This window comes from Acinonyx jubatus, chromosome B1 (assembly GCF_027475565.1).
Source record: "Acinonyx jubatus isolate Ajub_Pintada_27869175 chromosome B1, VMU_Ajub_asm_v1.0, whole genome shotgun sequence".
NCBI lineage: Eukaryota > Metazoa > Chordata > Mammalia > Carnivora > Felidae > Acinonyx > Acinonyx jubatus.
Window position 1 is genome coordinate 99,545,472 of NC_069382.1, and position 142,783 is coordinate 99,688,254.

Below are 142,783 nucleotides of genomic sequence, written 5' to 3' on the forward strand. Positions count from 1 at the left end.
TAATTCTCTAAAATGCTACATCTTCTTTATTCTGTTTTTCTTAGCCCTTCAAGAACCAACTCATATACCTTCTCTAAGAAAACTACAGCAGCTCAGGTGGTTTTACCTTCTCTAACATCCTTGGTAAAAACACTTTATTACAATTATTGTTTATTACAACCATTGTTTCAAGCATTTCCTTTATTTTTTCAGCAACTTTTAAGGGAAGGAATCAGGGTTGACTTGTCTTTGTATCTCTCACGTGGTGCAGAGTAGATACTAGAAAAATCAAGGAATATCAGCACTGTTCTAGACTTCTGCGGCCATTGAGTCTAATTTTGTATAGTAGTAATACACTCATTTATTTACCAAACATAAATTTTTCCTAGCTTTATTGAAGATATAATTGGCAAATAAAAATTGTGTATATTCAAGGTGCATAATATGATGTTTTGACATATGAATAAATTGTGAAATGATTACCACAATCAAGCTAATTAACATATCTCACTTCACATAGTTGCAATCATTTACCGATATGAATTGAGGGTTTATTTTGTATAAGGCGATATGAGTAAAATTTTTCACATTAATATATTTGAAGAGGTTGAAGAAGTTCTTCAACCTGAATATCTGTCATAAAAGCTTAGTTCTTCACAAGAAGGTTTATATTAGTTTTGGACAGCTGTGAAAGTTCTTTTTTATGATGATATAAAGTATGTTTTTCTGATCTTAATTCTGTCTCTGGAACAATTTAGAATAAATCTAATATTTCTTCCATATAACAATCCTTTGGTGTTCATCTCATTTAAATTTTTAAAAATTCTATCCCCAATTCTATCCCCAGCTGAAATTAAAATCTTCATCTTCTGTTCCTCCTTCACTGTTCATCTTCTACTTTAACTCCAAGGTTTATAGATCCTTCCTCCTCTAGGCTGTCTTCTTCCAAAGACACCTGAGTTTGCCACAGTCCTTTATGGATATGGAAGTATCACCGGAATATTACCAATACAAGTAGCTGTTGATGAATCAGGGTACTTTAACATTTTAGCCTAGAGACCAGTATCTCAAATGACACACAGGTATGTTTTTTTTGGGGGGGGGAAGGTCTACATCACCAGTCCAGTCTTAGCTGTCTTCTCAAAGTCAAGCTTGTTGACAACAATCAAATCACAAACTATTCTTTTATTTAAAAAAATGACTAGCAAAAATGCATTGCAGTTCCTCTTTGGAACACAAGGAAATCAAAATGTAGTAAAACCCACTGTATTCCTTGCACAGTACCAAGTGCTAGGTGTATGGTATTGAAAAGAGATGGCTCCTGCTATCAAAGAGCTTTCAAATTAATACAATTGTTATAAAACAAACAAGATAAGGAAATGGAGTAAAAATGGTGGGTCTTGCTCAGATAGGGTAGTAAGGTAAGGTTTCTCTCTGGTACTGACATCAAGCTGAGATCTAAAGAAAAAAAAGAGGTTGCCATACCAAACAAGGAAGACAGTCTTCCAGGAAGAGGAAACCAATTCTGCAACAACATTAGGGAGACTAACCTAGGTTGTTTTAAAACCAGAGGCCAGAGGGCCAGGGCAAGAGTAGAAAATATTTTAAAAATATTCTGGCTGCTAGAAACCAAGCCAGGAGGAAATTGTAGTGGTTCAGGAAAAAGATGATAATGAGTAACTTGGACCTGGGTGGCTGTGGTAGAGCTGAAGATAAGTTGATAAATTTGAGATATATTATGGAGATGCTAACAAAAGTTTGCTGATATACCATCTATCAAAAAATATACATCTATTCATGAATTCTCACAAACCAAAGAGAGGTATTTTCATGCAAACCATAGGCACATCAAATAAATAAGATTTTTTGTTGTCTTTTAAAATTCAAAATAAACCCAACATGTAGCAGAGTTTGTTTGCACTGATAGGAGGTAGCTGTTCATATTTCAGATTCAAAACATCTGGCACTGTGTATTCTGAAAACATGAATTAAAAAGAAGGGTAATCTAAAACAGTCACTGGGGCTATGCTCTCTGCTCCCTGGAATAGAACAGTGGATCCCAGGCTCATTCTGGGTTCACATTATAAAACATTAGTTTGATTCAGCCTTAGATTTGTGAGTTGATATTCCAGGAAAACAGATTTCTGCTCATTATATGAAAGAACTTTCCCATAATTGCCCTTTGAATATATAAGCTTCAGGACTAATTATCTGTCAGACTTCCTGTCTTCTCCACTTTTTACTGAGTGGTCATTTAACTCACCTAGGGATATCAAGAGAATGACTTGCTTTGCTTTTAGGGGCTTGAAAAATTAAAGCTGAACTTACTGGATGTCAGGAATGAAATTAGCACAACATCCTAGAAGCTGATAACTTAAAAAATGTTTGGATAATAAAGATCCTAAGGGGAATGTTAAGACAACTTACTTCTATTGCTAACAGAGATTAACTTTGTTTTTTTGGACAAGATTCTTGATTATTCTGAGACTTGGTTTACCTAAATGTTAAATAGTTATAAAAGTCAATGGTTTTCTCTTCCCCCGCTTCTTAGTAGCAAATTAAAATCTGAAAAATCCCCAAAACTGAAAAGGAAAAGTGAGAGAAAGTACCTAATAGTCAAAAGAGGAAAGAGGGAATTATTGAAGCAACTGGCAACATTAAGCAATCATGACTCAATGAGCAGAGAAAATCAATGAGTCAAAAATGAACATTTTTTTTTTTTTTACCTGAATAGACCTTCTCTGGTCTGGGAGCCTTACTTTTTCACTAATTTCTAATCTGAAAGGCTGTTGGATACATCACACTCCGAGGGTGCAGATGTCACCAAGACACCGTGACCCCATCTTCATCTTGCCTATTGATCTATGTCCTGAGGTGCATTCAGAAGAGGGTGAGACCTTGGTGTTTATCCTTGAAAGGTGGCCTTTGGATTGATTTCATGAGTAGTTTTTCTAAAGATCCCAAAGTGGCAGACCTGTTAGTGTTATTGAAGATATCTCTCTTTCTAAGTATCTTAACCTCTCTATACCTCAGTGTTTTCATCTGTAAAACAATAAGGATGGCACCTACCTTATTACAGTTGTTGTAATGTTAAGTGATAAGGAAGCTTAAATGACAAGATTTAAAAAACCTCTTGAAAATATGTTTTATATTAGTGACATATGTGACAATAAATATTAGGCATTAATAATTTTACATTCTTATCCAGAGTCACAGCAACTTCCATGTGAATGTTCCGAGTTCCCAGTTACTGCTCAGCCATTGTTACCAAACTTCGTACTGTCATAGACTCCTGTGGTCTGTCTCCAAAGTACTTAGCCCACAGCTGTAACCCTAGTTTACTGAGTTCAACAGGTCTAATACAGCCTATTGCCAACAATTCTGCCCAAGCTATGTCCCCTCCTCTCTGTCCTCATTCACACCCCTCCTCTGCAGAGATGCACAACTGACACACAAGAATCCTATATCTATGGCTTTGTTCATGTTGTTTCCCAAACCTGGAATGCCCTTTTCTTTGCACGGACAAATCCTATGCAATCTTCAAGGCCTTCAATTCCATCCCTCTTACAACTTTATCTTCATGACCTAAAACATATCGCTATATCAGTTTAGTACTTAATTATAGCATCCCTATTTGTGTTTTCATAATAACTACTTAATGACTTATCCCATGTGCTAGACCCCATACAAGGTCAAAGTACAATTAATGCCTTCTGAAAACTATTATCTCCATTTTGCAGATGAGTTAAGTAAGAGAGAGTTTAAGTAATTTTCCTCAGGAGATGGAGCTTGAAGGTCATTACTTTCAAACTGGCAGTTACACAGTTTTTCCTGCATTTAATTACAGACTGTATGCACTCCTTTAATCTGTCAGCAATGTAACAAAAACAGTCTGGTCTTGTTTAATTTCTTATGTGGAATTTTTATAATGAAAAGTCACAAACTGTCATTCTATGGCCAAATCTGGCCACCAAGGTTGTTTTATTTGACTCATACAGTAACACATATATTTTTAAAGCAGACATTTTAAAACAGATGATTTTACATGAAAACCTAGATTCCTAGCTAAATTTGAATGAAATCAACTTAGATCAAATATTTTATTTTGAAAAAAAAAAATTAAAGTACTAGAAGAAAACATGAATTGGTATTTGTATACTCTTGGGACTATCAAAGGCCTTTCTAATAAATACATGAAGTCCAAAGGTCATAAACTTTTGACACAAGAATTATAAACATCTATATGGCAGAGAGAGTGAGAGAAAGAGACAAGAGGATGAAAAGGAGGAGACAGAAAAGGAGAAAAAAGAGCAGAAGGAGGAGGAGAAGAAAAATTTGTCAAAAGATAAATTAGGAAACCAAATTTGCAATATGTATAGCAGACAAATGCTAAAGTATCTCTAATATCTAAGAACTTCATCAAAATTAATAAGAAAATTATTAAATTACCAATAGAAAAAGAAGATAGATTTAGGAATTCACAGGAAAAAAAATGTAAGTGGCCAAATAAACAAATGAAAAGATGTTTACTAACTTAACAGTTAAATAAAAAATAAGATACTATTCACTCATCACACTGGCAACTGTTAAAAAGATTAATAATACCCAGTATTGGCAAAAATATGAAGGGAATAGGCACTTTTGTACAGTGATGGGTTAGAAATAGAAAACACAGGGTATTTGACAATAGTTCTTAAAAATTTAAATATGCCTTTCCTTTGACTTGCACAGTTGCATTTCTAGATTTATTTTATACATATTGAAAAATGTTTCCATAAAAATATTTATTGTAGAATATTTCTTAGAATGAAAAATTTAAAACTAATTTAAATGTCCAAATCAATAGAAATATTAGATAAATAAATTATTGTAGATCCATACAATGTAATACTAAGAACTCCCAGGAAAAAATAATTTAAAAAATGATGTAACATATTATTAAATGAAAAGTATGTGTGTACATAATCATCTTATTTAAAAATTTTTAAAAATGTTTATTTTTGAGAGAGAGACAGAGTGTGAGCTGGGGAGGGGCAGAGAGAGAGGACGACACAGAATCTGAAGCAGGCTCCAGGCTCTGAGCTGTTAGCACAGAGCCCAATGTGGGGCTGGAACTCATAAACTAGGAGATCATGGCCTGAGCCAAAGTCGGATGCTTAACTGACTGAGCCACCCAGGCACCCCTATAATGATCTTATTTTAAAATAATTATATATTTATATGTAGGAGAAATCCAGGAAAGTATACACAAACCATTCACAGCAATTTTCTCTGGTGGGATTATTTTATACATTTCTCTGTTCAATTTTTAACTAGAGTATATTTCTTCTGTAAACTTTGGTCATCTGGGGGATAAAAAGCAATATACATATTTTATGGTTCCTTTAGTTTCTGCTTCCTCCTTATTTCTCTCTAGAAAGTCATTCTAGGAAGCTAGTATCTTGGGCTATCTGAAGAAGAGGTTTTTTTTATTTTCTCTAATTCCCCCTCCATCCAAGGACCCCATGCACTTAACACATTTACAATCAAGCAAATAAGTGGGATGAGGCTGTCTCCAGTCCTATATGCTCAATCTTTACTTAGGCTTAAGAAGAATACAGTTTAGTATTGTGTTCTTCAGAGACAAGGACAGTGCATGTGTGCAGCCTCAGGCAAATTGCTTAATGGTTCTTAACTTCAGTTTCCCTCTCCATAAACCAGTCACAATAATATCTAATTATTAGAATGGCTATAGGGATTGAATGAGAATATAAATGCCTGGCATATGGTAATTACTTGTTAAGTAGTTGTTATCATCACTATTGTTATCAACCATGCCTGTTAGGTTAGGACTGTACATTTTACTTAGTTCAGTTTTAGATATAAATGGGTCCCGAATAAATATCTCTGGACAGTTATGGCCATATGGTTCCAAATTATTTCTGTTCATGTCAGTTTGAATGAATAGTGAGTCTTGTTATGTTTTTCAATTTGGACTCTGCTTTTAGAAGTTGACCCTAAGAAATATTGACCTTGTTCATTCAATCTAAGACTTACACAAAATTCTAGAATTGTCCAGGACTGACTAGCGGTACCCTGGGACCAAAGGGATAAAATATAGAAATGCACAAGTGAATTTCTCTGCAGGCAGGGCAGGGAAGGGGGTAGAGAGGAAGAGACTGTTTGCATAAACCCCAACCCAATCTTCCTTTCAGTTTGCTCATCTTGATTTCGCTAAAGATAAAAACTAGACCTGTCTTTCCTTACTACCCCTCCCCACCCCAAATTAAAACACAATCTTTTTAGGTTTGAAATCTTAGAAAGTGTTTGTAATTTGATCATTTTTGCCAAAGAACCTCAAAGAAAGATACAAGCAGTCCTAACTTAACAAGTCTCTTAAGAATTTGATTTAAAAAAATCTGTTCATGATTGTGTGCATGAGACACACCATCATGCGTGACTAAAAAGGATATGTTACAGGGAAAAAAGATTGTTTTTGAGTATGGGCAGGGGATTCCTGATACGATCAAATGTTGGGTTTGTGATTTAAGAAGGAATTTCATTTCCTCCACAGTGAATTTTCTTACCTTTGTTGATTGCTTTTCATCTTAATGGCATTGAAAATTGTGCTTTTTAAAAAAAATAAAATTCTGAATGTGGAAAAACAAATTGCTTGCTCATTCTCATTTTCAGTGATGGAAGGTATGACTGCAGTCATTGTGGTGCACACACCTCTCTTACTTTCAGTTTTTCCCTTGTTAAGATATGGAAAGTAATAAAGATGGTAATTTGAATAAAGGTGGGAAGACCAAGTCTTGGGCAAATTTCTCCATTGCTTTGCTTATATTACCAAGTTGATGTGAATAAAAACTCCAGATTTTTAAGGTAAAATTAATGCCAGGATTTCAGCATTTCTTTCCATTATATCAACTCTAATCAACCTCCATCTTTCCCTCCTCAGAAGGGGAAATACATACCAATGTTTGATACAATGCTTTGTTACTTGTTAAAAATTTCCATTTTTTTCAAGGCTTTAACTTTTATAAAACTTTGCATCATCATGATCCTGTCAAAAACTGAGAGCTATGAACGCACTGTGAGTAGTACTTCAAGGCCAAAATTCACATTTGATTTGAAGGAAACATTTTTTACATGCATCTCAAAGTTATTACACAAAAAATAATGTTTGTTCCTTAATTCATAATGCACACTGGGACCCTCTAGCTTAGTCCTTGCCATTCATAAATGAAGCATCAGTGTGTGACATAGCTTGAAAAGACTAGGCTGCAGTACAAACACACACAGTGTTGGGGTGAACTGTGGCTTCTGTTTCCCAGTGCTCCTACTTCTCCACTAACAAGGAGGCAGCTTGGGAGTGGAAGCTGAGGACAGGAGAAAGGTGGGTATTTGCTAAAGTCCTGGCTGGAAAGAGAGTATATCTCTGTCAGCCTAAAAAACCTGATCTGGAACAGGGAATTGGTCTGGGAGGGCTGGACACACAGGGAGGGCTAAGTTTTGGAGATGGATTCAAATCAAAGAGCCAGGAATCACAGGGCAAGAACTGGCAAGTAGAACCAGCCAAAGAGGAGGCAATCCAGATTAATTCCAAAAACCTGTGTGGGATGGGTCCAGCTTATTAAAGAGACCAGGGTAGGTCAAACAACCATATTAACTTATAATTTTAAAACCCAGAATTATTTAATATTTTAGAAATTAAAGTTAAAGGTATACATCTGCAATCTCACTGACTTACAGTGGACAATAACTTTAAAACTAACAAAAAAAATTGTTTTTTAATATTGATTTATTTTTTGAGAGAGACAGAGCAGAGGGGCAGGGGCAGAGAGAGAAGGAGACACAGAAACCGAAGCAAGGCTCCAGGCTCTGAGTTGTTAGCACAGAACCCAATGAGGGGCTTGAACTCACAAACTGCAAGATCATGACCTGAGCGGAAGTCAGATGCTTAACCGACTGAGCTACCAAGATGCCCCAAAACCAACAAAAATTGAAATGAGTGAGCCCTCTCTCTGTTAGTAAAACTAACAACAAGTAGGTAAGCCCTTTCTTAAAGCTCTCATAAAGCTCTAATTTTAGCCACTAATTACTTTAGCTTCACCTGCAATTCATCAGTAAGTCCAATATCTGAGTCTTGAGCCCTTCCCAGTTCCTCAATCCCCAACCCACATGAATCACCATGAAAGCTAGGTGCATACTCAGTTAAGAAAGGTCCATCTTGACTCTTAAGCACCAGGTAGAAGAAACTCTTGCTTTAGTTGCTGCTGTGGGTTCCACAGAGGCCAATGGACACTGCCTCCTGGTGAAATGATGTTCTTGCTGTCCTAGAGCATGCCCAGGCTGAAGTGCTGCCACACTGGGCTCTAAGGAGAGAGCCAGCCAGTCCACATGTCCACAGTCTTTGTTCTAAAGGCTGAGTTCTAGGCCAGAGGGGTTCCCTGGGGAGGCCTTCCAGCCTCAGCTATGTGGTATAGATCTCCCTGCCCCATGAACCCGTCAGACCAGGTTCTACAACCCATATGGTATGTTTTCCACTGGAACCTGCCATCCTTTCATACTGCAGGAGAATCTCAATTAGAACCATCCTGATTCATCAAGAAGGTTCTAATTAACTGAGGGTTTTTTTTTAATCTTTTTTAATGTTTATTTATTTTTGAGAGAGAGACAGACAGAGCATGAGCAGGGGAGAGGCAAGAGAGAGACGGAGACACAGAATGTGACGCAGGCTCCAGGCTGTCAGCTCAGAGCCTGACAAGAGGCTTGAACTCTTGAGCTGAAGTTGGATGCTTAACTGACCGAGCCACAGAGGTGCCTCTAATTAACTGAGCTTTATTTAAAAGGCTTTCCACCCCCTTTTTCTCCCAGGAGGTTGCTTGGCATCTATGCAAATCTGTCTGCCTCTTTTCCAGCAACCAGCCATGCACATCAAAAGGTTTTAAGAGAGGTCTTATGATCAGGCCATATTGAGATTCTGTTTCACCCTTCTCCTGGGGCAATGGGTATCTGTGTGCCTTTTGCCTACATAACTATGTGGCATCACTCACATGACTATCTTGAAAAAGAAGACCTGGAGTGCTTGCTTATAAGTCCTGGCAACTTCAAGTACTGGCTGGAATTCTTAACATTTCTATCCCATAGCACGTTGTTATATTTGGAACCGCAAATCTAAATTCATGGAAAATAGAGTGGGTTGGATAGCTTATGCCACATTCATCTTAGAATGCAGGGATATCTGGGCAAATCTAGAAGGCCAGCAAGGGTGGCCCACAATAGGCTTATTTGACCAAAGGACTGAAGAACCTTTCAGGAAAGAAAAAAATTTATTCAAACAATCACAAGTGTCCACATCTCAAGTTTAGTTCAAGAACAAAGGATCAAGGTGGGCAATGGGGAAGGAAGAAAGTCAAGGGAGGAAGTAGACCAAGGTGTTTACTACTCAGATTGTATAGGGGTTACAGCAGGGGCTACAATAAAGTATGAAAAACTAAAGAGTTGTTTCACTAACCTTTATAGACCTTAAGAAACCCAAGGCTGTGATTTCAGAGGAAAATCAGGAGAAGGGAGTTTTGTCAGAAGCAATACATTATTGGCAGCTTCAGGATATCATCACAGTGAGATGAAGAAGAGAGCAGGTATGGTAAGTGCTAGGTGGGAGCAGAGTGAGTTAGCAAACACTAGTGACCTCCCACCAGCCTTTTCAGAATTAGCTGGGAGGGATATCTGCAAAGCAGGTAGAAGCAAAGCAAGAAAAATACTGTTTGGGGACTGTTACTGTGCCTCTGCTTGTACCACAGAGTTGGGGCTGGTGACACAAAGCCTAAAATATAATTGAAGCTTCCATGTTTGTTCCATGGAACCTCACCAGTTCTTCTGCATTCCAGTGGTTTTCTACAGACAAAAATGTTTCAAAAACTATTTGACAAGAACCCTTCTTAATGGTAGCAGCTCCTGGGGGCTGCAGGGAGAAGAAATCAATTTGAACAATGGGCTTATATTGTTGGGTAAGAATCAACTGTTAGGAACTGAATGATGAAGATTGCTTTGTGTTGTCAGTGGTAATACGTATTCGTGCCTGAGGCTCAAAGTTCTAACAGGTGCTCTCTGTCCTGAAATTTTTTACTATTTAGAAATGTCAAACTTTAGGAATATCTGCTTGCAAATTTCTTTTGAATAGAACTTGTACATCAAATTCTGACCTTACATGATTTCATTGCTTATAATTTAAACCAAAGGTAACTGTCTCTCTGTGTTAAGACCAATATTTTATTTTCCTTTTTCACGAGCTTTTTTGATTTTTTTGCCTTTTAATTGAATAAACTTTCAGAAGATTCTTTTTCTTTATCTTATTTCTCTTTTATCTTTCTTTCATAAGAGGAGAAGAGAAACAAACAGGAGAGTATCAGTTATGAGGATAATCCATGCTTGATAAAGGGAAAGCTGAGACTTTTTCTCCCACGGACAGAATAGTGTTTATTGTTATTTTAAAGGTGATGCTGCTTTTGTCAAAAATTCAAAAAATATAGAAAGACATAAAGAAAAAGTAAAAATTATTTTGAAATCACACTATTCAGAAGAGAACCAGTATTAATGTTCTAGTGTAGAATTTACATGTTGTCTCTCCATGTATATACAGACAGACAGAAAAAAAGACAGGGAGAGAGAAAATGTATGCAAGAGCCTTTCTAGGTCCTTCGAGAAAAGCCTGGTACTACCCTTTGAACCAGTGCCTTAATGTTGTCACCTAGGGAAGAAAGACAGATAAGCAAACCCCGTGTTTCAAAATTACCCATAACATAGCAGCTCCACAGATCAAATTAACCACACAGGACAGCCCTAAAGATCACTCAGGAAAATTGCTAGAACCACACTGTTATCTTGTTTCCAGAGCGTTACAGAACGTCTATGAGGAAACTCATAAACTATAAAGCATTGTCTCTGACGTACATAATCATCTGATAGAGGCCACAACTCTTGAGTGGCTCAAAATACCACAAAAGTGGGTGGGGAGTGCTTCGACTCAGGGAGAGTCCTTTAACCTCATTTCCCTGTATCTGATACTGCAGAAAGTCCAAGTAGTTTTAGTTCACCTTTATAATTGCAGAAGGCATTCCAGAAGGACTCTAACAAAACGTTTGGAATCCATTAGTTGCTGCTTCGCACCCAGGATAAACTGACTTTCTTTCTTTTCTTTCTTTTTTCTCTTTTCTTTTTTTCTTTTTGTTCTTTTCTTTCCTTTTTTCTTTTCCTTCTTTTCTTTTTTCTTTCTTCTTTCTTTCTTCTTTCTTTCTTTCTTTCTTTCTTTCTTTCTTTCTTTCTTTCTTTCTTTCTTTCTTTCTTTCTTTCTTTCCTTTCTTTCTTTTTCTTTCTTTCTTTCCCAAGTTTTTATTTGAATTCTAGTTAGTTAACATAAATGGTAAAATTGGTTTCTGGTGTAGAAGTTAGTGATTCAGCACATACATATTAAAAAATCCAGAGCTCATCACAAGTGCCCTCCTTAATACCCATTGCACATTTAGCCCATCCTCTGCACACCTTCTCTCCATCAACCCTCGGTTTGTTCTTTTTAGTCCCTTATGGTTTGCTTCTTTGTCTCTTTTTGTCCTTCCCATATGTTCATCTGTTTTGTTTCTTAAATTCCACATATGAGTGAAATCATATGGTATTAGTCTTTCTTTGATTTATTTCACTTAGCATAATACACTCTAGCTCCATCCACATCGTTGCAAATGGCAAGATTTCATTCTTTTTCTCCTTTTTTAAGATTTCATTCTTTTTGATAGCTCAGTCAGTAATAGTCCATGTATATATATGCCACGTCTTCTTTATCCATTCAGCAGTCAATCGACTTTTGGGCTCTTTCCATAGTTTGGCTATTGTTGATAATGCTGCTATAAACATCAGGGTGCATGTGCCCCTTCAAACTGTATTTTTGTATCCTTGGGGTAAATGCCAGAAGTGCAATTGCTGGATCATAGGGTAGTTCTATTTTTAATTTTGGGGGGACCAAAAATTATTCTTCTCCAGAGTAGCTGCACTAGTTTGCATTCCCACCAACAGTGTAAAAGTGTTCCCCTTACTCTGTATCTTCACCAGGCTCTTGTTTTCCTGTGTTGTTAATTTTTGCTATTCTGACAGGTGTAAACTGGATTACTTTCATCAAAGCAAGAATTTAAAAACAACATAACCTGATATAAAGCAAAAATTTTTATTAACAGGGAAAGAGGACTGATGCTGGTATAATCCCTCACATGGTTTTCAGTATAGGAGTGAGAGAGTAGAAAGAGTTGGACTTTGGAGTCACATAGTTCTGAGTCAAATGCCACTCACTTAAGGGTGTATATTATATATTGCATGCAATATTTGGGACATATTTACACTAAAGAATAATTTATTGTTTATCTGAAATGCAATTTTGACTGTGCATCCTGTATTTTTACTTGCTAAATCTGGCATCCCTACACTCACTCCATGTATGACCACATACAAGTTACTTTATTTCTCAGAATCTCCAGCTCTACATATGTAAGGTGTGAGATAACAATAACTAATTCTTAGGTGACTGAAAAGCACCTAGAATTCACTCATTAGATATTACTGAGTGTCTACTATGACAAGGGCTCTGGCATAGGCCAGGGAACTAGAGGCTGTCCTGCTGAAGATTATACTAAACGGTTAACTGCACAATTGGTTACTTCCTTAAACTGAGATTAGCACAACAGAAAAGCACAGGATGTTATGAGATAGAGACCCATACCCTATAACTGGTCACAGGAGCTTTTCTTAAAGAAATGACACTTGGGGGCGCCTGGGTGGCTCAGTCGGTTGAGCGTCCGACTTCGGCTCAGGTCATGATCTCACAGCTCGTGAGTTCAAGCCCTGCGTCAGGCTCTGTGCTGACAGCTCAGAGCCTGGAGCCTGCTTCTGCTTCTGTGTCTCCCTCTCTCTCTGCCCCTAACCCACTCACATTCTGTCTCTGTCTCTCTCAAAAATAAATAAACATTAAAAAAAATTTAAAAAAAAATGACACTTGAACGTGGATGCATATATTCATAGATGTGTACCTGCAGTACTTGAAACTCAAAACACCTCTTTCTCTCAAACCTGTCTTTTGTCCTAAGTCCTTAAATTTCAGTTAAAAGGACAGAATTCATAGGTTGCCCATTACACAAACCTGAGAGTCATTCTGAACTCACTCCTGACACTCATTTTCTGTATCAATTCAATTATCAGTTTTTCTTCCAAACATTCCTCAAACCTGTACCCTGTTCTCCATCTGTACACCCCACTTCCCTCACTGTCTCTTGCATGGCTATTTTGATAGCTTCCTAACCAGTTAATATACTGCTAGTTCTGCTACCTTAAAACTTGTATTTTACACAAGAAGTTGAAAATTCTACTATATTTCTCTACTTAAAACATTTTAGTGACTTCCTTTTACCAAAAGCCCACGATTTCCTTCACTTTTCCCTTTATAGCATCTTTAAGAGTCATTCTTGAGTAGCCAATAACCTAATCAGGGAACCAGGGATGTGTTTTAGAGCCAAGGATACTATATACTTCTCCCAAAATAGATAGCACTGAGCCTGCTAGGACACAACAGCAAGTGAAGGATCTAGGAAAACACATGGCTGCTTTTGAGTATTGCTAACAATAATATGCTTGGAAAAAACCCAAAAACAAACAAACCAAAACAAATAAAAAAAACCACAAACAAACAAACAAAAAACCCTATAAAAATTCTGCCCTTCCAAACAATCAGTGCCTATTTTACCTTAAGCCTTTTGCCAAAACCTGAAGTGTCTGGAAAAGAGGAGCACAGGGAGTCCTGGATACATATAAAATGCTGTCACCACTTAGCTTCTTTGTATCTGAACACTTCCTACTACCTAATCTTCATTGCCTGGGAAGCCACATCTGTTCATGAGTTGTATTTGGGTCTCTGGTGTTGACTTTCTACATGTATATCACTTCTATATATATGAATGCCCAGTATCCATCAAAAAGTGAAAATATGTATCATATTCCTTCAAGCTCCAGTTGTGAAAAACCATTAGCCAGTTCCCTAGACTCAGAAATCTAGAGTAATTTTTTTTATTTTGGTTTGCCTTAGAACAGAACCACCAGTGTGGGAGGGGAGAGTTCCGTGACAGGATTTAGGAAGCAGGCTCAGAAGGGAAGTTCATATGGAGGAGAGTGATGCTCTGTTCTAACAGTGAAGAGAGTAGGAACTGGAGGCAACAGAAGACAATTACCTCCTACTTGCTGCCTTGGTTCCAAGTAGGTCTGAGATTCCAAGGCGTCATCAGGAGGGCTTCAGTCTTTTCTTTGTTCAGAGTAGGACGAGTCTGAGAATGGTGGAGGTGGGGGAAGTAGATCCTCTAGTCTTGCCCTATTCTGCATCCAGCTCCTAGATGCTGTGGGAACAAAGCAGGACTTAATGAAGGCCAAAATGAAGTCCCTTTTGCTATAATCCTTTCTACCTCTACCATAGCCTCTTCACACCCTCTGTCCAGTGAGTTATAAGAGATGAAGAGGGAAGATAAGAGAGTTGAAGCAAAGAACAGGACAACTCTTGAGGCTTAGGCAAGGAGACAAAGTCATCTCCACAGTCTGCCAGAGCTTGCCAATCCAAAATGGCAAAGGCCACTTTGGGAGACAGAAGAAGAAAGATAGATTCAAGGAATCCCTTATTCCTCACATGGACACTGTGAAGAAGTTATGAGAATAGATCATACAGGCTATTTGTGGGTAACAAAAAAACAGGTCAACCACAACTTCCTGCAGCCTCAATTGTGATTCAATTCACCAAACCAACTGGGGTCTTTTGGATAGAAACCCAGGAAGTTGGGCTGAAAACCTGAAACAAGGGGCTATGGATAGCACTGGGTCTCCCAAGTCTAGGAGAGTTGCTACAAGTAGACAGCCTGAAGCATTCCTACAGAACAGGGTAGCTGATTGGACATATTTAGATCCTTATGCCTATCATCACCTATTAACTCATTTCCATATGCTGGAAGAAAGTAAATTACTCTGCACTGAAGTCTAAATGCTTACATACATTATCCAGTTTGCAGTGTGCAGAAGATAAGATGTTTGCTTTATGCAGACCCATTCTCTTTGGACACCCACCAGTCAGGCGTTGCCATGGGTCATGAATTCTGGCTAATTATATGGGTCACCATTCCCCCTTCTGGATTAAAATATAAACTTGATAACTGAAATTGCAGCAGCCATTTTGTCACCCTGAGGTGAGAGACATATATAAAAAGACAGATAATCATAGATGATAACCTTGATATTGTCATGTTACTGAGCCAATACAAGTAAATACATATGTCAAGATTTCTTATGTGACACAAATACAAGTCTATTTGCTTAAGCCACTACTTTGGGGTACGTTACTTTCAACCTTAAAGACTTCCTAAATGATACAGGGAGTCCAGAATTATTCAAGTGTTGGCTGATGACAAGAGAAAGTATAAAAACCATATGATCATTTCCGTAGATGAGAAAAAAAAATCTGACAAAGTACAACATCCATTCTTGATAAAAACAAAAAACAGAAAACAAAAAACCCTCAAGAAAGTAGGTTTGGAGGGAGCATACCTCAACATAATAAAGGCCATATATGAAAAACCCACAGCTAATATCCTAAATGGGGAACAACCAAGAGCTTTTTCTCTACTGTCAGGAACAAGACAGAGATGTCTGCCTTCACCACTGTTATTTAACTTAGTACTAAAGTCCTAGCCACAGCAATCAGATAGAGAAAAGAAATAAAAGGTATCCAAATTGGCAAGGAAGAAGTAAAGCTTTCACTATTTGCAAATGGCATGATACTATATATCGAAAACCCTAAAGACTCCACCAGAAAACATTAGAATTGATAAATGAATTCAGTAAGGTCGCAGGACACAAAATCAATATACAGAAATCCTTTGCATTTCTATGTACTAGTAGTGAGGTAGCAGAAAGACAAATTAAGAAAATAATCCTATGTACAAATGCATCAAAAATAAGCAAATACCTCACAATAAATTTAACCAAGGACGTAAAAGACCTATACACTGAAAACTATAAAACAATGATGAAAGAAATTTAAGAACTCACAAGCAAATGGAAAGCTATTCCATGTTCATGGATTAGAATAAATATTGTTAAAATGTCCATACTACCCAAAGCGATCTACAGATTCAATGCAATTCCTATAAAAATACCAACATCATTTTTAACAGAACTGGAAACTCTCCAGTTTCCAAAGGAATAAAAGCTGAACCACTTTCTTACACCATACACAAAAACAAACTCAAAATGGATTAAAGATCTAAATGTGAGACCTGAAACCATAAAAATCCTAGAAAAGAGCACAGGCAGTTTTTCACACATGGCCTTTATTTTCTCTGACATCAGCTATGACATCTTTCTAGATATGTCTCCTGAGGCAAGGGAAACAAAAGCAAACATAAACTATTGGTATTACATTAAAATAAAAGTCTTTTGCATGGCAAAGGAAACAACCAACAAAACTAAAACATAACCTACTGAATAGGAGAAGATAATTTGCAAATGTCCATTAAGAGGTTAGTATCAAAAATATATAAAAACTTATGTAACTGAACACCAAAAAACCCCAAAGAATCCAAATAAAAATGGGCAGAAGGCATGAATAGACGTTTCTCCAAAGACATACAGATGGCCAAGAGACATATGAAAAGATGCTCAACATCATTCATCATCAAGGAAATGCAAATCAAAACTACAATGAGATATCACCTCATACCTGTCAGAATGGCTAAAATCAAAACACAAGAAACAACAAGTTGGTGAGGATATGGAGAAAAAGTAACCCTCTTGCAGTGTTGGTGGGAATGCAAACTGCAGCCACTGTGGAAAAGTGTTCCTCAAAAAATTAAAAATAGAATCACGATATGATTCAGTAATCCCACTACTGGCATTTGCAAAAGAATATGATAACACTAATTTGAAAAGATATATGCATCCTTATGTTTATCGCAGCATTATTTACATAGCCAAATCACGGAAGCATCTGAAGTGTCCACAGATGATTGAATGGACAAAGAAGATGTGGTATATATACATAACGAAAAAGAATGAAATCTTGCCATGTGCAGCACACATTTTGAGAATATAATGCTAAGTGAAATAAGTTAGTCAGAGAAAGAGAAATACCATATGATTTTACTTGTATGTGGAATTTAAGAAACAAAATAAACGAACAAAGGGATAAAGAGACAAACCAAAAAAAAAAAAAAAAAGACTCAACTATAGAGAACAAACTGATAGTTACCACAGGGGAAGTAGATAGGGTGGATGGGTGAAACAGTGAAAGGGTTTAAGAGTACACTTATCATGATGAGCATTGAGTAATGTATAGAACTGTACATTAACTAAACTGGAATTAAAATAAATATTAAAAATAAATAAAGTGTTGGTTGCTGACAATGACTTAAGACAAAAGCAAAATGACAAATGCATAGCTTTGTCAAATAATTTTTCTGTCAGTCCCTACTCAGACTTTTGAAGTAGCAGAGCACAGGGAGCAAGTTGGCTAGAACTCATAAATGGAATTAAAAAAAAAAGGATAAACAAAAAGCAGATCAGAACTATAAATACAGAGACAAACTGATGGTTGCCAGATTGGAGGAGGGTGGGGGGTGGGGGTAGGGCAAAATGAATGAAGGGGAGAGAGAAATACAGGCCTTCCATTATGGAATGATAAAGTCACAGCAATAAAAAAGCAGAACATAAAGAACAGTCAATGATATTGTCATAGCTATGTAATGGGATGGATAGTAGTTATACTTGTGGTGAACACAGCATAATGCACAAACTTGTCAAACCACTCAGTTTTACACCTGAAATGAATGTAACATTGTGTATCAACTGTACTTAAATAAAAAGAAAAAAGAAAAAGAAAAAAGAAAGTTGGCTAGAGAAAAGGTATTAGGAAGTTAGAACTTTCATTTGCATATCAGTGTACCCTGGCAAAGGCTTGTCTATAGAGGATCTTGGAGATAATGTTCCAACATTCATTTTACCTCAGTAAATTAGTGTAAGCCAATTATGATAAGACTTTGCCCCCTTTTAACTGGCTAATTGGGGGATGAGTAGACCAAAGCCAATATGGATCAAGGACCTACTGGAGTTCCCGGGAAAAAGGGCTAGTTTCAGTCTCCTGCTAGAAATAATCAAAGAAGAATATTATTCTAGTATATTATTCTAGCGGCCATATTATGACCATGAGAGTAACCAGTTTTAGCAGGAAGCTAACTCTGTGGCAGCAGAGAATTGGGGTCCCTAATGACATCTCTAAGCTGCTAAATCAATTGGCCCTGGAGTCTACTCGACTTTTAGAATTCCTAATATGTGAAATAAATGTCTTTGGTGTTCAGACCAATCTAAAGCAGCCCTTATGTTACTTATGACTGGGGGTATTCTATCTGACATGGAATTTGGTCCCTGAAACTGATGTGCTACAAATCTCAGACCCTAAAATGTGATGTGGAATTTGCTGAATGGAGAAAAGTGGGACCAGTAACAATGGGCACTATGCTATTATTCCTAGTTGAAAGGTTCTAGAAACTTGCTTGAGAAACAGTTAGTAAAACTATTTCACCTGGGGGACAGATATATGCCACTAAAGCTGTAGTATTTGAGGAAATGATGGGAAAAATCAAGAAGATCAGCTGCTTCTTGCTGCCTATGGAACTAAAGGTGGTTCATCTGATAGCAGAAAAGAAGAGAATACACATCTTTTCCAAGAGAGACCTTTTATGTCTATAACCCATATTCTAAGTTTTTTGAGAGTCCAATAATTTTGACCCTTGCATGCTGAAAACAAACAGACAAACCAAACAAACAAACAAACAAACAAACAAAACCACCCAAGTGTTTTCTCCCAAGAGGGAGGAAGAGGAGTGGAGTGTAAATATCCATAGACAAGGTTTGAGAGGCTCCCAGAAACTCTAACCAGGATGATTGGTGAAGATCAGCTTCCTTGCTGAATCCAATCCATAAAGACTGGGAGAGGTGGTTGTTTCTTCAAATGTGCAGACACCAATGCAAAGCTACAAGGAACATAAAGATTCAGGGAAATATGACACAATCAAAAGAACAAAATAAACCAACCCTAAAGAAATGGGTATCTATGTATTTACTGATAAAGAATTCAAAACATCATCTTAAATAAGTTCAGTGAGCCACAAAAGAACACAGATAACTAAATGAAATTAGAAAACCAATATATGAAAAAAAAAGAAACTAATAAAGAAATGGAAATTATAAAAAAGAACCAAACAAATTCTGGAGCTCAAGAATTTATTAATTGAACTGAAAAATTCAATAGAGAACTTAAACATTTAACTTGACCAGGCAAAAGAAAGAACCGGCGAACTTGAGGACAAGTCACTTGAGATTATTTAGTCAGAGGCACAAAAAATAAAAATAATGAGAAAGCGTGTAAGAAACCCTCAGGGAATTATGGGACATCATCAAATGTACCAATATGCACATTAAAGAAGGAGAGAGAAATAGGGACAGAAAGCTTATTTAAAGAAATAATAAAGGAATTTATTTCAACACAATAAAGACCATCTATGATAAGTGATAGCTAACATCATACTAGTGAACAATTAAAAGCTTTTCCTCTAAGATCAGTAACAAGAAAAGGATGCCCATTCTTGCCACATCTATTCAGCACAGTACTAAAAGTCCTAGTTAGGGAAATTAGGCAAGAAAAAGAAGTAAAAGGCATTTGAGTAAGAAAAAAAGATTTAAAATTGTCTCTGCAGATGACATGATCTTATAGGCAGAAAACCCTAAAGTGTATACACACACACACACACACACACACACACACACACACACACGTTAAACTAATAAGCAAAATCAGTAAAGTTGTGGGATACAAAATTAACATACAAAAATCAGATGTGTTTCTATAACTACCAATGAGCTATTTGAAAAAGAAATTAAGAAAACAATTCTATTTACAATTGTATCAAAAAGAATTACTTAGGAATAAACTTAACCAAAGAGGTGAAAGACTTACACACTGAAAACTACAAAACACTGGTAAAAGAAATTAAAGAAGACAAAAATAAATGGAAACATGCCAATCACAGATGGGAAGATAATATTATTTAATATCCATACCACCCAAAGAAATCTATAGATTCCATGTTATCCTCCTCAAAATTCCAATGACATTTTTTATATTAAAAACATTTTTTTAAAGGTTTCCTTATTATTTTTTTAGAGAAAGAGACAGAGCATGACCAGGGTAGGGGCAGAGAGAGAGGGAGGCACAGAATCTGAAGCAGGCTCCAGGCTCCGAGCAGTCAGCATAGAGCCCAATGCAGGGCTTGAACCCATGAACCATGAGATCATGATCTGAGCTGAAGCTGGACACTTAACTGACTGAGCCACCTAGGTGCCCTGACATTTTTTACATTTTTACAGAAATAGAAAAAAAATATCCTAAAACTCATTTGGAACGATGGAGGTTCCCAAATAGCCAAGACAATCTTGAGAAAGAAAAACAAAGCTGAAGCCATTATACTTCTTGATTTCAAAATATATTACAAATCTACAGCAATTAAAACAGTATGATGCTGGTATAAAGACAGACATATAGACCAATGGAACAGAATAGAGGGCCTGGAAATAAACGAATGCATATATAGTCAGTTAATTTTCAGCAAAAATGCCAATAATACACAATGGGGAGAGTATAATCTTTTTTAACAAACTGTGTAGGGAAAACTGGATATCCACATGGAAAAGAATGAAATTAGACCCTTATCTTATGCCATACACAAAAATCAATTCTAAATGGCTTAAAGACTTAAATGTAAGACATGAAACTGCAGGAGTACCTGGGTGGCTGAGTCAGTTAGGCTTCCAACTCTTGATTTTGGCTCAGGTCATAATCTCACAGTTCGTGAGTTCAAGCCCTGTGTCGGGCTCTGTGCTGACAGCTCAGAGCCTGCTTGGGATTCTCTCTTTCCCTCTCTCTCTGCCCCTCCCCGACTTGTGCACATGTTCTCTCTCTCAAAATAAATACAAAAAGTTTAAGGAAAAGACATGAAACTGTAAAGTTCCTAGCAGAAAACATAAGGGAAAATCTTGACATTGGTCTTAGCAATGATTTCTTGGATATGATACCAATAGCACAGTCAACAAAAGCAAAAATCCACAAGTAGGACTACATCAAAACTAAACAACATTTGCACAACAAAGAACAGTAAACAGAATAAAAGGCAATCCACAGAATGGGAGAAAATATTTGCAAACCATATATCTGATAAGGGATTAGTATCTGAAATACATTAAAGAACTGCTATAACTCAATTGCTGAAATCAACATTAAATTACCTAATTAAGAAATGAGCAAGGGCTTGAATAGACATTTTTCTAGAGAAGACATACAAATGACAACATATATGTGAAAAGAAGCTCAACATCACTTATTATTAGGGAAATGCAAATCAAAACTACAATGAGATATCACCTCACACTTGCTAGAACGGCTTTTTTTTTTTAATCTAAAAGATAACAAGTATTGGTAAGAATATGGAAAAATTGGAACACTCTACACTGTTGGTGGAAATGTAAAATGGTGCAGCAGCTATGGAAAAGAATATGGTGGTTCATTAGAAAATTAAAAATTGAACTATCATATGAACTAGCAATTCCACTTCTGGGTATAGTCAAAAGAATTGAAATCAGGATCTCAAAGAGATATATGTATTCTTATGTTCACTGCAGCATTATTCACAATAGCCAAGATATGGAAACAACCTAAATATCCATCAATGAATGAATGGATAAAGAAAATATGATATATATATATTTCAGAGTATTATTCAGCCTTAAAAAAGAAGGATATCCGCCATATGCAATAACGTGGACAAACTTGGAGGACATTTTGCTAATTGAAATAAGTCCGTCACAGAGAGGTAAATACTGCATTATTCCACTTATGTGAGGTATCCAAAATAGTTCAACTTATAGAAACCAAGAGTAGAATGGTGGTTGCCTGGGTCTAGGGGAGCAGGGGAAATGGAAAGCTGTTGTTGAATTAGTATAGCATTTCATACGTGCAAGATGAATAGGTTCTAGGGATCTGCTGTAAGATATAGTGCCCACTGTTAACAATATGATTAATATGATTAATAATATGATTAATATATGATATTGTATGCTCAAATTGTTAACAGGGCATATCTCATATTAAGTGTTATTACTACAAAAAGCAGGGAGAGTACAAAGATAGATATGTTTATTACCTTAATTGTGGTAATAGTTTCATGGGTATGCCTATGTCCAAACTCATCAAATTTTGTACATTAAATATATGCATTTTTTTGGTGTACCAATTATACCTCAATAAAGTTGTGGGGGAAAACAGTTTATAAAGTCTAAAAGCATTTGCATTCTTAGAAATTAGGTTAGAAATTAGATACGGTTGAGCTATCTCTTTAGTGTGGTTAATCATAAAATGTGGGAAAAATTTCCAACTTGATGAAGTGCCTATCCATGAAATAATATTTTATTCACACACATATTACTGACAGAATTAAGATATAATGGCTGTTTCTATGACTGCTCATTCATAGAGTATCTAAATCTCTCTTGTATACCATGGATTTGTGGTTTTATCTTTGTTTTCCCATTGTAGATCTCATACTGACTTAAAACAGGAAAGAGTTACTTTTTCTCAGAAAGTGATTCTCTCAGAGGATGAACATTTGAATAGAAGCAATTGGGAACAATTGAGTAGGGGGAATCCAAGCACACTGATGCCAATTCTCCCTGCAAGCTTTCTTATTGTCTATCTGGAGACACAAAAGAAATATCTTGTTTGATAACTTTGATTGAATAGTAAATTTGGCGACAGTGGGAGGTCAACCATTTCCCACTAACTTAATTTAATAAATTTAATATAATGCCTACTTATTATTTATTACTTGGATAGAAATTTTAAGCCTGCTATATATTGTCAAGCAAACACTGAAAGCCAGTAAAATGGTTATGGGGTGGATATTTGAAAGAATGTTAAAGACTTTAGTATGCTATTTTCTTCCAAAATTCTACAAAAACTGCAGATACTCACAGGTAAAAGTAGATGGTAAAAAGATTGGTTTGCCTCTATTTGATGAAATGGAGATAACGCTTCAACCCAGAAATAAACTATTCCACAGAAAAGGGAAGGTAGAAAATGAGATTTCTCTCTGCAGTTATCATTCTTTTGTGTGATTGAAAGCACAAACTTCAGTCCACATAACTCAGGCAATATGAAAATAGGTGTCTCTCAGTCATGTTAACACAACCTTCAATTAATAAACATTATTTCCTTTCATCTATGAATCTACTCATACCATCCTGGCATTAATGTTTTACAAAATTAAAGATGTTTGTAATGTTATTTAAATTGTAAACTACATGAATCCAAGAAGGAACATGTATGAAAAAATAAGCCCAAGAAGAAATATGACAAATGGGGTGACTAAGTTTTTCTTTGATTGTTATCTGCTCAGTGGGGCAGAAGCAATAGTCTTTCACTCAGCTATCTAAGACAACTCTTCAGTTCTTTTTGGCCAGAAAATTAGCAATATGTAGATTAATAGAAAGTTCAATGTTAGGGAATGAACTACATATCACACTAAATGGCTATGGTAACTGTGAAATACAAACTTTATCTATCCCAGTTTAAATACACATCATAATTCTCTCAAAATATATAGCATAATCACAAAGAGAACATCATAAAAGCATGTCATTTAACTATGAATAGTAGTATTAAGACGGAAAAGTTTCATGGAAAGGTCAACTTTTCATTTCAGATTATAATGAAATAAAAAAAAATCAGGGAAAGGAGTTAATATGGTGGAGCAGCATGGAGACCCTGAGCTTGTCTTGTCCCTGAAAAGCAGCTAGATCAGCACCAAACCATTTTGAACACCTAAGAAATTGATCTGAGAATTAACACAACAATCTGAATAACTTGGGCCCCAGAACTTTCCAGGTACATGGTGCAGAGAGGTGAACTTGATGAGAAAAAAGCCACAGAGGGTACGGTGCTGTTTTTTGGAGAGAGACAGAGAGAGAAAGGGGGAGAGTGCAGCACAATGGGATTGTGCAAGAAAAGCACTCCCCAAAAGTAGCTGGAGAGAAAGAGTGAAAACACTCACAAGGGACTGAACAAGAAATTTCTTCCCCCAAACCATTGACAGACAGAAAGGAGAGAGTTTTAATACCATCAGGATTCTATAAACAGTGGAGTGCAGAGTCTGAAGTTTTGGAGCTCAGTGTCTGGCAGTGTTCTGGTGAGGAAGCAGGGTAAATTCCCCAGAGCCGGCAGCAGTGTCTGAGGGATCCATGTGCCACACAGGGAAAAGTGGTTCCCCTGCTTGGAGTGCATTTTGTACAGGCCATAAAGCCTCCCCACAGGCAAGGGTCCCAGGTGGACTCCAGAGAGCAGCCACATTTGCTGGTATTGGGACAAAGACACGAGAGGGTGGTGAAACCTGGAGCTGGCTATGTTGTGATTTGCCATAATCTCTGAACATCTGACATTGCACGATCACACAAACATTTTCTGGGGCAAGCCAGCACCTGTCTATTGCTCAGCAAGACCCTCCCCCAGAGAGTTGGTGCAGGTCCAAGTCTCAGGGATCTCTGAAGCATGGGGTTTTGAACACAAACCCATCTGAGATAAAACTCTGGAGGGAGGTGCTGCCTGGTAGGTGGACAGCTTGGACACGGACAGGGTAGAGGCGAGGAGTGGATGGAGGCTTGAGACAAAGGAGTGGGGCTTGATCGCAGGTTGTTGAGTGCACCAAATTCCTGTAACAGAGACTAGGGAGCTGGGTGAAGCCATTTCCACCTCTCCCACATATGAGCATGTTCGTGCACGGACATGTGCAACACAATAATCCACCCCAGTAAGCTAAGCTAAGCAGCACCACCTAGGGGAGAATGGAGCCATTACACCAAGCCCCACCCAACTGCACCCTAGAAGGACATCCCCTAGAAGACCAGCACAAGTCACTCCACCTGCTTAGTGTAAGGCTTCATAGTTTCACTTCTAGAGGAAACTGGATGTAACTTCATTCAGGTTTCACTCTGTTTGCTGGGTTATTTATTTGTTTTCTTTGCTTCTATTTTTAAATTGTTTTCTTTTTCTTTCTTCTCTTCCTCTTTCTCAGATATAGAAAGAGAAAAATTTATTTTAGTTTTTTTTACTTTTACTTTATTTTTAAATCTTTATTCTATTTCATTTTTTTATTATGTAATATTTTTTAGTTTTTAAATTTTTTCTTACCTTTCCCCCCTTTCTGCTCTATTCTATCAAGCTTCTTTCGACATGCTGACCAAGACACACCTAAGATCTAGCGTCCTTTATTTGATTTTTTTGATTTGTTTTTAAGTCCTTATTTTTTATTTTATTTTTTCTTCCTCCAAAATGACAAAATGAAGGAATTCACCCCAAAAAGAACAGGAAAAAAATGACAGCCAGGGGCTTAATAAACACAGATATAAGCAAGATATCTGAACTAGAATTTAGAACCATATTACCAGGAGTACTAGCTAGGGTTGAAAAAACCATAGAATCCCTTTCAGTGGAGATAAAAAAATAAAATCTAGTCAGGATGAAATTAAAAATGCTATAAACTACACACAATCTCAAATAGGTTTCACGAACGCAAGGATGGATGAAGCAGAGCAGTGAATCAGTGATATAGATGGTAAAATTATGGAGAATAATAAATCAGAAAAAAAGGAGGGAAACAAAGGAAAAAGATCACGATACAAGACTCAGAGAACTCAGTGATTTATTAAAAAGGAATAACAACTGAATCATAGAGGAGTCCCAGAAGATGAAGAGAGAGAAAGAAGGGCAGAAGGTTGATGTGAGCAAACTATGTTGGAAAACCTTCCTAATCTGGGGAAGGACACAGACATCAAAATCCAGGAAGTGCAGAGAACTCCCACTAGATTCAACAAAAACTGACCATCACCAAGGCATATCATAGTCAAATTCATAAAATACACAGACAAGGAAAGAATTATAAAAGCAGCAAGGAAAAAAAGTCGTTAACCAATAAGGGAAGAGAGATCAGGTTCGTGGCAGACCTATCCACAGAAACATGGAAGGCCAGAAAGGAGTGGCAAGATATAGCCAACATGCTGAATTGGAAAAATATGCAGTCAAGAATTCTTTATCCAGCAAGACTGTCATTAAAAACAGAAGGAGAGATAAAGAGTTTCCCAGATAAACAAAAACCAAAGGAGTTTTGGCCACTAAGCCAGCTCTGCAAAAAATTTTAAGGGAGACTATCTGGAGAAAAGACAGAACAAAACAAAACAAAAAAAGCAAAAGCAAAAAGACTAGAGAGGACCAGAGAACATCACCAGAAACACAAAGTCTATGGGCAACATAATGGCACTAAATTCATACTTTCAGTACTCACTCTAAATGTCAATGGACTAGGGGTGTGTGGGTGGCTCAGTCAGTTAACCATCTGACTCTTGATCTCGGCTCAGGTCATGATCTCACAGTTTTGTGAGTTTGAGCCCCACATCGGGCTCTGTGCTGACAGTGTGGAGTCTGCTTGAGACTCTCTTTCTCTTCTTACTTCTCTGCCACTTCCTCACTCATGCTGTCTCTCTCTCAAAATAAACAAACATTAAAAATTTAAAAAAAATTGTCAAAGGACTAAATGCTCCAATCAAAAGACACAGGGTATCCCAATGGATAAGAAAATAAGACACATCTATATGCTGCTTACAAGAGACTCATTTTACACCTAAAGACACCTTCAGTTTGAAAGTAAGGGGATGGAGAGCCAACTATTATGCTATGGTCATCAAAAGGAAGCTGGAGTAGCCATACCAATATTAAACTAGATTAAAAAAATTTTTTTAATGCTTATTTATTTTTGAGAGAGAGACAGACAGCGAGTAGGGAAGGGGCAGAGAGAGGGAGACACAGAATCGGAAGCAGGTTCCAGGCTCCAAGCTGTCAGTACGGAGACCGACGTGGGGCTCAAACTCATGAACCATGAGATCATGACCTGAGTCATGCCTCTTAACCTACTGAGCCACCCAGGTGCTCCTAAACTAGATTTTGGAATAAATACTGTAACAAGAGATGAAAAGGGGCATTGTATCATAATTAAGGGGCCTATCCATCAAGAAGATCTAACAATTGTAAGTATTTATGCCCCCAATGTGAAACACCCAAATATATAAATCATTTAATCACAAGCATAAAGAAACTTATTGATAATAATACCATAATATTAGGGGACTTCAACATCCCACTTAAAGCAATGGACAGATCATCTAAGCAGAAAATCAACAAGGAGACAGGGGCTTTGAATGACACACTGGACTGAATGGACTTAACAGATATATTCAGAATATTTCATCCAAAAGCAGAATACACATTCTTCTGCAGTGGACATGGAACATTTTCCAGAATAGATCACATACTGGGTCACAAATAAGTCCTTAACAAGTACAAAAAGATCAAGATCATACCTAGCATATTTTCAGACCACAACACTATGAAACATGAAATCAACCACAAGAAAAAATTTGGAAATACCATGAATACTTGGAGATTAAATAACATTCTACTAAATAACGGAAGGGGTAATCAAGAAATTAAAGAGGAAATTAAAAAGTACATGGAAGCCAATGAAAATGAAAGCACAACAACGCAAAACCTCTGAGACGCAGCAAAGGTGGTCATAACAGGGAAATATATAGCAACACAGGACTTCCTAAAGAAGGAAGAAAAGTCTCAGATATACAATCTAAACTTAGACCTACAAAATCTGGAAAAAGAACAGGAAATAAATCCCAAAACTAGCAAAAGAAGGGAAATAATAAAGATTAGACCAGAAATCAATGATATCGAAATAAAACAAAATAGTAGAATAGATCAATGAAACCAGGAGCTGATTCTTTACAAGAACTAAAAAAATTGATAAACCTCTAGCCAGTTTGATCAAAAATTAAAAAAAAAAACAAATAAATACAATCACAAATGAAAGAGGAGAGATCATAACACCACAGAAATACCAACAATAAGAGAATATTATTAGCAATTATATCCCAACAAATAGGGCAATCTGGAAGAAATGGAAAAATTACTAGAAATATATAAACTAGAAAAACCGAAACAGAAAGAAATAGATAATTTGAACAGACCCATAACCAGTAAGAATTGGATCAGTAATCAAAAATCTCCCAACAAACAAGAGTTCAGGGCTGGAAGGCTTTCCAGGGGAATTCTACCAAACATTTAAGGAAGAACTAACACCTATTCTTTGGAAACTGTTCCAAAAAATAGAAATGGAAGGAAAACTTCCAAACTCATTCTATGAGGCCAGCATTACCATGATTGCAAAACCAGATGAAGACTCCACTAAAAAGGAGAACTATAGACCAATTTCCCTGACGAACATGGATGCAAAAATTCTCAACAAGATTCTAGCAAACTGGATCCAATAATACATTAAAAGAATTATTCACCACGATCAAGTAGGATTTATACCTGGGATGCAGGGCTGGTTCAATATCTGCAAATCAATGTGATAAATCACATTAATGAAAGAAAGGATAAGAACTACATGAGCCTTTCAATAGATGCAGAAGAAGCATTTGACAAAATACAGCATCCTTTCTTGATAAAATCCCTCAAGAAAGTAGGGGTAGAAGAAGGATCATTCCTAAAGATTATAAAGGCGATATATGAAAGACCGACAGCTAATATCATCTTCAATGGCGAAAAACTGAAAGCTCTCCCCCTATGGTCAAAAACACAAAAGAGATGTCCATTCTCACCAATGTTATCCAACACAGTGTTGGAAGTCCTAGCCTCAGCAATCAGACAACACAAAGAAATAAAAGGCATCCAAATCAGCAAGAAGGTCAAACTCACTCTTCACAGATGACATGATACTCTATGTGGAAAACCCAAAAAACTCCACCAAAAAATTGCTAGAACTGATACATGAATTCAGCAGAGTCACAGGATACAAAATCAATGTACAGAAATCGGTTGCATCCTGATACACCAATAATGAAGCAGAAAGAGAAATCAAGGAATCAATCCCATTGACAATTACACAAAAAACCATAAAATACCTAGGCATAAACCTAACCCAAGAGGTGAAAAAATCTATACACTGAAAACTATAAAAAACTTATGAAAGAAATTGAAGAAGACACACACACAAAAATGGAAAAACATTCCATGCTCATGGATTAGAAGAACAAATATTGTTAAAATGTCAATACTACCCAAAGCAATCTACATATTCAATGCAATCCCTATCAAAATAATACCAGCATTCTTCACAGAGCTAGAGTAAACAGTCCTAAAATTTGTATGGAACGAGAAAAGACCCCAAATAGCCAAAGTAATCCTAAAAAAGAAAACCAAAGTTTGAGGCATCACAATTCCACACTTCAAGCTATATTACAAGCTGTAATCACCAAAACAGTATGGTATTGGCACAAAAACAGACACATAGATCAATGGAACAGAATAGAGGACCCGGAAGTGGACATACAAACATATGGCCAACTAATCTTTGATAAAGCAGGAAAAGAGTATCCAATGGAAAAAATGGTGCTGGGAAAACTGGACAGCGACATGCAGAAGAATAAGCCTGGACCACTTTCTTACACCAAACACAAAAATAAACTCAAAATGGATGAAAGACCTAAACGTAAGACAGGAAGCCATCAAAATCCTATAGAAATATACAGGTAACAACCTCTTTGACCTCAGCTGCAGCAACTTCTTATTTGACAAGTCTCCAGAGGCAAGGAAAACAAAAACAAAAGTCAACTATTGGGACTTTATCAAGATAAAAAACTTCTGCACAGTGAAGGAAACAGTCAGCAAAACTAAAAGGCAACCTATAGAATGGGAGAAGATATTTGCAAGTGACATATCAGATAAAGGTTTAGTATCCAAAATCTACAAAGAATTTATCAAACACCCAAAAAACAAATAATCCAGTGAAGAAATAAGCAAAAGACATGAGTAGACACCTTTCCAAATAAGACACCCAGATGGCTAACAGACAAATGAAAAATTGCTCAACATCACTCATCATCAGGGAAATACAAATCAAAATCACAATGAGATACCAACTCACACCAGTCAGAATGGCTAAAATTAACAATTCAGGCAACAACAGATGTTGGTGAGGATGTGGAGAAAGAGGAACCCTTTTGCATGGCTGGTAGGAATGCAATGGGCAAAACACATAAAATCCCTGCCTTCACAGAGTATATATTAATGTGGGAGGACTCAGACAATTAAAGAATAAATAAGAAATTATGCAGTTAGAAGGTGACAATAAGCTATAGAGGGGGAAAAAGCAGGGAAGGAAGGTAGCTAGTTCTTCAGAGGTCAATACTAATAAGGTGATCAGAAAAAGTCTTTCAAAGAAAAACATTTGAGCAAAGAATTGAAGAAGGTGAAGGAATAAGTCAAGTGGATATTGGAGTAGACATCATTTCATGCAGAATACCCAATGCAATGGCCCTGAGGCTGTCACATGGTGTTTTGTTCAAGGAGCAGTAAGGAAGCCAGTGTGAATTGGAGGTAAGAGAGAAGAGTAGTGAGAAATCACATTATTGAGGTCAGATGAGAAGGGTCTTGTAAGCCAATAAATGACTTTGGCTTTTACTTTTGGGGAGATAGGAAGCCACTTGAAGATTCTGATAAGTATGACATAAATTGATTTATATTTTAGAATGATCATTCCATCTCCTGTGTGAAAAGAGGCTTTTAGTGGAACAAGAACTGAGGGAAGGAGCACCATTTAAGAAAATTATTGAAATATTAAAACAAATGTTGAACATGCCTTAGATTAGAATGGTAGAGATAGCTATGGTTAGAAGTGCTTGATTAAAGATCAATTCTAAAGCTAGAACCAGTAAGATTTTTTGACAGATTGAATATGGTGTACAAAAGAAAGAAAGAAAACAAAGATGATTGCATAGATTTTTGTTTTGAGCAGTTAGTAGACTATGGAATTCCTAATAATGAGTGACAGGGAAGACCTGTGGAACCACCTTTTCTAGAACCATTGCCACATTTCTATAGTATTTGTTGGTACAGTTATTTATCTTAAATATATTTTTTAAACATTCAAATATACCAAAGGGTTGAAGAATACCATTTTAATTTGCTACTGAAAGAAAAAGCATTACCGCTTCTTCAGTGTTTGGACCTTAATTTGGTGATGATAATTGGCAGCAAGAGTAGTGATTGAATGCCATGCGGTATCTTTTACTATTTAAATGAAAATTTAAAATTTTAATCTATTGATTTCATTCTTAATTGTAATAATACAGTTGTTTTATATATGCTGGTTATATATGCAATTCTTAGAGACAGATATAGCTTCATATAGGGACATTACTTCAGTACAGCCACAAACCAAAAGCATACTGCATGTGTTTCAACCACAATTATGAAACCTGCAAAACAAAGTAACAACTTTGAGATATAATCTACACACCATAAATATACAATTCAGTGGTTTTTAGTATATTCATGAACTTAGGAAACTCACTACTATCTAATTTGAGAACATTTTCATCACCCCAAAAAGAAACCCCATACCCACTAGCACTCACTTCCTATTCTCTCTTATCCCAAACTCTGGAAATGAATACATTACTTTCTGCCACGATGGGTTTGCTTTTTCTGGACATTTTATATAAACAGAATCATACAATCAGCTTCTTGAAATTTGCATTATGTTTTCAAGGTTCACCCGTGGCAGAATATATCAGTACTTCAGTATTTTTATTGCCAAATAATATTCCATTGTATGGATATGCTACATTTTATCTATCCACTTTCTGGCTATTTTAATTAATGTTGGTGCTAACATTTGTTTATAAGCTTTTCGATGTGTTTTCATTTTCTTGGGCATATATCTAAGAGTGGAACTGCTGGGTCATACAGTACTCCAAATTTAATACACACACACACACACACACATATATATATATACATATACATATGTATATATACATAAGCTGTACCATTATTTTACATTCTCCCCAGCAATACATCAATACATTACGGTCCTATTTCTTCACATCCTTGTCAACATTTGCTATTGTCTTTTTTATTTTACTTACCTTAATGGGTATGAAGTGGCACCTCATTATGATTTTGGTTTGTTTTTACCTATTAATGATATTGAACATCTTTTCATGTGCTTTTTGGCCATGTGTACATCTTTTTTGGAGAAATGTCTATTCAAATAATTTTTCCATTTTTAAATGAGTTGCCTTTTTATTGTTCAGTTACAAGAATTCTTTATACGTTATGAATACAAATCACTTATAAGAATCATGATTTGCAAATATTTTATTCCATTCTGTGGGTTATCTTTTCACTTTCTTTATGGTGTCCTTTGAAGGACAAAAGTTGTAGATTTTAATGAAGTCTCATTTTTTTGTTGATTTTGCTTTTTTTAGTGACATATTAAAGAAACCTTGACTAATTCAAAGCCAAGAATATTTACTTCTATGTTTTATTCTACAAGTTTTGTTATTTTAGGTCTAAAATTCAGTTCTATGATTTATTTTTGGTTAATGTTGGTATATCACATGAAGTAGGGGTCCAACTTCATTCTTTTGCAAATAGATATGCAGTTGTCCCAGCACCAGCTGTTGAAAAGACTATTCTTTGTCCTTTGAACTGTCTTGGCACCCTTGCCAAAACCAACTGATCATAAATTACAGGGTTTATTTCTAGAGTCTCAATTCTATTCCATTAGTCTATAAGTCTATTCTTATGACAGTAGAGGTTAGCAAATTGTACACTTACCAATTAACTTACCCACCCACCGTTTGCATTCACAGTTTTATATTGTCTTTCCTACTAAAATGTAAAATTTTGTAGGCTAGGGATAGCTATTTATTTTTGTACTCCCATAGCCCATGATGTTGTTCAACAATGTACCTTAAATATTTTGTAGTAAAAAAAAAACAAAAAACAAATACCAAATAGGACTGTCTAAAAAGAGCATGGCCTAATGTACTTATACAGTGTTGTTAACTGCATATACAGTTGACCCTTAAACAATACTGGCTTGAACTGCACAGGTCCACTTATATAAAGATTTTAAAAATAAATACAGTATTATACTGTAAAGGTATTTTATCTTCCTTATGATTTTCTTAACAACACTGTCTTTTCTTTAGCTTATTTTATTGCAAGAATATGGCATATAGCACATATAGAGTATACATGTTAATGGGCTATTTAAGTTATCAGTAAGGTTTCCAGTCAATAGCAGGCTATTAGTTAAATTTGGGGGCAATCAAAAGTTATACATGGATTTTCAACTGTGCAGGGGTCAGTGCCTCTAACCCCCACATTGTTCAAGGGTCAACTGTAATGAGAAACCCAAAATAACAGTGGCTTAAACAAGATATACTTGCTTCTCTTTTACATAAAAGAAGTCAGGAACTAGGAAATCAGAGTTGATTTGGCAGCTACATAAAATATTCACTATCACAGCTCTCAGCTTTAACATCCCGAGAGTATGGTCCCCTGTCCTTAAGGTCCAGAAGAGTTACTAGAGCTCCAGCCATTATAGCTACATGGCCACACTTCACTGCAAAGGGCAAGTAGGAAACATGGTCTTTATGAGGAACAGCAATATATCTAGCTAAAAATCAGGATTCTTTTTCTAAGCAGGAGGGAAGAATAGATATCAGGATGAAATTAGAATTTTCTACAACAAAAATAGAAGAATAGCTTTTCACAACCCCTTTGGATCTGAGGAAAGTGAGGGATTTAGGAAGCTCTGAGGTGATGCAGTGTCTTGTAGCTGCCCCTACAGGACTGACTGGATGGATATGGAGCTTGTTCTTCCTTTAGTTAGGCTCTGATGCCCCAGCCAATGGGGGCCCTGGTGTGGTTCTATTCTCACCAGTGGAGTGTGGCACTTGAATTCCTTAGGAAACAGTACCACACAATCTAAATCTAAATCAGGCTATACTCTTTAAAAAATTATCATTTAGTTTTAAAAAACAAAACAACAGGCCCAAAATAAAGTCATTAAACCAAGACTTAATTCTAGCTTCATTTCTCCCAGGAATGGAATCTTAAACCAGTCAATCAGGAACTGTCTGATCAGCACCAGATAATCTACCTGATAGACCAGTGCCATCCCTAAAAGAAAGTAGCTTTGTAATAACCAACACATTTTTTTGTTTTGTTTTGTTTTGTTTTGCATAGTATACCTTCCTTGTTCTTGCTTTCTCTGGATATCAAAGTTTTTCATTTTGTACAATTCCCCAGAGCTCCCTTCTATTTGCTAGATGGGATGCCGTCCAATTCAAATATATTTTTGCTCAAATAAACTCTTAAATTTTAAAATATGCCTCAGTTTATCTTTTGACATTATGAATGATAGGACAATGGACTGTAAATGAATGATACACTCAAAGCTACTGTAGAAGAGGGAAGAACAAATGATTAACAGAGAGCTTAGAAACAAAGTTAGGCAGGAAAGATGAAGATAAATGTAAATAATATATTTTTACAAGATTTTAATTAAAGCACTTATATTGGAGAGAAGAAAGCTAATATTTATGTGTAAGTTGCAAGGCTTAATTTTTAATGTACAAAGAAAATAAAGTCCTTAGTGAAATACATATAACCAGAAAAAAATTTCCTTACCTGTTTTGCCATAAGAGGAGATAAATGGATGTGAAAGTGCTTTATAAATATGAAATGCCTTGCAAATCTATTGCTATTACTGTCAGACTGTCCCATTCTACTTCTGGTAACTGCTGTGTGACTTGACATGGGTCTTATATTTACACAAAATGTAAAGTTCCAAGGGTTTGGAAGATACTCCCATTATTGTTACATTTAGGCAGTGAGGTGCCTCTTGGTTGCCAAATGCAGACAAATGCCTAGTGTGATACTCCCATGTCAGCCTTAAAACACTGTACCCTGAACGTCCAATTCAACTTAAATTCACAGTGGATGCAATCACTTTCTTTCTTCAGACATGAAAGAATTGTTAGGAAACATCAAATGCTCTGGTGCTTTTAAAAGGCCCAGAAAGAAATGAAAAACATGAGTAAAACCTAGCTTCTGTAGCTGTGTGAATTCAGCTGCTCTAACTTCTTAGAAATCCTGAAATTTCTCAGACAAGGTGTTGGGTAGGCGAAGGTGGATGATGCCTTGCCTGACTCATCAGCTATCACTGATAGAGTGAAGTGAGATGGAATAGTAGGCACAATCTAATTCAACCTTCTCTGTGTAGTCTAATGTACCTAGAATTTGGCATCTCACTATTTTACACCGGAAATATGTAAGATCATTAGGGGCCAGGAAGTCTTGGGGTTTTGCTCTAACTTCACCACTAACTTAAGAATGTGATCTTGGGAAAGTCACTTAACCTGCACAAACATCAAATTTCTTATCAGTAAAATATGACTCAATGAGATAATGAATTTGAAAATACTTTGCAAAATTAAAAGTACCATGGAAATAATTCTTCCATCCCAAAAGATTATGAACATCATTAAAATTTACCACATGGAAGAGCACAAGAGTGAGACTTAACTGTGATCCACAGATAGATTTACAGAGGTAAATCTATCATGGAGGACTACAGGTCTGATAAAGACAAAGACTGGGCACCAACCTATGCCTGAGGAAATTCAGTTTCACATGGAAAACACAGAGATCATAGCTGAATAGTCTCTAGGTGGTATGGAGAGAATTCAATATGTCCCTAAATACAGGGAGATAACTGTATCTTGAAAAGCCAAGAGGCCTGTAGAGAAACTAACAAGAGACACATTAATATGGGCATTAAGCTCCAGTCCAAATTAAAGTTTTACAAAGTGGGGGCACCTAGGTGGCTTAGTTGGGCGTTGCACTTTGGCTCAGGTCATGATCTCGCCGTTTGTGAGTTTGAGCCCCACGTCGGGCTCTGCGCTGGGAGCTCAGAGCCTGGAGCCTGCTTCAGATTCTGTGTCTCCCCCTCTCTCAGCCTCTCTCTCATTTGCGCTTTCTCTCAAAATTAAATAAACACTAAAAAAACATTTTTAAGTTTTACAAAGTGATGGGAAAGGGTGAGAAAGAGAAAATTCTCACAGGACTTGGAGTCCTTGAAAGTCAGCTTTGCTGAATGGACAATGTGTGCAACTGACTGACCAGTCTCTTCGGTAGACAGCTTCAGGGATTGAAGCCTCCCTTTTTTTAAGTTTATTTATTTATTTTGAGAGACAGGGAGAGAGAGAGAGCAGGGGAGAGGCAGAGAGAGAGGATAGAGAAAGAATCCCAAGCAGGTTCCAAGCTGTTAGCACAGAGCCCGATGTGGGGCTTGAACTCATGAACTGTGAGATCATAACGTGAGCCAAAATCAAGAGTCAGATGCTTAACCAACTTAAGCACTGCTGAGGCTTCCCTTTTTAAAGAACTTGGGCTACTCGAGTCTAAGAGGCTGAGTCACAAACAATGCTAAGCAATGAAAACAGCTTATTGAATAGAATTTTATTTTCAAAGGGGAAGTAGGGGGTGTGACACATGCAGTAGCTAGCAGTCTACTACTGACTTTACCACCACTATAGCCAAAAAAGCCAGCTGATGTGTCAGACATGTTAAAAAGTGAAAGTATGCCACAGCGTATGGTAGCTTTATCCTCAGGCATTTCAAGAAAGAAATTATAAGACCAACTTCCATAATGGCGTCTGTTATGTGTTAATAGGGATAAGCCAGGAGCTTAGGAACGAATTTTCTACAGGGTCCCATAAATGTAGCATATATTGACCCATTCTCTAATGGAAATAGCTGGAGAAATAGAAATACCAAGACTATGAGAACATCAAAAGCCTCATTGGAAAAGCCCCCACACAGAAAAATGTGTGGGCCTGAATTCTTCCATTCTGGAAGGGTAAAGGCCTGAGCTGATGATGCTGGGATGAAACACCGAAGTCTTTAGAGAGCAAAACAAGTATTATAAAGTTGACACACAGATCATTAAATAGCCTTTCCCTTAGAACTAATGCTCACTTTGTGGTTTTGATTTGAGAGGTAGAGAGAGGCACTTTGCATTTTTTAGTAACAAAAAGAAAAGATCATGATCATTTGTCTCTAACTTGTCTCTAATGTTTCCTAAAAGATCACTGATCGCTAATCTGGTTTTCCTTCATTTTTTTCCACCCGAGGAACTATAATGCTTACTTTTAAATGTTAAGAAGATGTTTTACATTCTTCAGAATGTTGTCTACCACATAAATAGTCCTAAATCATTTTTCTCTGCTTTTTGTAGGTATAAATGTTCCTAAGAATGGTTAACCGTTCCTGCCCACCACCTTCTTCCTAATCCTAAATTTACATATCTATAGTTTAACATGTCAAAATCCAGTTTCAAGTCATGTTCCTTCTTCAAAATTCTTTATATCTACCTCTCTTGAGGTGGCAAGTTTTATCTTTTACCCAGGATTACAATGGTCTGTGTACATTCTTCCCTATGGCACATCAGGTTCCTTAAGAAAGAATACAAGTGAGAAGAGTGGGCTATAGAGTCAGAATATTCTGGTTTCAAATCCTTGTTCTGCCCCTGACTGGCAGTCAGGGCTTCATGACCTATAATAAATTAGTCAACATATCTGAGATTCAGTTTTCTAATCTGCAAAATGGGAACCATCCCGTCACAGGTTTTCACAATGTTCTTTTTTCTCCCTTTCTATATACCTGAGGTGCTAGATAAATGTCTTTTTAAAGACTAGACACAAAATGAATTAGTAAAATTGGAGGAGTCACCAGCAACGCTTTGAGGAAGAATTTTCTCAATTATCTCCTATTTAAGTCAGAACTTTATGCCTCTACCATCATACTGGGGCAGTTAGTGCATTATATTGAGGACACAGTAACACATATCCTAAGTATCCTACCCATTCTACCAACTTTAAACATATCGATCTGATCTTATTTCAGAGCTACTATTGTTACACTCATAGTGCCCTAGATGCTGTAGTGGAGAAACCCAAATCTATTAGAGAGGTGAAAACATAACAAGTACAAACTTAAGGATTGGTTTACATACAGCGCATATAAAGTCTACTATAAAACTAGCATCAGTACTCTTGGATGCAAACCTTTTTCTGAATATTTGTTTGTCATGAGTTGTTTGTAATACTTTATTTTTTTTCGTAAAAGGCACTCCAAAATTGTAATGGATACCCCTTCTTAGTAACTTCTGTTGATTCAATTCTGACCTCTGTATAATAAGAATCATCTTGGAATAAATGAGTCCTGATATCCTGCTCTGAGGACAGCTCTTATTCCACAAGGAGCATGCACACACAAACACCCCTACCCTATGACCCACCACAGCCTCCTGGGCTATTTTACTACCATCCCTTTCTCAGCCCCAGCCCCACTACTTAGGCCAGGATTGGTACACCTCATGCTTGCCAGATCATATTATCTTTCTCCTAAATAATGTCCAGAAATTTTAGTTAGTGGCTTTCTACAAATAAACTTGGGGATCCCTATTATTCTCATTTTCTGCCTTATAGTTAAAGAAATATAAGCAATCTGTTCAATAAAGAGAGAGAGAAATGAAATGGACATAAACTGAAGGAAAAGATCTAATAGCTCAGGTGGTCCTTGAGAACAAGAGGAAGAAAAAGCAACCTTGGTTCTGGTGACATTCCAACTCACCTTACATCCCTTTGATGGCCAGGAAAAATCATAAAGCAGCAAAAATATATTTGTCCAAAGCCCCCTCCCCAAAAGCAGCATTAGTACTCTTGCATGCAAATCCTTTCCTGGGTATTTATTTGCTGAACATCATATCCATTAAAAATGTGCAACAGATATTAAGAGATTAAAACAGATACAAGAAACATTAAAACTAAGACAGCACCTTAAGCTCAATGAGCATTTTATGTATTCTAGTCTTAATATTTCTCTAGCTCATTGTTTAAGAAGTAATCTATCACATATGCATTAGCTCAGTCATTGTGTAGATCAAAAGGTAAAACCATCCTGAACAGGAAACCAATATTCTTCCTGTGTAATCAACAAATCTAAAAATTTATTCTTTGCAACTATTTACTCTTGTCCAGCATACCACAGTGCTCCACATGTTCAACACAGTTTTATGACAAAGAGAAAATTTTCATGAGCCACTTTTGTATCCCCACCCCCTTAAAGAAAGAGGGAGGAAAAATTGTTTCATACAGAAGGCGTTAGTTGTCTGAATTACAACTACCACCTAAGTGTGGGCTAATGTAACCAACAGGGATTTTACCTACATCCATTCAGTCAGTTTATGGGGGTTTAAAGAAATTCCAAAGAGTCATCAGAAGAGGAAAAATAAAGGTAATGCTTTTTGCCACACAGGTAGAATCTTTGAAAATATGTGTAATATGTAAAACATTTTGACACCCCCATAAGATTTTTCCAGAATTAACAGTATAAATTGCTTCTCTCGTTCAAGAGCTTTCTATCAGCCTCTCTAACCACTACTCACAGTAACCTCAACTCCTGCCACAATGTACAAAATTCAACTCTTGTCTTGCATTGCACTGACTCTTATACTTGTCACAAACAGTGCACCTGCTTCAAGCTCTACAAAGGAAACACAGCAACAGCTGGAGCAATTACTGCTGGATTTACGGTTGCTTTTGAATGGAGTTAATGTAAGTATACTTTCTTTCTTACCAAAATTACATCATATAAGTTTTGAACTGGAGATCATTTTTTAATGAAAATATGTTATGCTTTCTCAGAATCCTGAGAACCCCAAACTCTCCAGGATGCTCACATTTAAATTTTACGTGCCCAAGAAGGTAAGTACAACTTTCTATGTTCAATTTATGTCTTAATAAAATTCAAAACGATATGAAAATTTGCATGCTGATTAGATTAGTAGCACCTCATCTGAGGAAAAGAAATTAATAACTTCAATATTTTTTTAAACCAATTTTGTAATGAAGTTTCTGGAAAATAGCTCTGCCTATATATTTTTTATGTGTATTTGTGTTTTGGGACAGAGGCAGTGGGAAGAAGACAGTTTATTGCTGGGACAGTTTTAAAAGATTATGTTGACTTTTATTGAAAAATGTAAAACTTGAGAGATATTTGACTATATCATTTTACCATACAAATTATCAAAATTGATTTCAGAGAAGTCTATTTTAAAAAACACTTTATTGTTTTAGGAAAGATTCCTAAGGGTCTACCTTTGAGCTGCAGCATAACAGTGACCAATAGCACAGTCTCTAGAGCCAGATTATCCAAACTAAAATCCCAGCTCTGCCATGTCTTAGCTTTTGTGACCCTGGGAAAATTGCCTACTCTGTGGCTCAGTTTCTTATCTACTTATGTGAATGATAATTATATATATACTTCATATAGTTTTGTGAGGATTAATCAATAGATGTAAAGTACTCATAACAGTGTCTAACATAGAATAAATAACATATAAGAATTAGCTATTAGTTATAGTAAAAACAAAATTCTCCCTGGGGAGTGTAAAGTAAAAATTTGGACTTACACATCTTTTATGCCAATAGACCTAGAGACTTACGATGCTATATGACTTGGTTTCCAAGATTCAAAACTTTTTAAAGGTCATGGTATGCTTCAAACTACTCTTCTGAAAAATGAAAATAACTTAGAGATGCTTCTCCAATTTAATTAGAGCCATGTAACTAGAGCAACATAACGACACTAGACTGGTTTTTGAAGGAAATAGCTCCAAGTTGCTCATGCCAAAAACGTTAAGCCCTGCATTTGTAGTAGCAAGTTGAAAGGGCAATGGATGGAAATGTCATAAAATGTGTGTGGTGTAGTCCTCTCTCTTTTTAGAGATTGTTAGAAAGGTAAGATAAGATTATGTGCATAAGTTAGAAGGTGGTGAAATTCTTTGAAATCTAACAGTTTCTAAATGACAGCTCAAAATCTATTTGAAACCCAAACTAATGTGATAAATTCCATTCATTTGTCCATTTTACCACCATTCTATGTTTGCAAAAAAATTTTTTTAGGAAGGGATAAAAACATTTAATTCAAAGGATGCTATTGTTAATGCCATAAAGAAAAATAAATAAAATTTAATCTTGGCTCCACCTAGTCATGTGATCTTGGGAAAAACACTTAAATTCTGAGATTTAGTTTCCTTATTTGTAAAATGGAAATAACAATGCTGAATTGGTATCTCAAAAAGTGGCTGTGAGACTTAAATGGGTTTATTTGGGAGAAGACACTTTAAAATGATAATGTACCACAGAAGTGTGAAATACTATCAATATAGTAGACCACGTAAGTAGATGGGTGGGTGTATATGTCTAAGTGTGGAGGGCCACCCAAAAGTCCTTCAAAAATTCTAACCTTTTATTTGGTTGGACACATAATTTTTTAAAAAGTGCTTCTTAATGTACTTATTATAGAAAAATAAAAAATTGACGCAGTTATATGACTTGCTGTATTGAGAATCTTAACTATATAGTTACAACTGCCTAATCTATAAAATGTTGGGACTATCACAGCATATCCAAGAGCTCCTCTGTCCTTAACTTTCTATGATTCTCAACTCTTAGATTATCAAATACTAGATCATATAATGTGATCCTATACTTCCATGTTGTGACTACTCTGGTTCTAATAATTTCTACACAGACTGGAAAAGAATTCTGCCTATATCTGTGATTTGCATTCGGGTGCAGAAATGCTAACTTTTGGCAAGGCCAAATTAAACTGAAGTTAATTAAACTGACTCATTATTTGCTCACAGTTAAGGCTAAACATGGGTAGTTGAACTAAAGTTCTTCCAATCTTATAATGTAAGTTATATTGGTCCATCTTTACAGTAATGCTGAGAACAGGGATAATACTAAGAACTATACTGCTACTCCTAATAAAATAAACTTGAGATTAATTTCTGATTCTGACCTTTAGGGAAAACTGATCCAATAATTATTTTTATTATTATTCAAGGCCACAGAATTGACACATCTTCAGTGTCTAGTAGAAGAACTCACACCTCTGGAGGAAGTGCTATATTTAGCTCAAAGCAAAAACTTTCACTTGAATCACATCAAGGAATTAATGAGCAATATCAATGTAACAGTTCTGAAACTAAAGGTAAGGCATTATTGTATTTGCTCTCCTGAAAATAAAACAAATGGAATCACATTTTAAAGTGATATAACGGTTTTGTTATTTGTGAAGTACTCATGCATTTTAAGACCACTATGAACATGAATCATTTTTATGGTAGATGATACATTGTGGAGCTAAGAAGTAAAAGCTAAAGGGTTTCTGTCCACCATCCAGCCACTAACAAGCCCCTACCCTGGCACTCTGTCATCTCTCTCTCACTTTTTTTTTAAGCTCTCTCTCACATTAACACAAAACTGGGAGTGGGAGAAGACAATTAAATTTCACAGAAAGAAGACAGGTTTTGTTACATATTTTAAAATTCTTTTAGATTGTTTTTCAGAACAACCAATACTGATTACCTGAAAGGCTTTTAAAATGGGGTTTCCCTATTATTTGGTTGAAGGACTAAGAGATTTATCTAAAAAATGGTAATCGTTAAAATTTAGGCCAATGGGCTAGATAGGTAACTTTATTTAGAGGTAATACTTTCAGGGATTTAAGTATTTTTAAATTCACAGGAAATATTAAATATACAAGGGACTTAGGATGTGTAGAGATTCATGGCTCTCTTTTTTCATCTGCCAAAAGTACAAACTTCATGAGTTAACAGGAATCCTAAAGAAATAGCATAATTTTAATTACAGTAGAACCAAGTTTATAAAATTATGTAACTCTAGTTGTTTCCAAATAAGAAACAGTAGACTGTTTCTTTCCAACTAATTAAAAAAAATACATTGAGATCAATGTCATCTAGACATTGATGGACTGACATCTATGTCAAGAGGTTTGCTCTGAAATTTCTGACCATCAGAAAACTCATTCTCAATTCTTGATGCAAAATTAATATAAAATTATGTGAAATTCAGGAAATTTATTTCAAAAGCAATCTATTGTTAAAAATTTAAACCTTCTCAAGAGGGGAGGTTTATTTAATATTTAATATTTAAATAATTAAAATGTTAAAATTTAAATAATTATATGTAAGAAGATATATAACACTGCAACAATTTATTTAAAGGAAATATTTATCTTATCTTTAAAGGAAATATGTTTCCAGGATAGGAATTACCTCAATTTAAAAAAGCCCTCTCTTCTATCTTGCTATATTTTAAAGTATTTTCTTTCTCAGCTAGAGGCAGAGTTGAAACAGCTCCTATGAGCAGAGGAGGTTAATTTCTAAAAACTCAGTCCATAGAACAAAATTTCTAATGTTTAGACTTTTAAAATTGGGAAACTCACCTGCGTTGATACTAAGGTGGAGTGGGTATGAGTATTTATGAAAATGTTCTTCACACAAATTTTCCCCAAACAAAAGCATATCCTAACTTATTCTGGGCTGGCTCTATCTTTCTTTGGGGAACAATAAGGAGATTCACTAAAGTTAAGAGAAGACTTATGGTTTGAAAAAGTTTAATGTGCATATGACTGCATACCTGTAACCTACACTTAGATAAGGATACAGACATATGCCCACAGAAAAAGAGGTTTAATAACTTTCTTTTGCATGCAGCATTTAATAAAATATTTGTCTGGAACTGTTTTTACTTAAAATGTTTATTTTTATACAATTCAGGAAAAAAATTCTTGTATTCACTGAGATTGACAGAATTGACAAATGAAGAAAATCCTAGTTTTCATTTTACTATCACTTGGTATCGTAACATACAATTTTTTGGTAGGCCATTTTGACCATCTCAAGAAAATGTGAATGATTAATATGTTTAGCATACTTGAAAATAAAGGCCATAAGCCTGTAAGATTTCAATGGAGAATAACTATATATAAGGGAAACTACCTTGAACTAAAAAAATTAAATTTTTCTCTTACAGGGATCTGAAACAAGATTCACATGTAAATATGATGATGAGACAGCAACCATTGTAGAATTTCTGAACAAATGGATTACCTTTTGTCAAAGCATCTTCTCAACGCTGACTTGATAATTGAGTGTCTCCTATTTAAAATGTGTCAGGTTATTTATTTAAATATTTAAAATTTATATTTATTTTTTGATGTATGGTTTGCTACCTTTTGTAATTATTATTCTTATTCTTATGATAAACATGGATCTTTTAAGATTCTTTTTGTAAGCCCTAGGGGCTCTAAAAATTCACTTAAATTATTTATCCCAAAGTATTTATTTTTTATATTGAATTGTTACATATAATGTCTCTGTAGATCAATTAATAAAATTATTTAATAAAAATAATACAAGCCTAGCCATTTATTATCCTGGGAATAGCACAAAGTAAAAGATTTCTGAATTACTCATGCGAACTCATAAAATGTTTAAGATGCTTATAAGAGTCATTCTTCCCTTGAAGATGTATGTGGAATAGGGAAATGGGCTTCTCAAAGTTCTTGCTTTCTCCTTTCCCCAGGTAGTCAGATCCTTGGTTCTAGTCTGTGAAAACCTTATCAAATTATCTACATGCCTCAGAGAAGATGTCAAACACACTGAAACTCTTCATACAATTGGTACGCCCCCCTATCTATTCTCCAACATCTTACCACTTGCACTCTGCCCTCAGGAGGCTCACTTGTATGGCATATATATCAAAGTTCTCCCCTGTCCTCTGGCTTTTCATTAGGTCCTGCCACTGGGGAGCTCTGGTAGGATGTCTGAGGGACATAAGAGATTCCCTGACTCTCCAAGTGAAGTAACCTCTCAATCAAAGAACCCAGTTTCTCTCAAGACTTTTTCCTTCTGGGTTCTGCTAATTCTTCCATCCATTCCTCCCTTCAATGCAAGGGATAGTAACACTTCTACTGTCACTAGATCCAGGGTACTGCATTATCTCTCACAGCTTCCCTGTACCATGACCACAGCTTGGTAAGTGTCTCTAGTAGATCCTCCTTGACTTGTTTTGATATGCTATCTCTTTCCTGGCTCAAAGACAGTAATTATACCAGAAATAGCTCCAACAAATAGACCATCAAAATGAGATCTGGGACTGGATTCATTAGGAACACAATAATCTCTGAGATGTACTAACATCCTGATTACTCAATTATCAATGGCAGCACAGGATGAAATGCAGATGAAGGGCAAGGTGTGAGATCAAATGGCCATGACATTTAATTGTGAGAGTAGCAAGAGTTATAAAAATTGTGATTATTACCTAGATTCTTCTGATGGTCTCAAAGAGGAGTTAAAAATAAAATCATAAATATACAATTTAAAACATGCATGAACAACCAGAAGTTTTTGTTGGCAGTTTTGAAGAAGTCCCTCATCCCCTGTAGTCACAGAACATCTATGACGGAAGACACAGCCAAGAGTCTGATGTAAGGTCTGCAAAGATACAGTGCCAATTAAAATTTAAGTCTTCCAGGGGCTCCTGGGTGGTTCAGTTGGTTAAGCGTCTGACTCTTAATCTTGGCTCAGGTCCTGATCTCACAGTTCGTGAGTTCCAGCCCTGTGTTGGGCTCTGCACTGACAGTGCGGAGCCTGCTTGGAGTTCTCTCTCCCTCTCTCTCTGCCCCGTACCATACTCGTGCTCTCTCTCTCTCAAAATAAATAAACTTAAAAAATTAAAAAAAAAAAAAAGCTTAAGCCTTCCAGGTTTCTTACACTATGAATGGAGAAGTGAGACCCTGAGATATGGGATGTGGACATTTTGCCAGACATAGAAGCTGAGAATTTTAAGCATCCTATTGGCAGAGACAATTCCTTTTCTTTAATAGTATACTTTCTGAGGAAAAATCATTCCTCTGCATAAAAACCTTCCAATGACTCACGAATTAAGGGAAATTTTCCTTAGAACTAACTCACTTCTACCACCTTTAATTGCCTCTAGGCCTGAAATGAAAGTTAAGATCTCAACATTGCTGGGGCAGTGAGATAAAAAGTGTTTAAACCAACAGGGGTAAAATTAAGTCATGTTTGGGCTGATACAATTTAGAGAAGTGCAAATTCCCTGGGATTCAGAATTTAATGAGAACTTGCAAATGGCATTAATAGTTGGTTGAGTAAATTCTTGGACTCCACGGTGGCCTTTTAAAGTGACATTTAAATGCCAGGCTTCTCTGGAAGAAAGATTCCAAAGAATCAGGGAATTAGAAATATTGGAATGGACCTATTATGTGCAATCTTCTCCTCTTGCCTAGCAAGACATTAAGAAATTCATTGGTAAGGGGTACACTAGCACCCACCACAGTTCTGTAGTAGTTTTTCTTTCTTAAGCCAGAAGTGACAGATGGTGCTGCAATAGAATTGGTTTCCCTGATCTGAGAATAATGGAATCCTGGACTGTTACAGGCCAGCATTTAGCCCTCAGAGACAAGGTGGAAGCAATCACTAAATAAACAATAGGGCAAAGTGCCAATCAAAGCATTTTGATTCAAAATGATCCTTAATGGTGACTGATTACAAGATCCCCCCAAATTAGAAGATTCTAATTCTTCTGGGCAAAAAGTGAATGAAAATCATAATTGGGATTCATGACCTGTTTCCAGTTCCCAGACTTGAGCCATTTCATAGACCTGGTCTCCAAGGAGGCTGGATCTCTTTAAGGAAGTACCCCATAATATGGCCACAGATATATACTGTGAAATTTTCCCCTAAACCATGCTGGAAGAGATATTTTCCAGGAAGATCATTCACTGAGAAATGGGTAATGTCTAGATGTTCTGGTGATTATTAGTTAATGGCTCTGAATGTACCCAGTAATTCTGAAACTCTACTGAAAGCCTCCAGTCAGAGAGCTTATGGAGGATCAAGTGAACAATGCAACATTACCCTGAATCCATCTCAAGAGGGTCCAAAGGGATCACAGATATTATCTATGCCATACCTCTGTAGTGGCTAGGGAGGCACACTGTTCAGAACTACTTTCAAGACAGCATAGTTGACGGGTAGTCTTTAGCTATTGCCATTTGCATTTACATGAATGAGCAACAGAATACCTTAACTGTATAGTCCCAAGGATATAATCAGTTCTTGCTCCTTTATAATTAGTCTGGAGAGTACTTGATCATTTTATTATTTCACAGAATATCATGCTGGCCCATTACATGGGTAATGTTATGCCAACTGGATCTAATGAGAACTAATAGTGGTAGTGCCTGAGCAAGGAACATGTTTGGTAGAAGAAGGGAGAGAAGTCCTGCGGAAGTTCAAGGGTGTAACAGGAAAATGAAGTTTCTAGGGGTTGAGTAGTTTCATACAAATTAAGAAATTCTTCTAAAGTGGAGGATGAGATGTTGTGCCTGAACAGCCCACTACAAAGAGGTACAAATCTTGGTGGGCCTCTACAATTTGGAAATACCCTACGTATGTTAGTCTGACCCACTTGGTCAGGGGAGGTAACCCATTGGTCTGTCAGTTTTCAACCTGACCTACAGTAAGAAAGGGCTCTATAACAGGTATAGGCCTCAATTCAAATTCCCCAGCCAAATGGGCTTTATGACCAGGAGATCCAGGGATATTCAAAGTGTTGTGACACAGATACTGTTAAAAGTCTCTAGAAAGTCCCTGGATAGTTTTCAAAAAAGACCATGCCCTACTGTGCAGGTAATACTTCATTTAAAAACATCACCTGGCTTGTGACAAAACCCTGATAGAGAAAAATGCCTGACCACAGGATACCAAATTATTATGCAACCTGAACTTCACATCATGAACTAGTTACTGATGTTCTGAAACATAATAGTGGGCAAACAAAGCAGCATTTCATCATATAATGGAAGGGAGTAGGTTTGAACAGGTCCAGGAGGGATAACTAAACTTCCTAATCAGGTAGCTTAGAATCTCATGGTACCTGATTTAACCCCTCTTCCTCAGTCCTCTCCTTTGGTTTACTGGCGAACTTCCTTAATACAAATTAAAAGAAAGGAGTAAGATCCTAGTTTAAAAATGGATTTGCAATCGATGTTATGATCTGACAGAAGATGGATGATCCCAAAACTATAACCCTATTCAAAATTGTGTATTTGTCTATACCATGTGGAAGGATAAATGGACAGAGATATGGATCTAGAATAGACTGACTTATGAGAAGTGACAAAATGAGTTTGGTAAATGATCAGAGATTTGTAAAAGAAAATGGGAAAATGATGAAAAAGAGGTCTGGGGAAGAGGTATGAGAATGGACCTCTTAAATGGGCAGAGAATATAAAAATATTAACATACACTCTAAAAAAGGCCATCATTATTCACGTGGAGAAGATGACTCTTTCCCAGTCTCTTTCCCGCGATAATCCAGTGCTTACTCAATAGACCCATGTACAAAGTGGCTATGGCCACAAGGATGGAGAGTGTGTATGAGCCCAATATGGTCTTTCACTCACAAATGCTGATCTGACTACTGCCACTGTTGAGTACCCAGCCTCCCAAAAGCATAAGCCAATGCTCAGCTTTCAATATGGCACAATTCCCCAGAAGAAACACTTGGCTATCTGATAGTAGATTGATTATATGGATCCCTATCCCTATGGAGTGAGCACTGTTTTGTCCTCTAAAGGATAGACCTGTGTTCTAATTCGTATGTTCTTTCTCTGCCTCATGTAGTGCAGCATGACTTTTAGATTTATGGAATGCCTTATCTATCACAACACTGCCTCCAAACAAAGAATATAGTTATGACAAAAGACGTGTGGCAATGGCAACACGCTCATGGATTTCACTGACCTCACTATATACTCCATCATTCAGGAGGGGCTTGAAAAGAGAGTGAAATGGCCTGTTAAAGGTTCAGCTACCATATCTGTTTGAAAACAATATTGTGAAGAGGACATGTGGTCCTACAGGATGCACTATTTGTGTTAAACCATAGCCAAAATATGATAATCTCCCTCCACAGATTGCACAGGTCTGGCAATCAAGAGGCAGAAGTAAACATAGTCCCTCTCATTATTACACTTAACGACCCACTTGAAAATTTTTACCTCCAGTCAACAAGACCTTAGCTTTGTTATTTTTAAGGTCCTAGCACTCAAGTAGGCATGTTTCTACCATGAATCTTGACTACTACCAGAAAATTGATTAAATGGAAACCAAGACTATGCTTTGGCCATGTGGGGACTTTCCATGCAGCTGAACTAACAGGTACATGACAGACTACTGTACTGTCCAGAGTGACTGATTTTGATGACAAGGGGAAATTGAGTTCCTGCTATAGAATAGAGGCAACAGCTACACAATAAGTAGCACTATATTTGGAACCTAGGAAATCCAGCAGGGCATTTTTTTGGACTCTTTCCAATAGTACTGGTCAATGGAAAACTGTACCAATCCCCCAAATTCAAGAATACCAAAGACTCAGATTCCCCAGAATTGAGATTTATAGTCCATCACTAGGTAAAGAATTTCAGCCAAAGTAATGGCAGAGGGTAAAGAAGAATATGCAAAGAATATTGGAGGAAGGTAACTATGATTATTAACTCTCATGACTAGCTATTGAGCAGAGACTCAAGTACATTTATTTTACCTGTTTTTCTGTCTTCTTGTCCCACATCATGTGAAATAAGACTTCACATAGTCTCACTTTCTTCATGTGAAAAATACTGGTGGTGTCCACCATTGTAATTTCAGGAAAAGTATTCCTGAATTGATATTCACAATGATATCAGAATTGGTAGAACTTCATGTGTCCCCTTTGCTTGGGACACTTTTCTCCCAAATGAAGAGGGTACATGTTGAAGAATAAAGAGGTAAACTGTGCCAGATATCTTCCATTTTCCTCTTGACAACTCTATATCTCTTCCCACTCTCTTAAGCTGGCTTGTGTAGGCTACATTTTCTTGCTTTATGGTTTCTAGTTGAGTTTGGCCAAAGGGGATCCCTAGTAAGAGCTGGATGAAGGATCACCTCAGGATGGCTACATCACTAGACCAAAGGTCATTCCCCTCTCAAAGTGGTCCTTTATGATCCTGTCCTTAAGTTTTAGTAATCTAGTCACTCCTCCTCCCTCAGGCCTAAGCGTGGTAGCAGTTTCTCTATGTGAGGACAGCAACCAATACATGCAGGTCTTACAGATTACATTCCTTAAGAGAAAGAATGTACACAGGAGACATCCTGGATTTTTATCTGAGGGTATGTTTCAAATTATGGCACAGAGAAATGGAATTCAAATGGTAGTTCCACAAGGAAATAAAAGTAGGAATTCAGGGTTGTCAAAGTAGATGGGATTTGAGAGCAAAGGCAACTGTGGATAAGGAGCCACTACAGCCAAATACAAATTCTTTCCAATGGCTGATCCATCAGCTGCACATGCACAAACAACCACTTGACCACTAAAAAATGGCAGAAAAGAACATGTAGGAGGCAAACGAGCTGTGTAGAGAGCTGTGTTGTGCTGAGGAGACACAGGTTGGAGTTTAAGCTCTGCCACGGGGAAAAGGTCTAGTAAGCATGTAAGTAAGGATTTAAGATGAGAAAAAAGAAGGTACAATGTTCTAAGTAAACAAGCCTTGAAATGAGGACGAATCTAAAATATAACAGCTCTAATAAAGCCTAAAACCAAACTTCAAAAGGATCAAAAGCATCTGCCAGATCCTACTTGCCTCCGTGAAGAAAATTTTAAAGATATTATCATCCAGACTCTCTATAATATTTCACTTACATGTGGCATTACTTAAAAAATTATGAGGCATACCTGCTAACACACACACATACTCAAAATTAAGAGGCAAAACCAGTAAAAAAAAAATCTCCAACACAGAATTCAGATAGTTAGAAGTTATTTAAAGTAATTAATATGTTTAAGAAAAGAATTTGGCACATATAGATGAAAATATAGATTTCTGCAAAGAACTGAAATCTGTTTGAAAAAATCAAGTGAAACATTCTACAACTGAGAAATATAGTATCTGAAGTTAAGAAATTACTAGATGTGTATATCAGCATACTAGACATAGCATAAGACTGGATTAGTGATCCAAAGACAGGCCAATAAAAAAATACCCAAAGTGATTTATAACAATACACCCCTAAGCCTCATTCCATGTTTTGGTTTGTTTTGCTTGAGTGTTTCCAGTTTGCAAACTGTCTTTCTGAGGTGTGCAAAATATATTTATTACTACTTTGGTGATTTATAGTTTTATTTCTGTTATTTCTCAGCTTTTGACATGTGTCAAATTTTCATATTATAAGTAACCTCTAAAAGAACAGTATAACTAAAAAGTAATATAGCAGGAAACAAAATATTAGAAACATTTAACCTAAAAAAAAAGGTAAGAAATGAAGGACAAAGGGAAACTAAAGGAAGAAAGAACAAATGAGACAAAATAAATAGCAAGAAGAGAGACTTCAACCAAACGCCATCACAATAATCTCATTAAATAAAAATAAAAACTCGAATTAAATATTTTTAAATAAATATTACATTGTTTATATAAAATATACTTTAAATAGACAAGGAAGGATTAAAAGTAAAGAATGAAGGGGTGCCTGGGTGGCTCAGTTGGTTAAGCATCAGACTGTTGATTTTGGCTCAGCATGATCTCACAATTTGGGAGACAGAACCCTGTGCCAGGATCTTGTGCTGGCAGCATTGAGCCTACTCTGTCTCTCTCTGCCCCCCCCCCCAAAATAAACATTTTTATTCTTTATTATTATTTTTTAATGTTTATATTCGAGAGAGAAAGAGAGCATGAGAGGGGCAGGGGCAGGGGCAGAGGGAGAGGGAGACACAGAATCCTAAGGAGGCTCCAGGCTCTGAGCTCTCAGCACAGAGCCCGATGAGGGGCTCCAACTCGCAAACTGAATAATAAGCTGTGGCTATTTAGGTGTGCGATTCTGCGAGGCTGGACAAAGAACAACTAAGAGGGAAAGTATGTATCCTTAAAAATTGTAGTCTAAACAGCCACTGAAGTTTGTGTAAGATTAGAAGATGCTCAAATTCTAAGAAGCTGAATCCTCTGGAAATTTCATAGAAACACTAAAAAGACTGCATTAGAGGTTGGACCAATTCAGGCTTACTGTAAAGACCACTCAAGACATGCCCTAACGAAGCTTAAAAGCAAGTCTTGAAAGGGGCACCTGGGTGACTCAGTTGGTTAAGCATCTGACTTCAGCTGAGGTCATGGTTTGATCTTATGGTTTGTTGAGTTCAAGCCCCACGTCCGGCTCTATGCTGACAGCTCAGAGCCTGGAGCCTGCTTCAGATTCCCTCTCTTTCTGCCCCTCCCCTGCTCACACACTGTCTCTCTCAAAAATAAATAAACATTTAAAAAAAAATTTAAAAAAGCAAGTCTTGAAAGACTCAAATAATCCACAAGTTACTTCCATTCCAGAATCAAATTCAACATTGTCTGAAATAAGAGAATGACATGGATGGAGCTAGAGTGTATTACGCTAAGGAAAATAAGTCAGTCAGAGAAAGACAAATACCATATGATTGCAACTCATATATGGAATTTAAGAAACAAAAAAAGATGAACATGGGGGGAAAAAGAGAAGCAAAACCATAAAACAGTTCTCTTACTTATAGAGAACAAACTGAGGGTTTCTGGAGGGGAGGTGGGAAGAGGAGGTGGGAAGGGGGATGGGTTAAATGGGTTATGGATATTTAAGGAGGGCACTAGTTGTGATGAGCAATGGGTGTTACATGTAAGTGATGAATCACTAAGTTCTACTCCTGAAACTAATATTACACTATATGTTAACTAAGTGGAATTTAAATAAAACTTAGATAGACTACATGTATCAGTTAAATTGATGTATAAATATCATTTAAGAAAACTGAAATAAAAATTAACGGTGGTCAGAAAACTAAGACTAGAAGGGGATTTTCTTAATCTGAGTATCTTTGTCACAAAAACCATAGCTAATATGTTTATGATGAAATATGGAAAACTCTCCTTCTAAGTTTGAGACTAAGACAAGGATGGGTATCACCATTTCTATTCAGTAGTATAGTAGAGGTTCTAACAAATTTAGTAAGACAAGAAAAAGAAGTATTAGAAAGGAAGAACTAAAATTATCATTTCTCATAGATGTGATTGTATAAATAAAATATCCAAGAGAATCTGCAACTACAAATTATTAGAGTTAATGGATGAACGTAGTAAAATTACTAATAATAAGGTTAACATGCAAAAATTCAATTATGTTTTTATATGCCAGCATCAAACAGATAATCCCGATTTTATAATTAAAATTTATAAAAATACACAATAAAAAATAAAATAACCAAGACAGTATTGAAGAAAAACAAAGCTGGAAGGTTCACATTACCAAATATCAAAACATTAAAAAGCTACTTAGTAAATAAGAGAGTGTAGCACTGATTTAAGGACAGAGCAGTGGAGAAGAAAAAGACCAACATATATAACATTACATGAGATGTGCAACCATAATTCAGTGAGGAAAGAATAGTCTTTTCAATAAATACTGCCAGGTCAACTGAATAGACAAATTTTTAAGAAAGTCTTTGAACACTATGTCAAAAAGAAAAAAAAAAAAGAAAAATTGCAAGTGTTGACAAGAATGTGGAAAAATTGACACCCCTGTTCACTGCTTGTGAGAAAGCAAAATGGTGCAGCCACTGTGGAAAACAGTGGTAGTTCCTAAAAAGTTAAACACAGAATTACCATTTGATCAAGAAGCCCACTTTTAGGTATATGCACAAAAGAACTGAAGGCAGAGACTCAAACACACTTACTAATGTTTATAGCAGCATGATCTACAATAGCCCAAATACAGAAGCAAGCCACAGACAGATAAACAAAAACAAAAAATGCAGTATATCCAGTGAAATATTATTTAGGCTGAAACAGGAAATGCTGATACTTGCAACAGCATAAACAAACCCTGAAAACACTATGTGAAATAAGCCAAACACAGAAGGACAAATATTGTATGATTCCACTTATATGAGGTACCTAGAACTGGCAAACTCATAAAGACAGAAAATAGATTAGTGCTCACCTGGGGGTTGGGGGAAGGAGGGAGTAGGGAGTTATTGTTTAATGGGTACAAAACTTCTGTTTGGGATGATTTAAAAAGTTCCAGATATGAATAATGGTGATGGTTGCACAGCACTGTGAATGTACTTAGTACCATTAAATTGTACACCTAAAAAAGATTAAAGCGGTAAAATTGATCTCAAGGTCATCATCATGAGTGAAAAAAGCCAATTTCCTAACATTATACTATAGGATTCCATTCTTATAATATTCTCAAAATGAAAACATTATATATATATAGAGAAACAAATATATATATTGAAGAAACAAAGGTTGTCAGAGTTTGGGGGAGAGGCTTGCTATAAAGTCTGAGGGAGTTCTTTTGTGGGATGTAAAATTGGTCTCTTGTGGTCATATTTATTCATATATACATATGAAAATATTTCATAAAACTATACACATGAAAAAGGAGTATATATAAAAACCGATGGTATCTGAGTAAACTCTGTGGTCTAGTTAATTGTATTGTGCCTATGTCAATTTCCTGGTTTTGATAATGCTCTATAATTATTTAAATGCACCATTAAAGGAAAGTGGGTAATGGGTACACAGATCCTTCTGTATTAATTTTGCAACTAACTTCTGAGGAGCCTATAATTATTTCAAAAAAGAAGTTTTAAAATTATGAGAGGAAAAATAATTCCTTTATTTAAAAACAAATACATTAGGGGCACCTGGGTGGCTCAGTCGGTTAAGCGTCCGACTTCAGCTCAGGTCATGATCTCACTGCTCCTGAGTTTGAGCCCCGCACCAGGCTTTGTGCTGATAGCTCGGAGTCTGGAGCCTGCTTCGGATTCTGTGTCTCCACCTCTCTCTCTCTCACTCATGCTCTCTCTCTCTCTCTCAAAAAAAAAAAAAATATATTAAAAAAATTAAAAAAACAAACATTAAAGCTGGTGTCATATACCCGAATTAAAAAAATTCTTGGTTTTTAAAAATAAAAGTTATGTTGGTAAATGCAGTTATACAGGAGGTGCAGTCATAAATTCTAGCAGTAAATGATCAAACAAGACAATTCATCTATAAGAATATATATATAAGGGGGCCAGAAATGCTCCAAACTTCTGTAGTAGTAAATTTCATTGCTGCTAGACATGAGGATAGCTATACCTTTCATTCTTGGGAAAAATTTTTTAAAAATTGATTATAGTTTTCAATAAATAAATATTTATAAACAAATTACTACATAAAAGTCATTGTCCAGGAGGCAATGAGTAAAAATTGAATATATTTACTATTTAGCAGTAAATATGTATAAATAAATGTAATAAGATAGGGATAGGATATATAAGAGTTAGAGACAGAGATATTTAAAACTAAAAGGTTTCAGAAAAATTTCATGGGCAGTTATATTTATATAACTGTTATAAGCTGTAGCTAAAAATGGGAAGAATTTGGATAAAAAGATTGGAGAGTTCTCAGTTCAATACGGCAACACAGATCCTTAATTCACTTCTTCCTACAGATACACTGAACCTACAAATATATGTATAGAATAATTTTCTCTGGAAAAAAACTAAAGATTGGCAGGTCAATTCCCTCACATTGGGCAAGTGGGAGGGAAACCATATAAAAGTAGGGAAAAGCTGAGACACAATCTCACCATTACCCCATTCCCAGCACAGTGACTCACAACTGGAAGGGAACCCAAAACCTAGAGCTTCTCCCCAATGAGCAGAGAGTCTATACACCATTATCAGGCACCCCAACTTTTAAGATCAGCATCTGAGAGAAAAGCCCCCAAAATGTCTGGCTTTAAAGACCAATAGGACTCTTGCCCGTGAGACGTGTGGGGCCAGTGGCCAAATGAGGAACAGTTTTAAAGGGCTCATGCACACCTTCAGCTGCTCCCAGGCCCAGCACAGAAGCAACCTTTTGAAACGTTCCCAGACTTTATGTGAAAGAAGACTTACTTCTTAATTTTAACGCATTGGTCTGAGGGCCAGGGGCCTGTTGCAATACTCTTAAAGACAGAGGCTAGTGGGTGTCATCTTCCTGCCCTCCCACTGCCTTGCTAAAGGCAATGAGTATCATCTTTTTTCCTTCTTCTTCTTTTTCTTGTTTTCTCTGCAGTGACCATCATCTTTGTACTCCCTTTCTGCCTCACTCCAGCCAGAGGGTGCCATCTTTGTGTTCTCCCTCTACGACACTCCAGGTTGCCAGGGTCTGCTGGAGGGGAGCTTCTATACATCTGGTATCCTGATATTTATATCTGGTAGCAGTTTTTGTGGCTTCTACCCAGGAGATGCCGCTCCTTGCTCACCTGACTCTGGTGGCCAGTGGGGGTTAGGAAGAATTTGCATTCCTGGGTCCTCTGGGACTGTAACAATCAGGGAAAGAGTTCTTGGGAGGCTACCACTCCCAGGGCACTACACAGATAGTAGACTAAATTCTACCTCCAAGCTTTCTGTGAAAGAGGCCTACTTGCTAGTCTTGGAGTTTCAGCCTTAGTAGCAGCTTCAGGTTTGGTATATATCTAGAAACTACAGAGGTCACTCAGGGAGCACAGGTTGGGGGACACCATCTTTGCAGTCTCCCATTCCTTTACTTCAGGTCACGAGTATCTCCCTGAAAGGAGCTTATACACATGTCTGGAGCCCCAATTTTTATGATGGCTGCTCAGAAGCATGCATACTTTAATTTTTTTTTAATGTTTGTTTATTTTTGAGAGAGACACACAGAGCACGAACGGGGAAGGGGTAGAGAGACAGGGAGACACAGAATCAAAAGCAGGCTCCAGGCTCTGAGCTGTCAGACAGAGCCCAAAGGGAGCTTGAACCCACGAACCACGAGATCATGACCTGAGCTGAAGTCGGACGCTTTACCGACTGAGCCACCCAGGTGCCCCAAGCATGCAAACTTTAAAAGCTGCTGCCTGAGGGACTGGCTTCCAGTCAGACCTGACTGACATCCTCCCCTCTGGGACACTGAGAGGTCTTAGCACACCCTCAGTTACTGGGAGCTAATAAAAATAAAATAGACTTTCAGTACTATACTATAATACAGTATACTGTGTGTGTGTGTGTGTGTGTGTGTGTGTGTGTGTATATAATAACTGGGTTCTAAATAAAAACTTAAAAAAAATCAAATAGACTGCTTGAACAATAACCAAAACTTAAGAGATAACAAGAACTAAGGCAAAGCTAAACAGTAAGGTTCATCTTCCACTTGAGGCCATTCCTACCACACTGGTAACTGTTTTAAAACTAACACATAGAAATCAACCACAGAGTCAAGGAAAATGAAGAAACAAAGGAATATGTTTTAAATGAAAGCACAAAATAAAACCCAAAAAGTCCTTAATGAAATGGGGATAAGTTATTTACCTGATAAAGTACAAAGCAATGGGCATGAAGAAGCTTACTGATCTCAGGAGAAGAATGCATAAACAAAGTGGAAGTTTTAAGAAAGAGGCAGAAAAATGTAAGAAAATACCAAAAAGAAGTCAGAGAACTGAAGACTACAATAAGTGAATTAAAAATTACAACAGAGGGGCTCAATACAGACTAGATGAAGCAGAAGAAACCATCAGTGAACTTGAACACAGGGCAGTGGAACTCACCCAATGAGAGCAAGAAAAAGAAAAAAGTGAAAAAGATGAAGACAGCTTGAGACTTATGGAACAGTATTAAGCAGACCAATATTTGTATTGACGGAGCTCCAGAAGGAGAAGAAAACTCATTTGAAGAATAATGGTTGCAAACTTCCCTAACCTGGGGAAAGAAACAGACATCCAGATCCAAGAAGCCCAAGGAGTTCCAGCTAAGATGAACCGAGACCCACATGAAGACATGTTATAATTAAAATGTCAAAACTTAAAGGCAGTGGGGGAATCTTAAAAGCAGCAGAAGAAAAACAACTTGTTATGTACAAGGAAACACCCATAAGATTATCAGCAGATTTTTCAGCAGAAATTTTAGAGGTCAGAAGAGAGTAGCATGATACAGTCCAGGTGCTCAAACTAAAAAAAAACAAAAAACAAAAAAACCCAACCTGTCTACCAAAAATACCCTGCCTGGAAAATTGTTCTTCAGAATTGAAGGAGAGATCAAGAGTTTTCCAGATAAGCAAAAGCTAAAGGAATTCATCACCACTAAACACCTTATAAGAAAGGTTAAAGGGATTTGTTAAAGCTGAAATGAAAGGACACTAATTAGTAACAGGATATGAAAGTATAAATCTCACTGGTAAAGGTAAATGTATAATAAAGGTAGTGGATCAGTTTTAAAGATAATATGAAGACAAAAGTAGTAAAAATAACTGCTAACTCCAATAATTAAGGGCTAAACAAGAAGAAAAGATGTAAGTTGTGAAATCAAAGACATAAAATATGGGGTGGGGAGTAAAAATGTAGAGCCTCAGAATGCATTCAAACTTATATTGTTACCAATTTAAAAGAGACTGCTATAAAAAGTTGTTACATGTAAGATGAACTGGAAATATTGGCCTCATAGAGTTGCGAGAAGAGAGTATGACAATACAGCAGGAAAGACAGATTATACTTAAAAAAAACACACACACACAGAATTATTCTAATTGGCTAAAAACCAAGATATTATTAAAGAAGTAGGGAGCAGTGAATAAACTGAAAGAATGATTACGGTGGACTCCAAAAAGCAAAATCATGGATTTTCCTATGAACTCTGCAGACAATGTCACCATCATATTTGTCAATTCTCAAATATAGTAAAGTTTGACAGTCTCAGAGCTTAGATATTCAAAATTTAATTTGAAAATGATATAAAACTGTACTGTAAATATTTTTCTATCAATGGAACAACTCAAAAAGAGTGGATAGAAAAAGCTTTAAAATCACTAAAATTTTGGAAAAGCACCCACAGATGTAGCTTAATTATCTTACCACGTCATCTATCCAAACAAATAACATTTTAGAAAGCTTCTACAATAGTGAATTTCCTCTATATTATAGTCAAAGTTCAAGGCAAAACTTTGACAAATACAATATATGTAGATAAAACTATAATTCCCAGGAAATACTTCATTTTAAACTTTTAAATGATAACACCAGCCTACTAGGATTAGCATACCTTTTTACTTCTACGATCATGTAACAAATAAAAATTATAGCTTCTATGAAAACAGAAAACAATCCATACTTAAAATACCGATAAAGAAAGGCAATTCAGGCTCAGCAGAATTTTAAAGAGAAACATGTTATTTCCAAAAACAAATCCTGTTTTGGTAGTAATGATGTTCCTTTAGTAGTACTAAAACTATTAAACTAAAGAAAATCAGATATTTTTGACATTTATTGTAACACAAGAAGTGACAGAATAAGTTGTATTTCAAGTCAATTTATAGGATGGCGTCAGGATCAAAAGATTTCTAAAGAGGAAATTCTCATGCTTCCTGTTTACTTAACAATATTCTTTTTCCCTTCTCACATCAAAGAACAATTCTCTTTATCTAGGAACCATCAATTAGAGCTCATTTTCAAAAAAATAAAAACTTGCATTTCAAAGTAACAGTGATTCTTCATTAACTGTTGTTACTGAAGCTTGACAACATTCATATCCAGTCCCCATCAATATTTTCAAAGTATTTGTACATATTTAATATACATATTGTACTCAAATTATTTTTCACAAGTTTCATCTAAGGCTTCCTTAAAATAGTGCTCAGTCATCTCACTTCACCTTATGTGCAAAATGAAACATATTTATCTAAAAGTACCAACCAACCAAGAAACTCTAACACAGATATAATTAAATGTCCTTTCCAACTCTATAGGTACTGCCTGAATATATGATCATCACCACTACATTTTTTTTTTATTAAAAAGTTTGGAATATTGTTTTCTAACCTTTGTCACATCGTGGCACAGATAAGAAAACAGCATTCCTGAACATGTGGGTAAATAATAGGCTGCCAAAGGTCAGAATTGACTGTCCTGGGCTCCAGCTGTCCCTGGCACCATGCAGATAGATCCCTCAAAGACTGAATATAATGAACACTAAATTTCCATTCATAAGACATCTTTTCAACTAGATTTCAACTATTGTATTATTTCTCCTAATAACTGGGTTAGACTGAAGGTGAAGGGAACCTGACAAAATACAGGCCAGAGTTAAATATCTAAGAATTTCAACTTTGAAAATACCCTGAACACAATCCCCTGTCATCTCATATTTTCCCTCTCAGTGAAACTGCTTCACTTCCACTTAATCCTATTTACTCACAGTTTATTTTCCCCATTTTGGCTTGAGCCATTTCATTCATAGCACCCAAAATTCCCTAGGGAGAGTTGATCTGACTCCAACTAGGCCAATTATCTGACCTGACTGCCAAATATTCCCTAAAACAAGTCATAAACATCACATTAGCTGGCTCCACTAAAAATTCATGCACATTGATGAAGTCTCCCTCATCTTATAAGCAAACAAACAAACAAAAAACCAACCACAGCTATATTAGGCCCTCCATTAAGCTTCTAGAAAAAATGGAATTCAGTCACTGACTCCAAATCCGCACCTCTCATTTACTTAATTGTGGTCAATCCTTCCGCTACCAGCAAATTTTTATTACTTTACAGGGTGGTGTTTTGTGTGGTCAAAGTACTACCCACATCAAATCATCTGCAGTAACTTGTTAAAATACAGATTTGGGGGCTTTTCCCAGATCTGCTCAATCAGAGTACCCTTCAGTGATGCCCCTTGTGAGCAATCAGTTTGGGGAAATGCTATTTTAGTCATCTGTAGACTCCTGGTTGCCAATTCAGCAGTATTTTTGTAGTTCTTATTCTCCTTGACCTGTAGAACACTTGAGAATGCTTATTCTATTCTTTGAAATTCCTCTTTCTGCCAACCTTACTCTTCACCCACCTGTCAAACAACTCCAAATATTGCTTCCTCTTATTTTTCCTAATGCAAAATATAAGTGTTCCTTGGGGATCTAGTCCTAATATATTTTTTATACTCCTCAAAAAGAGGCAAACACCTTTTCTCACAATTTGAAAACTGCCTCTTTGAAAGTGATTCCTAGTTTTTTACCTTTACTCCAAAACTTTCTCCAAGTCTCTTACTGTATTTCTAATTGTTGAGTATCTCCACTTTATAATCTTATTACCACCTTAAAAATATGTCAAAGCTTCAAATATTTTCAGCCAAATGAGATTCCATTCTTGACTCTACTTACATTTATAGTACTTCCAGTTTCTAGCTCAAACCCATGGTATCATTTTCAACTTGTCTATCTCCTTTGTCATATATATTCTATTTTTTGGTCCTATTTCCCCACCATTGCTTGAATTTGTCTTCCCCTTAATAACCAGTCACAACCCTGACTAGAATCATTATTACTTATTAGGCTACTGTCATGGCCTCCTAACCTTTTAGGCTCTTCTATTCTGAACAACCTAAAAAACCTGCCACTACAATACACGTTATAATAGCAAAAGAATAGAAAACAACCCAAATGTCTATCCATATGTTTATGCAGGTATGTGATTGCATTGAAAATAAAGGATAAATGAAAAACCTAATAATTATATATATATATGTGTATATATGTATGTACATGTATATATGTGTACACATCTATTATACTTATGTGTATTTATATAAAGACAGAGGGCATACACCTGCACACACACTCTCAGGAAGGAACAGGGATAAATGCTAGACGTTTCTGCATATAACATGTATTACAGATTTGTTATATTTTTATATAATAATTTTTTAAATCTCAATTTTAAATATCAAGAGCTAAATTAAATGAATAATTTGAAGTGTGTCATAGGCTGGAGGCACAACTCACATAAAGAAGTTCAAACTGGTTGTACATATCTGGTAGAATACGTCCGGAGGACAAAAACAATTTTAAATTGTTTTCAGCAATCAGGGGCACCTGGGTGGCTCAGTTGGTTAAGCGTCCAGCTTTGGCTCAGGTCATGATCTTGCAGTTCGTGGGTTCAAGCCTTGCATGGAGCTCTGTGCTGACAGCTCAGAGCCTGGAGCCTGCTTCATATTCTGTGTCTCCCTCTTTCTCCGACCCTCCCCTGCTTGTGCTCTCTCAAAAATAAATAACATCAAAAAAATTTGTTTTAAGCAATCATTCTATTGATGGTAGTGATGGTATTGTTATTCTGAAACTACTATGTATGAGTTGTAGAAAAAAGTGAATAAGAAGTTATATTGCTATCAGTAGGAATCAGGATTTTGGTGTGAGAGGAAGGAGATACAAATGTAAGATTTAAGAGGTTGATTAAAAAAACTCTGTGGACCTGAATTTGAAATAAAATAATCAATAGGAACGAATAAACATATTATTTTACCTTAAATTAATGTACATATTTCTAAGGTATTTTTCTCTGAAAAGACCTTGAGTGATAAAAACCTCAGTATTAATAGGTACCCTTAGCATTCAGATTATAATTTCTAACCACTTTCTACAAAAAGGAAATAGAGCTCTTTAAGAGAGAAATGGCCATTTCCAAGTATGGGGCAACAAATGCACAAGATGAGGCAAGAACATTCTGTTCTAAGAGAAGCTCACAAAGACTATTGGGATCATGATCAGAAGACAAAGGCACAAACATGACAAGGTTCTCACATGAGACAAGGACACTGCTCATTACTTCTGTTCACATTGTACTAGGAAATTACAGCCAGTACAAAAAAGCAAGAAAAAGACATTTGAAGTTAAAGACTGGGACAGAAGAAATACATCTGTCATTATTCACATATGACACAACTGTGTATAAAGAAAATCCAAAAGCTCTAAACAATTAGAATTAATTTAGCAAGGGTACTGGATAGAAGGCCAACATAAAAAAAAAAACTAGTTTTATGTCTATATATCAGCAACAAATAGAAAATAAAATATACAAAATGATATTACTTAAAAGAGCATTAGAAATATCAATTAGAAGAAAGCCACTGAGAGGTTTAGAATAGGCTTGTTTTTAAGAAATTCTTTTAAACACTTTTATTTATTTTTGAGAGACAGAGAGAGAGAGAGAGAGAGAGAGAGAGAGAGAGAGAGAGAGACACGCAAAGCGTGAACGGGGGAGGGGCAGAGAGAGAGGGAGGCACAGCATCCGAAGCAGGCTCCAGGCTCTGAGCAGTCAGTACAGAGCCCAACGCGGGGCTCAAACCCATAAACCGTGAGATCATGACCTGAGCTGAAGTCGGATGCTCAACTGACTGAGCCTCCCAGGCACCCCTAGAATAGGCTTCTACTAACACAAGAGAATAATATCAATATGAATTTTAAGGACTGAAACCCAAATATGTAAATTCATAATGATAATGAAAAAAATTCTCATTGGTGAACTTTAAAAAATGACAGGGAACCTGCTATTTGAAAAACATAAAGACAGAAATAATCCAGGCTTTTTTATCAAGTACACCACAGGTAATCAGACCATTTATAAGCAAACATTTAATAACATTCCAGCTAATGAGAGAATGTGATTATCAAACTCTGCAACCCCTAACAAAATAAGGCAATGATCACTGACTGCTAATATCACAAAAATAAAAGAACCCAGACATTGTGTCATGTGATGAAGTACTACTTCATATGTACTACTTCGTAAGTACTACTTATGAAGTATTGTTGCTAAAACAAAAAAAAAAAACAAAACAAAACAAAACAAAACAAAAAAACGAACCTCTATTTGAAAGCCTCTAGATTTAACCATTGATTTCAGGAAATAAATAAGACAGAGGAACACATTAAATAACATCATGGAGATGTAAGTAGCAAAAATGAGATTATGGCAAACTCCACTAAAAACAGTTTCTTCAAGGACTAAATTAAAAGAAAAAAAAGTGAGAGAAAATCTATAGATTGACATTTAACACACAAATTCCAATATAATGTAATTTTGATCTTGATTCCAACAATCTATATAACACTTAGGAGATATTTAGAGAACTACTACTAATTTTTAAGGTGTTGCTAAATGGATTGTGGTTATACACATATGTGTGTATTAAAGAGTTCTCATATTTCACAGATGTGCATGAAAGTATTTTCAGATGAGAGAGAAACCAAGAAACAGCCTCTTACTAGAGAACAAACTGATGGTTATGGGTGGGGGGAGAAGGGAGTGGTTAAATAGATGATAAGGATTAAGGAATGCACTTGCTGTGATGAGCGCCAGGTGATATATGGAAGTGATGAATTCACTATGTTGTACACCTGAAACTATATTACACTGTATGTTAACTGTAATTTAAAACTTAAAAAAAAAGAAATAATATGTCTGGTATTTGTTCTAACATAATCCAGCTTGGGGAAGTATATATGAAAGAAGATTGCTATGTTTTAATAATTATTGAAGCTGGGTGATGGGTACATGGGAGTCACTTACTATTCTATTTTCGTATGTTTAGAAATTTCCATAGTAAGTGAACATAAAAATGTTGTGGATGGTGTCTTAATGTATGTCACTTCCCTACACAAAACCCTTCAAGGGTTCCCTTCTGTCTACCCAAATCAGAACATCTGCTAGACTCAGCCCTCAACTTTCCATCCAGTGTTCTATTCTCTAGGCGCAAACACTGCAACATTTCCCATCTAATCTTTGTTTTATTATTTCCAACTGGAATATATTCTCTCTTCCATTTCAGCCTTCTCACTTTTATCTATCCTTTAATGTTTATCTCAGATAACAGAACCTTAGAGCTATAAGAGGACTTAGATGCAACTAGTTTAGTAGTTTTTGAAGAATTTTTAAAATTGAAGTTTATAAGTTTGGATTTAGAAGTCTGATTTTCTTCAAGCAAAGTATCTTATATAATCATAACACAGAGTACATAAAAGAGGCAATAAGCATTGCTGCTTTTGATGTGGGGCAGTTTAGAGTCTTTTCGATCAAGCTTCTATCTCTGAACAAAGAATGACAATTACTGGTATCAACTGCAATCTTGAAATATTTTTAGAATAGATAAAACAAATTTAAAAAAAACATTATCAACCTCATCAGAGATTATAAAGATCCAAGCTAGGAGGAACAGAGTGTGAGAACCAATAATGTTTAATTCATCTGTGACTGAAACTAAGAAATAGGTTGAACTATAGAACAAACTCACAATTTCACTAACGACAGATATCCTAACTCAGGTGGTAACTAAACTTTTCTTTTTGATCCAATCATATTATAAACAAATATAAATGTAAAGCTAAATAATCTTTGGTTGATTATCAGAAATCCCTATCTAAATTACAAAGTATTAAATCACATTTGGATGGAATTACAGAACGCTGGAAAATGGGCACTCTTTAAAGTATTTATGATGATACTATTAATCAGAATAACTAACTTATGAAACTATTCTCTAACATGCTTAACATTTTTCTGCATGTATATGTGCAGTTTACATTCATAAACTTCTTTGATGTGAGGAATGATAGTTACTGATTTTTACTATTACACAAGCATGGTGATTAGCAAATATTAGGCACTCAAATGTTTGTTGAATTAATCAACAAATGAGCAAGGACTATTATTTGTATTCCTGTATTCTAATTTTTAATTGAAAAAGAAACAACAGGAGTGAAATACCAGGTCACAATGTTGAATATATTTGCTACATGGATAACTTTAAAACAAAAACTTAAAAGAAATAGAATTTTCTTTTAAACTATGAAAAGGGTAATGGCCTTATAATGCCTGTGAAAATAAATACAAAATGGCTACATAATTAATCAGGTAGTAATTTTTCCAAAATTAAAAAAAAAGTTAAGAACCCCAATGCTTTCATGTAAATTATTATTTTCAAGCAATCTCTGGACATTGCTTTTGCAAAGACTCTGGTTTTGAAAGCTGAAATCCACCAAAAATTTTTAAATATTTTTACTAGTCAAAGACACCAAAAAATAAAAGATTTTTAATATGACAATGGATTGCCTAAATCACATACTAAATTGCTCTATACAGGGAGATTTCACAATCCAGGAGCCATAGCCATGTTGCTGCAAGTAGGATTTCAACAGAGTTTTAGCTTCTTGATAGGATCCAGACATACACTATAGAAAGAAAAAAAATTGAATTATAGGATATAGGCAGAATTTGGCTTATGAAAAGTAAGTAGCCCTAATCTTGTTTCTTTGACATTTTAAAAACTACTGAAAATGTTTTTGCATTCCTATTTTTCTCGTTATTTTTGAAACTAAACATTTTCCTTTCCAACACTCCTTAAAGACATCTTTTAAACATTTTTTATTAAAATAATCCTACTCATTACAGAAAACTTGAAAAGTAGAGAAAATATTAAAAAGAAAATAAAAACCACCTGTATTCCCCAAACTATAGATAACCACCATTATTATTTTGGTTTATTTCCTTTAATTTTTTATAAATGAACATATTGATGAACTTTTAAAAAAGCTTTACTGAAGTATAATTTACATACCATAAATGGAGTCACTGCAAGTATACAGTTATGATGATTTTTTGTAAATTTATACAGGCATGCAACCATCTTATAGTCCAGTGGTAAAACAATCCCATCATCTGCGAAAAGTTCCACTGTGCTCATTTGCAGTCAATCTGTATTCCCAGCGCCAGCCAACCATGAATCTATCTAGTTTGTATTTAAAGTTTTGGTTTTTCTAGAAATTTCATAAAACTTAATTAACACAATATGAACTCTTTTGTGTCACGCTTCTTTCAGTTACCATGTTTTCAGATTAATTCATGTTGTTTCATGTATTTACAGTTGGTTCTGTTTTATTGCTGATTAGGATTCCATAATATGGGTTTATCATATTGTATATGCATTCACAAGCTGATAAACATTTGAATGTTTCCAGTTTTTGCCTATCATGAATAATGCTGCTGTAAACATTTATGTACAAGTCTTATGTGGGTGTAAGTTTTTGTTTCTCCTGGACAGATACTAGTGGAAGTGCTGGATCACATGGTTAACTATAAGTTTACCTTTGCAAGAAACAGTCAAAATGTTTTCCAGTGTGACTGTACTATTTTACATTCTCATTGGCAGTGTAAGAGGTCTCCAGTTTCTCTGCAACAATACCTAGTATTTATTTTGTATTTTAGTGGATGTGCTACAGTATCAAACTGTGGTCTGATTTTGCATCTCCCTAATGACCAGTGAAGCTGAGCATCTTTTATCTGTGTACTAGGCTACATTCTTTGCTATATATGCACTGGGTTGGAATGCCAGGGTGGCTCAGTCAGTTGGGCATCTGATTCTTGATTTCAGCTAGGTCATGATCCCAGGGTCGTGGGATCAAGCCCCATGTTGGGCTCTGCACTGGGCATGGAGCCTGCATAAGAGTCTCCCTCCTGGGGCGCTTGGGTGGCTCAGGTGGTTGAGCATCCACTTTTGGCTCAGGTCGCCATCTCACAGTTTAGGTTTGTGAGCTTGAGCCCAGCATTATGCTGCTGTCAGCATGAAGCCCCCTTCAGATCCTCTGTACCCCTTTCTTTCTGCCCCTCCCCTGCTTGCATGCAGTCTCTTTCAATAATAAACATTAAAAAAAAAAAAAAGGATCTCCCTTTCTCTCCCCCGTTCTGCCACTTTCTTCTGCTTGGTCTCTAAAAAATACTCCCCAAAATTAAAAAAAAAAACAAAACTGGGTTGTTTGCCCTGTTAATACTAAGTTGTAAAGAGTTCATTGTGTATCACAGATCCAAGACCTTTCATCAGATGTATGATTTGCCAGTATTTTCTTTCACTGTATGGCTTGTATTTTCATTTTCTTAATGATGACTTTTGAAAAGCAAGTTTTTAATTCTGGAGCCCCAGAATTATGTCTTCTTTAATTACTCTCAGCAACATCATCATTCTCAGTGTACAGATCTTGCACTTACTTTGTTAAATTCACTGCTAAGTATATTTTGTATTATTTTAGATGAAACAGTTTTCCTAATTTTTTTCTAATTTTTTTAAACATTTATTTATTTTTGAGAGACCAAGAGAGACAGAGTGTGAGCAGGGGAGGGAGACACAGAATCCAAAGCAGGCGTTAGATGCTGAGCTGTCAGCACAGAGCCCAATGTGGGGCGCAAACTCATGAACCGTGAGATCATGACCTGAGCCAAAGTTGGACGGACGCTTAACCACGCAGGCGCCCCAACAGTTCTCCCAATTTTAATTTTAGAGTGTTCATTCCTAGTACAAAAATACACAGCTTATTTTTCTACGCTGTCCTTATACTGTGTACTAAATTTACACATCATATAATTGTTTGTTTTGGTAGATTCCACAGGATATTTTACATACAAGATTATATCATTTACAAATAAGAACAGTTTTTCTTCTCCCTTCCAGTCTCGATGGGTTTTACTTCTTTTTCTTGACTTGCTGTACTTGCTAGGACCTACAGAATAATGTGGAACAGAAATGATGACAGCAGACATTTTTGTTTTCTTCCATAATCTTGGGAAGGTAGGGAGAAAAGTATTCTTTCACCACTAAGCATGATGTCAATGGTAGGTTTTTAATTTGAGGAAGTTTACTTCTATTTCTTAGTGTTTCTATCATGAACATCAGCTGTTCATTTTGTCAAATACATATTGTACATCTTTTGAGGTAATTATGTGGGTTTTAAACATGAATCTATTACATCAAATAATTTTCTGATACTAAATCAACCTTGCATTCCTGGAATAAACCTCCTTTGTGATGGTGTATAATCTTTTTTATGGGTTGCTGGATTTAGTCTGCCAATATCTTAATTCTGCATTTATGTTCCTAAGAGATACTGGTTTGTAGTCTTCATTTTTTGTGATGTTTTTATCCAGTTTCAGTATCAGGGTTATAGTGACCTCATAAAAGGAGTTGGTGAGTGTTCTCTCCTCCATTTCATGAAAGAGTTTTTGTAGGATTTGTATTTTTCTTTCTTTTTTCTTTTTTTGCATATATGTTTGATAGAATTTACTCTGCTATTCTTTAGGGAAAGATTTTTTTTTTAGTTTTTATCTTAATTCCAATTAATATACAGTGTTATATTAGTTTCAGGTGTACGATATAGCAATTCAACAATTCCATACATCACCAAGTGCTCATGGAGACAGGTGCACTCCCTAATCCCCACCACCTATTTAACCATCCCTCACTCCAACCCCTTTGGTGACAATCAGTTTGTTCTCTATAAGAGTCTATTTCTTGGTTTGTCTCTCTTCTTAGGAAAACAATTTTAATAACTCAACTTCTTTAGTTCAATTTGGATATTCTCTTTAGTCAAGTTTCATAGTTTTTGTCTTTCTAGGAATGTGTTCATCTAATTTGTCTAATTTTTTGACAAAAGTTTGTTCATGATATTCCCTTACAATTATTTTAGCTCTTTGTGGTCTATAGTGATGACCTTTCTTTCATTACAAATTTTGATCACTTGTGTTCTCTCTTATTGGTTACTGTAAAGGATTATCAATGTCAATTTTTTTCCATGTACCAACATTTGATTTCAGAGTTTTTCTGTTTTTTTGTTTTCTATTTCTCTGATTTCCATACTATATTATTTCCTCCCTCCTACTTTTAATTTGCTCTTCTTCTAATTTCTCAAGGTGGAAGCTCAAATAACATTTTTTTTTTTACAATTCTCTTCCTTTCTAATGTAAGGGTTTAAACTATAAATTTCTAACCACTTCTTTGATTTATATTCCATACATTTTATTATGTTGTATTTTCATCCAGTTCAAGATATTTAATTTGCCTTATAATTTCTTTGACTCCTGGATTATTCAGAAGTTGTTATAATTCTCAAATGTATAACTTCTAAGATTTCATTCCATTGTTGATCTCTAATTTAATTCCAAAGTGGTAAGAACATACTTTGCATGATTTTAATCCTTTTAAACTTATTGAGACTTGCTTTGTTGCCTATACTAGATAACGTCCCATGTGTACTTAAAAAGAACATATATTCTACCATTGTGTAGAGTGTTTTGTATAGGCCAGTTTGGTTGGCACTCTTATTTAAGCCTTCTACATAGTCTTATTTTTGTCTAGTTGTTCTATCAACTGCTAAAGCAGTAATATTAAAATCTCCTACTATAATTGTAGAATTATCTATTTCACCTTTCAATACTGTCAGCTTTTGCTTATATATTTTGGAGTTCTGTTGTTACTAACACATACAATTGTTATATAATTATAAATGCCATAGCTTTTATTTTTGAAGAATTATTTTGCTGTAATTCTATAGAATTCTTCATTGCTAGGTTTTTCTTTCAGCACTTTTCACTGCATTTCACTGCATTCTGGTCTCCATTATTTCTTTTCTAACAGCTTTAAGATGTAATTCATGTATCATAAAACTCACTCTTTTAAAGTGTATGTTTCAATGACTTTCAGTACATTCACGAAGTTGTACAACCATTACCACAGATTCCAGAAATTTTTCATCACTCTAAAAAGGAATCCTATACCCATTAGTAGTCAATCCTTATTCTCTCCTCCCCACCCACTAATCCACTGTCTCTATGAATTTGACTATTTTCATATAAATGGAATCATATTATCTGTGGCCTTTGTGTCTGGCTTCTTTCATTTAATATCATGTTTTCAAGATTGATCCATGTTGCTTATGGATGATTAAAGAGATATGCCACATTTTGTTTATCCATTCATCAGCTGATGAACATTTGGGTTGTTTCCACCTTTTGTACATTATGAACACTGCTGCTATGAACATTCATATACACGTTTTTCTGTGAATATATGTTTTCAATTCTCTTACGCATATATCTAGGTGGGGAATTCCTGGGCTACATGCTAACTCTGTATTTAACTTTTTGAGGAACTGTTAAATTATTTCCCAAAGGAGCTGCATTTTACATTCCTACCAGCAATGTGTGATGATTCCAATTTCTTCACATCCTTGCCAACACTTGCTAATTAGTGTCTTTTTTACTATAGATATATCCTAGTATATGTAAAGCAGCAAACCACCGTGGTTTTCATTTACATTTCCCTAATGATTAATGATGCTGAACATCTTTTCATATTCTTATTGGCCATTCGTTTATCTTCTTTATAGAAATGTCTATAAAAATTGGTCATTTTATAGAGGAGTCATCTATTATTGAGTTGCAAGGCTTCTTTGTATATTGTAGACACAAGTCCCTTATCAGGTATATAATTCACAAATATTTTCTATTAGTATGTAGCTTGCCCTTTCATTTTCTTAATAATTCTTGAAATGCAAAAGTTGTTATTATAATAAAGTCTAAAATACAAATTTTTTCTCTTATGGATATTTTTGATAGATCTAAGAAACCTTTCTCTAACTTAAGAATACACATATTTTCTTCTATGTTTTCTCCTAAGAGTTTTGTAGTTTTAACTCTTACATAGATCATCCATTTTGAGTTAATTTTTGTATATAGTGTGAGGTAGAGGTCCAAGTTCATTCTTTTCCATGTAGATTTCAAGTTGTCCCAAGACTATTTGCCAAAAAGACAATTTTTTTCCCACTGAATTATCTTGGTGCTCTTGTTAAAAATCAACTGACCATAAATGCCAGGATTTATTTCTCAACTATCAATTATATCCTATTGATCTATATGTTTATCCTTATGCCAGTATTACAGTGTCTTGATTACTGTGACTTTCTGGTAAGCTTTGAAATCAGGAAGTGTGAACTGTCAAACTCTATTCTTATTCAAGACTGTTCTGGTTATTTTAGGTTGGCCTCCATTGTTGCTAATGAGGAATCAGCCTTTAGATGTACTGCTCTTTGGTTGGCAACTTTTTTCTTTTGCGGTTTTCAAGATTTTCTCTTTGTCTTCGTCTTAAGCAGTCTGAATATGACATATCTAGATATGAATCTTTTTTAAAATTTTATTTTTAAAATTCCAATTACAGTGTTATATTAGTTTCAGGTGTGCAATATAGTGATTCAACAATTCTATACATTACTCAGTGTTCATCATTAGATAAATCTTAATCCCCTTACTTTTTCGACCCATCCCCACCCACCTTTTCTCTGGCAACCATTGGTTTGTTCTCTATATTTAAGAGTCTGTCTTTTTATTTTGTTCATTTGTCTTGCTTCATAAATTCCACATATGAGTGAAATCGTATGATATTTGTCTTTCTCTGACTTATGGTTGGATTTAGAGGGCATGGATCTTTTAAAATAGTTTTTCCTTTCTTGGGAGTCTGCTGAGTTTCCTGGATCTGTTAAAGTTTTTCTTCCAGTTTGGGGATTTTTTCAGTAATTATTTCTTCAAATATTTTTCCCAGCCCTTTTTATTTCTTTCCCTCTGAGATTCCTAATACACATATGTTGGTGAGCTTAATATTTTTCCACAGATCTCTGATGTTGTTTTTCATTCTTCCATTTGTTTTCATTCTGTCTTTCAAAAAAACTTTCTATTATCTTCAAAGTTTATTGATTTTTATCTGTCATCTCAAATGTATTGTTGAGCCCATCTAAATAATTTTTCATTTATTACATATTATTTCAATTCTGGAATTTTTATTTGTTGTTTTATCATTTCTATTTCTCCACTGAGATTGCCTATTTATTAATACACTTATATTTTCCATTAATTCTCCAAACATATTTATAATAGCTACTTTGAAGTTTGCTATACTCAACATTTGCTAAACTCAACAAAATCAGTTTCTATGGACTGTTATTTTTTCCTGAGTATAGGTTTCACTTTTGTGTTTTTTTTTTTACATATCCCAGAACTTTTGGCTTAAACTTAAACTTTTTAAATAATATATTGTAGCAAATCTGGATATAGTTTTAGTTTTTCTAAAGTTTTTTTTTTTAATTTACCTTGCTTAAATTGTGACATCTGTTTGCTCCATGGTGTGCAACTGCTGCTATCTCTCCCAAGTTTTTTTATTCTTATATTTGTGTTTTAGCCTGGCTTCTGAATGCTTACCCTCTATCTACATAACTTAATGATAAACAAATGATTTCAGTTGATACTGCTCAAACACCTTAAACCTACAAGGCATCTACATTCTTCTGATCAATTTGTGTGTGTGTGTGTGTGTGTGTGTGTGTGTGTGTGTGTGTGTGAGAGAGAGAGAGAGAGAGAGATTATGTCCACAGTTCCCCCCACCTTATCCATGGTTTTGCTTTCCCTGGTTTCAGTTACCCGTAGTTAATCGCGTTCCGGAAGCAGATGATCCTCCTTCTGAGGTATCAGAAGGTCAGTAGTAGCCTTCATGCTATGTCACAATGCCTACATCATTCACCTTACTTCATTTCATCACATAAGCATTTTATCATTTCACAAGAAAAAGAAAGGTGAGTACAGCACAATAAAATATTTTGAGAAAGAGACCACACAACCTTTATTACAGTATATTATAATTGTTCTATTTAATATTATTGTTGTTAATCTCTTATTGTGCCTAATTTATAAAACACTTTATCACAGGTATGTATGTATAAGAAAACAACAGTATATATAGGGTTCAGTACTATCTGCCGTTTTAGGCATCCACTGGGGTTACTGGAAGTATCCCCCATGCATAAGGAGGGACTACTGAATTTAATGCCATAGCCAGTTCTCTTTTACACTTTCACTCTTTACTGGGTTCTCTGGGATCTTCCCTGCACAAGTGTAGTTTCTCATTCAGCCAAGGATATATGGAGAATTTATCTCAGCTCTTCTATGACTCTTTCATTTCCAAAGCCTACCTATTAAGTTACTAGTTGGTGCATCACTTGCCCCAACCAGGACTGCAATCTTGGGCCAGAAAAATTGTTGATTTTCCTCATCTGTTTGTTACTAGGTTTGTCACTTTTAGCTGAAAAAGCCTCAAATTTTCACCCCCTGCACCAAATCAAGTCCACTCTTAAGTAGCAAATCTACTACTTCCAGTGGCATCCTCCCTCTAGTAAAAACTACGGGTTTTGCCATTCAAACTAGCAGAGGGGAGGGAAAAAGAAGAGGAACAGCTCTGGGTGAAGGCACCACAAACTCCTGTTATTCTTATCCAAAGTTCTAGCAGTTTTTCAAGAATATACACTTTCTGCTGTTTTTCTGTCTTCAATTCCCAGAGTTGTGAAAGGTGGTTTTTTGAGAATTTTGTCCCGTTTCATACTTTCTTTTATAAAAATGATCTGCAATTTCTTCTTGCCACCAAACCCAAAAATTGTGTAGATAAGACTTTATACTTAAAAATGTGTATACATACCCACAAATCTGTAGTTATTATAATTTGTTTCACAGGTGGGGATTTATAGTGTGAGCATTAAGATATTGGTGAAATTAAGGGACTTTCATACAATACTAGATTATTAACTGAATTAGGCCATCAGAAACAATCTGTATTTAATAACTTGATGTTATTAAACTTAATGTGATGGGTATGTCATATTATGTAACATGGTTCATGTCAGACTATTCCGAATGAAAAGAGCAGATTCAAAAACATCCAGTATGAACTTAATATTTTAAAATTTATGTAAATATACACACACACACACACACACACATATATATATATGCATGACACAGGTGACAAAAACTGAAATAATGTGCTTATAACATGCAATAGCTCTTAATCTTATAAAAGATTAAGAACATTATAATTTGACAAGTAGGAATGATTACAAGTAGTATTTTTCCTTTGTATTTAAAAAAATTGGCAAATTCTCTATACATTACATTTGTAATACTAAAAACAATATTTTTAAAGAGAGAAAAAGGCTCTGTGAATCACCAACCTAATCAGGTCCAAGTCACATGCTGAAATTAAAGCTATTTCACAACTTTGAAATAGGAAAATTAATTATATGGGTATTTTAATGTATTATTTTAAAATACGTAAGCTCTAAAGTTAACATAGTTAACACCTACAGAAAAAAAATTCATTACCATTTTGTTTCTCTGCATATGAAAGCAGGTTTTGACTGATATCATCTAAGTATGTACCTACCAACTAAGGTCACTACTTTAACTGGCAACACTCATTTACACATCCAATTTCTGGCATAGTCATTTAAAAATGAATTTTACCAGTACATGGCAATACTTTATAGTCAGGTACTATTCAACCAACTTCTGCTGTGTATCATCATCAAATTACATTTTTGTTGTCTTAAATTTGATTTCTATAATCATTTTCATTCCTTGAAGGACTTACCTTTGCTGCATGGTATGTACTAGCTTCAAGTAAATCTTCTTTTTTAGCTTCTTTGGCAAGCAGGTTAAATCGACTTAACATTGCAGCCTTACAAAGCCGACTTGCCATTGACACACCACTTTTAAATGGGGAACTAAAGTAGGAAGGAATGAAACATTCATCATTATTCAAGGATATATGTTGACACTGTAGAGAGTAAAATCAACACAGAATCTACAAATATTTTTCTCAGTTATGTACAATGCAATTTACATGAAAATTGTTCTGAATATTTAATTATTTTCTGAAGCTTATTTCTTTTATTAAATTGCAGTTTTAGTTACTATAGTGTTGCATTAAAAATTAAAGAAGATGGACATTGGAGCATTTTATTGTTTGAAGCAAAATTAATCTATTTTGATCCAAATTAAAACAATGGTTTTACCAGAATTGACTGGAAAAAAGCAGAGAAATATTTTCTGGAACTGATGAAAATGTCCTGCACTTTGGAGTGATGGTTACACAGGTATATACATATATCAAAAATCATGAAACTGTGCAGTGCATTTCACTGTATGTAAATTTAACTCAATAAAAAGTAAAATATCTACACCCCTTCTCATGACCTCCCATATTTGCATACGTGCATGTAGATATATTTTTTGTTTCTAATAAAAGCAGGTCCACAGACTATGAAAGTTTTTGCTATTGTAACTCTCTCTTCGTTGTATCTGCTCACATTAGCTGTTCTTGTGATTACAAAAATTGCCCAAATCCTTTCTTCCTCCCTGTGTTCATGCTCTTTATAATGTGACTTTTCAAATTCTCCTCTCAATAACTGTGGTTAATTTCTCCTCCCCTTGAATTTGGTCTAGCTTTGTGACTTATTTTGAACAGAATAGATGATGGGTCAGTTCTGAGCCTGGGCCTCATAGGTTTGTGTTCTCATTCTCTAGGGAATCCTCTGCCAAATGAGCCAGCTGGGACTAATCTACAAGAGGTTGAGATAACATATGGACCAGATTCCCGTCATCCCTCTAAGATCAGCCAAATTGACTTTCAATTGACCTAGAGCTAACTCCAGATGAATGAGGGAGTCTAATCAAATCCAGCTCAGGTGACCTAAAAACTTGTGAGCAGTAATAACTGGTTATTTAAGTTTTGAGGTAGTTTTAACCACGTTTTGAGGTAGTTTATATACAGCAGTAGTTAACGTACCCTCTGGTGTATGAAATCTGTTGTGTGATATCTTTATTAATATTTTCACCAAGATAACCTTTTGTTGTAGTTTTTTCCAATGATTCTTCAGCTTTTCAGGTATAAATGATACCATATGCAAATAAAGGTAATTTTACCTCCTTCTTTTCAATATTTTATAGCCTCTCACTTCTTTCTCTTGTCCAAATGCTTTCAGTAAAAGATTAAATAGCAGTAACAGTAAACAATAATGTCTTGTTCTGGATGTTAGTGGAAATGCTTCTGAGATTTCCTCATCAATCATGATGATACTTCTAATAAAGACACATTTTATCTTTAACAAAAGTATCAAAATATTCCTTTTTTATTATCTTTATCTAGATAGTTGAATATCTGTATTATGTGCCTTCTTAGAATTTATAGAGAGGAATATTTGGGGTATTTCCCTAGATCAATTATTATGACAAATTATTTTAATAAGAATTTCTAATGTGGTATTATTTCTATTATGTTAGTACTATCCTCAAATTCCTAGAAAAAATACCAATTGGTATTGCTGTATAAAATATATATATATATATTTTTAATATACTACTACATTCTGCTTCCTAATATTTTATACATAAATTTTGCTCAGATAAAAAAGAAAGTTTAGCCTGTAACTTTTGTGAGGGGAGGGCATCAATCTTCTATCCTATTTAAGTACAGTGGTATACCTGCTTCATAAAAGGATTTTGAAGTTTTCTATCTTTAGATAGCACTGGAAATGTCTACTATTTAAGATTTAAAAAATTCCTCTGAACCACCGCAGAATGGTGCCTTCTTTGAGAACAGTTAGGGCATCTTCTTGATAACTTTTATTATGAAAACAGTGTTTAGATTTTTCCCTCTTCTGTACCAGTTATAGAAATAATTTTTTCCTAGAAATGTATGCATTTCACAAGATTTTCAAATATATTTACATGGTTGACCAAAGAAGTTTTTTAGGATTCTTTCAATCTTCTATTTTTGTTAATTACTCCCTTTTTGTTAAATGAGATTAATAAGTGACATTTACCAGAATCAGCTTTTTATGATTACTTACAACTTGTTTGTGCTCTAGCTCTTTAATTTACATTTCTTTTATTGATTTTTTTCATTCTGCTTGATTTCCATTATTTGTTGATATAAGCATTTAAAGTACTGATTTTCTATTCAGCTTTGCTTTAGCTATATCCTAAGTTCTTACATGAAATGCTTTCAATATCCTTGTATTCTAAATATTCTGAAGTTTCATTTTACATTTCCTCTTTGAGCCAAAAGTTAAGAGTATTTTTCCCAATAAATTTCTAGTATCCTGATTTTAGTATTTATAGATTTACTATATTACAAATGCTATCTACACATTGCTTCTTTTAGAATTTGAAATTTTCTTTGTGGCCTAACATAGGATGAATTTTTTTCAGTATTCTACAGGTTCTTGAAAAGTAGGTATATTTTACATTTTTATGGTGCAAAGTTTCATAAGTTAAGCAAATCTATCTTTTTGTTATTAAAAACCACTATATCCTTGCTTATTGTCTATTTGCTAATGAAAGAGGTCAATTATGGTCTCAACTAGTGGTGGATCTTAATTTTTCCTTCTTTTCTGTAACTTCTGCTATATGAACCTTGATACTATGTTATTTGTTGCATAGATATCCATTAACTGTTTTTGTCTTCCTTGTAAATTATACCTTTCAATGATAAAGTATCCTTTGCCTTACGTAATGCTTTGAGGTTGAACTATACTTTGTCTAATATTTAGATCACATCTGCTCTCTTCATTTGTAATCACCTGGCAAGGATTTAGCTACAATAAAAGAATTAGACTCATTTTATATTTATTGATTTTAGTCTTGTTGCATTATTTTCTGTTTTCAGTAAAAGATTTTTAAATGTCTTTTATCGAAGATTTGTTTTGTTTTTATGTGTATAGTTTGTTCATAATTAACAGTGATATTACTTTTTGATGATGCAAAGCAATAGTTTAATTCACATTAGTTGAAGTAATCAACAGAATGCTTGACTGAGTTCATACCAAGAAATATTTGTATGTGGTCTTGATTTAAATCCATCTTTTATAAAGAAAGCAAGATTAAGCATTTAAACTTTTAACATTATTCATTACTTCAGTATAAACCTATGGTCACACGAAAAGAAGGGTTTTAGCTTTGCTTGACAATCAGTGGCAGGGATGTTACAAAGAAATGTCTAAAGGCATAGTGTCTAAAGACAAGGGCTTTGGAAATACAATGTCCAGATCAGAATCCCAGCTGTGTCACTTACTATTTGGATGACTTTAAACAAGGTATTTAACCTACTTGACAGTTTACCTGTAAAAGAGCAACAATACAACCTAATCTACAGGGTTATTACAAGAAGGTAGTATAACATAGTATGTTAGTTCTCACATTTAAGTGTAAGTAAGTAATAGGGGCGCCTAAGTGGCTCAGTCGGTTCAGCATCCGACTTCAGTTCAGGTCATGATCTTGTGGTTTGTGAATTCAAGCCCCGTGTAGGGCTCTATGTGGACAAGCTCAGAGCCTGGAGCCTAGTTTGGATTCTGTGTCTCCCTCTCTCTCTCTGCTCTCCCTGGCTCATGCTCTGTCTCTCTCGCTCTCAAAAATAAAAAGTAAAAAAATAAAAAATTAAGTGTAAGTAGGTAATACTTGAAAACACATATCAAATATACAGATTCTTGAGCCTTAGATCCAGAAATTCAGCTTCAGTAAGAGAAAATGAATTTTTAATACAAACACATTATATGATTCCAGTGCTAATTAAAATCATGAAATGAGGTGTGCCTGGGTGGCTCAGTTGGTTAAGCATCTGACTTCAGCTTAGATCATGATCTCACAATTCATGAGTTTGAGCCTTGGGTTGGGCTCTATGCTAACAGCTCGGAGCCTGGAGCCTGCTTCGGATTCTGTGTCTCCCTCTCTCTGCCGCTCTCCCGCTCATGCTGTCTCTCAAAAATGAATAAATGTTTAAAAAAATTTTAAGTATTTAAAATCATGAAATGATACTTAGAAAAATACAGGTTCTGGAGACTGATTTTAAATGCTGGCTCCATTCAACTTACTATGTAACTTCAGTAAGTTATAGAACTTCTCCAGGTCTGTTTTCTCATCAGAAAAAAAAAATGTTTTTTTTTTCTCCTTAACTTAGTATAGTCATACTCAATGATAACACACCATTATTGTTCATAATTTAAAATTTTTTACCTAAAAAAGTTACAATAATTTTAAAAACTGTATTAAAATGTATTATTTTGCTTATATGTGCTTTTGGGAGGGACTTTGTTTTTATTATAGCATAGACAGAGGGAGATTTACTGTGAAGCTTAACTTCTGGGCCCCTTACACTTGCACTTCTAAATACAGCTGATCCTTGAACAACACAGGTTTAAATTGTATGTACAGTTTTTCTTTTTATGTACAGATTTATGTACAGATGTTCTTTTCTAATAAATACAGTATTTTCTCTTACAATTTACTTTTTCTTTTTTTTCATTTTTATTTAAATTCCAGTTAGTTGACACAGTGTAATATTAGTTTTAGGTATACAATTTAGTGATTCAGCACTTACATATAATACCCAGTACTCATCACAAGTGCCCTGCTTAATATGCGGTTTTAAAAGAAATTAGAAATGCTAACCTTTCAGTGATCTTTCCACTTAGGCCATCCACAATCTCCAAAGAAATGTCCCCCTGTGCCCAATTCAGACTCAGGGATTTATATTCCAAGTTTGTTTGAAGTGGATATGCAGAAGGTACTAAACTAACATGAGGTCTGTTGACCAAGTAAAACATTGGAAGTTTTGAAGTCAGTGCATCATCAACACGTTGCTTTATAGCAATTTCTAAACCTCTAGTATCGCTGCAATTCCCATTACCTAAAAAGTAAAAACAAAACACTCAGAAAAAGTTCAATATTAAAAGACTATACACCAAAAAAAAAAAAAAAAATGGAAAGAGTCTAAAGTCTATCTTTAATCTTGCTACTTTTCCTTTCCTACTTCTGTCTTAGCACCTGTTTCCATATTCTTTACCAGAATTAGGACAAGGTATCAAGGTCATGATTTCTATACAAAAAAGAATCTACAGAAAATACAGAAAGTAAAAAAAATTGAAATTCCAGTGAAGAGCCAGAACTGACCCAGAAAAAAAAGAAAACAAAAAACAAGCAAGCAAGCAAAGAAAAAAATCCCAGTACTTTATACAGGTTTCTGCCAAAGACAATTGACTCGTCTTGATTTCTCAGATGACAGCATGAAACCAACACCTAATACATGAGATAAATGTGGCTGAGAAATGGTGAGAGTAAGTTACTTTTCTATATCTAAGGACCACAAATTACAATTATTCTAGTACTGTAACAGTTCAGTTTCACAACACAAAGTAATTTAAAGAATGGCCATTTCTGGTTAAAATTTTGACCAATATCAAAACTTTGGAGTTCTTGGTTAAAATAATTGTTGAAAGAGAGCTCAAAGAGATGCAATGTCATTAGTAAGGTATAAAATAATGGGCTGAAAACTTAAAACAGAAGTTAAACAAGTCATTCCTATTTAAAAATTAAGAATTCTAAAGTAGATCTCTTTTCTCCTTAGAGGGTCGGAGGTTCTCACAAGAGAAATTTTATAAACTACTAGATAATACTTCAGAAAAAAGTTGTTTCCGTATCACTGAAATTGTTGAGATGGATGGCTACTGGTCTTACACTCATTATGACTACTTGGAAACTAGAAAATGATGTAAAGAGAGCATGAGTTGCTTTTGTTACCCTTTTTCTAAGCACTCCTTTGTGTGTGTGTGTGTGCGTTTCATTTTAATTCTGGTATAGTTAACATACAGTGTTAAATTAGTTACAGGTATTTAACATAGTGATTCAACAATTCTGTGTATTACTTGGCACTCATCAAGATGTGTACTCTTAAAATCCCCATCACCTATTTCACTCACACTCCCTCCAATGTACCTTCTCTATAGTTAGGAGTCTGTTTTCTGGTTTGTTTTTTTTTTTCCTGCTTCTTTGTTTCTTAAATTCCACAGGAGTAAACTCATGATATTTGTCTTTCTAGGACTTATATTGCTTAGCCTATACCCTCTAGATCTAACCCATGTTGCTGCAAATGGCAAGATTTCATTCTTTTTAATGACTGAATAATATTCCAATGTATGTATACACCACATCTTCTTTATTCATCTACTGATAGACACTGAGCACACCTTTGAATATCACAAATTAAGAAATACTGACAAATGAAGTCTAGGATAAAGATATGCTGGGCACACAAAAAAAAGATGCTTGGACATAAAATACTGGTAAGAAGGAAGGTCTGTGGTCTGTGGAATAGTCACTGTATCTATAGTGGACAGAAGACATGGATTCAAAAGAAAATGTTATATATTACATACTGTGCTACAAACTAAATGTATTCCCACAAAATTAATATGTTGAAACCTAATTCCCAATGTGATGGTAGTTGGAGGTGGGCCTTTGTGAGGTGCCCTCATAAAAGAGGCTTTCACCCCTGCTACAGTATTAGGACACAGTAAGAAAACAGTCAACCATGAATTAGGAGACAGGCCCTCACCAGACAGTGAATCTGTCAGCACCATGATCCTAGAATTTCTAGCCTCCAGAAGTGTGAGAAATATATGGTTAGGTGCTTAAGACACCCAATCTGTGGTGGGTAGCCACAAACAGAGTAGTAGCCCAAACAGAATAAGACATACTGTAATAAGATAAGGATACTATTTGTGCCCAAGGTACCAAGACATATTTAGGAAAAAACAAAAAAAAAACAAAGAACCCAACAACACTGCAACTCAAATTCCACGTGAGATTCCTTAAATACCAAATTGTTTCAACTAGATGTTTTAATAGGGTGGTATAAAAGCAATAATTTAATAGAAAAAATCAAGGATATTGATACTAGAAATTTTACTTTTCCCCCTTATATATGTATGCTTTAAGTATTAACTAAATCTGAGATGTGGTTTTGGTTCTATCTTGAAACTAAATCTTGTTCCTGGAAAAATACGGCTCTAAAATTATGTCATATAATAGGAAAAGTTTGATTTATTTAAAATCATCTAAAATAACAACATAAAACTCGAAAGGTAAGTCAAAAAATAAATCTAATCAAAGACTGAAGCAGACCTGAATTGACAGCTTTTTTTTAAAATTTTTATTTATTTTTGGAGGAGAGAGGGAAGATGACGGCATAGGAGGACACTGGGCTCACCGCGCGTCCTGCTGATCACTTAGATTCCACCTACACCTGCCTAAATAACCCAGAAAACCGCCAGAGGATTAGCAGAACGGAGTCTCTGGAGCAAAGTGCACATGAGAGGCCCACGGAAGAGGCTAGGAAGGGCAGCGAGGCGGTGCACGCTCCACGGACTGGTGGGAGGGAGCCGGCGGAGGGGCGGCCTGCAGGCCAAGCAGAGCCCCCGAGTCTGGCTTGCAAAAGTGGAGGGGCCCGACGAGTGTGTTCCGACAGCAAGCGGGACTTAGCATCTGGGAGGTCATAAGTGAACAGCTCTGCTCAGAAAGCGGGAAGGCTGGAGGACAAAGGGAGGGAGAGCTGCTGAGCCCCCGGACGACAGAGCTCAGTTTGTTGGGGAACAAAGGCGCTCGCCAGCGCCATCTCCCCCGCCCACCCCCCAGCCAAAATCCCAAAGGGAACCAGTTCCTGCCAGGGAACTTGCTCGCTCCGTGCAAACACCCAACTCTGTGCTTCTGCGGAGCCAAACCTCCGGCAGCGGATCTGACTCCCTCCCGCTGCCACAGGGCCCCTCCTGAAGTGGATCACCTAAGGAGAAGCGAGCTAAGCCTGCCCCTCCTGCCCCCGTGCACCTTGCCTACCCACCCCAGCTAATACGCCAGATATCCAGCACCACAAGCCTGGCAGTGTGCAAGTAGCCCAGACGGGCCACGCCACCCCACAGTGAATTCCGCCCCTAGGAGAGGGGAAGAGAAGGCACACGCCAGTCTGACTGTGGCCCCAGCGGTGGGCTGGGGGCAGACATCAGGTCGGACAGTGGCCCCACCCACCAACTCCAGTTATACACCACAGCACAGGGGAAGTGCCCTGCAGGTCCGCACCACTCCAGGGACTATCCAAAATGACCAAGCGGAAGAATTCCCCTCAGAAGAATCTCCAGGAAATAACAACAGCTAATGAACTGATCAAAAAGGATTTAAATAATATAACAGAAAGTGAATTTAGAATAATAGTCATAAAATTAATCGCTGGGCTTGAAAACAGTATAGAGGACAGCAGAGAATCTCTTGCTACAGAGATCAAGGGACTAAGGAACAGCGCTTTAAACGAAATGCAAAACAAAATGGAAACGACGACAGCTCGGATTGAAGAGGCAGAGGAGAGAATAGGTGAACTAGAAGATAAAGTTATGGAAAACGAGGAAGCTGAGAGAAAGAGAGATAAAAAAATCCAGGAGTATGAGGGGAAAATTAGAGAACTAAGTGATACACTAAAAAGAAATAATATACGCATAATTGGTATCCCAGAGGAGGAAGAGAGAGGGAAAGGTGCTGAAGGGGTACTTGAAGAAATAATAGCTGAGAACTTCCCTGAACTGGGGAAGGAAAAAGGCATTGAAATCCAAGAGGCACAGAGAACTCCCTTCAGACGTAACTTGAATCGATCTTCTGCACGACATATCATAGTGAAACTGGCAAAATACAAGGATAAAGAGAAAATTCTGAAAGCAGCAAGGGATAAACGTGCCCTCACATATAAAGGGAGACCTATAAGACTCGTGACTGATCTCTCTTTTGAAACTTGGCAGGCCAGAAAGGATTGGCACGAGATCTTCAGTGTGCTAAACAGAAAAAATATGCAGCCGAGAATCCTTTATCCAGCAGGTCTGTCATTTAGAATAGAAGGAGAGATAAAGGTCTTCCCAAACAAACAAAAACTGAAGGAATTTGTCACCACTAAACCAGCCCTACAAGAGATCCTAAGGGGGACCCTGTGAGAAAAAGTACCAGAGACATCACTACAAGCATAAAACATACAGACATCACAATGACTCTAAACCCGTATCTTTCTATAATAACACTGAATGTAAATGGATTAAATGCGCCAACCAAAAGACATAGGGTATCAGAATGGATAAAAAAACAAGACCCATCTATTTGCTGTCTACAAGAGACTCATTTTAGACCTGAGGACACCTTTAGATTGAGAGTGAGGGGATGGAGAACTATTTATCATGCTACTGGAAGCCAAAAGAAAGCTGGAGTAGCCATACTTATATCAGACAAACTAGACTTTAAATTAAAGGCTGGAACAAGAGATGAAGAAGGGCATTATATCATAATTACAGGGTCTATCCATCAGGAAGAGCTAACAATTATAAATGTCTATGCGCCGAATACTGGAGCCCCCAAATATATAAAACAATTACTCATAAACATAAGCAACCTTATTGATAACAATGTGGTAATTGCAGGGGACTTTAACACTCCACTTACAGAAATGGATAGATCATCTAGACACACGGTCAATAAAGAAACAAGGGCCCTGAATGATACATTGGATCAGATGGACTTGACAGATATATTTAGAACTCTGCATCCCAAAGCAACAGAACATACTTTCTTCTCAAGTGCACATGGAACATTCTCCAAGATAGATCATATACTTGGGTCACAAAACAGCCCTTCATAAGTTTACAAGAATTGAAATTATACCATGCATACTTTCAGACCACAATGCTATGAAGCTTGAAATCAACCACAGGAAAAAGTCTGGAAAACCTCCAAAAGCATGGAGGTTAAAGAACACCCTACTAACGAATGAGTGGGTCAACCAGGCAATTAGAGAAGAAATTAAAAAATATATGGAAACAAACGAAAATGAAAATACAACAAACCAAACGCTTTGGGATGCAGCGAAGGCAGTCCTGAGAGGAAAATACATTGCAATCCAGGCCTATCTCAAGAAACAAGAAAAATCCCAAATACAAAATCTAACAGCACACCTAAAGGAAATAGAAGCAGAACAGCAAAGACAGCCTAAACCCAGCAGAAGAAGAGAAATAATAAAGATCAGAGCAGAAATAAACAATATAGAATCTAAAAAAACTGTAGAGCAGATCAACGAAACCAAGAGTTGGTTTTTTGAAAAAATAAACAAAATTGACAAACCTCTAGCCAGGCTTCTCAAAAAGAAAAGGGAGATGATGCAAATAGATAAAATCATGAATGAAAATGGAATTATTACAACCAATGCCTCAGAGATACAAACAATTATCAGGGAATACTATGAAAAATTATATGCCAACAAATTGGACAACCTGGAAGAAATGGACAAATTCCTAAACACCCACACGCTTCCAAAACTCAATCAGGAGGAAATAGAAAGCTTGGACAGACCCATAACCAGCAAAGAAATTGAATCGGTTATCAAAAATCTCCCAACAAATAAGAGTCCAGGACCAGATGGCTTCCCAGGGGAGTTCTACCAGACGTTTAAAGCAGAAATAATACCTATCCTTCTCAAGCTATTCCAAGAAATAGAAGGGGAAGGAAAACTTCCAGACTCATTCTATGAAGCCAGTATTACTTTGATTCCTAAACCAGACAGAGACCCAGTAAAAAAAGAGAACTACAGGCCAATATCCCTGATGAATATGGATGCAAAAATTCTCAATAAGATACTAGCAAATCGAATTCAATGGCATATAAAAAGAATTATTCACCATGATCAAGTGGGATTCATTCCTGGGATGCAGGGCTGGTTCAACATTTGCAAATCAATCAACGTGATACATCACATTAACAAAAAAAAAAGAGAAGAACCATATGATCCTGTCAATCGATGCAGAAAAGGCCTTTGACAAAATCCAGCACCACCCTTTCTTAATAAAAACCCTTGAGAAAGTCGGGATAGAAGGAACATACTTAAAGATCATAAAAGCCATTTATGAAAAGCCCACAGCTAACATCATCCTCAACGGGGAAAAACTGAGAGCTTTTCCCCTGAGATCAGGAACACGACAGGGATGCCCACTCTCACCGCTGTTGTTTAACATAGTGCTGGAAGTTCTAGCATCAGCAATCAGACAACAAAAGGAAATCAAAGGCATCAAAATTGGCAAAGATGAAGTCAAGCTTTCGCTTTTTGCAGATGACATGATATTATACAAGGAAAATCCGATAGACTCCACCAAAAGTCTGTTAGAACTGATACATGAATTCATCAAAGTTGCAGGATACAAAATCAATGTACAGAAATCAGTTGCATTCTTATACACTAACAATGAAGCAACAGAAAGACAAATAAAGAAACTGATCCCATTCACAGTTGCACCAAGAAGCATAAAATACCTAGGAATAAATCTAACCAAAGATGTAAAAGATCTGTATGCTGAAAACTATAGAAAGCTTATGAAGGTAATTGAAGAAGATATAAAGAAATGGAAAGACATTCCCTGCTCATGGATTGGAAGAATAAATATTGTCAAAATGTCAATACTACCCAAAGCTATCTACACATTCAATGCAATCCCAATCAAAATTGCACCAGCATTCTTCTCGAAACTAGAACAAGCAGTTCTAAAATTCATATGGAACCACAAAAGGCCCCAAATAGCCAAAGTAATTTTGAAGAAGAAGACCAAAGCAGGAGGCATCACAATCCCAGACTTTAGCCTCTACTACAAAGCTGTCATCATCAAGACAGCATGGTATTGGCACAAAAACAGACACATAGACCAATGGAATAGAATAGAAACCCCAGAACTAGACCCACAAACGTATGGCCAACTCATCTTTGACAAAGCAGGAAAGAACATCCAATGGAAAAAAGACAGTCTCTTTAACAAATGGTGCTGGGAGAACTGGACACCAACATGCAGAAGGTTGAAACTAGACCACTTTCTCACACCATTCACAAAAATAAACTCAAAATGGATAAAGGACCTGAATGTGAGACAGGAAACCATCCAAACCCTAGAGGAGAAAGCAGGAAAAGACCTCTCTGACCTCAGCCGTAGCAATCTCTTACTCCACACATCCCCAAAGGCAAGGGAATTAAAAGCAAAAGTGAATTACTGGGACCTTATGAAGATAAAAAGCTTCTGCACAGCAAAGGAAACAACCAACAAAACTAAAAGGCAACCAACGGAATGGGAAAAGATATTTGCAAATGACCTATCGGACAAAGGGCTAGTATCCAAAATCTATAAAGAGCTCACCAAACTCCACACCCGAAAAACAAATAACCCAGTGAAGAAATGGGCAGAAAACATGAATAGACACTTCTCTAAAGAAGACATCCGGATGGCCAACAGGCACATGAAAAGATGTTCAACGTCGCTCCTTATCAGGGAAATACAAATCAAAACCACACTCAGATATCACCTCATGCCAGTCAGAGTGGCCAAAATGAACAAATCAGGAGACTATAGATGCTGGAGAGATGTGGAGAAACAGGAACCCTCTTGCACTGTTGGTGGGAATGCAAACTGGTGCAGCCGCTCTGGAAAACAGTGTGGAGGTTCCTCAGAAAATTAAAAATAGACCTACCCTATGACCCAGCAATAGCACTGCTAGGAATTTACCCAAGGGATACAGGAGTACTGATGCATAGGGGCACTTGTACCCCAAGTTTATAGCAGCACTCTCAACGATAGCCAAATTATGGAAAGAGCCTAAATGTCCATCAGCTGATGAATGGGTAAAGAAATTGTGGTTTATATACACAATAGAATACTACGTTGCAATGAGAAAAAATGCAATATGGCCTTTTGTAGCAACGTGGATGGAACTGGAGAGTGTGATGCTAAGTGAAATAAGCCATACAGAGAAAGACAGATACCATATGTTTTCACTCTTATGTGGATCCTGAGAAACTTAAAAGAAACACATGGGGGAGGGGAAGGAAAAAAAAAAAGAGGTTAGAGTGGGAGAGAGCCAAGGCATAAAAGACTGTTAAAAACTGAGAACAAACTGAGGGTTGATGGGGGGTGGGAGGGAGGGGAGGGTGGGTGATGGGTATTGAGGAGGGCACCTTTTGGGATGAGCACTGGGTGTTGTATTGAAACCAATTTGACAATAAATTTCATATATTAAAATAAATAAATAAATAAATAAATAAATAAATAAATAAATAAATAAATTTTTATTTATTTTTGACAGAGAGAGAGAGACAGAGCATGAGTAGGGGAGGGGCAGAGAGAAGGAGACACAGAATCTGAAGCAGGCTCTAGGCTCAGAGCTGTCAGCACAGAGCCTGACATGGGGCTTGAACCCACAGACCGTGAGATCATGACCTGAGCCAAAGTCAGATACTGAACCGACTGAGCCACTCAGGCGCCCCAACTTGACAGCTTTTTATACAGAAAAGATTCTCAGGAGCATAATCTACCATAAGTGTAATGTAAATCAATAGAAATGGTTCCTGAAAACAGTGTGGAGGTTCCTCAGAAAATTAAAAATAGACCTACCCTATGACCCAGCAGTAGCACTGCTAGGAATTTACCCAAGGGATACAGGAGTACTGATGCATAGGGGCACTTGTACCCCAAGTTTATAGCAGCACTCTCAACAATAGCCAAATTGTGGAAAAAGCCTAAATGTCCATCAACTGATGAATGGATAAAGAAATTGTGGTTTATATACACAATGGAATACTACGTGGCAATGAGAAAGAATGAAATATGGCCTTTTGTAGCAATGTGGATGGAACTGGAGAGTGTGATGCTAAGTGAAATAAGCCATACAGAGAAAGACAGATACCATATGTGTCCACTCTTATGTGGATCCTGAGAAACTTAATAGAAACCCATGGGGGAGGGGAAGGAAAAAAAAAAATAGAGGTTAGAGTGGGAGAGAGCCAAAGCATAAGAGACTCTTAAAAACTGAGAACAAACTGAGGGTTGATGGGCGGGTGGGAGAGAGGGAAGGGTAGGTGATGGGCATTGAAGAGGGCATCTTTTGGGATGAGCACTGGGTGTTGTATGGAAACCAATTTGACAATAAATTACATATATTAAAAAAAAATGGTTCCTGAAGTAGCTAATAAAAACTGAAGCTGCATGAATAAGAATGAAGTATCTAAATCAAACATTAGAGAACTGTGCACTGGTCCTACCACATCTGGAACATTGTAATTAGTCTGAAGCATTACATTGTTACCACCAGCACCCATATACCCAGAACATCTGGAGAAAACAAATCACGTTCTTGTGAAACACAAATGTGTGGCTAGAAGAAGACATAAGGCAAGAAGCATCCTGTGTGTGTATTCATAACACTCACTCTGTATTTTACACAAAGGGCACCAGTGAGGGTAACACAACAGTACACAGCACCTAGCATTTAGTAGGTGGCTCAATAAATACCTGATGAAAAAGGAATATAAAAAATTAGATTACCAGAAAGCAATAATTATCAATTCTAGATGCACATTAGAATCACTAGGGATTGGAATATTAATACCAATGCTTAATTCCCATATTATTTTAAAAGCTTCCCAGATGATCATCAAATGTAACACGAGCAAAGAATTTAAAAAAAAAAATATTTTTTAACTGTTCCAGGCAGAATACGTTTTAAGTAGAAAAATAAAAGCACTTTCAACAATAAAACATGCTGACTCAAACCATTTATTCATGAAACATTTACATTTGTGCTAGGGAACATAATCCAGACCAAGATGAGTGTGGCATAGCATCTGCCTTCAAGACCATCAAGTTTAAGAGACATAGCAGTGAAATTCTAGTCACTGGCTATGCTCAGACAAAGCTGTCAGAGCTCAATTTAATAAAAAAAAAAAGCACCAGCATGAGAAGTTATAAGACTAGGTTTGAGTCTTGGCTCTGCCAATAGGCAAACTGAATGATTTTGGGCAAGTCTTTTATTAACATTGTGAACCTCCAATCACTGATCTTTAAAAAAAAAAAAAAGGAGTAACATAATCTCTAAGGTTATGAAATGTTTAAATCTATGTTTAAAACAGTTTCACTAAGAGGGAATCAGCAATTAGTATTCTTTATAATCCAAATGTACAATTCAAATCAGCATATGAAAAACACTCCTGGATGGGAATACCTCTGGACAAACACTCTTGAAATGTTTAGACAGATGACCTTACCTTAACAGAATAACAAATTTGCAAAATATATCTTAAAAACCTTGAAAATATAAATCCAGCTGTTTTTAAGTACCTAAGCAAAGTGAAATTTCTTCCATATTAGTCTGGATTGCTTTTTATTCAAATAATAGTAGTAAATGTCTTTTTAAATGCAAGTCTAAGATTTTTTCCTAAAAAAGAAAAAGAATACTACCATAAAATGATAAATATCTGACAATATCTAGAACATAAAATTTGTTTCTGTAAACTTTTTAAAATGTTAAATAAGTCTTAAAATATAATACTCTCCATTGGTAACTGATCTAGTAAATTAGGTTTTTAAGAATCAAAATAAAGAACTGTAAAAACTTTCATGAGACTTATTAAAAGAGAATGGGATGAGGTCACTATTCTCAAAGAACTAGATTTAATTAAAGGGAAGTAAATTTAAATTCTAAATACGGAGAAATTCGTTTTTAAAACAATTGGAGCTATTCAATTAATAGAAGAGATTGGCTTTAAATCCTATGCTCCACATTACTAGATGCTTTTAAACTAAGGTCAGATGATCCTCTATAGGAATGACATAAAAAGAGTTTATTATTAAGTGAGCAGCTATACTAGACTACTAATACAGTTCAGTGAACTCAGGATTCTTTTAGCTCTCCAAATCACATTCTTTTAGTGTACGGACACTTTAAATGAGTATTTCTCAAAGAGCCATTCACATCATCTGTATAAGAATCACCCAATGGTGCTCTTTTAAAATGTATATTCCTCTGCCTCAAAACTTCCTACCTCCTCCACCAGACATAAGAAATCCAAAAATGTGACTCTGTTACAAACTTATACACATTAAAATCATTTAGACTATGCCAGACAGAACATCAGTTAGCTTTAGATGTGTCCTACAAAGATGCCAAGAAAAGAGAGCAGAAACAATTTTACAAAGTCTTATATAGTGTTTTATCGTTACCTGGTGTTCCCCATTGCTAGGTGCAAGATGAACTCAAAATGACAAGATTTAATTTTTAAGTTCCTATCCTAAACCACTAGCTAAATTCTTTTTTTTTTTAATTAAAAAAATGTTTTTTATTGTTTATTTATTTTTGAGACAGAGAGAGAGCATGAGCGGAGGAGGGGTAGACAGAGGGAGGGAAACAGAATCCAAAGCAGGCTCCAGGCTCTGAGCTGTCAGCACAGAGCCTGATGTGGGGCTCAAACTCACAAGCTGTGAGATCATGACCTGAACCAAAGTCAGACACCCAACAGACTGAGCCACCCAGGCGCCCCAACCACTAGCTAAATTCCAAGTAATTTTACAGGAACCTATATCCATCCTTTTGAGAAACTAAATATAGTATGGAGTTATGTCATATAAATGACATATTTTAAAATACCTTCTTCATCAGAGTCAAAGAAAGCTGTGATTCTAGAGAATGCATAGATAATTCTTAGATACTTAATAGACATTCAAAAAGAAAAAGAGCCTTTCTTAAAGGAGATTGAGGAAAGTTTAAGTGTCTGAGAGAGTATCTGACCTGACTAAAAGAAAATATTGCAAAGAACCTTGGTAACTAAATTAAATCTAAGAAATGTATCATCTATATGAATATGTATTTGGAAAAAGTAGATTTAGAAGTAAGCACTTTTGAGGGTAAGAATAGCAGCCACTGCCATATTTACCAGGGGCAATATGATTTGGAGGGTAACTTAGTAATATTTTTCAAAACTGCTAATGCATACTTCTTTGCCTGCAATTCTACTTCCAGGAATTCATCTTAGTAATATATTTTACATGCATAAATAATAAATATAAAAAGGTCATTCACTGTAGCATTTTGGCAGTGGCAAAAAAAAAAAAAAAAAAAACAAACAACACCCTACAAACAACCTAAAATTACCACAACCTAAAAATGGTTAAATAAATTATGATATATTTATACAAGGAAATATTACACAGTGAGCCATGAATAATGAGGAAATTCTTTACATCCTCAACATGGAAAAACTTCCAAGATACATTATTAAATGAAAAAAGATGCAAACAATATGAGCTGTTATCATCTATTCACATAAAATACAGAATAGAAAAGAGAAGAAAAGGGAAAGAATGTATTCATTTATTTCTATAAGCATAAACTATCTTTGGAAAGAAAAACAAAAAACTAGTAACAATGAATGCCACAGAAGTAAATTGGGTGCCTGGGGCACTAGGATGGGAGGGAAGCTTTACTGAAAACCCTCCTGAATCTTTTGAATTGTGAATCAAATAATGTATTTCCTATACAAAGAAAATAAGGTTAATATTAGAAAATTAAAAAAAAGAAATAATCATTTTCCTTTTTACAATTTATTAAAGCCAAACAAAAATAGGAAGAAAATACAGAATCTTATATACACATGGAACTGAAAAAGTTTTACCTTTAAGAGAAATTTCTAAGAAATGGTATATCTAAACAAACAAACAACAAAAAAAAAAAACCAAGAAAAAAATACAAGAAATAGTACCACTAAAAACAAAAATTTTACCCATGTGAGGATCTAAAGCTTGTACATGCAACTGTTATTAAAAATGGTAAGCAAAGAAGAACCAAGTAACAGTATAATTTAAAGTGTTTCACAAGGGAATTAAAGTTTTGCAATACCTAGGGCTTTATGAAAACTATAAAACTGAGCCCCAAAACTGTTTATTGAAATAATGCCTGAAATAACCATTCAAATATAAATACAGCATTCTGTAATACCTCCCACCACAGAAAGAAGTAAATTGCTAATTCACGTTATTTATCTTGTGCTCTAGCTACTTCCTACTCATTTGACCAATTTAAAGGATCCAGATCATAACCAAATGCATGAAAAAGGTAGGAAAAAACCCAAAATGGGCACTTAATATTTTTTTCTTATTTCAAGGATAACTAAAGACAAACTTTTAGATTTGAGAAGGTCAAGGAAACACCTTTTTCTAAAAGAAAAGGAAAAATAATTAAATATTGTGCAAACAAAAGTATAAGTTCAAGGTATAATGTATCTAAGGTATAATATATCTAAGTGGCTAATTTAAAATATTAATTTTTCTCCTCCTGATAAGAAAGCAGAAGTCATATTATACTGAGTATGATTATAAGCTACCATGAAATGAAAATCTCAACAAAACAGTGAATGTGTTTTTTACCTTAAATAAAGGCTCAAGAGTGAAAAACTCTGGTTTTACACTGATTAATATATTTACTTAGTAAAAGAGGTCAGGAGGTACTGAAATCCCACTCACCAACAAGTATACTGCTGATATAAACTGGCTGTATAAAGTGACTCAGCAATGCTCCCTGTACACCAAGCACTTCCCATCTTGTCAATTTGTCACTTGAAGACATACTGCTTACTCTATTAACAACATCTGCAGGACAGTAGATAGTCAGATAAATTTTGCCTTCAACAGCCACATGGAGACTCAGCTCTTCATTGGCTTCAAATGCAGATATAGAATGTGGATTAAGACGCCTAGAAAAAGAAAAGTTTTATCCCTTTAAAAAAAAACTGTGGAATATTACTCAGCCATAAAGAACAAAATCTTACCATTTGCAGCAACACAGATGGAGCTAGAGAGTATTATGCTAAGTGAAAGTCAGTCAGAAAAAGAAAAATACCAGGTGATCTCACTCAGACGTGGAATTTAAGCTCAATTAGTGTTTTAACAAAACAACTGAGCAAAGGTGAGAAAGGGTGGGGGGGCAAAGAAAGAAACAGAATGTTAACTGTAGAGAATGATGGTTACCAGAGTGTAGGTGGATGGGGGGATGGAATAAATAGGTGATAGGGATTAAGAAGTGCACTTGTATGAACACTGCATGCTGAATGGAAATTGTGAATCACTATACTGCACCCCAGAAACTAATATTACACTGGAATTTAAATTAAAACTTTAAAAAATCTTTATGTACTTAAGAACTGGGGGTGGGGTGCCTGGGTGGCTCAGTCGGTTGAGCATCTGACTTTGGCTTGGGTCATAATCTTGTAGTCCATGAGTTCAAACCCCACATAGGGCACTGTGCTGACAGTTCAGAGCCTGGAGCCTGCTTCGGATTCTGTGTCTCCCTCTCTCTGCCCCTCCCCCACTAGTGCTCTATGTCTCTCTCTCAAAAATAAACAAACATTAAAAAAATAAAAAAATAATAAAAAAAGAACGGGGGTCATCTGGGTGGCTCAGTCAGTTAAGCATCTGACTCTTGATTTTGGCTCAGGTCATGATCTCACAGTTTGTGAGTTCAAGCCCACATCGGGCTCTGTGGTGACATCGTGGAGCCTACTTGGGATTCTGTCTCTCTCTCTCTGCCCCTCCCCTGCTCGCACATGCATGCTCTCTCTCAAAATAATAAATTTTATTATTTAAAATAATAGAATTTTTTTCAGACATGTTTAACTTGCCAGTGTTCATTTAATTTCACGAACAGAAATAGATGCAAAACCAAAGCAAGGTAGGAATGGAGTAACATAGTTCTACAAGATTAATACCAAACATAAATTAACCATATTTAGAGCTTCTGGCAAAGATAAATTCTTTTTACTATCTTTGTGTCCCTTAAAATCAAATGAATACCTAATTTTTGTTCCTACCACAGTTCCTAAGTTATTTTCTTTCTCTGTATGAATATTTTTTTAAACTACAAAGAGAATGAAAAAAAAAATCCTGACAATTTGTGTTCAAGATCTTTTCCAATAAAATGTGTTAAAAAATGTAAAATAGTTTTTCTTGAATTTTCCCTCCAGGAATACTCCTTGCCCTTGTTTTCAAAGGTATAACTGTAAGAATTTTTAACAAAATATTAACCATTATTATCTCTATATGGTGAGACTTGAAGTGAATTTTGCTTTCTCCTTTGTGCGTGTCTGTACTGTTTAAATTTCTGATGCTACCCATTCATCAAGATAATGAAGTTTTGGCCACAGATCGACCAGAAAAGCAAACTGCATTTCTTGATTCTGTAATAACATGTGAAGAGTGCATAAATCCATGCTTCCCTACTGTTTATGAAGTCTTCAAACTTGAAAGGAAATTTTCAACAGCATAGAAAGAAAGTGGTAAGGTAGAGGAGATTAAGTGGAGGGGAGGGAGAAAGAATCTGTGGCCTCTAGCTAGCCACAAATAACACCTCAAGGCAGAGGGAGAACAAGGATAGATACGAAGTTACTTGTTCTATTGCTGTTATGTATTCAGAATATATGACATAGACATCCTCACTGCTTTGAAAAATAACTTCCATAATACTTACAATTGTGACTTAATCTGGGCTGACCCTTTAGGCAACTGGTTCATATAGAGATAAATGTTGACATTCTGTTTGAGAGTGAGTAGATTAGAAGCTGCCTCTGTACAAAATACTGATTTTTCCATCATAGCAGGATTTTTGCTGTAGAAGAGCAGAAGTTGTCTATAAAAGTACCTAAAATAAAGGGGTTATAACTTTACCAAGTAATAGAATTTTTAAATTATATATCTTAAGTATCATATCTATATATGTGTTGTGAGCAATGTCTCTCCCTATGTGTTGAAAGTTTTGATACCTGATAAGAGCTCCTAAAATAACTTTAATCTTTTTTAATGAAGAGTTAAACTGTATGAGAACTCCTCAGCTGGAGCCCAGTCTGCCATATGATTTGCCTTAAAGCACCATTCCTTGACTACCACTCCACTCATTTCACATTTGAGTCTGCAACTGTCATATCCTGCAAAATACACATTTCTCCACTGATTCCTCCTTTTCTCACAAGTTCTGTTCTCAGCCTCCTGCATGAGGTGTCAATATTCTGTCTTATTTCTATTTCCTCTTCCTGCCAAAACAGACAAACAACTGTGGTTCCTGTTTCTTAGCGGTTGTGAAGACAAAAACACAAGAGTACAGAACAGTACAATGAAAACCGTAAGTTATAGAAGTGAAACGATCTCCTGAAAAACGAATACTAATCAAATCAGGAGACAAATATTATTTTGCTTATTAAATAAAAAACATGATTTTAGTACTTCCTTCAGAAATAATGAAAAATTAAGCACCAGTATATAACAAGGCCAAGCATGGGAAGACATACACATATCAGATAATTTTAAAGAGGTCAAATAATTCAATAAGCACCAATGGGGATTAGAGAACAATGAGTTACATTACCTTCACAAACTTCCCTAAAACTTATCTTTTAAGATTATAGGATTCTTTCCTTATAATTAGAGATACATGCTTAAGTTTTTTAGACAAACTAATGTCTAAATATGTTTTCAAATACTCTAGCAGAGAAAATACCACCAACAAAAAATGAGGATGCAGAGATTAAATGCAGAATGGTGATAACTGGGGACCCCTGGGTGGCTCAGTTGGTTAAGTGTCCTTCAGCTTAGGTCACGACCTCATGGCTTGTGGGTTTGAGCCCTGTGTGGGGCTCTGTGCTGACAGCTAAGAGCCCGGAGCCCGCTTCAGATCCTGTCTCTCTCTCTCTCTACCCCTCTCCCACCCATGTTCTGTTTCTCTCTCTCTCCCAAAAATAAATAAACATTTTAAAAAGTTTTCTTTTTAATTAACAAAAAGGAAGCTTATAACTGGATATGCTGATCATTGGATATTGGTATGAGAATGCTGATAACTGAATGATGGAACTCATTATCCTATTCTCCCTAGTGTTTGAATATTTCCACAAAAAAGTTTTATAAAAAGTAAGCTTAATGTCTTAATGGAACCAAAATCTGGCAGACACTGGAGAAAGTAACACATTTCTTACTTTTCATGTTTTCATATGAAGGGACTTCCAACGAGTAACCTTCCTGACTGCTCCCTCCTACCTGCTATTACCTCCTTTCACAAGGAGCAGAGTGACTGATGAGTTTGGAAGAAGAAAGTAGGCCTCCTCACCTCAGCCCTTTTCCTTCTCTATTTAAAAAAAAAAAATATTTATTTATTTTGAGACACAGAGAGACAGCGTGAGTTGGGGAGGGGCAGGGAGAGAGACTCGCAAGCAGGCTCTGTGCTGTTAGCACAAAGCTTGATGTGGGGTTCAATCTCACGAACCTTGAGATCATGACCTGAGCCAAAATCAAGAGTTGGACGATAAACTGACTGAGCCATCCAAGTTCCCCTTATTTCTCTTTAAGATCTGCCAGCCTATACAAACTTATAGTTATAAAATAAATAGGTCAGGGGATGAAAATATAGCATAGGGAACAGAGTCAATAATATTGTAATAATTTTGTATGGTGACAGATGGTAACCATATTTGCTATGGTGGTGGTGGGTGCAGTGAGTGTTGCAAACTAACATGCAAATAGTATAATACTGTACATGTCAACTATATTACAACTTAAAAAAAGAATACCTTATCTATATTCTGCTATATAGTAAACTTTGCATAGACTTCATGAATGGAAACTTATTGTTTTCTGGCAATACTTTGGGTAAATATGGCTAATTTAGGGGTGAAATATTACCAAGCCAACTTGGTCCAGATCTAAAGCTATATACTCTTAATTACTTTGATCAGTGATAAACATGTCATATTAAAAAAGTTGCAGGACTCTTAAAATGGACTCATAAGGTCTTGATAATAGAAGCCACTAAAATCCACAGATTATAGACACTGCAGTTACCGTAAGGTTTTCAAAAATGACATGGAAATAATCAGATGACCTGCATAAGGAAAAGAATGTCATATCCATGGCTCAGTGATTTGTAAATAAAGACACTGATATGTGGTTACTTTGGGCTGAAAGCATTAATGTTTGATAGCATTAAATATATTTGTCACCTTACCTAAGGAGAGACCTTCTTGCTGTAACAACAGCGTGAGTATCGTGCAACACTCTTCCATTTGGCTTAATGCACTGGCTATAATTGTATTCACCTGTGCCTATAGCTACAACTTCATGCTGTCCAGCTGAAAGGAAAAGGTTAAGAATAGGTTATTTTCACCTCCATCTTACCTATGTTCAACCTCTACCTTACCATTTTAAAGTTACTAAAATATATTGACCAAAGAGATGCAAAAATTACACAATTTCAAGTAAGAGTTTGAGAGTCTTCTAAGAACTAATTTTTTAATAGTTCAATAATTTCAATTAAAAATTCAGGTATTTTATGATAGTTCATCTAAACTTTTACTACAATCAACAGAATCATTAGATATCCTTAGTTTGAAAACTTCCATCTATTTCTTCTACATCTAGATTTGTTTGGCTTACTAGAGATTTCACTGGCCATTCTATTTCTGCCTTAAACAAGTTATCTACACATAGTGGCTCCTTTTTTCTTAATATACTCAAACTCTCTACAAATAAAATTATAGTTTCTGTTCTACTAAAACTGCTTTTTTAGAGAAACAAGCACCTTATGCTTTTTCTAACAGTTTTTCTCCATTTACTTTTTGCTGTACCTCATTTGAGATTTCCTTGAAACTCTATGCTCAAATTACACAATTCTTTTTTCCTTTCACATCCTATGAGGCCTTTCTATAGCCTAGTCACAAAGCTCACTGCTCTCTTTTCTCTCGATACTCTCTTCTGAACATTGTGCTTTTTAAATCTTTTACCTCTGTTGATGATTTCAAAAAATCTCTAGTCTTAGTCTTTCAAAGTTCAATTTCACATTTGCAAATACCTAAAGGACTTTCATTAATTCAACAAAAGCAGCTGAGATCCTACCAAGTTCCAGGTGCTGAGGTTGATGGTAAGAATAAAATATTGAGCAAGATATGCCCTCATGAAGCTTCTAATAGGAGAGACAGAAAAAAGACCAACCACAAACTGTGATACGTGCTTTGAGGAGAAAAAATATGGGGCAAATGTAAAGAATGATTACATTCTTAATGTAAGAAAAAGTGCATTTCGGGAGGAGGGGGGGAGAGGTTACCCTATGCAAAGTAGTTGCAGAATCCCTCCCTATGAAACTGAAATTTAAGTTTCAGTATGAGGAGTGAGCAACATGAGGAGGTAAAAGGTACTGGAGTTAAAAGACAGACCAGTACAGCTGCTCCAGTAAAGAGTGAAGGGAATGGCATAAGATGAGGTTAGAGAAAGAGGCATCATAAAACATGCTAAGGATTTGTGGATTTTACCCAGGAGCTGTGGTGAAGCTACTGAGGTAAGGAAGTGAAAACCGTATTGGGTTACATTTTAAGATCACTCCTTTATGTGGAAAATGCTATATGTAGGGTCCAAGAAACTACAGATCATGACTTAAGACTCAAATAATGAAGGGTAGTTGGAAAAAGAATAATCAGATCTGAGATAAAGTTTGTGGATACAACAGAACTTAAAGAAAAAATTTGGGTCTTAGGGAAAGAACTTAGATTTTCGTCTGTCTTATGTCATTTACTGAGATGGAGAAAGCTGGAGAAAAGAAAATAAGACAAGAAAAATAAATTATCATAAATGTAGCTGTTCCAGGAAGGAGTGGATGGTGTATTATATAGAGTCAGTGTAAGTTCTGGAATGGTGATGTAAAGTTTTGAGTTATAAAGGGCAATAGGGTAGCCAAGAAGTCAGTTTCTATTGCAACTCTAACTTGACCTGCCATATTTCAGGGAGATGCTAGTTTGATAATGCAGGAAAAAGAAGGGAATAACCCAAAGAAGGTATTCATTAAGATGTGCGAGGGAATGAAACCAAAATTTAAGCGAAGGAATTGGCTTTATGAGAGGGCCTGCCTCCACTCTCACAGTAGAGAATATGAGCACAATTGCAAGGAAGTACACAGAGTTGGTGGAAGAGGATGGAAGGAAGTTTGGATTTGAAAGCTTCTTACAAACAAAATTAAAAATTATGAGGCAAGGCCAAAAGCTGAAAGCAAGGATGGAAAAGAGGATGTAGGGTACTTGAGGACAAAGAAAAGTATGAAACAGCCATTCCAGGGAGTGTGTGACACACCCTACTGGAGACACAGGCTGGCCGGGCAGTGAGGAACACCATTTGATTTTCTAATACATTTTAAGTAGGCATTGACTGTACGAGTTACTCCAGCAACAGGTACTTAATTTTACTTAGGCTTTCCCCACCCCATATTTGCAATCATATTTCTAAAACCAGACTTATTATTCTCATTCATGCTATTCGCTCAACTTCACATCAGCTTCCAGATTCCCGTGTATGTGGAAACACCATTCCCCTATGTAAACTTGAAATGTTGTTTTACTCATCTCACTTCATTTATCATTTGTCACTCCATCTTATCGCATCAATTTCTAAAAAAATATTATTTTCTTTCCCTGTTCATACTTATCTCAACTCTAAGCACCTCCATCATAACCATCTAATTTATGATTCCCTAATTCAGGTACAACTGTGTAGTATTTTTAAAAAGTTGTTGGCAATTATTGCTTAGACATCAACTTATTTTAATTATCACAAATATAAAGCAATGTTTTCTTAAATACCAAGTACTTTGCCAAATAGTTTACTTACAGTATTATACCTAATCCTAATAACTCTATGAGGTAGAGATTGTTATAACTTCTACTTTTAATTAAAAGAAAACTGAAGCAGAGAGATGTTAAGTACAAAATGTGCCCAAAGTCATTTAAGTCTCAGAGCTAAGTCTGATGCTGTTTCCAACAATTATAGTACAGTATCAATCCCTGACCAAAAATCTTTCACCACTTACTATCTATATCTCATTAAATCCAACTTCTGATTGGATTTTATTTTTTTTTTCAATATATGAAATTTATTGTCAAATTGGTTTCCATACAACACTCAGCGCTCATCCCAAAAGGTGCCCTCCTCAATACCCACCAACCACCCTCCCCTCCCTCCCACCCCCCATCAACCCTCAGTTTGTTCTGTTTTTAAGAGTCTCTTATGCTTTGGCTCTCTCCCACTCTAACCTCTTTTTTTTTTTTTCCTTCCCCTCCCCCATGTGTTTCTGTTAAGTTTCTCAGGATCCACATAAGAGTGAAAACATATGGTATCTGTCTTTCTCTGTATGGCTTATTTCACTTAGCATCACACTCTCCAGTTCCATCCACGTTGCTACAAAGGGCCATATTTCATTCTTTCTCATTGCCCTGTAGTACTCCATTGTGTATATAAACCACAATTTCTTTACCCATTCATCAGTTGATAGACATTTAGGCTCTTTCCATAATTTGGCTATCGTTGAGAGTGCTGCTATAAACTTGGGGTACAAGTGCCCCTATGCATCAGTACTCCTGTATCCCTTGGGTAAATTCCTAGCAGCGCTATTGCTGGGTCATAGGGTAGGTCTATTTTTAATTTTCTGAGGAACCTCCACACTGTTTTCCAGAGCGGCTGCACCAGTTTGCATTCCCACCAACAGTGCAAGAGGGTTCCTGTTTCTCCACATCCTCTCCAGCATCTATAGTCTCCTGATTTGTTCATTTTGGCCACTCTGACTGGCATGAGGTGATATCTGAGTGTGGTTTTGATTTGTATTTCCCTGATAAGGAGCGACGTTGAACATCTTTTCATGTGCCTGTTGGCCATCCGGATGTCTTCTTTAGAGAAGTGTCTATTCATGTTTTCTGCCCATTTCTTCACTGGGTTATTTGTTTTTCGGGTGTGGAGTTTGGTGAGCTCTTTATAGATTTTGGATACTAGCCCTTTGTCCGATAGGTCATTTGCAAATATCTTTTCCCATTCCGTTGGTTGCCTTTTAGTTTTGTTGGTTGTTTCCTTTGCTGTGCAGAAGCTTTTTATCTTCATAAGGTCCCAGTAATTCACTTTTGCTTTTAATTCCCTTGCCTTTGGGGATGTGTGGAGTAAGAGATTGCTACGGCTGAGGTCAGAGAGGTCTTTTCCTGCTTTCTCCTCTAGGGTTTGGATGGTTTCCTGTCTCACATTCAGGTCCTTTATCCATTTTGAGTTTATTTTTGTGAATGGTGTGAGAAAGTGGTCTAGTTTCAACCTTCTGCATGTTGGTGTCCAGTTCTCCCAGCACCATTTGTTAAAGAGACTGTCTTTTTTCCATTGGATGTTCTTTCCTCCTTTGTCAAAGATGAGTTGGCCATACGTTTGTGGGTCTAGTTCTGGGGTTTCTATTCTATTCCATTGGTCTATGTGTCTGTTTTTGTGCCAATACCATGCTGTCTTGATGATGACAGCTTTGTAGTAGAGGCTAAAGTCTGGGATTGTGATGCCTCCTGCTTTGGTCTTCTTCTTCAAAATTACTTTGGCTATTTGGGGCCTTTTGTGGTTCCATATGAATTTTAGAACTGCTTGTTCTAGTTTCGAGAAGAATGCTGGTGCAATTTTGATTGGGATTGCATTGAATGTGTAGATAGCTTTGGGTAGTATTGACATTTTGACAATATTTATTCTTCCAATCCATGAGCAGGGAATGTCTTTCCATTTCTTTATATCTTCTTCAATTACCTTCATAAGCTTTCTATAGTTTTCAGCATACAGATCTTTTACATCTTTGGTTAGATTTATTCCTAGGTATTTTATGCTTCTTGGTGCAACTGTGAATGGGATCAGTTTCTTTATTTGTCTTTCTGTTGCTTCATTGTTAGTGTATAAGAATGCAACTGATTTCTGTACATTGATTTTGTATCCTGCAACTTTGATGAATTCATGTATCAGTTCTAACAGACTTTTGGTGGAGTCTATCGGATTTTCCTTGTATAATATCATGTCATCTGCAAAAAGCGAAAGCTTGACTTCATCTTTGCCAATTTTGATGCCTTTGATTTCCTTTTGTTGTCTGATTGCTGATGCTAGAACTTCCAGCACTATGTTAAACAACAGCGGTGAGAGTGGGCATCCCTGTCGTGTTCCTGATCTCAGGGGAAAAGCTCTCAGTTTTTCCCCGTTGAGGATGATGTTAGCTGTGGGCTTTTCATAAATGGCTTTTATGATCTTTAAGTATGTTCCTTCTATCCCGACTTTCTCAAGGGTTTTTATTAAGAAAGGGTGCTGGATTTTGTCAAAGGCCTTTTCTGCATCGATTGACAGGATCATATGGTTCTTCTCTTTTTTTTTTGTTAATGTGATGTATCACGTTGATTGATTTGCAAATGTTGAACCAGCCCTGCATCCCAGGAATGAATCCCACTTGATCATGGTGAATAATTCTTTTTATATGCCATTGAATTCGATTTGCTAGTATCTTATTGAGAATTTTTGCATCCATATTCATCAGGGATATTGGCCTGTAGTTCTCTTTTTTTACTGGGTCTCTGTCTGGTTTAGGAATCAAAGTAATACTGGCTTCATAGAATGAGTCTGGAAGTTTTCCTTCCCCTTCTATTTCTTGGAATAGCTTGAGAAGGATAGGTATTATTTCTGCTTTAAACATCTGGTAGAACTCCCCTGGGAAGCCATCTGGTCCTGGACTCTTATTTGTTGGGAGATTTTTGATAACCGATTCAATTTCTTTGCTGGTTATGGGTCTGTCCAAGCTTTCTATTTCCTCCTGATTGAGTTTTGGAAGCGTGTGGGTGTTTAGGAATTTGTCCATTTCTTCCAGGTTGTCCAATTTGTTGGCATATAATTTTTCATAGTATTCCCTGATAATTGTTTGTATCTCTGAGGCATTGGTTGTAATAATTCCATTTTCATTCATGATTTTATCTATTTGCATCATCTCCCTTTTCTTTTTGAGAAGCCTGGCTAGAGGTTTGTCAATTTTGTTTATTTTTTCAAAAAACCAACTCTTGGTTTCGTTGATCTGCTCTACAGTTTTTTTAGATTCTATATTGTTTATTTCTGCTCTGATCTTTATTATTTCTCTTCTTCTGCTGGGTTTAGGCTGTCTTTGCTGTTCTGCTTCTATTTCCTTTAGGTGTGCTGTTAGATTTTGTATTTGGGATTTTTCTTGTTTCTTGAGATAGGCCTGGATTGCAATGTATTTTCCTCTCAGGACTGCCTTCGCTGCATCCCAAAGCGTTTGGTTTGTTGTATTTTCATTTTCGTTTGTTTCCTGATTGGATTTTAAATGACTCCAGAGGCACCTGTGTGGCTCAGTCGGTTAAGTGTCTAACTTTGGCTCAGGTCATGATCTCACAGTTCATGGGTTCGAGCCCCACATGGGGCTCTGTGCTGACAGCTTGAAGCCTGGAGCCTGCTTCAGATTCTGTCTCCCTCTCTCTCTGCCCCTTCCCCACTCAAACTCTGTCTCTCTTTCTCCTTCAAAATAAATATCAAAAAAAAATTTTTAAATAAATAAATAAATGACTCCATAATCTGGTAACATCTTATCAACCTAACAACATTTTGTATTACTCCTGTGTGTGTGCGTGCATGCACGTGTGTGCATATATACGTTATGTATATGTATATATGTATATCTCTTCCACACTAGTAATAAATTTCTTTCATTGTTCCATAAAAAGTTTTCTCACTGCTGCTTTCTTCCTATTTTCCTCTATTTAAATAAGCCTTATTAATCCTTAAAGTTTCAGCTTAAGTCCCACTTGTTCCCAAAGATTTTAACTCTATCAGGTTTCTATTGTCTATGAATTTTTCATACATCTTTTGATCACAGAAAATAATTAACTTTTATCATCTTAGACTTTCACAACAGTATATATATCTTCTCTCCCCATTTAAATTATAAAAACTCCTTAAGACCAGGATCCAAACCTCCAATTTGTTTTATATCATCTATAATCTCTTAACTGAAATAAATATAAAATTTAAATACTTTTAATGATCAACACAGAACATTAAAGGGTAAATAAAAGATAAAATGTAGTTGGAATCATCATAATATCCACAAGAAAAACCATAAGTTCATGATTTTCCATAGTAATCTTTTCTTACTTTAAAATGAAAATTTGGTCATTTATTATATAGAGTCTTTCTCTTTGTCATAATGGAAATTAGAATTCAGTCTGGTAGTGGTTCTAACAGAGTTATTGTTTAAAATGTTAGGCATTTTACCATTCTGCAGTTCTCTATTAGTTTCTGGTCAGTATATTTTAACTTTGAGAGCCTTTGTGTTTAATGATATACACCCACTATGTATGTACCATGAACCATGGTACGATGAACCATGGGAAGCTACCCCAAAACTCAAGAGCACACTTTACACCCTATATGTTAGCCAATTTGGCAATAAATTATATTTAAAAAAATGATACACACCCACTAGAAAAAGCCACTTCAAATCAATGCAATACCACTGTAAAAAGGGTCAAAGTTATTTAATTAAAATACTACTATATACATCTTAAAATTAGGATATTTAATAGCTTTTCTACAAACCAACACATCCCATGTATTTGGACTTACCTCTTTCAATTATAAAAGCAGCCAATGAATTGCTACATTTCAGATATTCTGAATGATTATATATTAGTTGATTAAATGTTTCTTTAACAATTTGGGATATCTTTCCATGCTGAATATGTCTCCCTTCTGGAAAAAAAAAATCAAATGGAGTATGAATTTGAAGAATACTGTGCTTTCTTGCAGAGGCCTCTATTATTCCAATTACAACCTTAACAATTGAGTTTGTAACTTATAGATGTGTAAGCAAATTATAACTTACATCATGACTGATATTTTAAAGCATTCCATTCCAAATAAAACACGTTATTAAGCTTTATAGAAAATTTCTCTTAATGTCTTCATATTACACACTAGAGAGTTACTGATCTATATTTTTTGAAATATTCAAAAGTCCTATAAGACACACTTCTTTGTTGTATAGGATTATTCTACATTGCCAGACAACCAACATCTCACTGAAAGCCAGTAGTCTTCCCTCATCATTGTGATAATTGAAATACATTCCTTAGTATTTGCCCCACTGAGAACCACTGAAAAACACGGAGCACTTAGACCCTTGATATAGTTCCATGTTCCTACTAAAAAGTCCTAAACTTTGAAAGGGGATAAAGACAGTGTTAAGTAACCAGGATTACCACAGAACAGTTTATAATCAAGAATATACATCAGAAGTTACCCATGGATTTTTTTTTTAAACATGACAGAGGGATACCTGGGTGGCTCAGCTGCTTAAGCGTCCAACTTTAGTTCAGGCCATGATCTCATGGTTCATAAGCTCGAGCCCCACATATGGTTCTCTACTCTTAGTGTGGAGACCGCTTCATATTCTCTCTCTGCCTCTCCCCTGCTCCCTCTCTCTCTCAAATAAAAATATTTAAAAAAATTTTTAAAAACATGAGAGAACTTAAGATTCTGGGGTAGGGCCCTGGCCATTTGTTACTTTGTGTATCCCTACTGAAGGACCCTTGTTTTAGAGAATGAGAGGTTGCAGAATCACATGATACCATACAGTGTTTCTCAAAGTTTAGTTGTAAGACACTGACAGTTCCTCATGTTTCATGATGACTGCTAAGCAGTCTACCAAGTAGTCTGTAGCCCATTTCATATTTTCAGAGGAAAAAAAGCAATGAAAGAACTTTTCTATCATGCATTATGTATATATGAAATGAATAATTGATTATAATTTTCATAGAAATTCTTTTGACCTGCTCAATAATAAATTACATTAAAAGCACGCAAGTAATAAAAATTTGATGTTGGTCTCAGCTAACATTCTGCTAACTGGATACAACACATTGTAGTTGGGTCATTTGCATGCTTTTGTTTATATTTGTTAATATTTAATTTTTCTGTTAATACTGTTAATGCTATTTTATTGGCCGAAATAAACTCCAAATTCACATTATCAAGAAGAATGAGAACAATCATAAAATTAATCACAAAATGAAGCTCTGAGAGAAAAAAGAATAAAGTAATGGCTATATTCTTTTATCTCATCGCAAAGCATACAATGTGGAGGTAAAAATTATAATTGCATGCTAGCATACATTTACCTAAAATTGGTCAAAACCCTCAATGTGTGGTGTATAAATTAGTTTTTGGTCCTTATGCAGTAAAAATATAAATGAGAAATTCTCAGCATCTTGGCTCTGCTTATCACCAAAAACTCATCATACAGAAGCAGTATTCATTTAAGGATATTTTAAAATTTTACTTTTTTTTTTAACTGAAACAGCAATATAAAGATTTACATTCAGAGGTTCCCTCACCAAATGTGGGCACTATTTTAGTTCTTAAAAGAAATTTTTAGAATCTATAAACATATATCATTTCAAAATATAAAAATGGGACATGCTGAAATGCACCCTTTGCATTTACTTGGTCTTGGCCATCACTCAAGGATAGACATAGTAACTACCACATCCTTCCTAATGGATCTATAGAATAAATGTACTATAATTTGTTTAATTATACCACATGTAGTTAGCAATTATTTTGTATTACGATATGGAGTAGAAAACCACACTGCAATTAGTACTGCTAGAGTAAGAATCGTGTATGGGGCAAGAGAATGTTTTGCTACCCATTAAAAGATTGCACCTAAATATCATAAAGAACACTTGGGTCTTAACAATGTATCAGTAATCCTCTTGATCTTAATTCAGTGTTGAAGGAAATAATATTGTGAATATAATCAAATCTTAGGTACTAAATTGTATCTCTTAGTACCATGCATGTAAAAAAATAAGTAGTATCATTTTCCTTATACATGTGTTCCAGCTATTGAGGAAATAAAATGATTTCACAAATTACTGAAAATGAAGAATGAGATAAAAACATGACATACATAATCCCAAGTAACACCATTTCTTTGATTTCAAGTTGCCAATTTCAAGTGTCATGTGTTTTTAGTATCATGTGTAATCTGAACTTATCTTCAAAGCCAAAATATCATTTTTTTAACATTTATTCATTTTTGAGAGACAGAGACAGAGAGTGAGCAGGGGAGGAGCAGAGAGAGAGGGAGACACAAAATCTGAAGCAGGCTCCAGGCTCTGAGCTGTCAGCAGAGTTTGATGTAGGGTTTGAACTCACAAACCGTGAGATCATGACCTAAGCTGAAGTCGGATGCTCAACAGACTGAGCCACCCAGGTGCCTCCCAAAATATCACTGTTTTTAATGAAGATATGGTCCAGTCAGAGATATGGCAGAGCAAACAGGCTGTGAAATAGTGGTATCTTCTATAACTGGCATAGCAGAATCTGTTTCGGAAATTATTGAGTCTCAAATCTTTTTTCTTCAAAGGCAGTAACATCCAACTCCTGTGTTTGAAGGATGATGTTTGCTCTCCTTTTTCTGACACTTGACTCCTGTCTGAGCCTACCAAAGCTGACCCTAATCTTGTATTTCTTTAAACATACTGTTAACATATGTTCTTTCTTCCCCACAGACTGATCTGTTTTCTCAGGGTAATCATAATCTGTGTTATTTGTCAATCATTGACCGGAGATTCTACCCCACTATTCATTAAAATTGCCCACAGAGGCTGAAAAGACAGACCAGAGCCCTTTCCCATATTAAGAGATGACTATTGCTGGATTGATCCCTCACTTCCCTTCTCTTCATTAATTCTTGTGACTGTTAGATCAAGTGACTATATTAAACTGTTGGTAGACTTTGCCATTTGAATGTGCCTACTTTCCCTGGTCTGGTCCTTTTACTGCAAACAAACTCATAAATGTGCAGGGTCTTTCTCTGTTTTAGAGAAAGAGATATAACAATAACAATGAGAAAAAAAAAGACAACAGAAAACAAGTTTGACTAAGCATAAAACCCATTTTTCAAATCCTAATCTGCAGACATAGAAAAGAGAAAGGTAGGCTCTTTTTCATTTAAATTCTATAAATACTCTAAACTTTGAAGTCTGAAATGTTACCACTATGTAGGCAATGAAGAAGTAAAGAGTAATTTCCTGACTTTCAGGGGATTCATAAACCAATGAATGGGAAAAGTATACAATAACTACCATACAGTATTGAATATGACAAAGTATTATAATAAAACGTTACTATTTAGGAAGCATCTACTGGCACTGCTTTAAGTATTTTACATATATGATTACACGGAATCCTCGCAATTACCCTATAAGGTAATTATTATTATGGACATTTTACAAATGGAAAAATTAAAGTACATGGAGAAGTAGTTGATCTTTGGTCATGTAATTAGTAACTGCAATTGCAGTCATAGTTTTCCTGAGCTTGTGTGACAAATAACTGCGATTAAGAAACTGATTATTTAAAATGAATGCCCAACCATTAAGCACTACCAGAAAGCTGTTGGTTTTCATTAATGACAAGCCTACAAAAGAAAAGCATTCTCAAAAGAGAAGATATATGAAATTGATGAACCATCTCCTCATATGAAAAAAGCCATTTCTTCAATTTTTCCTCTCCATTCCTCATTTCTCATTTTTAGCACAATATAGAAGGAAATTCTTCTCCTTGTAGAAGTCTGATAGGTTTGAATGATAAAATACTAATGTATTTTCATACCTAAATTATCTTAAAGTTTATTTTGAGATAGAGCTCATGTGTGGGAGAGGCAGAGAGAGAAGGGAGAGAGAATCCCAAGCAGGCTACGTGCTGTCAGCGTGGAGCCCGATGTCAGGCTTGAACTCATGAACCGTCAGATCATGACCTGAGCTGAAATCAAGAGCCGGACACTTAACTGACTATATTTTAATTATGTGTTGTTATAACTTTTTATTGGGCTCCACTTCTAAAAATATATCATTATGAAGGACTTTCTTACCATAATGTATTTTTGAGACATAGACTGGTTCAGGTGAAACAACAGGTTCTGCAGGGATAGGAGGAGGACCTGTAAATAAAATAAAAATGTAAAGAAACGTGAAGCTTCCGTGTTCCAAAAAGCAGGTACCTTACTATAATGTAACACACATATTAGATTATTATCTAAAAATGATTATTTTTTCTGTATAGTTCTGCCAACTCTAGGCCATCAAATCTCTATTAGCTCAGACTTAGTAAATGTCCTGCCTTACTGAAATTATACAAACACATTTCTGGATTTCCTAATTTATCAGCACAAGCATAATTGCTACTATATAGTTGGTATTGTAATAGATGCAACGTTCTGAAAAACATTTAAAATTAAACCTTGTTTTAGATGCCCATGAACAATTCTCTATTTACAGTAATACTATGCAAAATACTTAAAATTATTATCCTATCAAAAATTTAATATGTGAGAATTATCATTTTTTCCTAGGGGGATACTTCATTCAAAGTTTTCAAAGCTGTTAGTCTCATTCTTTGCAACGGCTTTCCAATTTGTTTCCCAAGTTAGGGAATCTAGGAAAAACAAACCAAGAAACAACACTAAACCAAAGAAACAAAAAAAGATCATAAAAGTTTAAATGAAGAGGCTCCAGGAGCAAAGGTTCAAGATATTAGATCTCTCAAGAATCATTCATAAAGACAAAGGAAGCAAAAAAGCTGCTCCTCTGGACTTCATTTTGACTAAGATGAAATACTGGCCAAATACATAAAAGTTAGCAAGGAAAGATTAGCAATGTCATCTTGTTAGTTAAGCAAAGGCTAACTATAGATATATACACTCTGGACTTTAGAAAAGCAGAACCTTAAAAACTCAAAGAAAGATGATTTTTTTTCCATTTACTAGTACACTAGGCACAAGTGGAGTGAAAAACACAGATATTAAATCCTATTTATCAAGCACAAATAATTTCAATAAAGAAAATGTGACTGTACCAGTTGCACTGGATCTTAAGAGGCACTGTATAAATAAGCAAAATAGTCTTGAAAAAGAACAAAGGTGGAAGACTCACACTTCACTATATCAAAACTTAATACAAAGTGACAGTAAACAAAAGCAGTATGGTAATGGCATAAAGACATACAGACCAATGGAACAGGGAATGCAGAAATAAATTCTCACTTATTTTGTCAAATGATTCTTGACAAGGGTGCCATTATCATTCAAAAACAGAAAAGGCAATCTTTTCAATGATGCTAGAAAAACTGGATATTCACATGCAAAAGATTAAAGATGGACACCTACCTAACACTACATACAGAAATTAAGTCAGTATGGATCAAAGACCCAAACATAAGGGCAAAAGCCATGAAGCTCTTAGAAGAAAACAAAGAGAAAAGCTTGATGATGACACTGGATTTGGCAATAATTCCCTGGATACGACCCTAAAAGTACAGGCAATAAAAACCTGGGATTTTATCAAAATTAAATACTTTTGTGAATCAAAAACCACTAATAACAGAGTAAAATGTAAATCACAAAAAGGGAGAAAACATAGGTACCTCACATATCTGATATGGCATTGACATCCAGAATATACAGCAGTCCTCCCCTTATCTGAGGTGATTAGTTCCACTGCAAATAATACTGAACCCTATATATATATATACACACACACACACACACACACACGTTTTTAATATGTATGTTATACGCACATCCTTGTGATAAAGTTTAATTTATAAACTAGAAAAAATTAGTAATAGTAAGAAATTAATAGAATATACATACTGTAATAAGAATTATGTGAATATAGTCCTCTCTCTCAAAATATCTTATTGTACTGTACTCCTCACCTTTCTTGCAACGGGAGATGATAAAATGTGATGAGATGAAGTAAAGTGAATGACACAGGCATTGTGATGTAGTGTTAGGCTACTATTGACCTTCTGATGACATGTCAGAAGAAGAATCATCTGCTTCCAGACCACAGTTGACCACAGGTAAGTGAAGCCACAGAAAGTGAAACTGAATAAGAAGGGAACTACTGGATAGAGGACTCCTAAAACTCAACAAAAAGACCAATGACCCAATTCAAAAATGGGCAAAAGAATGGAGTATAACATATCTCTGAAGAAGATATACAAGTGGCACATGAAAAATGCTCACCATCACTAGTCAGTAAGAAAATGCAAATCAAAGTCACAATGAGATGCCACATCACACCCAAAAGGATGGCTACTATTTAAAAAACCCAGAACATAACAAGCATTGGTGAGGATGTGGAAAAACTGGAACCTTTCCACACTGTAGGCAGGAATGTCAAATAGTGCAGCCATTATAAAGAACAGTACAGCAGCTCTTAAAAATTTAAATATAAAATTATCATATGACCTAGCAGTTCCACTTCTGGGTATAAATCCCAAAGAATTGGAACCAGAATGTCAAAGAGATATTCGTACACCTATGTTCATAGCAGCATCAGTCACAATAGCCAAATTTGAGGCAACCCAAGTATGTATCAACTGATGAATGGATAAACAAAATGTGGTATACACATACAAGAGAATATTATTCAGCCTTAAAAAGGAAGGAAATTTTGATACATGCTACAATAAAAACTTTGAGGACATAATGATAAGTGAAAGAAGACAGCAATGAAAGACAAATACTGTATGATTCCATTTGAGGTACCTAGAAAAATTCTCATAGAAAATAGAATGGTAATTGCCATGAGCTTGGTGTGGAGTGGGGGTGGGGAAGGAATGAGTAATTTTTTAATGGGTATAGAATTTCAGTTTTTCAAGATGAAAAGAGCTCTGGATATTGGATACACAACAAAGTAAATATATTTAACACGAAAGTGTACACTTAAAACAATTACGATACTAAAATTTATATTTTATACATATGCAGTACAAAATTTTATTTTACCACACTAAAAACCTCAATTTTTTAAAAAAGCAGTATTGAAATAAGCTAAACTTAGAACCAGATTCTTAAATCATTGTATAAAAAGTGTTAAGATTTTCAAAACCTAACAGAGTATTATTAATAACACTGTCCTTGAAAAAACTTAGAGCAACATTATACAGTTAATTAACAATTAGATTATACTTAAAAAACACCATGTACAAAATATGAAAGAAGCAATATGTGGAAAATAATTTTTTTGAGCTCAGAATTTTGAAAAAAATTAAAAATATGGTTTTTAAGTGTTTAGGACATTTTAAAGAAAATGTAACTCACTGTAAAGAAAAAGGTGACTTAATTAAATTTTTACCAGGCTCTGTGACCACATAAAATACATTATTAAAAACTTTTAGTCATAATTAAGGCACTATTGGCACTTTTTGAGAAAACAATGGTATTGAAAATAAAAGTGGTACCAGTGGAGATGGGAAGATGTTTTAATTTTCACAAAAAAGGGAAAAGATAGATATTTAAAAACTAAAAATCATATCTCACCAGGCAAAACATTTGCTAGCCCTAAATAAGCATTTTGAAGTACTTATCATTAGAAGCCAACCATAAACATTTTCTGATGATTAAGTTAGATGCTTGGGAAATTGTGTAGATAGATTTTAACTTAATTTTAACAAAGCATTTTACATCTTAGCTCCCTGAGAGTAGAGGACAGGTCTTATGTAGTTCTAGATCCTCAGCACCTACCACAGGCCCTGGAACATAGTACATCCTGAAAACATTTATTGATTTATTCATTCTGCTGCATGCTACTATTGGAAGGAAACTGGGAAAATATTGCTGGGGACATACCTAGATGGGCTGATAGCTGATAAAATAATCACATATAAAGGATTTCAATAAATAAACTGAAAGAATGTCTTAAGAATATTATTTGTCACAGGTTCTACATTTTACATTAATTTGTTAAAGACTCTGGAAAGGCAAAGGCATATCTATAAAAAAATAAATCTAAATAAATCACTTGTCACACTAAGCTGTAGGTGAGTAAAATTTGTTCACTCAGGGCATAAAGCAGTGTGAGAATGGATAAATGAATGATGGACAAAAACGAATACTAGTAAAGATGACAAAATTATCAAATGATAAAATCAGAACTCAAAATTATCAAAAGTGATTTAATATTAGGAAGGAATTTCTAGGTTAAAATCAGTACCTTCTAAATATTTAAAAGAAAAAAAAGTCAAAACATTATCCACAGGACAAAAGGAAAAAAAAATGCATAACATGACATCAGACATTCATAATAAGTGCAAATGTTAAAGCTTTTTATTGAAATATTTATTGACTAGGTCAAAAAAATCTAATTTTATGCACAAAAGAAAATCATTAAAAACAAAACAACAGGATAAAGACACTGGACCAATACAAAGTTTAACAAAGTATCAATCTGAGAATTTCAAAAAATTCAAGACCAAAACATATATAACATAAAATATACAAAATAAAAAAGTTATTTTATATTGAATTAAAAAAATATACACTGTAACAACATGAAATCACTGCATCACTGCTCTATAGGTCAAATAACATGTAAAAATGAAAGCATTTCAATAAAATAAGGATAATGACATTTATAGTGCCAGCATGTATAAGACATATACCAGAATCATCATACCTAGCCCTTTAATTAATAAAACTGAAAAATAGTGAAGAGAAAATAATGTGAAAATTAACAAAGTACGTTCTTAAGTACTTAATAAATCCAAAGTATGACAAACTATTTGAAAACAATGAAAAAACCACACATCAAAACTCACAAGATGTGGCAAATCATTTTTAATTATTAGTTTTAAACAACAAAAATAAAGATACATGAAAGAAGAGTTGAACACAGAACAAAAAGTTTAAGTATTAAGAAAGACAAAATGAATAGACTAAAAACAAACCAAAATAAAGCCAGTAGTAAAATAAATAAAGTGATGATTTGTATTTAAAAAGAATGAGTTTATGATCACTGTTTAAATCAGATTTTTTTTTAAAGTTATCATTTACAGATGAACCAAAATGTAATCTACCGTTAAATGAGCAAAAATTGCTCACTATGACAAAATTTGCTTACTATGCTAGCATATATAACATGGTAACATATTCCTCAAATTGATTATTAGTAATAAAAGCTACCATCATTTTATTACAAATTATTCACTAAACACTAGGTAAGGGCTTTGCATACATTACTTAGTTAATTCTAATAACAGCATAGGAGGTAGTTACTATTGGTGTCCCCACTTTTTATGTTTTTTTTATTTTTTATTTATTCTTTTTTTTAATGTCCTCCCTTTTTAAATGATGAAGCTTGCATTTAGAGGGCAAATAACTTGTCTGTTCAGAGTCAATATTCCACCTTCAGCAATTAATTCTGGAATTTACACTTTTCTCCAATAACTCTACCATCACTGAATTTAATATAAGCCAACTTCACAAAAATTGCATTTAAAAACTCTAAGCATTAAATGCACAGTATTAAAGCGCATAATAAGAATCCAATGAACTACAGAGAAAATCAAGTTTCTGGATATGAAGCTCTTGAGAATCTGACAAATTATCAGATAATTCAGCCAACATGTTCATATAATTTGGTGCTGAAATATACAAGAGTATTTTTTTCTTTTATATAAAATCTTTGTATTCTTTCCTTTGCTATTATTTTTATTTTGTTTTTAATTCAAGTATAATTAATATACAGCATTATATTAATTTCAGGTGTATGATATAGTGATTCAACAATTCTATACGTTTGTTACACAGTACTCATCACAATGGGTGTTCTCAATCCCCTATACAGGAGCATTTTAACTAATATTAAATATGTCAGCAATCAGCAATGGAAGAAAATAAATTCTGCCATTTCTCTCCTGTAGTTGCCAAATAATTCTTCATTAACAAATCCTTCAGTGATTCCTTCTGGAAAAAGATTAATTTTACAAACATTTATAATCAAGAGTATTTACCTGATGTTTCTAAAATTCTTGGCTCAGGTTCATCCAATTGTAGAAGCTCATCAAGAGCTAATTTTGCTGCATTGGATCTAGACTCCTTTTTATTTTGTCCCAGTCCAGTCTTATATTGAACACCATCCACCACAGCACAAAAAGCAAAATATGGTCCCATAATGTTACCTTGAAAAAGAAGTCAGAATGAATGCTGCAACAATTTATAATATGTTCTTGCAAATGACATTTTATAAAGAAAAATATCCTAGTACAAACACTGTGGAAAACTATCTTGGCCTATTAGTTTTGTGTTTTGTTTTATTTTATTTATTACAGCCAATGCAGGTTAAATATTTTTTTTATGTTCTTTATTTTTGAGAGATAGAGAGAGAGAGTGCAAAGGAGAGAGCATGCAAAGCAGAGGGACAGGCAGAGAGAGAGGGAGACACAGAATCCGAAGCAGGCTCCAGGCTCTGAGCTGTCAGCACAGAGCCTGATGTGGGGCTCAAACCCATGGACAGTGAGATTGTGGCCTGAGCTGAAGTTGGACGCTTAACCGACTGAGATGCCCAGGTGCCCCACAGCCAATGCAGGTTAAAAGCAAAGCTGGATGAACCCCTGAACCAGTTCTGAGGAATTCATCAGGCAGCCAGGTTAGCTCCAAATTCAGCATGAACAGTAGGGCCAGCTTTAGAGTACAGATCATACATGGAGGGACAGGGTCTTGTATAAAGAAATACCTGGCAATAGAAAGCACCCAAATATCTACTGAATGACCAACAAGAGGTAAAATGTGGAGCCTCTGGCAACATCTCTCTTCTCCCACCTTCTGAGTACTCTGATACTCTTGTAAGCCCCAGAACAAAAATATCCCTTTGAAGAAATCCTGTGAACCAATCAGGGTGTCATGGTAAGCAATTCAAACCACCATAACTTTAAAGGCAAGTGGAGGGGAGAGAATTCACGAGGAAAACCAAAACAAACAACAGTTTTATACTGAATGTCCAGTCATCCAAAATTCCTAGAAGGATTAGTTTTACACAATTACTTTTACCTAGTTTTCATATTTGCCTAATGAAAACTGAAGTGGAATCATCTAAATTCATAGGCCAAAGATTTTTCCAGTTCAAGTTTTACTTGTTGGTATTCAGACTTTAGAAGTTCTCTAGTTAATGAAAGTCTCTACTCGTTATGGATGGCTAGGTACAGCGTCACTCCACATAAGCCTCATCATCACTGTTATTATTACTTCCTTACATATTACACTAACTTCTGGGTTTCCATATATATCAAAGTTTTACAAGTAACTCCTGACTACATTTGAGTAAATTGCTTTCCTCCCACCATCTATGACTTCAGTTTCCCAAATTCCTTCATTATGATCACCTAGGTTCCCATCCCAACTTACAATATTTTGTATATTTTGTATATTTGTATATTTTGTATATTTGTATATTTTGTATATTTTGTATATTTGTATATTTTGTATATTTGTATATTTGTATACAATATTTTGTATATTTTGTATATTTATATTTTGTAATATTTTGTATATTTATTTAACAAGGGTGAGATTATTATGTGTGAGATATGACCCATCAAATTTGTGAATAAGACCTCTGTGTCAGAGTACTGAGCCTTTAAGCTTCATCCCATCATGCTTCAGGTTCTCAAACTTTAGTATGTATCTAAATCACCTGTAGAGTTGTTAAAATATACTCTGGTGTCATTACTAAACCTACTCATTCAGATTATTTAACTAGTAGTATACACATAAAGTAAATATCATTACTTATCAATGGGTTGTAGTTGTGAGCAGCTTTTACTAAGTTCAATGAAGATTTGCCCTCACATTTTTTTTCTTACTATGACCAACAGCTTACATTTTCCAAGAGCATTCTGAGAAGAATGGAGGGAAATACAACTAGTGACACAAAAATAAAGTCCACAGTACCAATCATGAAGTAATCCCACCTACAGTGACTAGACCTTGGAAAACTCCCACCCACGATATTAAGACTCTATTTTTGTCACATGTTTACCAGTTATTTCATTCAAAACAACAGACTGGAAACTTGACTTCACTATGACAATCTTTGCTAAAATCTCAAAAACTTTAAATCCTTTTGCAAAGATACCTTGAGACCCATGTTGGCAAAAGTTAGTATCAGTAAGAGAAAATTTAAAAGCCAAGCTACTTAATAATGTGTTTTTATACACAAATACCCATAGGAACCCACACATATGTGTACACATATATATATATTTTTAAGGATTGTGTTTCTTTGACTCATACTTTTAGCCTGTCAATACCTGTTAAGAGCATTTATTTTCTTAAAAAAATTTTTTTTACATTTATTCATTTTTGAGAGACAGAGAGAGACAGAGCATGAGTGGGGAAGGGGCAGAGAGAGAGGGAGACACAGAATCTGAAGCAGGCTCCAGGCTCTGACCTGCCAGCACAGAGCCCGACATGGGGCTTGAACTCATGAACTGCGAGATCATGACCTGAGCCGAAGTCAGACACTCAACCAACTGAGCCACCCAGGCACCCCAAGAGCATTTATTTTCTTATCCCTCTACTTTCCGAAAGTTCTATCTAATCATTGGTCATAAGGTAAAGAGATCAGAGGCTGCTGTTTGCATTTTATTTGATCTTTACTCCTGCAGCCTTCCACAGGCACAATGTGGTAAAAGACCCTTCTGGTTGGGAGGTGGTTTAAGTGAGAACGGAGAAAATAGTCACACACATCTGCAGAAAGGGTATCCATCATATACTATTTTCGATATACTATCCAAGTCCTAGTTTCACTTTTAGAAGTGAAATTCAGAATTTCATTTGAATTTCAGTTCATTTCACTTGAATTTCACTAACGGGATTTCAGTTCAATTAGCCACACACAAAAAATTAAAATTCAGTGATTAGAAAAATTTTGTACATGTATGTTATTTACAGAAAAGTATGAATATAAAAATTTCTGAAGTATATTTGTCAAAACATACTAGTTACCTAACCCCAACATTACATGAATATAGAAAATAACCAAATTTAGTACCACTTGTACTCTCTGCTTTAAAAAAAATGTTTTTTTAACATTTTTGAGAGACAGAGCACGAACAGGGGAGGTGTAGAGAAAGAGGGAGATATAGAATCTGAAGCAGGCTCTAGGCTCTGAGCTGTCAGCACAGAGCCCAACATGGGGCTCAAACCCATGAACTATGAGATCATGACCTGAGCTGAAGTTGGACACTTAATCCACTGAGCCATCTAGGCACCCGTTTGCTATGCTTTTCATAGGAAAGTATTTTCCAGTACTGCAATAACCAGATACAACTTTCCACTTGCCTGTTGTTACTGTTTCCTTAAGGTCAAGGTGAACTCGTTGCATTTGTGCAAATTGGTGCAAAGCTGACACAGGATTTATCTCTCCACGTTTGTATTTCATTATAAATTCCTTGGGTATTTTTTTTGGAGGAAGGACAGGATTTGAAGTAGATGAAAGACCTTTGGAAAGCAATGGTTCTGGAAAATTACCTAAAAATAAATGTTTACAGTGGTCAGTTCTGTAAAATAATAATAATAATAAAAGTAAAAGCACTAAATCCTCCCCTAAAATGGAAGATTGTCCCTGATAGATCTAATTGTTTTTCATTACAGGTAAGTTTCTACTAAAAAATTTTGGCACACATGATAAGTGCAACCTGTTGAAGCAAATACCTTTTGGAGTACTCAAACTATTTGCAAAGAAGTACTATCATTGTCATAACATTAAGTGAGGTCAAGGTTTTCAGAGGCTCTCAAAAGTCATTTTTTTACACATGATGTCACTAAGACCTAGACTGCGGACATAGTCCTGGGACTAAGACAAGTTTGTTTCCCATTCACTGTTTTATATTACTTTTCACTTCGAATTCAATTGACTTTAGGTGTTTGTCCCTGCTTTGTACTTAATCTCAGTGATACATGGAATAGAAACCAGTGTAAGTTCAGTCTCTTCCCTGAGGGGGCTAACACAACCGCACCTCAAAAAAGCAAGACACCCTTTAAGTGGTTAAATAGTAAAATAATTAATTGTATAGCAAGGGGAAAGATTTCTACAGGCCTCCTTCAGTGTTCAGAGTCAAATCTGAGTTCCAGATGGGACACAGCCGCTGGTAAATGGATATATAGTCAGGGAACATTTAAACTGGAGGCTCAACAATACTTACTGGCCATCCCAGATTCTTAACTCAGACATTATTGCAAATGAAAAAGAAGTCATACCCGTCACTTGCGTAACCTTGGATGCCATATTCGACAGGCTGTAACTTTCTGAAGAATATCCTGTGGGTGTAGCTACCGTCTGGGCTGATGGCTGAACTGGCAAGTTCTTTTTCAGCATCTGAGCAAAGCTAGGGACCCGGGAACTCTGAAACCAGTCATTGTTGCCAGACATTTTCTCGCCTATAAATCATACGAATATTGGCAGAAAACAAAAAAAGTACTAGATAAAAATAATCTGAAATTAAAAATAATATATATTCCCATAAATGGCTTGAACACACACGACACAGAACTAAATCTCGTTAACTTATGTCATGACTGCTTTGTAACTAGAGTTTTAACAGGCACGGGATTCGTCCCCCCATAGCCCTTCCCTAAGTGCTGCTACAAAAGGGTAACGAAGAGTCACAACAGTTGGCCGGAAAAGCCCTTACATCTACCCGGGGGTCAGAGAAAAACAGAAAAGAAAACATAAAAACGTAAGACTCTCAAAGGCCGATTCCAGCCCAACTCCCACCCACCAAAATTGTGCTTCCTGCCCTGTAGGTCGGAGACCTAGCGGCAGGCCGGGGGCTCGCCAGCCGCAGCTGCCACCGCCGTTGCTTCCTCCTCCCGGTTCGACCTCAGGCTTCAAGGCTCACGAGGCCAGAATTGCATCTTTCAAAAGCTGCCTGGTGGCGTCCCAGCAGTACGCGGACTAACACCCCACAACCCTCTTCATCCAATCACCAACCGTCTGCAGGGCTGTGCTCCCGCCCCCGCGCTCGCGCCTGCGCCAGCGCCATGGCAGTGCCCTCTGGGCTGTGCGGCCTGCGTCAACAAACGGAGAGACGTAGGGCGTCACGCATTCGACGTCCTGTGATGCCGACCTTGTTCTCTCTGAGCGTGGGTACCCAGACCCCCCTAAGGGGCCCTCACTGCCACGGAAGTCAGGTAAAGCTGCGCAGCCAGGCCTTTCTACTGTCGTACCCAATGCCCTCCACACACCTGGCGCTACTGTTTTCGTGAAGCACTGTGTTAGAGCTGGGGTGCTTGGGGGTGTTCCTGGGGTACCAATGTGTGGATGGTTTCAAAGAAACTTTTCGTTTTATCTCTGGTTATGCTGAGAAGGCCCCTGTGGACAAGGATTGGCCTCAACAGTGCCTTTACTGTTTACAGGAAAAAAAAAAAACTTTGGGCTTTGCATTAGTTTCACTGCTGGTACCAAACAATGAACAATCATGAAAACAGGTGGGGACATTGAAAGCTAATGGCTGTAATATCTGAGTGATAAACCCATTGTGGGTGTTTTCTTCAATTCTTTGCACTTGTGAAGGTTGAAGGAGACCCTAATGGAGGTGTTAGCTGACAGATGGTAAATTAAATAAATTTACCCATGAAGGCAATTTGTTTTTTAATCTATATACATTATGGTGTTGTAGATAGGATTTTGATGTATGCTAAGTCCATTTTGGCCCAAATCCAAGGGGGCTGATTTTTTTTTTAGTGAAATAACCTTAAAAGAATCGCCTTGTAAAGACTCAAGCCCTCCCCTCTTTCCTAAGGAGAATATTAAGACCACACTATACCTGTGACTACTTACTTAATTTACCTTCTGGCTAATGCCTGGCTCTATTTTTCTTTAGTAAATTACCAATCGAGTTTGGCATGTAACGCAGAAGGAATTGAAGAATTGAGTGATAGCATTATTACAATATATAAATGCTCCCCTACTTTTTTTATATAGGCAAGATTTCTCAAGGGTTAAATCATTTTAAAAGAAAAAGAATAGAATTGATGGTATTCTACCTCATTATAGCAAGGAGTAATATCCGTCCACAAATACGTGGGCTAATTGGAAGAAAAAAAACCCTTAATTCCTCTTATAAGTAATGCATTTTCAGTAAAGGCATATTTTTCTCTAGTGATTACCAAAATGTATTGATATGTCTCTTTGATCAAATGCCCATTAATAATTGTAATGATAATTCAAAGCAGAATTCTTTTTCCTTAACATTTAGAGACTTTTGCTTACAGGAAATTAAAAAATTCAAATGGTGTTGCCAAGGAGTATGATAGGGATGAATAAAACTTCTGAGTACAAAAACATGTAATTACATTAGGATCTAATTTGAGGAGGGACATGGAATGGAAATAGAAGGCCAAGAAGTTAAAGGAATGCATAAAAATTACTCTTAAAGTGTATATAAATAATATTTTATTTTGAAATAATTTTAGATTTACAGAAGAATTGTAAAGATAACACAGTTTCCTTACACTCTTCCATTCAGTTTTCCTTATTGTCAACATTATTATTTTTTTATGTTTACTTACTTTTGAGAGAGAGGGCAAGCAGGAGAGGGGTCAGAGATAGGGAAACAAAGAATCCGAAGCAGGCTCCAGGCTCCAAGCTGTCAGCACAGAGCTCAACACAGGCTTGAACTCACAGACCGTGAGATCATGACCTGAGCCCGAAGTCAGTCGCTTAACCTGAGCCACCAGGTGCCCCTCCTTATTGTTAACATTATATGTAACAATAGCACAATTTTCAAACCTAAGAAATTGGTATTAATACAACACTACTAACTATACTATACACTTCATTAGGATTTCACTAGTTTTTCAATTAATGTCCATTCAATCCAGGATATTACATTGCACTTAGTGGTCCCGTCTTAGTCTTCTGTGGCCTGTGATAGTTTTCAGTTTTTGCTTTTTTTCATGACCTTCACACTTTTGAAGAGTAGTGATTGAATACTTTGTAGAATGGCCCTAAATTTGGGTTTGCCTAATGTTTTCTCATGGTTATGCAAGAGATAAGAGTATTTGGGGAGACGACTACATAGGTGAAGTTCACTTCTCATAGCATATTTGGGAGTACATGATGTTAGCAGCTATTGCTGATATTAACTTTGATGACTTGGTTAAGGTTGTGTCTCCAGTTTCTCTTCTGTAAAGTTACCATTTTTCTTTTCTGTACTCTTTGTTAGAAGGATTCCATCCCAGAGAGAGTATCACAGAATTTGTGGACATATATTAAAATCACCATATTAATAAACATTTTGAAGGAGATATTTTGAGGTTATGCAAATATCTTGTTTCACCCTGGAGTTTCACTAATTTTCATTCGTCTTTGGATCTTGCCTCAAGCAGTTATCACTGTGGTGTTTTTTTTTAAATATGCTTTCTCAGTTAAATTTCCTTTTTATTGAGATACTATTGACATAAATTAGTTTCAGGTGTACAGTGTAATGATTTGTTATCTGTATATACTATGAATTGATCACCACAATAAGACGATTTAAAATCCATCCCCCAAATCTTTTTTCTTTTTTTGTGGTAAAAACTTTTGAGATATACTTTGATATACTTTCTTAGCAACTTTTAGTGTATTTCAGAGATGTAGCAGGTTTAGTTCTAGACCACTGTGATAATGCAAAGTCACAATACAGAAAGTCACGAGTTTTTTGGTTTCCAGTGCATATAAAAGTAATGTTAATACTGTACTGTAGTCTATTAAATGTGCAATAGCAATATGTCTAAAAAAACAATGTACAAACTTAACTTAAAAATACTTTGTTGCTAAAAAAAATGCTACCATCATCTGAGTAGTAATCTTTTTGCTGGTGGAGAGTTTTGCATTGATATTGATAGCTGCTGACTGATCAGGATGGCCTTGCTGAAGGTTGAGTGGATGTGGCAATTTCTTTAAGATAACAATGAATTTGGTGCATCAATACTTTTCACTGATGATTTTTCTGTAGCACACAATGCTATTTGGTAGCATTTTACTCACATGCCTTTCAGATTTAGAATCAATCCTTCTCAAACCCTACTGCTGCTTTACCAACTTAGTTTATGTAATATTTTAAGCCTTTTGTTGTCATTTCAACACTCTTTACAATATCTTCACCAGGTGTAGATTCCTTCTCAAGAAGCTACTTTCTTTGTTCATCCATTAGAAGCAGCTCCTCATCCATTCAAATTTTATCGTTAGATTGCAGCAATTCAATCACACCTTTAGTTTCTACCTCTAATTGTAGTTTTCTTGATATTTTTACCATGTCTGCAATCACTTCCTCCTCTGAAGTCTTGAACCCATCAAAGTCATCCATGAAAGTTGGAAGCAACTTCTTCTAAACTCCTGTTTATGTTGATGTTTTGACCTCTTATGAATCATGGATGTTCTTAATGGCATCTAGAACGGTGAATCCTTTCTAAAAGGTTTTCCGTTTATTTTGCCCATATCCATCAGAAGAATCATATCTATGGAAGCTATAGCCTTAAAAATTAAGTCTTCTTAGTAAGACTTGAAAGTGAAAATTAATCTTTGATCCATGGGGTGCAAAATAGATGTTGTGTTAGCAAGAATGAAGGTAACATTAATTTTATTATATATCTCCATAAGAGCTCTTGGGTGATCAAGTGCATTGTCAATTGAGCTTAAACTATTCAGTAAACCATGTTATAAACAGACGTGCTGTCATCCAGGCTTTGTTGTTCCTTTGATAGAACATGAGCAGAGTAGAGTTAGCACAGTTCTCAAGGACCCTTTTCAAAATGGCAAATGAGCATGGGCTTCAATTTATAATCACCAGCTGCATTAGCTGTTAAGAATGTCAGCTTCTCCTTTGAAGCCAGGCATTGAGTTCTCTCTAGCTCTGAAAGTCCTAGATAACATCTTCTTCCAACAGCAGGCTGTTTTGTCTACATTGAAGATCTGTTGTTTAGTGTAGCCATCTTCATTAATTATCTTAGCTAGGTTTTCTGGATAACTTGCTGCTGTTTCAACTTGTACGTTTATGTTATGAAAATGGCTTCTTTCCTTAATGAAACAACCTCTGCTAGCTTCAGACTTTTCTTCTGCATCTTACTCACATCTCTCAGCCTTCATAGAATTGAAGAGACTGAGGACCTTGCTCTGGATTAGGCTTTGGCTTAAGAGAGTGCTGTGGCTGCTTTGATCTTCTATCCAGACCACTGAAACTTTCTCCATATCAGCAATAAGGCTGCTTCACTTTGTTATCATTTGTGTGTTCCCTAGAATAGCACTTTTAATTTCCTTCAGGAACTTCTCCTTTGCATTCACAAATTGAATGTTTGGTGCCAGAGGCCTAGCTTTCAGCTGGTCTCCAGTTCCAACACTTCCTCACCAAACATAATCATTTCTAGCTTTTGATTTAAAGTGAGAGACAGAAACGCTGCCTCTCACTTGAACACTTAGAGGCGATTTTAGTGTTATTAATTGTCCTAGTTTTTTTTTTTAATTTAAAAAAAATGTTTTTTTAACGTTTATTTATTTTTGAGACAGAGAGAGACAGAGCATGAACAGGGGAGGGGCAGAGAGAGAGGGAGACACAGAATCTGAAACAGGCTCCAGGCTCTGAGCAGTCAGCACAGAGCCCGACGTGGGGCTCAAACTCACTGACCACAAGATCATGACCTGAGCTGAAGTCTGACACTTAACCGACCAAGCCACCCAGGTGCCCCTAATTGTCCTAGTTTAAAGATTGTTTTGTCTCAGGGAATTAGGAGGCCCAAGGAGAGAGAATGGAATTGCTGGTTGGTGGAACAGTCAGAACATACACAACATTTATCAATTAAGTCTGTGTTATATGGGTGCAGTTTTTGGCACCCCAAAACAATTACAACAGTAATATCAAAGATCACTGATAACAGATCACCATAACAAATGTAGTAATAATTGAAAAGTTTGAAATATTGTGAAAATTACCAAAATGTGACACAGAGGAAGTGAGCAAATGCTTTTGGAAAAATGGCACCAATAGATTTGCTTGACTTAGGATTGCCACAAACCTTTAATTTATAAAAAAAAAATGCAATATCTGCAAAGTGAGATAAAGCAAAAACACAGTAGAATGAGTTATGTTTTTATACAATACAGTGTTGCTAACTATGGTCACCATGGTCTCTAGATTACATGCTCAGGACTTATAACTGAAAGATTGTACCTTTTGATCCCCACACCCCTGGCCATGGGCAATGACCAATCTCTTGTATCTATGAGTCTGTTTTTTTTTTTAATTCCAAACTTATGTGAGATCATACAGTATTTGTGTTTCCCTATCTGACTTTATTTCACTTAGCATAATGCCCTTAAGATCTATGCGTCTTGTCCCAAATGGCAAAATTTTATTTTTTCTTTTTCTTTTGTTAATTTAAATTTTAGTTAATATACAGTGCAATATTGGTTTCAGAACTATAATTCATTGATTCATCACTTACATACAAGTGCTTATCACAACAAGTGCCTTCCTTAATTCCCATCATCCATCTAGCCCAGCTCCCACCCACCTCCCTTCATCAACCCTCAGTTTGTTCTCTATCATTAAGAGTCTTGTGTGGTTTGTTTCCCTTTCTTCTCTCCACCCCCCCCCCCCAACTTCCCCTATGTTCATTTGTCTTCTCTAATTCCATATATGAGTGAAATCATATGATACTTGTCTTTCTCTGATTCAAATATTTTGTTTAGTGTAATACATTCTAGCTATTTCCACATCATTGCAAATGGCAAGACTTCAATTTTTTTGATGGCTGAGTAGTATTCCATAATATATACAAACCACATCTTCTTTTTCCATTCATCATTGGATGGACATTTAGGCTTTCTCCATAGTTTGTTTGACTGTTGTTGATAACGCTGCTATAAACATTGAGGTGCATGTACCCCTTTGAATCTATACTTTTGTGTCCTTTGGGTAAATACCTAAGTATTTAATTGCTGGATCATAGGGTGAAATTGCTGGATTGAAGGGTAGTTCTATTTTTAGTTTTTTTGAGGAACCTCCATGCTGTTCTCCATAATGGCTGCACCAATTTGCATTCCCATTCAGCACATTGAATGTTTCCTGTCACTCCCTTCTGGCCTGTGAAGTTTCAGTGGACAGGTTTGCTCCTAACCATATGTGTCTACCCTTGTAGGTTAAGGACCTTTTGTCTTTAGCTGCTTTCAGAATTCTCTCTTTATCTTTGTATTTTGGAAGTTTCACTATGATATGTCTTGGTGTTGACCTGTTTTTGTTGATTTTGAGGGTGGGGTTCTCTGTGCCTGTTGGACTTGAATGCCTGTTTCCTTCCCCAGATTAGGGAAGTTCTGTGTTAAAGTTTATTCAAATAAACCATTTGCCCCTTTTTCCTGCTCTTCTTCTGGGACTTCAATGATATGGATATTATTTTGCCTTATGGAACCACTGAGTTCCATAAGTCTCCTTTTGTGATGTAACTGTTTCCTTTCCCTTTTCATTTCAGCTTCATTATTTCCATCATTTTATCTTCTGTATTGCCTTTTCTCTCCTCTGCTTTTTTAACTCTCATTGTGACTGTATCCAGTCAGTTTGGCTTCTCAGTTATAACATTTTTTAATTTCAGCCTTACTAGTTTTTGGGTCTTTAATCTCTGTAGCAAGGGTTTCTCTGGTGTCTTCTATGCTTTTTCAAGCCCAGCTAGTAGTCTTATGACTGTTGTTCTAAATTCTTGTTCACATTTGTTGCTTATATCTGTTTTGAGCAAGTCCCTGGCTGAGATTTCTTTTTGACCTTTCTTTTGGGGAGAATTCCTCCATCTTGTCATTTTGGCTAAGTTTCTGTGTTTTGCAAGTTTTAAAAGGTTGTTATGTTTCCTGCACCTGAGAGTAATGCTATATTAAAAAGGAGTCATACAGGGCGCCTGGGTGGCTCAGTTGGTTAAACATCTGACTTCAGCTCAGGTCATGATCTCGTGGTTCATGAGTTTGAGCCCTGCATTGGGCTGTCAATGCAGAGTCTGCTTTGGATCCTCTGTCCCCTTCTCTCTGCCCCTACCCTGCTTGTTCTCCCTGTCTCTCTCCCTCCCTCTCCCCCTCTCCCTTTCTTCCTCCTTCTCTCTCTCCCAAAAATAAATAAACATTTTTGAAAAATTTTTTAAAAAGGGGGTCATACACTGTCTAGGGCCTGGCACTCCAGGAAGTGTTTCTGGTGTATACTGTGTGCATGCCCTCTTGCTGTTGTGTTTTGGCTGCTCTTTCTCACTGGTTAGTCCTCTGTAGAGCTTCTCCTTGCTTTCAGTGGTGGAGTGCTTAAAACTTTAACTAGGTGTGCTTTGATATTATTGTTAAAATAAGCCTTGAACCTGCCAAGCTGTCTCCCTCTAACCGTGGAGATCCTTTTGCCAGTCTTCAGATTGATTTCCTGGGTGTTCCAAGGGATCTGACCTCAATACATCTGTGTTTTAGGGATAAGGAAAGCCCAGGGTCCTCCTTCTATGTCATCTTAACTTCTCCTCCTCAAGATTTTACTTTTTATGGATGAATAGTTTTCTGTTGTGTGTGTGCATGTGTGTATCACATCATCTTTAACCATCTAATTAAAAAATTTTTTAAATGTTTGTTTACTTTTGAGAGAGAGAGAGAGAGACAGAGTGCAAGCAGAGGAGGGGCAGAGAGAAAGGGAAACACATAATCTGAAGCAAGCTCCAGGCTCTGAGCCATCAGCACAGAGCCCCACACGGGGCCTGCAAGATCATGACCTGAGCCAAAGTCAGAAGCTTAACAACTGGGCCACCCAGGTGCCCTTCATCTTTATCCATTTATATATTGATGGAACGTTAGGTTGTTTCCTATCATGGCTATTGTAAATAATGCAGTGAACATGGGGGTGCAGATATCTCTTTGAGTTAGTCTTCATTTCCTCAAGCTTAATATCCATGTTGGTTCACAAGCTCCAATGTGTTGGTGTGGGAGCTTTCCAGGTGTAATCTGAAACTGATTCTCATACACAGAGGACAGGGAGAGACTAAAGACAGAGGTAGGTCATTCCAGGTTGGTAGATGGCAAGTTTTAATAAGCAAAAGGAACTAATATATAAGGCTTATCTTGGGTGACAACAAGATGAGTAGATTTCTGCACTCACCTGTCAAATTTAAAAGTTTATATAGAGGCATTAACTGGGCTTAATTGCATATATCATCCAGATGATCTCAGCACCCTACTCAGAATTACTGTCTCAAGGCTGTGTCATTGGGGCAGCTTCTGAGAGTTGAGAAGGCAAGTGGAACCTATATTCCAAGGACAGGGAAGGAGGTAAGAATCTTTAATGGCCTAGGTCTAGCTCACAGGTCAACCAGTGATCATGTCTTGATGACCTCCAACATTCCACCCCCTATGATCAACTCTGACTGTCTCATATACCTCCCTCTTTCACAATTTGCCTTGTTGGGCCAGCAAGGGGTTTCACTAGCATGGAGGTGGCTCCTTTGGTGGCTATCTGACTGCATTGGAGGCAAATGCCACAGCAACAGTATGGATAAATTTAAGGGAAAACACAGATTAAGACAATGATTCTTAAAATCGGTGACAACTTTTCTACTAAGAGCCCGTGATCCAAACCACTGACTTATGTCCCCTAGTCTGGAGATCAGATCACTCAGAGCATTCATTTGTGTCCTCATATGATTAAATATAGATGATATGTTAGCATGTTCATCAGGTGTGAAAACATAACATTTTGCTTGCATAGTGGTACAGGTGCCTCCTTGCAAGGCAGTAGTAATGTCCAAGGCCATTCTATTTTGGAGGATGGCTTTTCTCATTAGAGACATTTTAGTATTCAGTCAGGCCAGGCTTTGTTGGCTATCATTCAGGGTTTGCTTTGTGAATTTAGTAAGGGTTTCTGTGTATGCTATAATGTCCTCTAAGCCAATAGAAGGAACAAAGACAGTGGCCAAATGACCATACTAGTGGAAAAACATAACGTGCTCACCTGGCTTTGAGGAGAGGGATGTTGGAAGCTTCAGAAACTTGACTGGATTGTACATACTATACATGTTGGCTGGGTATCAGGCAAGAGGAGATGGTCTGGGGATAGGATATACAAGACCAGGACTCCCATATTCCCTCTTCCAATCATGCATGTTCCAGGCCAGGTTGAGTGCATTTTAACTGGTCCAGCTTATAGTAAGACAAAGTTTCCTCTCAGGGGTGTGAAGTAACTAACCCCAACCAGAAGGACATTCCAATGTAAATTTCAATAGATAACTCCTTTTTTAGGCTTGATAGAGTTTGTTGTTCTCAGCAGCACAGCATATTGATCCATAGTGAGAGGTGAGGGCAATGGCTGTTTCCTGAGACTTCCATACCTTTATGATATTGGGTGCCTTGGCAGAGGTACCTAGTCCTGCACATGGAACAATAGGCCCTACTAGTTAATCATTCAAAGGTAATAAAGTCTGGAGGCAGTACTTTAATCTACTTGGCCAAGGTGGGTTTACCTGGTAGGAATTTTATCTGCTATTTTAATATTACATTTTTTCTTTCTACCAATCCTGCTGCATGTGGATTATAGGGGAGATGGAACCTGTGTTCAATGTCATGTTCTTTTGCCCAGTCTTGCAAATCATGACTTTTGACATATGACCCCCAGATGAATATCTAGTTGATGAGGGTATCTATACATGGTATTTAACTTTCTTAATCCCCTAATGGTGGTAAACTGGTTTGCATAGTGATAGGGGAAAGCTTGTGTTAGGTCAAATGCAGTGTCCACATAAACCAAAGCATGTTTAGAACCCTCACTCAGAGTGAGGGAGCCAATATAATCAGTCTGCCAGTCCCTTGTTGGTGGGGAACTCTGGTGGATGGCCCCAGACTCCTTTGGCAGTTGCCTTAGGCATTGTTTACAACACACAGGACATGCTGTTACTGTGTTAACCAATTTACTGTATTTCAAGGCAGTATCCATGGAATCAGGGATCCTTGGAATATGTCCTCCCACCTGGGCACTGTCATAGTCACACTTTCTGTGTACCCAATCTGCTATGTCTACTGAACGATCAGTTGCTAGGGCTCGTATCTGAACCAGGGCATCAGCTTCTTGATTGTCAGGGGGTTGTCAGTACCTTATGAGCTGGGACATGGAAAGCAGTGAGGACTGCCTCACGCTGTTGCAAATGAACCCAGGTGTCTCCCCCCCCCCCCCCCCCCACACACATCCTGAACCCAAAAGGGCACACTCATGATTTATCCACCTCTCGGTGTTCCATTGTCCACGCCATAGGGTTAATCTCTTTAAAGTGGCCCAACTGTATCCAGAGGGTTAATGGCAAGGGCTCATGAATAATCACCAGTCAAACCACTCTGAGTTTAGCCCATTGGTTGATGCATTGGCTGCTGTGGGAGAGGCTGTCCTTGGAGGAGTGCTATGAACACTGTTAGGAACAGTTGCTCTATGGGGGTGTATGGGGGTTTTGCCCCCTTTTAGAGCTGGGACTAAAATCCTAAGGGTACTCTCTTCTTTGTCTCTGCTACAGTGCCTGACCCATAACTTGAGAAGTCTCAGACACATCTAACTCGGATGGTAGCCCTGCTGGGGAGATGCCCAGAGTTCAAAGGGAACTTTGCTCTGATCTCTACTCCCATACATGCCCCACACCCAACTTTTTTAACCAGCTGTTATAAAGGATGGGGACAATGTGCTAGGTAAGGATTAAAAGTCCTCCAAAATCCCTATAAAGGCTGTATCTCTTTCATATTCTTTGGGGTTGGATACACTGGCACCTTATGAATCGTAGCTTTTGGGACAGTGTGCATCTTACCCGACCAAATGATTTCCCAAAACTTACAGCAGTGTCTGGTCCTTGAATTTTTGTGGGTCCACTGCCCATTCTCTCCTCTGTAGATGTTTCAGCAAAGCCTGCAGAGTATCCTGCAGCAGAGGCAAACATTCATGTTAACATTATATCATCAATGTGACGGGCTTATTTTACTGATATGGGGGAGGCGAACAGGGATGGGTCTGGGCTACCATTGAATGACATATTGTTGGGTTATGCAGGTAACATTGGGGAAGCACTCAAAGGGCTCCTTATTGTCCTTCTCAGATAAAGGCAAATTGATCTTAGTTATCAGAAACTTGTCAAAGTCTCCCATGAATCTCCTTGAAGATGGAGCACTTTTGCAAGAACACTTTTAACAAAGCAACTAAGTAACAGTAACTATCTGTAAATGACAGAAGACTTAAAAATGGCCATGGTTAAAGACCAGGCGAAAGCTCAGTATGATGCTGTTGACAAGGGAATTTTCTGTGACATACATTTTAAAATTATGAGGGTAACATTGTACCAGGACATACCGGATTTTTAGGAATTTCATGCAAATACGCAATAAGTTTAGCATCACTTATTTGGTAATGATTCTTATGAGATTTGATGTATACAATGTTAAATAGTTGTAAAAAACTTAGCTCTTTTAATAGAGAAGACTCAGCTTTCTTAAGCAATTAAAGACCTGATAAAGACAAAACAATCTTTTCTTTCTAGGCAGATTACATTAAAGGTAAAGAAAAACTTGTGTTTACAATTTCTTACTAAGAGCAGGCAGTAACCTAAGAAAATTTTGTTCTTTTAACAGAGAGAAAACCAAAATCTAACTTTGCACCAATGCACTTTTGATATTAAAATTTTCATTTTATCCTATTACAGCTTAAAGTCCAGAATTGTGATGCCTCCAGCTTTGCTTTTCTTTTTCAACATTACTTTGGCTATTTAGGGTCTTTGTGGTTCCATACAAATTTTAGGATCGTTTGTTCTAGCTCTGTGAAGAATGCTGATGTTATTTTCTTTAAACAAATTTTTTTAATGTTTGTTTATTTTTCAGAGAGAGAGAGTGTGTGAGCAGAGGAGGGGCAGAGAGAGAGGGAGACACAGAATCCGAAGCAGGCTGTCAGCACAGAGCGTGATGCGGGGCTTGAACTCACGAATCATGAAATCATGACCTGAGCCAAAGTCAGTCTCCTAACCAACTGAGCCACCCAGGCACCCCAAATACTGATGTTATTTGGATAGGGATTGCATTGAATGCATAGATTTTTTAATGTACACAAATTCATATATATATATACATATATATATGAATTTGTATTTATGTATGTATTTATGTATGTATTTATGTATGTATATATATGTATATATATGTGTGTATCTATATACATATATATATATATATATATATATATATGTATATGTATATATGAATATAAAGACACAAGCAGAAACCCCATAGCTTTCATCTGTAACTCTAGTCATGAATCAGGTACCCTCTCACATGGCTAAAGTTTTGGGTTTTTTTTTGGTATTTGTGATCTTATGGAGGCTGTGGACTAGATTTTTGGGCAAGGGAACTTCTACAGCAGTCTGTTTTAAAAAGCAGCCCCTCCCATACCCTACTTTTTTTCCTTCAGTTTCTGTGGGCAATGTTTCAGTTAATCTGCGGTGTTTACATTTCAACAATTTGATAAAATTTATGAAGGACGTGAAATAATGCAAGTTGTCTAGAAATTTTGGGGTAATAAGTATTTAAAAAAATTTTTTTAATGTTTATTTTTAAGAGAGAGAGAGAGACAGAACATGAGCAGGGGAGGGGCAGAGAGAGAGGGAGACACAGAATCTAAAGCAGAGTCCAGGCTCTGAGGCTCTGAGCTGTCAGCACAGAGCCTGGCACGGGCTTGAACTTACAAACCGTGAGATCATGACCTGAGCCAAAGTTGGACCCTTAACCGACAGAACCACCCAGGCACCCCTTGGGGTAATTAACTGTTTAAAATTTTACTCTGTATTATGGGTTGACAACATAGTGTATTTCGTCTGTTTCACTGTCAGTCACCACAAATTCCTCTTCATGCTGATTACTTTCCCAGAGATTCCAGCTCCTAGTGTGCTAATCAGGCTTTGTCACAAGTACCTGGATCTTAAGCTGAGGCCTCTTGTGCTCTTCTAGCTTTGCAAACAAGACACTAAGGTCTCTCATTTATTATCCTGTTCTCCTACCTTGTCTGCCAGCCCCAAAACTGGCAGAGTAGTGGGTACTCACATGTTCTTCAATAAGCTCAGCTCTTGTAACTTTCAAACTCAAGATTCAGCCTCTAGTTGGGCATCAATAACTACCCACAGTAGAGACCAGTGCATTGTGGTAGCCATTTATTTCCTTTTTTTTGCCAGAGTGCAATATGTGCAGTTCCTCACACAAGCCCATTAAAACAGCCAACATTTTTGGGCTATTCCTATATTCACATGACAGTCCACAGATATCTGACATATGGTCCATCCCTCCCCTCATAGAAGAGGATAGCCAACTCAGGATTTCCTCCGTGGATGCCTCATTCCGAAAGCCCATTTCAGTCTTCTGGCTGGCTAACCAGTCAAACTGGTCCCCATACAGGAAGGGCAGGGAGAGAGCAAAGAGTCAAGTCATTCTAGGTTGGTAGATGGCAATTTTAATAAGCAAAGGTAACTTACATATAAGGCTTATCTTAGGTGATGACAAGATGAGTGGATCTCTTCACCTACAAGTTTTATAGAGACACTAATTGGGTTTAGTCACATACACTATCCAGATGATCTCAGCCCCACCTCACTATCTCAAGGCTGTATCTTTGGGGCAGGTTCTGGGAGTGGGGAAGGCAAGTGGAATTCATACTCCAGGACAAGAGAGGGAGTGAGGAACCTCTGATTGCCCAGGTCTAGCTCATGGGTCAAGAAGCCATCATGTCTTCTTGATGACTTCCCCAACAACCCAGAAGTGGAATGCTGGATCATATGTTGATTCTATTTTTAATTTTTTGAGGAACCTCCATACTGTTTAATAGTGGCTGCACAAATTTACATTCCCATCAGTGGTGCACAGGTGTTCCCTTTCCTCCATATTCTTGCTAATACTTGCTATTTGTCTTTTTGCTAATAGCTATTCTGTCACCTATAAAGTGATATCTCACTGTGCTTTTGATTTGCATTTCCCTGATGATTCGTAATGTTGAGCACCTTTTCACATATCTCTTGTCCAACCATTCATCTTCTATGGAAAAACTTCTATTCAGATCCTCTGCCCATTTTTTAATCAGATTGATGTTTTGTTTTGTTTTGTTATTGAGTTGTATTCTATATATATATTTGTATATTAGCTAACCCTTGGCTGATATATGATTTTCAAGTATTTCCTCCATTCTATAGGTTGCCTTTTCATTTTATTCATAGTTTCCTTGGCTTTGTGGAACCTTTTTAGTTTGATGTCCCACTTGCTTATTTTTTTATTTTCAATTTTAATTAAAATTTTTTAAAAATTGTATTTAAATCAACATTAGTTAACATATAGTATAATTATGGTTTTGGGAGTAGAATTTAATGATTCATCACTTACATATAGCACCCAGTGCTCATCCAACAAGTGCCCTCCTTAATGTCCATCACCCATTTAGCCCATCCCCCCACCTACCTCCCTTACAGCAACTCTCAGTTTGTTCTCTATATTTAAGAGTCTCTTATGGTTTGCCTCCCTCTCTGTTTTTGTCTTATTTTTCCTTCTCTTCCCCTACATTCATCTGTTTTGTTTCTTAAATTCCACATATCAGTGAAGTCATACGATATTTATCTTTCTCTGACTGACTTATTTTGCTTAGCATAATACACTCTAGTTGTATGCAGGTTGTTTTTGCTTTTGTTACCTTTGCTTCTAGTGTCAAATCCAAAAAAAATCATTGTCTGGATATTTTTCTCTGTCAAGTCCATTCATGATAAAAACCTTCAACAAAGTTGGTTGTGGGAATACCTCAACATGATAAAGGCCATCTATGAAAAACCCACAGCTAAGAATCATCCTAAATGGGGAAATGAGCTTTGCCTCTATGGTCAGGAACAAGACAGGGATGTCTGCTCTCACCACTGTTATTAACATAATGCTAGAAATCCTAGCCACAGCACTCATACAACAGAAAGAAATAAAAAACATCCAAATCAGCAAGGAAGAAGTCAAACTTTCACTATTTGAGGATGACATGATACTGTATATAGAAACCTAAAAGTCTCCACCCCAAAACTGCTAGAACTGATACACAAATTCAGTACAGTTGCAGGATACAAAATCAATGTACAGAAATCTGTTGCATTTCTCTACACCAATAATGAAGCAGCAGAAAGAGAATTTAAGGAATCAGTCACATTTACAATGCACCAAAAACAATGATACCTAGGAATAAATCTAACCAAAGAGTTGAAAGACCTGTACTCTGAAAACTATAAAATTCTAGTTAAAGAAATTAAAGATGACACAAAAAAATGGAAAAGCATTCCATGCTCATGGATTGAAAGTACAAAAATTGTTAAAATGTCTGTACTACCCAAAGCAGTCTACACATTTAATGCAATCCCTATCAAACTACTACCAGCATATTTCACAGAGCTAGAAAAAAACTAAAATTTATACGGAACCAAAAAAGACCCCAAATTGTCAAAGCAACCTTGAAAAAGAAAAGCTGGAGGCATCACAATTCTGGCTGTCAAGTTATATTACACAGCTGTAATGATCAAAACAGTACGGTACTGGCACAAAAATAAACACACAGATCAATAGAATAGAAAACCCAGAAATCAACCCACAACTATATGGTCAGTTAAACTTCAACAAAACAGGAAAGAATATACAATGGAAAAAAGTTGGTCTCTTCAACAAACAGTGTTGGGAAAACTGGAAGGCAATAGGCAAAAGAATGAAACTGGACTACTTTCTTACACCATACAGAAAAATAAATTCAAAATGTATTAAAGACCTGAATGTGAGACCTGACTACAAAAAATTCTAGAGAAGAACACAGGCAGTAAACTGACATCAGCTGTAGCAACTTCTCACTAGACACATCACTGGAGGCAAGGGAAACAAAAGCAAAAATGAACTGTTGGGACCTCATCAAGATAAAAATCTTGTGCACAGTAAAGGAAACCATCAACAAAACTAAAAGGCAACCTACAGAATGGGAGAAGATATTTGCAAATAACACGTCTCACAAAGGGTTAGTATCCAAAATCTATAAAGAACTTCTACAACTTGACACCCAAGACACAATGGTCCAATTAAAATATGGGCAGAAGACATGAATAGACATTTTCCAAAGAAGACATATAGAAGACCAACAGACATATGAAGAGATGCTCGACATCACTAATCCTCAGGGAAATACAAATCAAAACTACAGTGAGCTGTCACCTCATACCTATCATAATGGCTAAAATCAACAACCCAAGAAACAACTAGTGTTGGCGAGGAAGTGGAGAGAGGGGAACACTCTTGCACTGCTGGTAGGAATGCAAACTGGTGCAGCCACTCTAGAAAGCAGTAAGGAGTTTCCTCAAAGAGTTAAAAATAAAACTACCCTATGACCCATCAATTGCCCTATTAGGTGTTTATGTAGACAATACAAAAATATTACTTCAAAGGGATGCATGCATCCTGATTTTTATACCAGCACTATCAACAATAGCCAAATTATGGAAACAGCTCAAGTATCCATCGACTAATGAATGGATAAATAAGATGTGGTATGCACATATGATGGAATATTATTCAGCCATGAAAAAGAATGAAATCTTTCCATTTTCAATGACATGGATGGAGCTGGAGAGTAGTAGTATGCTAAGCGAAATGAGCCATTCAGAGAAAGACAAATACCATATGATTTCATCCATATGTGTAATTTAAGAAACAAATGAATAAGGGGGAAAAAAAGGCAAACCAAGAAACATACTCATAACTATAGAGAAGAAACTGAAGGCTACCAGAGGTGAGGTTGGTGAGGTTATGGTTTAAATAGGTGATGGGGATTAAGGAGTGCACTTGTAATGAGGATTGGATGACGTATGGAAGTGTTGAATCACTACACCTGAAACTAATATTACACTCTATATTAACTATAGTTTAAAAAGTTAAAAGAAAAAATAGGATGATAAAACAGAGAAGGAAGATGTATCATATTTATAGAGAAAAGGATTAAAATTTCAGATAGGGTATTTAAAGAATACCTCACTGAGAAGACTACTGCTAAAGCCTTGAAGAAAATTAAAATTAACTTGGTCAAATTACCTGGACCCTGAGTCTCAATTTCTTCATTTGCAAAATAGACATATTATCATCTACTTCATTGGGAGGAATCTTTTAAGTGATAAATAGCATAGTACCTCCTCCCCAGTAAATGCTTGGTATTATTATTTTACTTCACATATGAATTAAGTACTAAAGTTTTAAAGATAACTTTTAAATGTTTGCTACAGAATTTAACACATACAATTTCCATGACAGAAAAGTATATGGAAGAACCCTCATTTCTGCAACTGGTCATAAGGTTGTTAGACTTTGTCATTTATCTCTTGTACCACCATTCCATGTCTATTGCCTTCATTCAGTCTCTCAGATGATTAAGGCTCCTTTTTCAGTGGAATAATATGTCAAGAATTGTGAAGGGTTTGAGATTTTACTCTACTTAAAAGTTTTAAAGTTAGCCCGCCCTAGTTTCATGGATGCTGACAGAAGACATGAGACTCCTGGGTCAGATACTAAGAACTTTATTATTCACAGTGTAGACATTTGCATGTCTATATAGTTCTACTTGTCCCCAGATCACATAGAGGTAGCATGTATGGGTCTAGATTAATGCTGCACACACAGCAGGGGTGTGTTAGAGTAGAACTTGGAGCTAAGGAAAATCTAACTTTTTATAATGGGCAGAGGAGTCACTATATCTTCAAGGGCTATAAGCAAATCTACCCTTGCACTGAGAGTAAATACTATCTCTGTTTTCCAAGGTTCTTTGTTATACAAATACCCTTGAAAATATAGTCCTTAAAGAGCAGTTAGATGTGTTTGCAAGGCACACAGAAATGTGGGAGACCCATTGTGAATACCTTCCAACATAATCTGATTTTTGTTTCTGAGAGATCTGAGCACTAATGGAAATATGTAAAGTTGCTTTACTCTGCAACTAATTTAGGGGCACTAAGAGACTTTTCACCTGGGAGCCATTTCCATTCCTCTTTGCCTCCATTGTGTAGCAGCAACTCTATTTTCCCCAGTGATTAGAATTAGTCACTATAGCCACACCTTTGTATTAGTTCAACCAGTTCATACCTGTAAGCCCAAGTGACTAGGTGGCAGCCTCAGATTCTAATTTAACAAAAATACTGTGTTTCTAGTGGAAACAGTCCTCCCTTGGATATTAAGAGCTCTTGACAGCAGAATTGGACAGAAAGCATATATTTTGAAGGAGCTTGTTAGGTATAATAATGAGAGGTGATACTTCCTCTTTCAACCTTCAGTGACTGGACCCATGTATTCTGTTTATGGGAGATACAGTATGAGATACGGATCACTAGTTTAGAACATCTGCTACTTCCTACAGGGCAGCACCCCAGTTATATCTTTCTCAAACCAAGGAATCACTGAATCTTTAGTAAGCTATTCCACTGTTATAAGTATAGCTGCATCTGGGTAGTGATAAAACTAGTGAAACCCATGGGCATCAACTTTTTTTTCACTTAAAGGTAGGTTTAATTTTCATTTTGGTAATAGAAAACCATGATAGTAAAGAATAATTATTTAGACAGAACACTATTACTATTCATGTTTGATGCATAAGATCATTAAACATCTCCTTCCTCCTTTCCAAAGGCTGGAATTCATTGAGAGACACAGATATCAGAGATATGGAGGCCAAAAAAAAAACTTTATTGCTTAAAGAATCTATATTGGAAAATGTGGCTCAGTTGTGTGGCCAAATGGGGTGCTAATGCTCTCTAAATACACAAACTTATTCTCTCAATGCAAGCTGGAGAAATTCAGCTTGCCCCTTACAGCATGCACAAGAGAGGAAATCAGAATTGCATCCTCCATGCAGGCAGGCTGGCTTTAAAATATGAAAAGAGAAGAAAGGGCTAAGCTTATTTTCTTGTCTCCAGAGCAAACACAGATTAAGTAACTTCTGGGAAGGAGTAAACCATGTGATGGGAGAAAAAGTAGATTATTCTGGTGGAAGTTCCTCATAATGGACATTGAAGCCAAGGGAAAGGAACTTATCAAAGAGAATTCTAAAATTTGTATGGGACCAGAAAAGACCCTGAATAGGCAAAGTAATTTTGAAAAAGAAAACCAAAGCTGGAGGCGTCACAATTCCAGACTTCAAACTGAATTACAAAGCTATAATCATCAAGACAGTATGGTACTGGCACAAAAACAGACACATAGATCAATGGAACAGAATAGACAACCCAGAAATGGACTCACAAATGTAGGGTCAGTTAATGTTTGACAAAACAGGAAAGAATATCCAATAGAAAAAAACACATTTCAGCAAATGTAGTTGGGAAAACTGGACGGCGACATGCACAAGAATGAACCTGGACCACCTTCTTACACCATACACAAAAATAAACTCAAACTAGATGAAAGACATAAATGTAAGACAGGAAACCAGTAAAACCCTAGAGCAGAAAACAGGCAACAATCTCTTTGACCTTGGCTGCAGCAACTTCTTACTTGACATGTCTCTGGAGACAAGTGAAACAGAAGCAAATATCAACTATTGGGACCTCATAAGATAAAAAGCTTCTGCACAGCAAAGGAAACCATCAACAAAACTAAAAGGCAACCTATGGAATGGGAGAAGATATTTGCAAATGACATTGGATAAAGGGTTAGTGTCCAAAATCTATAAAGAACTGATCAAACCTCACACCCAAAAAACAAATAATCCAGTGAAGAAATGGGCAGAAAACATGAACAGACATTATTCCAAAGAAGACATCCAAATGGCTAACAGATACATGAAAAGATGCTCAACATCACACTGGTCATCAGGAAAATACAAATCAAAACCACAATGAGATCCCACCTCACACCTATCAGAATGGCTAAAATTAGCAAGTCAGGAAACAGATGTTGGCGAGGATGTAGAGAAGGGGGAACCCTTTTGCACTGTTGGTGGGAGCGCAAATTGGCAAGTCTTTCTGAAAAACTGTGGCAGTTCCTCAAAAAATTAAAAATAAAGCTACCCTATGACCCAGCGATTTCACTCTAGTTATCTATCCAAAGGATACAAAACTCATGATTCAAAGGGGCACATGCACTCCCAATGTTTATAGCAGTACTGTCATCAATAGCCAAATTATGGAAAGAGCCCAAGTGTACATTGACTGATGAATGCATAAAGATGATGTGGTATATATATATACACAATGGAATATTACTTGGTGATCAAAAAGAATGAAATCTTGCCATTTGCAACAACATAGATGGAACTGGAGGGTATTATGCTAAGTGAAATAGCAGAGAAAGACAAATACCATGCTATTTCACTCATATATGGAATTTAAGAAACAAAACAGATGAACATAGAAGGGAAGGAAAAATAAGATAAAAACAAATGAGGCAGCAAACCATAAGAGACTCTTAAATACATAGAACAAACTGAGGGTTGCTGGAGGGGAGGTGGGTAGGGGAATGGCTAAATGGGTGATGGGCATTAAAGAGGGCACTTGTTGGGATGAGCACTGGATGTTATATGTAAATGATTAATCACTAAATTCTCCTGACACCATTATTATACTTACTATATGTTAACTAACTTGGATTTAATTAAAAAAATAAATAATAAAAAAGAAAGCAATGCTCATTTGCTTTCCTAAAAATCATAGCACTCTTAAGAACCATGCTAACTATACTCTGCCTGTGCTCTATTAATGGTACAACAAAGACTGAATGACAGCACATCTGTTTACAACATGTTTTAAGTTCACTGTTGAGACCTGCTCAGAGAAGAAGAGTCTTTCAAAATAATAGTGCTCATTGACAATGCATCTGGTCACCCAAGAGCTCTAATGGAGATGTACAATAAATTTAATGTATTAATACCTGCTACCACAACATCTGTCCTGCAGCCCATGGATTAAAGAATAATTTTGACTTTCAAGTCTTATTAAGAAATCCATTTGTAAGACCATAGCTGCCATAGATAAGATTCAACTAATGGTCTGGGCAAAATAAATGGAAAACCCTCTAGAAAGGATTCACCGTTCTAGATGCCATTAAGAACATATATGATTCATGGGAAGAGATCAAAATATCAACGTTAACAGGAGTTTGGAAGAAGTTGCTTTCAGTTCTCATGGATGACTCTGAGGGTTTCAAGACTTCAGTGAAGAAAGTAACTGCAGATGTGCTGAAAATAGCAAAAGAACTAGGATTAGAAGTAGAGCCTGAATATGTGACTGAATTGCTGCAATCTCATGAAACTTGAATGGATGAGGAATTTCTTCTTACGGATGAGCAAAGAAAGTAGTTTCTTGAGAAGGAATATACTCTTGGTGAAGATGCCATGAAGATTGCTGAAATAGCAACAATGAAATTAGATTATTACATAAACTTAGTTGATAAAACAGTGCCAGTATTTGAGAGGATTGATCAGTTTTAAATTAAGTTCTTACAGTGAGCAGAATGCTACCAAACATTATCGCATGCTACAGAGAAATCATTCATGAAGAGTCAATTGATGTGGCAAACTTCATTGTTGTCTTATTAAAGAAATTGCCACAATTAAAAAAAATTGCCATAGGCACCCCAAACTTCAGCCACCACTGCCCTGATTAGTCAGCAACCATCAACATCAAGACAAGACCCTCCACGAACCAAAAAGCTTAAACTTGCTGAGATTTGCTCATATTTTAGAAAATGCTATTACACACTTGCTATACTACAGAATAGTGCAAACATATTTTTTTAATTTATTTTTTAATTTACATCCAAGTTAGCATAT

At 36.1% G+C, this 142,783-nt stretch overlaps 2 protein-coding genes across 7 annotated transcripts; one reads left to right on the top strand and one right to left on the bottom strand.

Annotated features, from left to right (window-relative positions):
* Nucleotides 1-14,048: 14,048 nt before the first annotated feature.
* On the bottom strand, nucleotides 14,049-121,008 carry ADAD1 (adenosine deaminase domain containing 1). Of its 6 annotated transcripts, none has more exons than XM_053216992.1 (13): nucleotides 120,925-121,007; nucleotides 120,192-120,371; nucleotides 119,274-119,462; nucleotides 115,946-116,113; nucleotides 110,019-110,087; nucleotides 105,704-105,829; nucleotides 98,268-98,391; nucleotides 95,748-95,885; nucleotides 93,749-93,978; nucleotides 80,019-80,256; nucleotides 75,163-75,295; nucleotides 65,998-66,103; nucleotides 14,049-14,387 (listed from the first exon to the last, which is right to left on the bottom strand). In XM_053216992.1, the coding sequence occupies exons 1-13, from the start codon at nucleotides 120,974-120,976 to the stop codon at nucleotides 14,287-14,289; spliced, it is 1,854 nt and encodes a 617-aa protein (XP_053072967.1). In that variant the 5' UTR covers nucleotides 120,977-121,007; the 3' UTR covers nucleotides 14,049-14,286. The 6 variants fall into 6 exon arrangements, with proteins under 6 accessions (XP_053072967.1, XP_014930090.1, XP_026919715.1 ...); XM_015074604.3 differs by having other exon boundaries at nucleotides 95,748-95,918; nucleotides 120,925-121,006; XM_027063914.2 differs by lacking the exon at nucleotides 120,925-121,007 and adding an exon at nucleotides 120,713-120,881 and having other exon boundaries at nucleotides 95,748-95,918.
* IL2 (interleukin 2) lies at nucleotides 39,554-44,410 on the top strand. Its single transcript, XM_015074607.3, has 4 exons — nucleotides 39,554-39,732; nucleotides 39,823-39,882; nucleotides 42,032-42,178; nucleotides 44,026-44,410. The coding sequence occupies exons 1-4, from the start codon at nucleotides 39,586-39,588 to the stop codon at nucleotides 44,134-44,136; spliced, it is 465 nt and encodes a 154-aa protein (XP_014930093.1). The 5' UTR covers nucleotides 39,554-39,585; the 3' UTR covers nucleotides 44,137-44,410.
* Nucleotides 121,009-142,783: the final 21,775 nt, after the last annotated feature.

Bases quoted from the DNA above. Each gene is read 5' to 3' on its own strand.
- IL2 (XM_015074607.3), top strand. From the start codon at position 39,586: ATGTACAAAATTCAACTCTTGTCTTGCATTGCACTGACTCTTATACTT. The intron at 39,733-39,822 runs GTAAGTATACTT...ATGCTTTCTCAG, and splicing joins TGCTTTTGAATGGAGTTAAT to AATCCTGAGAACCCCAAACT. The intron at 39,883-42,031 runs GTAAGTACAACT...TTATTATTCAAG, and splicing joins AATTTTACGTGCCCAAGAAG to GCCACAGAATTGACACATCT.
- ADAD1 (XM_015074604.3), bottom strand. From the start codon at position 120,976: ATGGCGCTGGCGCAGGCGCGAGCGCGGGGGCGGGAGCACAGCCCTGCA. The intron at 116,114-119,273 runs GCAAGTGGAAAG...TTCTTTTTCAAG, and splicing joins TAAGGAAACAGTAACAACAG to GTAACATTATGGGACCATAT. The intron at 75,296-80,018 runs GTTAGCATTTCT...TTCCTACTTTAG, and splicing joins AGTGGAAAGATCACTGAAAG to TTCCCCATTTAAAAGTGGTG.